This window comes from Numida meleagris, chromosome 3 (assembly GCF_002078875.1).
Source record: "Numida meleagris isolate 19003 breed g44 Domestic line chromosome 3, NumMel1.0, whole genome shotgun sequence".
Lineage (NCBI taxonomy): Eukaryota > Metazoa > Chordata > Aves > Galliformes > Numididae > Numida > Numida meleagris.
Window position 1 is genome coordinate 61,570,244 of NC_034411.1, and position 144,179 is coordinate 61,714,422.

General features: G+C 37.3%; 1 protein-coding gene and 2 long non-coding RNA genes across 13 annotated transcripts; 2 read left to right on the plus strand and 1 right to left on the minus strand.

Moving 5' to 3' along the window:
* Nucleotides 23,288–108,584, plus strand: TBC1D32 (TBC1 domain family member 32). 11 transcript variants are annotated; one of them, XM_021391001.1, is made up of 35 exons: nt 23,289–23,443; nt 25,591–25,745; nt 28,577–28,738; nt 29,158–29,277; nt 29,556–29,757; nt 30,358–30,429; nt 31,594–31,719; nt 32,624–32,702; nt 32,844–32,944; nt 33,032–33,093; nt 33,575–33,719; nt 34,322–34,381; nt 35,485–35,584; nt 35,871–36,008; nt 36,950–37,042; nt 37,288–37,430; nt 41,735–41,862; nt 43,585–43,786; nt 48,449–48,531; nt 50,177–50,315; nt 50,796–50,883; nt 52,368–52,504; nt 53,701–53,817; nt 59,599–59,687; nt 72,812–72,934; nt 73,930–74,038; nt 74,829–74,922; nt 82,177–82,302; nt 87,230–87,313; nt 100,173–100,242; nt 101,058–101,173; nt 102,072–102,226; nt 103,837–103,977; nt 104,423–104,611; nt 107,631–108,584. In XM_021391001.1, the coding sequence occupies exons 2-35, from the start codon at nt 25,591–25,593 to the stop codon at nt 107,748–107,750; spliced, it is 4,068 nt and encodes a 1,355-aa protein (XP_021246676.1). In that variant the 5' UTR covers nt 23,289–23,443; the 3' UTR covers nt 107,751–108,584. The 11 variants fall into 11 exon arrangements, 8 of the variants coding, with proteins under 8 accessions (XP_021246676.1, XP_021246678.1, XP_021246677.1 ...); XM_021391003.1 differs by having other exon boundaries at nt 102,072–102,205; XM_021391002.1 differs by having other exon boundaries at nt 52,386–52,504.
* On the plus strand, nt 96,062–99,903 carry LOC110395927. The gene is made up of 2 exons (XR_002436689.1): nt 96,062–98,264; nt 99,151–99,903. It is a non-coding gene; the product is annotated as an uncharacterized LOC110395927 (long non-coding RNA).
* On the minus strand, nt 121,796–130,142 carry LOC110396869. The gene is made up of 3 exons (XR_002437328.1): nt 129,237–130,142; nt 126,620–126,773; nt 121,796–122,086 (listed from the first exon to the last, which is right to left on the minus strand). It is a non-coding gene; the product is annotated as an uncharacterized LOC110396869 (long non-coding RNA).

A 144,179-nucleotide genomic window follows, 5' to 3' on the forward strand; every position in this document is an offset into this window, starting at 1 on the left:
TCACCAGTGGAGCACAAGCTCAGCCTCCTTGCCTTTTCTCTGTCCTATCTTCTGTTATTCAGCACACAGATTGTACTTTCTTCATATGTAGTCTTGTCATTAAAATGTATTGAGACATCACTGTATATCCATAATTCATTTCTAGTTCTCCTTCCCCTCCAAAGACATTGTCAGGGTAAAGTGATGGCTGACTGTTGCGTAAGGGTTACAGTTGCACTGAACAATACAGAAAACTCAGAATTAAGAGGAAATCTTAGCTAGAAGCAAGATTCTAGAATGAGGTGAGCGTAGAAAAGATCATCAAACATCTGTTTTGGAGGAGATGTTGCAGATGGAACTGTATACTTCACGCAAAAGAGAGAAGCAGTAGTATATTGATATAGTGATTTAACAAAGTTTAATCATGAATAAGACAGCATCTTAACAAAATTTGAGATGGCAAGGTACATTTAAGTGTTTACTGCCTGGAGGAGAGGGTTGAATACACTCAACCAGGTGAGCCTCCCATTGAGTCATGAGATTCAGTGGATGCCCTTGCTTTCTAAAGTCCTTGAACCACAGTGGTGAGGAGCCTAGGTACAGCTGAATCCACTCCTACTTCCATACTTGGCCAACAGTTTGTGTCTAAGTAATGATACGTGTACAATCTATCTAAGATGTCATCTTAGTGAAGCACCCAAAGCTGAACAAAATATTAGTCACTTAACGAGGATCTGTATTAGCAAGAAGTCTCTTGACATCAAGGCATAAGCATTGTCATAGTCATACTGGATACTGTGGTTTTGAGCTAGATGTTAGTTCCTCCAAAATCTGGCTTAAACCAGATAGCATTCAGCACTGTGGTTAAGTTGGCACTGGCCCAGCTAACCCTCAGCTGCTGAGCAAGGTGCCAGTTTCTCCACCAGCTAGCCTGAGTCAGAAAGCGACCCATATTGTGGTCCCCCCAAGGCTGAGCAAGGTTGATGGTCAAATGTTCAGGCTGGAGAGAGAAGGATTAGTGGGGAAGCACACCCTCCCAGGAGACCAAACAGTAATTGTAATGTCTGCATCTCATTTTTTAATTACCAAAGAAAACATGTTTTCTCACATTGCATTTTCTTACGTCTGTAAAACACTAGTTGTTTTTTTAAAAAGTGAATGCACAGCCTCAGCAGTGCTTTGTATTTGTTTATGTCATTAAAATGAAAGCTATACAGTGGGAAAGAAAAGCAGTCTCAGCGTACTAAATTCACAACACAACCGGAGCACACCTAGCAAGCAAGTTATTAGCTTCATAGCAAGCATGCATAGGTTGAATGTTTCACAGTGGGGGGGTTATACATTAATTAATGGTTTAAGCACTATTTCTAATACACATAAGATGAAATTGAAACGTTTGTAGTATATATGCATAGTAGGGGTATGGGGCGGTATGGTGCTGTGCTGAAGGAAAACCTAACACAATGGAAACACCTATTTTTTATTAAGTATTTCTACCACAACCACAGCATCACACCACTGTGCAGAGCAGCTGCTGTTGCACTTGCTGGTAATCCCCCAGTCAGTACATGCACAGTCAGTGCAGGCCAAATGACTACTGCTTGTTCTCAGATCCATGGCCACAGCCATTCGCTGTGAGTGTAGATGACTACATGAGGTTTGCTATACTGTACACAAAACAGGGCAGAGCTCATCATTACCAAGGCAGATACCCTCCATCCCTGCTAAGATTCTACCTCTCGTTCCTGGAAGCAGATTTCCATTGCAGACACCTTGCATTTAGAGAATGCAGCCAGGATTTAAAGTGTGGAGGGCTTCATTTCTGCAAACAGCCCTCTTTATCCCTTGGGTAAATAAAGTCTGGCAGCTTCAGACAGACTCACATTGCTGGCACTTCAGGTATTTCCCCACAAAAAAGTAAGTCATTGTGCCTAGATCTGTGCCTACACTGAAATGAGGCTCAGCTGTCATCGTAGCACCATTTTCTAGGGCCTGGTGGACTTGCTAAGTATTATCCGCAGGTGAGCTCAGGAGCACTGAGAAGGGAAGCTCTTAATACTACCTGGTCCCAATGAAAATAACTGAAAAAGATTTTGCACCCCTCAAAAAAAACCCTTGAAATATGAAAGAAATGAACACTGTCTTGACTAGTAATCACTCAGTATGTTTAATAATTAGAATTTCTCTCAGGGTTCTCCACTGTCCCCCAGAATCTTAACTAAATGTTAATTAGCTAAATAACTGTGGTTTAGGTCTACTTTTTGTCCTGAAGGTCTCAGCAAGTTTTTTCTCCTGCTACTTTGCACAGCCTGATTCCATTCACATGGGAACAATAAACAACACCAACGCTATCTTCAAAATATACTAAATGTTAATTCACTTTGGAAAGTTATATTTGAATGTAAAATTAATTTGATTTTCTTTATTACTAAAGCAGTGTAAAGCATCCTTCAGTAACATATTGAAAACAGGTATATAGGATGACTCAAGAAAGAAAACAAGTTATCTATTGTCACATGTCTACAAATGAAAAACAACACAGTGAAGGAAAGTGTCTGTTCTGGAGAAGCATATCTGTGATTCAGGAAGCAGTATACCATTTTTACAAAACAAGCCTATCTATCGTTCTTTAAATGACTGTAAGGAATTAATAAACTTTTTTATTTTTCAGCACAGTTTCAGCCTTTTAAGAAAGCTGTGCAGTCAGTGAGGCACCTTGCCACTGTGCTGCAACCCTCTTGCTGCCTGCTTCACGCAGACACATCTGTCTTGCTGATTTCATGCTTCTTTGTTCTCCCTCACTTCGGCCGACCACTAGACCACAACCACAGGCACAGTGGGGAAATGCTTCTGTGATGTGGTTTCTGAAATTTGGCTCAGTTTTTCTTCCCTTGGCAGAGGTTTATTCATTTCCATGCTCTGAGCCAATCCTGTCCCCAGCCAACGGTAGCTGTGTGAATGCATTTGAGTGCTGAACTTGGCTTTGCGTGTTCAGAAAAAATGCATGGTGAATCCAGCTAACTCAGTGCTCATTCAGGCAAATAAATTCAATTTTTTTTTTAAGTAAAATTACTACTTAGAAGGTTTATTTATTTATTTAATATATAGGAGAATTTCTACTTCACTTTGATTTTGTCTTTTTTCTTAAATAAGAAAAATAAAATCCTCATTTTTAAGAACTGTTCAGAGTCCACAGTAGATTAAATTTTCAGCTATTGTTGTTCAGCAGAAGTAGATTTTAGTGACTTCTGGTGTCTCATTTAAGGAGCTTAGTAGTTACTTACATAATACAAAAAGCACTTTCTAAGCATCTTTTTCAGATGCAGTAATTGACAGTTGTACAAAGTATATACACCAAAATACTTCAGAAATCACTGGAGTTATCAATATCCTGGCCCAGAAAAGAACAGTTAAAACCTTTTGTCTGTGACAGCTCATATGCAGTTCAGGACTAGGCATGGACACAGTATTTTATTAAAAATCTCAACAATAATTCCAGAAGCACAGTCACAAACAGCTAGGCCTGGCCATGTGCTGAGGATACCCATGGCCAGTCCCCGGCAGCAGCTCAGCTCTGAGGCCAGGCCAGGTGCTCAGAGCTGAGCAGGTCTGGAATCTCCCAGGACAAGGCCAGTACAGCCTCCTCAGGCAGCCAAGCCCACTAGGAGGAAGTTTTCTGCTATATCCACTCTAAACCTCTCTTGCTTGGTTCAGCTGACAGCCCTTGTCACTCATCCTCACATCTTTTATTGCTGTGAAAAGTCTCGCTCCCTCTTAACCAACTCCCTGTAGGTACCAGGGGTGCTGCTGCAAAATTAATGGAAATGTTTTCCATCATCTCCCCCAGGCTGTTAGAATCACTACTACTGATGTTAAACAGAATGTGTCCCAAGGCAGGCCCAAGCAGTACCCTGCTGTTACCATCCTGCAGATAAGTATGATCCATTAACCACTGTCCTCTGAGACCAACCACCCACTCAGCTTTTTACCCATCTTGTTATCCAGTCATCCACACTATGATGCCCCAGCTTAGTTACAAGATTTTTGTAGGAGAAGCTACTGGAAGCCATGCTAAAGTCATGGTAAATGACACCCTTCATAGAATCATAGAATTAGCTAGGTGGAAAAGACCTACAGGATCACCTAGTCCAACCATCCACCTACCACCAATAACCCCACTAAACCATGTCTCTCAACGCTATATCTAAACGTTTCTTGAACACCTCCAGGGACGGTGACTCAACCACCTCCCTGGGCAGCCCATTCCTTTGTCCTCACCTTGTCCGCAAATCTGGGCATAGTTCATTCATTTTAGCACAGAAGACAATTATGTTGGTCAGGCATGACTATTCCTTGGTAAATCCATGCTGACTGATACCAGTCACTTCCTGCTGTTACAAAATGCCCAGAAATGTGTTCCAAGAGGACTTGCTCCATGATTTGCTCAGGGATAAAAATGTCCTGGAGTCTACTCTATTGGTAGAAATCACATAAACTTCCCTATAAAATATATTGTCTTACATTTCCTTCCACTTTACTGGATGTTTTTGAAAAATTCAGTGTGGATACAGCATTTAGTCAACCACTCAACTGCATTTTACTTTCCTTGGGAACTCAATTCACTGAATTCCACTTCTTTCAATAGCTCTTTTGCCCATTGCTTGGCTGCAGAATTTAAGGCTTGGGCTATGAAATCCCACCAAAGCTGCTGGGATCTGTGCATAAATGAGAGAAACTTACTCACCTGACCCAACCAGAAAAGAAAGATGACCATAGTTCATTCATTTTAATTCATTAACAGAACACTCCCTTCTGTGTCATCCATTATTAGAATTATGCACATACGTTTATTTGCATACTATTTAACTACATTAAATGGCTTGAAACGTTCAGCATGAAAAAGTAAGTAAATACTACCTTTAACATTGTTTTGTATACTAAACCTCTGCTTAAGGTAAATGCCCAATCCTAATATACTTTAAATGAGCTTACAGACATCTCAGTAGTCACTTTATAGGAAACAGTCACATGACATTTCCAAGTTTCAACACATTTTATTTTTAAGCATTCGGCTTCTTGCTTGCTCCCATTATTTATATGCTGTTGTAAACTGTGACAGGGACTGTCATTCTGTTCTGTGTTTAGACAGAGCCCGGGGCAATACAGTTATGGTGAAAGACTGAGGCTCTAAGCAAGAGTAAAATTGAGACATATATATAACATACGTAGCTGCTAAGTTTTGAGATGTTTCTAAGCTATGGGTTACTGCCTAAACAGATTTTGCCACACTCTTCTACCTTCCCTTCTCCATACATCTTCACGTGACAAAAATGGCAATGGTAATTGTCTGGTCTACCTATACATGGGTCTGGAAGATAATTAAGAAGAACTTAGATTGTATTTATTTATTTCTCTGTCCTCCTCCCTGTCTACATCATACTTCAGGGTAATACATGAATCTTGGTGGGTCCTGCAGCGTATTTGGAGACAGACTACACTTTACTCTTTTAAAAGTTTATTTTGGCATTATATGTGAACTACATTAGAAAGAAAAAAAAAAACATTTTCTGCTTTGGCTCCTGAATAAGCTCAGGCACAGAGCTTTATGATTTGTGAATGTTTCAGCTTGCCGCCATATTTTTTTCTTGTAGTGCATGGGTAAAAGAAGTAATATCAAGCATTTATATCTCAGTAGAAGCCAGTCAGAATTTAATGTGACAAAGAAGAAATATTTCTTTAAACATGAGCATTCCTTCTTCCTGTCAAAATCCTCCTGCAAATAATTTGAAAAGAAAACGTCTCACAGAAAGAGCTGCAAGAATGTTAATAATGGAAAGTGTTAAGGCCAAGATATATCATCCCTACTTCACTGGCTGTCCTTCCAAGGTGGGCAGAATCTTAGTACTTTGGAGTTATGATGACTTGTGTTTCAGTGTAGGAAAAAGAGACTAACAATCATCATTCTAAAATATGTTTCTGAGGTTATTTTTAACTATGTCATTAGCCAACACAAATGTGCTTCAGCACCATATTCACCATTGCATTCATTAAAGAACAGTCTTCATTTAGTTTAAAGTCCAACAGGAATGTTATGAAAGATTTTGAGACAACAGGTTTATGAGACAACAGGTTAATTTCTATACCTGGAATAACATAATTGGGTCCAATTCAATGGTGTGGTCTCCAAAGATGCATTTGTTCAACAACTTTTGAAACAAAATGGACACAGCTGCAAAAGATGCTGTTCTACACCATCAATTGTGCCTTCTATGAATGTCAAAAAAAAAAAAAAAAAAACAGCACAGCAACAACAAATGTGAAAAAACTCACGATCACCCATGGAAGAAGTACAATCAGCAGACATCTCCACAGAAAATATTTATTTCTAACCCTAGACAATAACTTACTTTCCATTCAATTCCCATCTTCATTCCTCCATTGTTTTTTTCATGTAATCTGTTAACCATTTCTCAGGAACAGGGCTTTAACCAACCAACCAACACCAACATAGAAACCAGACAAAAAATCCTGCATCCCTCTGCCTTCTGCCTGTGGGTAAACCACTTTGATTATTCAGGACGCTTCATGTTTGAACATCTTCTGGTTTTCATGACTTTGAAGCAATTTTTATCATCTCTCGTGCACTTCAGAGTTGTCTCTTCCTCTTACTTATAAAATACTGCTGCAGGCCACCACATACACATTGTCAGAACATCTGAACTCCAAGGAAGATGGTAATTTAGCTTCCCAGTTTTTAAAGCCTTGGATTTAGTAGGGACTCATTCTTCAAGTATTGGTTCTCAGAGTGATACCCAAACCTGAGGCTACAACTGAAATGATATCCAGCAAGGATCTTGGTGAAGCAGGTTTAAGAAACAACAAAGCAAACAAGCATCCAACAAAACAAACAAACAACAATGCAAAAATAATGGGAGACTGCTACATTCAAAGGAATTTCAGAAGTAAATTTGCCTTTAATTAGGAAAGACAAATTGCTGATAGACAAGAAAATAAAATTATATTAAGAAAAAGGAACCTTCTTCTACGTTCGTAAGGCAAGGTCCAGCTCTATACTATTCTTATCAAACTATCACAGAAAGTTTGGAGACATTGCAAAAAGACACAGACGAAATGGTTCTTAATAAAAGAACCACACGTCAAGTTACTAAAATATTTAAAACTGTTAATAGGCTGGCAGGGTGAGAGAGGAAGACTATTGAGACAAGAACTGATTCTCTAATCTCATCCGAGACACACTAAGGTTTTTGCCAACATTTGGATGTACATTTCTGATTAAGAATACATCTGTACAATCTTGTTATCAACATACAGCACCTTCCAGAGAGCATCACATCAACAGATTTTCCTTGTAAGATTAGAGAAGAGAGGAGACCAAATACATGCACAGAGAAGCCTGGATAGAAATGAAGGACCACGTGTTCTAGTGGTCTTTCCATGAGGATTCATAGTATTGCTTCCTTATTTGGTGTATGGCAACAACAGCACATGTTGTTCAATGTCATTTCTCAACTCCCAGTGATATAGGTATGAATATGCCTTAGAGCAACACTAGTAGGACTCCCATTGAAGCCCAAAATTGAGAAGCAGATGGAACAGTTCACCATTTACTGTCTGAATGAGAAAACATCAGAGATCTCTCCAAAATATTTATTTTCTTTGTCTCATCCTCTTTAGAATTCTTCTGGACTGTAAATCAGGTATGAGGAATTACTTGAGGATTTTGTTCTGACATGAATTATTGTGTCTTCTCTCCTGGCTCCAGTTCAGTCAGCACTGAACAAGCAGCTATCTGCTGCACATCATGATTCTTTGACAGTGTGACTTCTGTCTGTCTAAAATAGCAAAATTATCACTGTTGCAGCCACTCCTTTTCTCCTTCACAAAGGATGATGCTGATTTTTTTCTTCTGAACTAATTACTTTGAGTATATATTTTGGCAGAGATACAGAAGAAGAAAATCCAGAGTTGTGAAGTCACAACAAAATGAGATGAAAACATTAAAAAATATCAACCAACAAAACACCATTTCTGGACCTGCTTGCCTAAATTTTGTACTGTATTCATCTGACATAATTTTAAAGCACAGATCCAGTAGATGAAGCCTACAAGGATTAAAAAAATATATATTATTCTAGTTATTAGAAAGAAATAAAAGACCGCAGAGACTATTCTGATTTTGTCTTAGAGCCTGGAAAAACAGCAAAATTGCATCATGGGGTCAAAAATAACTGGAAAAACAGATTACAGAGGAAAAGTCTTCTGATAATTAAGATAAGAACTTATGTATACCCAGGTGTACATAGTTACATGTGCCAAGAATAAAATTAGGAGCTCCAAGCTTTGCAAAGCAATTTCTTCAATAGTTCATTAAAAACATAAGCGTCAAATGGCCACCTTGCTACACCGATTTATCATTTAAATGATGAAATTTGAGTGAGACAACATGAATAACAAGTTGAAACTTTTAAAGTTAACTTCACTGCATTACTGAATGCATTACTGAATGAAGAAGAGATACAGTGAAGAGCAACAGCAACAGTCCGATGGCTTGGACTAACCATAAACTAGAGAATATAAATACATCAATTTTAACAAAAGCTAATGGGTAATGTAACTGTTGTCACAGATATTACAAGGAATGTTAACTTCAGGATGATATGGATAAAGGAGAAGATAAGGCAGGCCTTGTAATAGCAACCTTAGGACTTTTTCCCCCTGAGGCAAATCTAATGTATTAATACATACTGCATCTCTTTTCCAAAGTCACAGAATGGCTGAGGTCAATAGAGACCTCTGGAGATCATCTTGTCCAACCCCTGCTAAAGCAGGGACATCCAGAGCAGGTTGCCCAGGACCATGTCTATGCAGGATCTGAAGATCTCCAAGGAGGAGACTCCACAACCTTTCTGGGCAACATGTGCCAGTGCTCCATCACCCACACAGCACAGAAGCACTTCCTGATGTTCAGATAGAACCTGCTATATTCCAGTTTGTGCCCATTGCCTCTTGTCCTCTCACCACAAAAAAGCCTGGCTCCATCCTCTTTGCACCTGCTCTTTAACTATTAATATACATTGATAAGATCCTTCCTGAGCCTTCTCTTCTCCAGCTGTCTCAGCCTTTCCACACAAGAGAGATGCTCCAGTCCTTTCACCATCTTGGTGACCCTACAGTTGAAGGAAAGAGAAAATGGGGGAAGCTGAGTCAAGGAAAAGGAAAGAAGTCTCTGGCTGAGCAGAGGGGAAACAAATAAAACAAGTGTATCCCTTTCATATAGCTCTGACTAGAGTTGCAGGGATTTCAAATAAGCCAAGTACCTTATGAATCTTTCATGCTTTCTTATTCCTACAACAACAACAAGTTAAAAAAAAAAAAGTAAAAATCAAGCAAAACTGTGCAGCGTAGGAGACAAAGAGGAAAAGCTTTTCTTCAGTAAATGGAAAGTAAATGGTAAATGGAAAGAAATTGGCTGATACTGAGAGGAAAAAGGAAAAAAAGTAAATTACAGTTCACATAAAATAATACGATGTCTTGTATTTTACTACTACAGTAGTATATGCTGAAGTACTGTTAATTTCAAGGTTGTTAAGAATCCAAAGTTTCTGTGAACGACATACAGATTGGAAAGATCAGGAAATGTATATGACAAAATAAATGAAGGGAGATGAAAGATACATTCTCAAGTTTGATCTTTTTCAGTAGATAATGACTTTTTCCCCCCCCCTTTCTCTTATTCAAGCACTGAAAGCAGTAACTGTTAGGTATCAAAAAGATGTATGTCTGGCTTTTGCCCTAGGAGTCTGTCTGAAAGCAGCTCTGGAGGTTATTAAGGGAAGGGACTTTAATACTTTTTCTAAGGCTTCCTGTCTAAGAGAAGACTGTTCTGAACACATCAAGAACTGCATTTGTATCAGCTCAACAGAGTTCAAGGCTTAGCTTTTCCTAAGAAAAGGTGCAAGGACTAAATAAGCATACAAGGAAAAGAAAGGAAAGAAGCTGCAGGAAAGGCAGCTTCTTTTCAGCACCAATTAAAAAAAGATGGAGAAGAGTCACCCCCACCCGCAATTCATCAGCTCAGAGGTACAGCCAGAACCTCAGAGTGCAGCTTAATCCCAAAGGTACCAATCAGAGCATCAAGAATAAGAAATAAATGAATTGCAAGTGGCACGCACCAAATGGAGATTTTCCATATGCAGTCAAAAGGGGGACAGTCCCCTCTCTTTGTTGCTACCTTGGGGGGCGCATCCTCAGCAAGGCCCAACCAACCACTCTGAAAGGCCCCGCCTTGCAGTGGCAGCTTTGCCTCAACACATGCCACTGACTGGCACTGAAGCACATAACACACATCCTCTGCTCCAGTTGTTTTAGAGAGTTTAATAGAACTCCCTGGCATGGAGCTTGTACTTGATATGAGCAGAAACAGAAACCAGCAAGCGAATCTTCCACTGGAAAAAAAAAAAAAAAATCACATCACAGGTCTTCAGACACTACAACTAAAAGTACAGAGCAACCACAGACTATAAGCATTTCCAAGTAAAATTTCTTCTCCACTCGGATAAAGAGGTTTAAGTTAAAATTGGTTTTTTTGTTTTTTTTTTGTCCTAGATTCAATGCAAGACAAAGCTGGAAAAAAAAAAGGAACAATTTCAATCCTTAAAATAAGGAAATATATCTGCCAAAGAGTGAAAAGCAGAAGGGACCTGAGTCATTAATGAGAGCCAATTTTGATAGTTAGATGAAGTCAGGAAGAAATGTTACAATTAGTAGTAGATATTTCATGTACAGCCATTGGTATACCTGAACATGTTTATTAGTTAACACAGAAGATAAGGGTTTTGTTCGGAAAATGACATTGTGGTTTTAGTGAAAGATCTATAACCAGAAAAGATGATTACACAAGGACATGGAATAGATAGACCAGTATTAGGAGATTCCACCAGCACGTTGGAAGTAGAATAGATTGTCTTAGAAAGGAATTAACCCAACAATGTTATAAGTCAATCAAACCTACTGCACAGGGACAGCTTTAAAATGTGTCATACGAGGATGCAGCAAGTAACAGACTAACTCTCAACTCCTACTGAGGCTACAGGCCCTCGCCAGGGCAGGCATCATCTCCCACATGGCAGGTGCAGCATTCACTAGCAGTGATTGGAGTGGAAGGCTTTTGTCTGCCTCCTCTGCCAGCCAGTCCAGCACAAACATTTATTCAAGTGGGATAATCAGCAGAAAACATTTGGAAGAAATAGAAATTCAGTTTATTAGGACTGTGGAAACAGTGCCAGAAATTTAGAAGTATAATCACACCACTTACGTCCAGCCATAGTGTTTGGATTTTTCTTAATCCTAACATATTTTTGTAACTTATTTCTGATGAATCAGCCTTTTAAAAACCTTTATGTAAACTGTTCTTCAGATTTATATGCAAATACTACCCTTTGTAAGCCTAAAGTGCTAGAATATTTTATTACCACAGTTTACAAGTAGTGTAAGTATTTACCTTGAAGATTATTCCTAGGTCTTTTGATGGTAAATAGCATCCAAAGTAAAGAGAGTGCTACCTTCTGGTACATTAGTAAAATAAACAAGCTTGGGGATCGTGAAAGTCTCTCTGCTAACATGCTGGCAAGAAGGCTAATCTAAACAAGACTGGTTAGCTTGATTCCATTCCGATTCTTTGCTTTGCATATGCAGTAAGAACAGCTCTGGCAGTTATCTGCATTATAAATGAGATACTTCAAAGACTACTGGTGTGTGTCAAAAGCCATTTTTATCTTCTGATGTTCCTGGTTGACTAAAACAGTACACATGAGCCTGGAACCGAAGTGAAATATCTGCTTATGAAATAAAGATTTCCTATTCTCTTCTGTTCTATGAAAGGAGAAAGAGCTTTTTAATCTCCAGATATGTTAGAAACATGCTTCTATATACTCTCCATACTTATATAAGTTTCTCTTGTTCTAAAAGAATCTCTACCCCTATCCATTAGCCTGATCTAAAATGTCAATGAGGCTACAGAAAAACATAGTCAGGACACAGAGCCAGACAGTTAGATCCCATCCCTAGCCTCACCTTTTATGAGGAGCTTCAAACCTCAGCTTGTTTTGCTTCAGACTTCCAAGATATTTTTCTACACCTTATATTGCAGGTGAGAGTCGCAGCTATTATTTCACTGAAATACCTGTAATATTCATATTGCATTTTGGTGCAGCCTATAATCAGGTGCTCATACAGGAAGTGTCAGGTCTGCTTAGCTTCTTTCATGTATTTGTCATGGAAAGATTCACAAACGCTCCATCTGAGTAAAATCTGTTCAACCTACAGAAGTAGGTAAAGCCCCTTCAATGACACATTGTTTCATTAAACACAGCACTGCAGCCCCAACACAACTCAGGCTGTTTTCAGTTAGCACATCCTATATAAAAACCTTCAAGCAATATATTTGTAATGCAAACATACAGGATAAAGATATAAAAAATAATATACCATATTTCAAAATAGTGTAGTTTTATATAGCAGAGAGACAAAACATTACTTTCTTATCAACAAATTAAGCCTCATTTAAATAGGTACTAAAAAAATTTAGATTTAAGAAGTCAGGCATTTTAAAGAGTCAAGATAAATCTCTATACAATACAAAAACAAAAAAACAAACAGCAACAACAACAACAAAAAAAACCTAGCAAACATAACAAGGTTTACCTAGGGAGAGTTTTAGCTCATTCCCACATATGTTCTTTAAATCTACTTTGTCCCTTGGTGGTGCAGAAGTAAATTAGCAACATGGGAAAAGTACTAAAGAAAACAGAATGTGTACCTTAATTTCACACCTAATTATTAATTAATTTGCTCAGGCTCTGCTGCAATAATCAGCTCTTGAACAGCTTCACTTGTTCCCAATGAGCTGCTGCGATGTCTCTGTTTAAAATTCCAGGGGGGTCCCAGTTGCAAGTGGCTGAATAGTAATGATTGCAAAGATCACTATATTAATATAAAGATGTGAAGAATACGTTGTATCTTATCCTTATTACGTTGGTATCAGAAGTGGGTATAAGAACTGCCAATGACCTCAAGAGAAGTGAGTAGAGAAAAAGACACACGTTTAAAATATATATATATATATGTATATATATATTTAGGAACAGGTGGAACAAGAACTCTGGGATAAACAAGATTAGGTAAATGTTAATACGCTAACCCAGGCATGTCCAACCTGCAGACTGCATGCAGTCCCACATTGCTCTCGCTGCAGCTGCCCCTGCCCTGCACCATCATGTTGGCAGCTCTGCCTCTGCCCTGCTGAGCAGACTGGCCCCATCCCTCAGCACCAACCGAACATCACTGCACTATCAACCCTGTCTGGGCTGAAACCAGGGCATGGAGTACAGTGCAGTGCCAGCTCAAGCGATGGCAAATAAGCTTATGGATTTTGATGCGTAGTCCTGTGAGCAGCAAAAAATATGCAGCCATGCTTTCCATTTTGATAGAGGAATTTGACAACAGGTTCCAAAATTGCTGAAAAAAAAGAGTCAATTTTTTGGTTTATTTGCGACTCCATTTTCAGTCAACATAAATACATTACTTGTGAATTTTCAAATGGAATGTAAAGAGTTGCAATTAAAATTTTGATCATGTCCCTTTACCAGACTTTTATAAGCCCTTTGTTGCCAGAGAGAAATATCCCTCACTTCACAACCACACCTTATTCGTGTCACTGCTTTTTGGTAGTTCCTACATTTGCTAGGAGCTGGGAATTCAACACAGGCTTCTAGAAGAGGATTACTGTTGGTGAGAATGCTGGGCTGAGCAAGACCTTCCCCTTCCCTAGATGATGATTTGTGAGAGTTCAGGATCTACCAGAGTAGGAGCTTGACTCTGCAGAATGACTAGAAGGCCTGGGTGGGAGTGAAGTGATGGGGACTGAGCCTCTGCTGTCAGGACAGGTTATCCATTTTATATTAAACAGACCTTGGACTTAAGACCAGCAACAGGAAAAGTACTGATGCTCCCACATCAGTACTTAACCACAACACTACAGAGTCAAGCTCTATCCTGCTACAGGAATTTAGCATTGTTTTGGGCAGCATCCTTTCCCTCTCTGTGGTGCTGAGTTCTCTCAGGCTGGAGGATATCAGGATGGAGATAAATCTACCCCAGCAGATACCTCCTCAGATATAGCTAAGGCACACTCTGTAGGGCTCCCCCAGGAGCTCAACAGTCTTCACGGGCAGTTACTGTCAGGTGAGGATGTGGACTCTTGATATCAGTAGCAGAGAGAGATACATATCTGCAGCTGTAAAAAAGGCACCCAAGCTTTAGAGTGGGGTTTGATGGATGGCGCTTCACTTTGTATTTTCTGCTTACATCTTGCTAGTTTAGTATGTTGAGATAAAGCAAAAGAATGAGTTGTGGGTTGTGGGTAACTGAACCTTCCCACGCACTGCCTAAAAAAATGCTATTTCATTGTCCCTGCTGGGTATCACGTCCTGTTCTGGAATCAAGTCCATAACATCAGAGCCCTGCAGTATATTTCTGTAAGGGATTACAATCATCTGCAAAGAACACCTCATCTGGGTAAGCTTCACTAAGACTTCAGGCCTCTGATGGATAGGAATTGGAGTGCCCTGGTTTAATTGCAAAAATAAAATAAAAATCAGCATATGGATATAAAAGAAAAAATACATGTTTTAGTTCTATAAAATGAGCTTCTTGGCATGCATTACCTTCAGAAACAACTGAGATTGTGCAATAAGCCTCAGGACTGATCTTCAAGTAACCTCTGAGGAAAAGCATTACAAACATAAGCTAATTTTAAAAAGCAGGTGTAAGAACCATAAAATTCTTGCAGAGCTTATTTACTGTTTTATACCAAGATCTATGTTTGTATAAAATATCATGAAAATTGCACCTAATTTACCACTGGTCATTTCCTGAATAAAAAGTAGGAAGAAAGGGAATAATAATTTGCATATATTTTTATATTATTTTCATCATAGTAGGCAACTTACCTGTAATAAAAAAAATGCAGCAACTCTGTTTTGTAATGCCATGTTTATGGTATTGAGTTATATGCAATATAATACGCATCAACGCCATATGGTGCATAAACAGTAAAATAAAGAGTATGAAACACAATGGCATTACAATTATTTAGTGCTATAAACACTATAAAGCATCAGAGAAGCTAGTGAAATTATGCTGAAAACTAAGCAGCTATGTATTTTCAAAGTTTTGGGAGAACTTTACCAAGAACTACTCAGAATTAAGTATGTCCTACTTATAACTAGGGGTGAATCCTCCACTGGTAAAGCAGCTTATTGACTATATCCGCACAGATTCTTCCCGTGAACTGCTGCACTGCTCTTCAGTGCAAGCCCAGGAACTACTGTTAAGCAGAAAGAGTGTGCCAAACGGACTTTAAAATAGTAATTAACACAGCATTAGCATACTTTGCACTGCTGCTGGGGCTCTCCAAGAATTCCAAACAGATTAATCAGTCCTCAGTCAAGTTATTACAAGTTCACAAAACGTGGTGTTATAGATGAGATATTAATTATGTGAAAGGACAGAAGATTTGATTTGGATTTATCTGAACAGACATGTTTGTGTGCTTTTGTTTTCTTTGCCTATAAAGCCAGGTGATGAAGTTCCTGACTCCCATCATTATCTGGCCTCTCCCATTCCACAACCCTCTTTACCTCCTCAGCAGTACACTGCAAGACTGGTGCTGTAACCAGGATCACTCACACATCTGGAAAAAAGCTATCTCCTATATAAAAGGGCCGGAATCCCACCTTGGTGCTTTAAGTAAACGTCTGACCTAGAAGAAAAGAGCTGGTGTATGTTTTGTTGTGTTTTTTTTTTTTTTTTTTTTTTTCCCCAACTAGCTGCTCCAAATGGGTAGGCATAAGTACAACTGCCTACATGGAGGAGACTCCCCTGGAGAAATTGAGGAGATGAGTTTTCTAATCTGAAGAAGAGGTGGAGAGAAAATACTTTTTTTTGCAGGCTGCCCAATTTTCTTCTGAGATTACAAACAGATATTAAAACCTCAAGATATTTCATGTCTAACAGGTGGAACATTCAGTCCTGGCTGGCAGGAGGCAAGACCTGTCCACCTGAATGTACAAAATCCAAAATCGCTGGCAGAGTCCTAATAATCCCTGTTATGCCTGGCATGTGGATAAATTTCCTAATTTTGCTGTAAGCCATATGACTTGCATAAAGACTGCATTTTTTCACAAACTATTAAAATAAAGTATAACTAATATGTTATTTCCTTGCCAACATCTTTTGGGGACAACAATTTAGTCTAGGATAGAATAACTATTACAAAATTTGTCAATTACTGTGGAAGTGTATCAAGATATGGAAGTATTTTTGTTATTTCTTGCTGAAATACATTTGACTGATAAACCATGTCTCTATTGGAATTCTACTCAAGTCATGAGAGCACTGAAATAAATATCAATGAAAATATTAACTGTTCTGTAAGTTATTTAAATATTATTAGTCATGTCAGGGAAATATATTTGTAGATGTATCCTTAATTCACTGGAATGACATAAAACAGGGTGCGGCCTATTGACTGAAAAAGTACAAAACTATAACACATATTTTTACTTCTCCAAAGAAATTACATTCATCATCTTAAGGGATGTCTGTGCATTACCAGTTAGATTCCATTGCACAACATATTCTGTTACACAACAATTGTAAAATCAGTTTCCTTTAAAAGACCTTTTTTTCCTTTATGTGAAGGCATTCAGACCTGGTATTTTTTTTTCATAAATCTTTATTTACTTCATACACTGTACTAGTTCAGCGATGCTCCAAAAACTTTTCTCAGATGTAACACATGTAACAATATGTTGCAATCCCAGACATTATCTAACCGAAATAAAAGAAAGCAAAAACAAAAACAAAAACAAAAACAAACGAACAAAAAGTGTTTTCCAGAATTTAAATAAACAGCATTGTTACCAAGCAATGCTTTTATGTTTTTTTTTAAAACATCACTTTGATGTTTGAAGCAGTCATAGTTTGCTAGGACAGAAGATATTTGAAGCACACATACTGGAAGTTCACAGAAGAACTCAGCATGGCAAAGCAAAGGCCAAATTCTGTCTTCTTAAGTGAGCATTACAAAAGGCTATAGCTACAAATGAGCAGTGAAGAGGACAACTGGCTTACTTTTTAAGCATTTAAGCATTCCAAATATGAAGAGAACAAAGATTTCTGCATGTCATATCTGTCCGGATTAATCTGTGCTTCTAGAAGAAACCCTGAAAAACAAGACCGTAAATTGTATCAAGTATATAATATAAAACAAATGCTTACAAATTAAGTATCTCAAGTATTTGAATCCCCACAAATATCAGGTTTACAGAAAGCACTTGATGCGATGATGAAGAGAGGTATTTATATAGCAGTATAAGCCATTGGGACATAAAAACTATAGAATTTTTGGGGATGGATATGGTTTTAAGAAGGATGGGAAACAGGATAGAGAAGGTGTGATGGTGCAACAGAAAACCATTTATACATGCTTTATAGTACAGATAGTTGTAAAATAAAGGGAATGATGGCAATGACACATTTTAAGTGAGCCTATGACAAAAAGGAATAGAAATAGTTGTCTGCAACATAATTACCACATCAGCAATTAGAAAGAAGCGATGAAAGAATTCTGAAACGTGTGACTCGTGCAGGAATTAATTATAAGCTTTGGGGAAAATCTGAAGGAAGTTTCTATGGGTCACACAATCAGGCAATTATAAAAATATCCAACTTGCTGTCTTGGATGAGTTGTGAGAGCAGATCTGAAGCTGAAAGAAGATTGACAGGCCTGCAGTGACCTAGTACCAGCATTGCTGCTGGCTTCATGATTCTTCACTTAGACTACAACCGGGATCTGCAAGCTCCGGATGAGGCAGCTGCTTGTAGCTTGGAAGGAGAACAGAGTTCTCTAAATTGTTTCCTGTTTCTAATGTCAGTGTAATTGCCTTGCCTCGGTGGCAGGAATACAGCACTTAAGGCAAACTGTATTGAGTCTGAAGTAAAAGGTGAAGTGGGGAAGCAATGTTAAAGATTACTTCTGAATTAAAGTCCTACTGTGCTGGTGTGAGATACTGTTGGCCTGAATGACTCTAACAGTAATTGCAAACAATTAAGATGAAATGGAAGAATAGAACTGAAATAAACCCTATAGACAGGCTATAATCTTTCCTCAGCAATTACAGAAAACATTTGTAGTGTTTTGAAGTGCTAACAGTGTCCCCAAAACAGCTAACAGTTCAGTTCAGAAAATGTACATGATCCAGGCTTCACTGAAGTCAACAGAATGGATAACTTTAACTGTAATAATAGTACAGTGTTAAGTAAAATTATTTTTAGTCATATTTCTTTAGCTTCCAAATTTTTACCAGGCAAAAGATGCAGCAAGTCTCCACTCCAAGTCAACATATTTTCTTCAGTCTGCATAGATAGTGCATATCATATGTGCAAAACTACAATAACTATGCCATCAAAATTTGACCTAAGCATACTATAAGTAACAATACATACAAATACCTTTACACTGAAAGAAATGCCATAGAGGTCAGTAAGTTCAAAAGTCAGACATGCATGCAACTGTTGAGTACTGCTGCCACCTTCAGGAAACATATGATAAAAAACAAACAAATATTAATTACAAAAGAGATGGTAAATAAATCAGATTTATGATGACACTTGCTAATTATTTTGTACTTCTGTGCCATTCATTTTTGTAATGGCATATTAATGATCATTTTATTTTCCTTAATTTCCAAAGAAATAAGTCCAATGTTAAGAGATTTAGTTAAGGCTATTTGGAGTCAGTGACATGTACATCCTTAGCTCCTTGAAGTTTCACCAAGAAAGATCTGTGGATTAGAAAACCATTTTATTGGCATTTGGATATTTATATTGTTATTGAAGCTTAGTTTGTTTTTGATTCACTGAGGCAGTCACTTTGCATTGCAGTGTGGATTTTATTGTCTGAATCTCTGTTCCAGTAGTCACTTTTACAAGCACACACAGAGTATCTATTAATGCAACCTCCTTCATAAAATATAGATGGAAAAATCAGTATCTATATGTTCACTAAGTTAAATCTTTAATCAATAACATTCCTGGCTGTTATTGAATAGGATGGTTCTGAGTTGGTGTTTTATAATGTTATGAGAGAGTCCTATTGATTTTCTATCAGCTTTCCACTGATAGAAATCAGGAATAGCAATGTAGGATCTTCAGTCTTTACGAAGTACTAGTATTACTGAAGTGTAATTACCAAATAAGTAATCCTTAAACTGACCTAATTTTTTTTATTTGTGTAAGACGTTACACAACTCTTACATAGGCTTAGCTCTCACTAGTAAGACTCAAACTCCTCTGATATAACTACACTAAAATCACGATAGTTCAATTCTCTTTTATAACTGAACTGATGTAAATTCTGTGCAGACATGTTTTAACATATGAATTCCAAGTTCACTTGGAAGTATTAAATGATCAAGCCTGCTATCCTTTCAATTTACCCACTGTTTCCTTATTATTTGTTTTAGAAGGAAACATCTAGCAATGGGTTAGAATTTCCCTGGAGAGCACAGGGAGGGAAGGACAGATGGTTTCTGAAATAGAAAATTTCCTTTGGATATTATTTAAATAGACTTTCCCATCAGCAGTAACATTTTAAGCCATTTCCTTTTTGATATTTTTGATTAGATTATGATCTAGTGAACTCTTAAAACATGCTTATTGTTCCTCTAAATTTGGGAAATTTCCATGAATAATGATGTGAGAGGGCAATAAACGCCACACTGGTCATAGAAGGGTTGATGAAGTGGTCTTCATCTTTTATTTGGGGGCTCAATAACTGCTTAAGGGATGTCAGAGTATTTAGAAAAGAGAGGTAGGCTTCTTGTGTTATCTCCAGACACAGATTTCACACTTATTTCTCCTTTCCTGGCATCTACATTAGTCCTAGTTTGCAAAAAGCTAAAGTGGGGATATCCTGGCTCCAGATGGCCTAAATTCTGCTCGGGAACAGACTATAGAAAGCTGATTTTTAAAATACCTTTTAGAGGTGTTTTTGTATTTTTTGTTTGTTTGTTTGTTTGTTTGTTTTGGTCAAGTACTGTTTCCCCTCCCTTTTAGTTCTTCTCTGGTATATGCTTCTTTGAAAACCTTATCAGGCAAGCAAAAGCATCCAGTCAGATTTCAGTAGTTATTGGTTATGGTAAGTTATTCTAAGCAGATATTCAAAAACCAACCCCTTTAATTTGCTGTAGCAAAGGTCATACTTGCTGAGTTGCTAAAAATCTTAGTTAAATATTCTTAGAGACACTAATGGATATGTATTAACTACATAAAATCTTTATCTCTACAGATCTTTGTGTGCTATCCACAAAAGGGTGGTGGTCCTGTGGGCAGTTGCAACAAAAGAAAAGAGGGCAGAAAACAGCAGAGCACACCAGAAAGTGAGGAAAGAAATTATGTCCGTATTGTAATGTCACTAGCATTAAGATGAGCTGTTTCTACCGTTACTGCTACCTGTAAAGAAGATGCCTTTGTTGTCCATGGTTTTCTCCTTTCTGAACTGCTATTCTGGAGACACTGTAGGAATCTGTTAGATTTACATAAAGTTCATAGAATCACAGAAACACAGAATATCCCCAGTTGTAAAGGACCCAGAATGATCATCGAGTCCAACTCCTGGCTCCACATAAGACCACCTAAAAATGAGACTACATGTCTGAGAGCGCTGTCCAGACACTGCATGAACTCGATTAAGCTCCTCTTCTTTGGGGAGCCTGTTCCAGTGCCCAACCACACTCTGGTGAAGAACTTTTTCCGAATACCCAACCCGACCCTTCCCTGACACTGCTCCACGCTGTTCCCTTGGGTCCTGTTACTGTCATCAGAGACCAGAGATAACCACTTGCTCCTCTGCTCCCCTCATGAAGACCTGTAGGCTATTATGAGGTCTCCTGTCAGTTTCCTCTTTTTTGGGCTGAACCAAGAAACCAAGGGACCTCAGCCCTTTCTTATACATCTTCCTCTCTAGACCTTTCACCATCTTTATAGTCCTCCTTTGGACACTCTCTAATAGTTTTATGTTCTTTTGTACTGTGTGCCCAAAACTGCACACAGTACTCAAGGTGTGGCCACACCAGTGGAATTGTATTGGAATACTGATATTGGAAAATTTGGAATCAACTGTTTCCAAAGGTGGTAATTCAAATTTTGGAATATGAGGAGAGGATCTTATTAATCACAGAATCATAGAATCCTTACAGTTGGAAGAGAGGTCATCTAGTCCAACTCCCCTGCAATGAACAGGGACCTCCACAGCTACATCAGGTTGCCCAGGCCCTGATCCAGCCTTGCCATGAAAGTCTCCAGGGACGGGACATCAACCACATCTCTGGGCAACGTGTTCCAGTACCTCACCACTCTCACCGTAAAAGGCTTTTTCCTTACATCCAACCTAAATCTTTAAGCTTGAAGCCATTTCCCTGCTGAAGAGTCTGTCCCCTTCCTTCCTATATTTCCCCTTTAGATATTGAAAGGCTGCTATCAGGTCACCTCATATCCTTCTCTTCTCCAGGCAGAACAGCCCCAGCTCTCTCAGCCAGTCCTCGAAGGAGAGGTGTTCCCTCCCTTGGATCATTTCTGTGGCCCTCCTCTGGACGCGCTCCCACTGGCCTACATCTCTCCTGTACCGCAGACTCCACATATGTGATAATCAAATGACTTACATCCCTGTAGTATTTCACATTTTGAAACTTGGATTATATGCTACACATTTGAAGAACTGGTGCATTTGCTTGTTCCTCTAAGTTTCTAAAATCATTGAAGTTAGCATTCTGATGTTCTAACAATGTGCAAATCCTAAGAAAACTTGTTTGTATTGCACATCTTCCTGTGCTTCCTGAGGAGGGTTCTTCCTATTTGTACTGCTGGGAGAGAACATCTGGAGTACATTTTTGCATTGAGGAAGATGATTTGGCTGTAAGAGGCAGCAGAATTTCACCACTGTGAAATCTACATGAGTAATTTCAGTGATTTCAACCTCTCATGTGGCTGATATCCATTCACGTAAATGTAATGTACTTTAGAAAAGCACTGCTCACTCTGGAGTATCACTCTCCAAAAGTATCTGCCTGCATGCACGCTAATGATCATGCCAAATGGCCCCTGAGATCTGCCAGCTCTGCTAAGGAAGAAAGGCTTCAGGTTTCTGTTGTGGCTAAAAGCAGCTGGGTGAAACACAAAGTGGATGAGCATAGAAAGGAACAGAAGGGTTCTGGAAGCATCACTGGTAGAATGAGAACAACTCCCCATGATGCCACTATGGTTGCAATCTATTGTTTTATAAGATAGTAAAGGCATGCTAAAATAGAATGTCTTTCACTATGGACTAGGAATCCACAATATTACAATATCACATCAAAATGCCTTTGCTCTTTTCCGTTTTACATTTATTTATAGGATAAAATGACTGTATGTGCCCATTTTGTAGGGGTCCTACGTCTGTCTGGTTACGTACCCAGGCCTCCAACCCATGGTAAAAGTTGCCCAGAGGGGTGGTGGAAACCCCGTCCCTGGAGACACCCAAGATCAGTCTGGACCAGGCTCTGAGCAACGTGATCTAGCTGTAGGTGCCCCTGTTCATTGCCGGGGAGTTGGACTAGTTGACCTTTAAGGGTCCTTTCCAACTCAAACGATTGTATGACTCTAAGTTATAGGACACCGGAAAAGAGAAATACTGCTGCAAACTGGAGTAACATCAGTGAATACTTTTGATTCTGATGGAATATCTGCACAACGCAGAAGGGTCGGAGCTGCCAGGGGCTGCCAGAGGTGAGCCCTTACCCACTCAGCTAAGGACAGGACAGCCAAGTGAGCCGTGTCTCAGTGCTTCATCCACTTTACTGGGACACAAGTGCATCCCAGCTAACGAAGCCCTGGGTTTTCCCTTGAGGTTGCTTGGGTGCTGAGCACTTCAACACAGCACTGAAAAAGTGTGTGTGTAAAGGGGAGGAATGTTTGGCCAACAACATGGAGACCACGCCGTGCAGGGGAGCTGCACAGCCAAAGGAGACCGTGTCGCGCCGGGACTGCCGCCCTTCTGCCTGCCCGCCCCGTGGTCGGCAAGCGAAGGAGAAGGCGACGCGACGCCTGGGCTCCTAACCACCCAGGACCAGGACTCGGCCACGACCATAGCAACGACCGCAGCAGCGCCTTCCCGGGCGCGCAGGGAGGAGCAGGCTGCGGGCTGGGCCCTCCCCGTCCCGCCGGCCTCTCGCGATGTTGCTAAGGCCCCTGCGAGACTCGGCAGCGGGCGCCGCCGGTTGCTACGGGCCGCGATCGGAGGAGACGTGCGGCCGCCGCGAAGGGAAGACACCGCCGCCTCGAGGTGATCCCGCTCGGCCGGGGGCTCCGTGCACCGCGGGGCGGAGAGGCGGCCGGACCTACCCTGGGGAGGGCCCTCCTCTCGCGGCGGGGCCTGGTGGGGCCTGGCCGAGCCGCTCGGAGTCAGGGGCTGCGCGGTGCTGGGGGTGCGGGAGGGGGATGGGGACGGGGATGGGGCAGGGTGTTCTGTACCGTTAGTCCAAGTGCAGGGGAAACCTGGTGAGCTGTGTTCTCTTCTCCTGACACTTTGAAAAACAAAAGCTGTTTTCATACGTGTCGTGAGAAACCTGTTTGTTTCTAAACCTGGTGAGCAGTTGAAGTGATTGACGATAAGAAATGGGACAGGTGGGGGTTCTGACACAGTCCATGTTCCTGTGGGCTGGAATCGGTGGTTCGCTGCTAAACGTATCACGTTAGTGTTCAACATCCTGCTTAGGCAAAGGCGTCTGAAATTCCCCTTCAGGTGGTAAACTCGTGCTGCAGCAGGGCACTTCTTCCGTCATCCCATGGGCTTTCTGGTTGTAGAGTGATTTCACTACGGCGATTTTGAACTTTGAACGAGTGCATAAACTGGGTTTGGTGTGTTTTAGCAAGGAAATGGTAATTTAGATTTTGCAGGGAAGCAGGCGAGCCTGCTGAATAACCCAAACCACACATTGCTACAAGTGAATGTTAAGATAAGCAAGTTAGTGCTTATGTAAGTCACATAAGGCATTTCAAAGGGAGCTAGAGATAAAACTGCAATATTTCCGTAATCTGTCTTCTCTGAATAATGTGAATGGTGCTTTGCAGGGATTGCTAACTGGTATTCAAACACCTACACTTCTAAAAATGCCTACTTGTGCCAGATATTGAGGGAGTTTTGGATATTTGTTTTTGTTTTTCTTCTCCAGGGGTTTAGGGTGATGTTAGGGTCAAAATACAAGATTTATGAGAATGATATATATAGACCTAAAATGAACTGACTGATTAAATGCCTAGAGACTCTGATTTTTAAGGCAGAGGGACTGCAAACCAGGGAGTTAAAAGAATATCACAAGGGATTTGAATATATATATTTTAATTTATTTTAATACTGCTTCTGGTAAGATGATTGTGTTGATGTTGAATTATGTTTGATCAAAATAAAATATTTAGCAATTGTACTACTTGCCACAGAGAGCTGCAAACTCAGCTACCCTTACCTTTATTAAAGGATAACTCCTCATGTTGGTGCTAGATGACTGATTTTTTTTTCAAGTTTCACAAAGTGATTTATTACATTGTCTCTTCCAAGTGTGCATGTCGTTTATTCACAGGTGTTTGGAGTGTCTTTTGATTATTTTTTTCAAAAGTTCTCTAAATCATTCTTCCTCAAAAGATTAGAAATACATAAAGTAGAACTAGCATTAGGGATTGGAAACGTTCCTTGGCATATAAAGAAATTTAAGCTGTGCATGATTTTAGGTTAATTCAGTAGTTAACTAGAAATTGAGGGGTTTTGTTTGATTGGCAACCCTTGAAAATTGAACCAGAACTCTGTCTTCTGGACTTAATATGTATTTCCCACTTCTGCTGCTCTTTGTTTTTCCCAGTAACTGTAGTGTTGAAATGGCAGGACTCTGTCAGGTCACTCTGCTGTTGATACCATGGGGAAATAAAACATTGATGACAATTTCACCTGACTCTTGTTACTTGCAAAAGCTTCCAGCACCTTCCAAGACACGCACTGCTCTAGCTCTGAGTAGAGGGATACAGAAATCAGAACTGGGCAGCAACAGTATGTGAGAAGAAGGTGACTTTTAGAGGTTTCTCATCAATATAATAATTACATTTGTAGGACTTTTTTTTCTTTTCTTTTGTAGTCTGCTACTACTTTGGGGTAGTCTTCATGCAGCTAAAAACAAGCAAAATACTCAGAATTTTCTTAATGCATTGAGAATGTTGCACTAAGATGACAGAAAATCCATTAAAACCGATTAGGTTATATTGATTCCAGTTTCTTGGAAGATAAGCACTATCAAACACTTCCTATTTGTAATCATGTGTTTTGGTAGCATCATCTCATGCTTTTGATAACAGGCACAAAAATTGAGGGCTTTTGTTGCATCTTAAGGTAATAATAAAAAAGGAAAGTGTGAAATCATGTTATTCTTAATTTACTTCTTACAGATGTCTCAGTTTACAAATGAAGATGAAGCTATGATACAGTCCATGCTTAGACAATTGCTGCAAAGTGTGAAGGAAAAAATCACTGGGGCTCCATCAGTGGAATGTGCAGAAGAGATTCTCTTGCATTTGGAGGAAACTGATGAAAATTTTCACAAGTAAAAATATTTTTGCTATTTTTAATATTCAGGAGGAGGTAAAATATGTTGAACTTGGAATTTGTGGCAAACATTTGCAGTTTATATCTGTGTGAATGAACATGTATGTATTTTTTATAGAGAGACTCCTGTTGATAATCAAATCTCAGAAGCTGTTAATTTAGAGAATACAATGAATTTTGACTTCTTTTTTTCACTCTTGGAGATACTTCATTTTTACTGTAATAATTTTGCAAGTTGCGCTGTCACAAACAGCTCATCAGTTTCTACTTGACTTTAATGCGCATGCACTCATGTGGTACTAAATACAAATGCGAACAGAAGTTTGAAGAAGTCCTAATTGAAGACTGTCAGGGTGTTTTTGACACTTGCAAGACAATATAATTTTGTTTATCAGAATAAAGTAAATTTTAATAAAAGCTACCTGGCTTTATATTTGATTGTTCTGTGTGGCTTAGTGTACTGAACCTTTGTGTATCTTATCAGTAAGCTGTTTCTTGAATTTACATTTTGCATAAGACAGAAGTACATCATATTTATTGTTAAGTCAAGCATGAACTTCCATGGTACTGTAACGTGTTTACTTTTCAACTGTGGAGGATTTTTAGGATGCATCTATGACAAATCAAGGGAATATGAAGATTAAATGATCTTGAAGACATTTTAATATGGACTAGAGTTCTGTCACTTGATTTCTCTTGAGAAAGCTGACTACCTGGTATTTGTCCCCCCAGAAACGGGACTGTCTGGTATTTACTAAAATTTGCCTAGTTTTAACTTTGTGCTGTCAGTGGTAGAAGTTGGGCAAAAGTAACTAAGTGTAATAGTGAGATTTTACATAAAATGTAGTTCTGTCATTTTCAGACTTTCATCCATTTGTATCTTTCCAAGATGCTAAATGCTTTAAAATAGATTTTTAGCTCATTTTAAATTTGTTTAACAAGTTGTATCAGTTCTTATAGTTTGTTAAAGTCTTTAAGATTTTGTGCACCAAACCTGAGAGAAACCTGAGAGTAAAAAAGCTCATTATAAATATACCAAAATTAAAAATGTGTTTTTATAAGCAGCACGCTTTCATTTAGAGGACATGTATGGTAAAATGAAGAACATTATCGGGGTGAAGGGGTAAAGTCTACAACTGGTGGGAGTTAAAAGAGTAGCGTTCCAATTTTTGAACACTGAAAATATGGCATCTGTTATTCTTTCTGGTATGGTAAAACACTGGGAGTCATGCAGATACTTCATTTTCGTGAGGGAAGTTTTAACATAGAGTTAATGTATGGTATGCCAAGTAATGCTCTCAATACAGGATGAGAGCATTGCTTACTGATGCTGGAATATTTCTGGAGGTGTTGGAGTCTTGACATGTTCACGACCCACAGTTGTATGGGAATGTTTTCATGGAAGTTCAGGGAGGTCATATGGATCTTTATTACTGAAACCATTAGGAAACTTTCTCCTCAACACACCATTCATCCAGAATGCAGGCTCCTCTATTAGCAGTGTGTGCTTTTCTTTTGTTCGGCTTTGCATTCTCTTAAGTATTATTTCTGTCTCATGGTTATTGTGTGTCAGCATTTTTACCAGGTTTTGAGGCCTCACTTTAACCTTTTCCACTGTGATGTGGAAAAGAGAGACACAGGGTCCTCAGAAACCAAATAAAAAGGAAATTCGAATCAATTTGAAGTTTAAATGCAGTAATAGAAATGGAGACTTTTTTGATTTGGTAGATTTTTACTGCATAAGTAGCTGATGCAGTTCTGATACATATAAAATTTAAATCTTGGAGTTTTCTTACCAGTTTTTTTTCTGCTGGAACTTCCTTTGTAAGACCAGTCAGATCAGCGTGACTTACTTCTGCAGGTGAAGAAGTGTTTTTGCGATGTCTGAAACACTTGTTAGAAAATGTTTTTAAGGTGCAAAAGGTAATACTAGGCATTCACAAAGGCATAAACTCTGCAATTGTTGTGTATGTCAGAGTAAAGCTGACACTACACTACAAAAGTGTATACCATGGAAACATTACTGTAAAGAAAAAAAAAGTTTTATGAAATCTTTTATTAAATGGAGAGTTGGGCAATTTCATTTTTGCAGAAGTAAAAAGCTAGCCTAGAAGACAGGAGAATGCAAATAAATGTGTTTACATCTTTCTTGAAATGAATTTCCATTACTTTCCTTGAGAACAGAAGTGAGGTAGGAAGGGAAATAAGCAGGAAATGAAAAAAAAATAGTGCTGTTACACCTGATGGAACTTGAGGTAGGCAATTCAATGATAAAGTATGTATCAAAATACAAGATAACATTTTCTGTGCTTTTTTTTTTTTTGTACCTTCAGTATAATGTGATTTTTTTATATATCCAAGCAAAGCAAGAGCTGCTAACTTATAACAGTTGCTTTTATTTACACTTTATATCTGTGCCTCTGTACTTACATGATAAACTGGTTGGAGGATTGAAGCTTGATAATCTTTAAGGTCCCTTCCAACCTAAGCCATTCTGTGATTTCTGTTTGAATTTTTCTTACTGTGAATTTATTGTAACTAACACAAAGTAGTTATGGATCTGCATATGATAAAATGAAAATAAGACAGTGATATATTCATGATGCTGAAAGTAATATGGGGTCTTTTTTTGTAATTTAAAATTTGAGATTTCCTGAATATTGAAGAAAATCAGTCCTTATTGTGTGTTTTCACAGTTGAGGTTTATTTCTCTGTAAATCCTTACCTTAAAGTAAGATACCAGTGGGGAAAGATCTTAATAAAACATTGAAAATGTTTGAGAATGATCACAAAGTAATGCTACATTTCAATTTTGGGTGTTTGTTTCAGCTATGAATTTGTGAAATACCTTAGGCAATATATAAATAATACTCTGGGATCTGTGATAGAAGAAGAATCAGAAAAATGTACTTCTGCTCAAAATCAGAGTGAAGTTTCTGGCTATGATACTCTTGTCCAACATGTTACTAAGAAGACACGTGAATCAATGCAGTGAGTATATGCATGCAATTCACATCTTTATTACTTCTTGGTCTGTCTTACCTTTTTTTTTCCTTTCATTTTCTTTTAGTGATAGGACAAGGGAGAATGGTTTTAAGCTCAAAGAGGGAAGGTTTAGATTAGATATCAGGGGGAGGTGTTCTCAGAGAGAGAGTGGTGAAGTGCTGGAACAGGCTGCCCAGAGAGGCTGCGGATGCTCCATCTCTGGAGGTGTTCAAGACCAGGTTGGATGAAGCCTTGGGCAACCTGGTCTAGTACCAGATCTGGAGGTTGGTGGCCCTGCCTGTGGCAGGGGGATTGGAACTTGGTGATCCTTGGGATCCCTTCCAACCCAAGCCATTCTCTGATTTTATGACTTGTATTCGAGACCTTGAATCAGGATGGCACGTTCTTTTCTGGTTCTGTTCAAGGCTTACAACTGAAGAAGAACTGAAAAACAAACTAACAACAATTAGAACTGATCTGTTGTCTCAAGCACAGATCTTCCCTTCAAATGGATTTACATTTTTCCTGCTTAAGAACCTCTCAGGGTAGGATTATATTAATGATGGTTTCCTTGAATGGTTTTAGAAGGGCAAAAGAGAGTCTTTCTATAATTTTAAAATACAGTTTCCTTACTCAACAAAGATACCTGCATATTTTGTTGCTCATTTTGGATTTGCATTTTTATTTTCATTGTTGTTCATTCACTGCGTTCAGATCTAAGTAACATTATGCCATATTTGGTTTTCATGACTTACTGAGTTATGTGGGGTTTTTGAATTTGTAACTTCTGTGCTCTAATATGAAAATCTTCTTTACTTTGAAGATACAGAGAAATGATGCATGCCTTGAAGAATGTCATGATGGTTGTGGTAGAGTCTTTAATTAACAAGTTTGAAGAAGATCGGATGTGTAATAAGGAGGTGGATAGTAAAACGAAGAAAAAATGTCAAAGTGATTATTATACAGACAACTGTTCTGACAGTGACTCTTCGTTCAATCACGTAAATGCATTTTCTCTCTCTGAAGTAAGCATGATACTGCAAAATTTCTGCTAGTGGAGATTGAAAGGCAGCCCTAGAAAATGATTAATCCTTCCTATGTTTGATATATTTGAAAATGAATGAAATGTCATTCTTACACTTTGAAGTACTGAGCTTATACTAGCTGTTTGACCTTTAGACAGTATATACTAGAGATGAATCCTGTATATATATTCTAAAGTACCTACGCAACTATTGCATAGACTAAGAGAAGATAATAGTTAACGCTGTATTTTATTCAACTTTTTGTAATTTTACTTTAGGAGCCAAATAACATGTACTTTATTTCTGGACTGCTTCACTGTACTGTACTACTTAATGAGTTATCATAAGGCATTTATGAAGGTACAGGAAACTTTCAAGTGAAGAAAAGCAAAATTCATAAGGGAAAATTTTATTTCTGTAAATTTAACTTCGGCCAAACTTCAGAAAATATTTAACATCTATAACAATTTAACATTAAACTGAACATTTTGAAGTTCTAATTATTAAAAGTAAATTAGATACAGAAAGACTGATGATTTTAATCTTCTGATATGCAGTTTAATAAATACACAAATGATCACTGTATAATGTGTGTTACAGAGTTATACATTCATGAGTCAAGAACAATTGCAGCTGCTTGTGGAAAAGCTTGACCCTATTCAGCCTAAGGAAGTAAGTTTAAAAGAAAAAATGTTGATACAAATTAATGTTTATGGCATATTGGAAAGCAGACTACTATGTAAGCACTCTTATGTACATAAGTGGAGTCTTGGTTCATGTATCTTTGCTTCAGTGCTGTAAGTGCATGGCAGTGCAGTATTTCATTCATCATAACAATCTGGCTCAAAAACTGTAGTTGCAGCAAGTATCTTAATTTTTTGGTCAGTAGTTTGTGCATTATAGATGAGCATTTTTAGTTTATAAAAAATTGTTATGTGAGAACTAAAGTTGCTGAACCATGGTTTTCTGCATGCGTATCCTTTGGTCTTTTTGATAAACTCCATGTTATCCTTTGTGTTATCCCTCTCTGGAGAGGGATGCCTGCAGATTTGCCAAGAAGCCAAGCTGAATGTGTAATGTCCAAGTTAGGTTTGCCTTTCTGTCAGTGTCAGTGCTAATTTGGGTCTCTGACCTCCAGTCAGCTGCTGCTGTTTTTGAAACTTGGAAAAACATTATTATTTTGAGAGCACTCTGTCTTAATAAGATTTGCTTGGGATTATCTGACAGTTGAAAAAGTCATGTTAGATGGTAACTGGTATAAATGCGGTGGTCACGTAAGCTGCGTTTTCTTAGAAACCTAGGTAATAAGTCTGATGCTATTAAATATGGTTAAAATTTAATTTGATTTCAGTAATGTGAAATGACCAGAGATTACAATTGTCTAAAAATAAAAAAGTTATTTAAAATTATTTAGGTTATGAAGCTGATGAAAGTTCAGTAAAATACGGATTGTTTAGTAACTGTATTTCCAATTTTCCTTATAGTCTTTTTAGAGAACTGCTAGAACTGCTGTTGTAGCATTTGGTGGTATTTTTAATATATTCCCTGATAACAAAATACTTGATGACAAACAGAAAGTAAGACAGAAATAAATATAGTCCTTTCATCTTGTATTGAAAACCTAATGTTATAAAATGTTTCTGTTGCTTCATAATGTGTATGTTTTTTTCCATCTCACGGACATAGTGTTTTTTTCTAATCAGGATAGGAAGGTATTTTGGGACTCCTTATCTGTCGTACAGCCAAGTCCTTACTTTCTCCAAATTAAATTGTAAATTACTTATTTGAGAGGTTGCGCTGAACAGATTTGTGTTGTCTGTCTTTCTGACCCTTCAGGTTCGCCAGGAAGCACTGCAGACACTGTGCTTGGCCCCTCCAACTGATGTACTGAACTCTGAGTGTTGGCCAAATCTGCGTAAGCACCTAACGATGTCTCTGTCAGATCCTGATGCAATATTCAGTGTAAGCTAGTGTTCTGTGTATAGTTACTAGATGTGTAGCCATAGTAAACAGTACTGATGAGGAACAAGAAGTTACTTACATATTATGCGTAGCCCGGCAAGGTGCTAGGACATTTGTTATTTGTGTATGTCAGATAAAGTTTTTGAAGCTAAAAACAGACCTGCGTGATTCCAACAGGTCTTGATTTAAAGGATTACAGCAGGACTTCAATAGATTTTTTAGACACTGCAGTACTCTTTCACGTGTTTTTAATGAGGGATGAAGGGGTTTAAATATTTTAAAAGAAAACAAAATGTTGTCAAAAATCTTCTGTAAAACCTGTCATGTTACTATTTCCTATTTAAGTCAGGCATATACTGCATGATAATGAGAAAATAATACACAGTAGTATGGCACAGGCAATGAAGAGGAAAAAATATCGTAGCTCCTTAAACTACTTTCAGATTATTTGTTATGCCAGCTAAGCCTTTTTTTCCCTTCCTTTTCTGATTTTTAAAGCAATTTTAAAATAAATGAATGTTGCCTGAGCTGCTGTCATGTATTACTCGTTCAATTTAGAAGATCTACAATTGCTTTTAAAACAATGCTAGTTACAAGTCATTGGCATGTTTAATGACATAAGAAGCATTAATTTTAAAGAAAATTACAGTAATATTCCCCAATCAGCTACTTTTTTTTTTATCTTAGTGAGGCTTTGCACTGGTGCTGCCAGTTGAAGTATTGAGGTAAAATTTCTAGTGCACTGTAGGTTTCTGTGGTAGCAAACGATATATTTATAAAATATGCTTCACATTTGTAGAGATAAGAGTAGGTTAAGAATAATGTCACTACGGATTGTTCGTTGTGCAATACTGGTGCGCAGTTGCATGACTATGTAATACATTGCTTGCTTTTTCTCTCTTAGGAGAAAATTCTTAGGTTTTATGCAAAAACCTTTTCTTCATCTCCATTTAATATGACAAGAGAAGTCTATACAAGTTTAGGTATGTGCATTAAATTACATTTTTGAATTCATGAGTCATATACTTCCTGAAAAACATTTACCTTCTACTACAAAACTGTTAATACAGTCTATTTTGCCACTCTTGTCATGGAGCAGGGCTGTTTTTTTCCTTCTTTTTTAGCACAGCATTTGGAGTTTTACTTCCTTTCTGGGGAATATTCTCTTGGTCTTTCATCAGGTCTGGATGTATCTAACGCAGACATAAATCATATACTTAAGAAGGTATGAATGAACTTTTCATCCCTTTTAGCTTTTTTGTTGTTCTTGAAATATCATGGATAATGTTTAAAATTATAATACTATTAACAGGTTCGTCTTTTAAATGAATACCAAAAGGAAGCTCCATCTTCCTGGATTCGTTATCCGGAAAAGTATGTCACCTTCAGTAATCCATTGTTGTTTCTCAATTTATAGATTTTTTTTTTTGGACATATAACTAGATGCATGTAGTTTTAGCAAAATACTTTAAAAGGGTGCACAGATGACTTGTCAGTGGAAAGGGATAAAGTAATAGAAAAAGAGAAAGGTGGAATAGGGTAGTTGCATTGGAGTTGACCATGGATCATGTTATGCTGCTTATTAAGCTTTCAGAGTGTTTTAGGAAGTAATAAATGTGACATTTTGTGCTTATAAAATGTGTAATTATTTGAGAAAGTACACCTTAATATTGTTATTCATTTAATTTGTGGTGACATAAAGAATCAACGTCCTTGTAAGACTGTGTTAAAGATAACATAGTTGATACTCAAGTTTTACCTAAACTGCAAGGATTTACATTAAGTTTTGGTTTAGAATATTACTGAAAGATTTAAGTGATTTTTACTTTTTTTTTTTTCCTATTTATGTTATAAGGTACATGGAGGAAATAGTGGAGAGTACTTTGTCACTGTTGTCAGTAAAACATGATCCTAATCATCCTGCCTCTCCAGACTTCCTAAGTCCAATCTACTTCTTGGCTCTGCTGGATATCAAGGCTATATGGTTTAAAAAGTGGATGGTAAGCAAAAAGAAAGCGAAAGAAAAACCCACCAAACTTGTTGATTTCAGAGATATTTTTAAAACTTTGCTTTATAACTGTTATTATCACAGACCTATTGGGATGCTGATAACAAGCTATAATAAGAACTGCAATTAAGGAAATCTGTTTTTTTTTAGGCATTTATGTCCTTTGCCCTTTGACACTAGACCCTCCCTTTCTCGAGAGTACAATTATATATTAAACTGCACAGACTGTCTACTCCAGTGGATGTTAGAGATTTTTGCAGTCTATCATGTATAAACTTATAATTTACAATTTACTCAACAGTGTAAAAAATGTAAAACACTTCAGCTTTGTTACTGATTTTCTATTTTACTGTATGTTTTGCTGCACATTCTGTGGAATTTTTATAATTATTTTTTTTTGTCTTCTTAATCTACTGCAAACAGACGCCAGGTTGAATATAATATTAGTTTAAGTAAGCTGGAGTTCAATACTTTGAACATATATTGTGCACAGGATCCCTAATAGGACAGAATTTGAAATAATTTTGGCTTTTTTGATTCAAAAGTAAAATTTATGTATTTGGAATTGACACTAGTTCTTCTGTGTAATTTTAGCATGCACATTACAGCAGAACAGTGATACTTAGGCTTTTGGAAAAGAAATATAAATCTTTGGTAAGTATTTCCCAAGGATATTTCTACATGTTTCTTGTTTTTGCTTTGTCCTTTTTGTCAGAGCTGTTCCATGTCCGTTGTCTAGATGAGCCATTTTTTTTCCTAATTTTATCTTTGATTAAATGTACCAATTTTTAATACAGGGAAGGTATGTGACCTGCTCTGAGTAAGTGGAATTTTGAAAGTTTTATAGCAAGTGTATAAGTAGGATTATTATGTATTAATTCCTTATGTTGCATCTTTATTTATAATTTTTTCTGTCATTGTATAAAAATAGAATACGTTGCATGAAAAAATGCAATAATAATTCTGAATTTGGATGTAAAGTGACTCAGAAAAAAATGATATTCTTGAAAGTGTGATACAAACTGTTAAGGGTTAAAAGTGTCAGCAAATTAAATCAAACCCCATGCGACTAAAAGATTATGATAAGAAGTCCGTAAGCGGGGTAGATTTCTGTGATGTATAAGCATAGAGCAGGGTAGTTCTGTGTAATGTTGTAAAGGTAAAGGTGGCATGGTGGGGTTTTTTTGTGTGCACATCTGTAAGTTTTTTTTGTCAATGTGAAAAAATCAAAACATCCAAAATGGAGTGTCTAAACATAATTCTTTTTTCATGTGCTATATTGTGTTGCATTTCTAACTACATGGTGATAAAATTTCAACTTTTATATACAGTGATTATATTACATGAATGATTAATATTATGTAATAAAGCTGGAAGCACTCAGTAACCACTCTTAAGGTTTAGTAGATGATAATCTTGACAAAGTTTTTCACGTTATGTATGATGAAAATCTTCCATACTAATGATCATATGGCAGTTGTGGATTGCTACTAACTTCTCAAAATGCTTTCATGTTCTCAGTGTTCTTGTTTGTAGGTTGATTGATTGATTTAGCATGCTGATACAACTGAAGCTTGTGTTAATGTGTTTTAATAGCCCTGTAAACTTTTGCATCCAAAGGGCTGAAACATGAAGTAGCTGCAGTGATGTGAATTTTTATATTCTTGTGTTAATGGACAATGCTAGGATACAAAAGTAAATTCATTTCTTGTAAAATGACAAGTATTGTGTTATTATGTGCTCTTTTTTTTCTACAGATTAATGCAGCTGTCCAGCAATGCCTTGATTATTTTGAATTTTGCAAGACAGCAGTTAGTAAAACTTCCAGAGCCAATGACTTCTCTCAGCAGCATTCTAGTGAGTCTTTTTGCATCTACTGCATTATAAGCTCATGCATTCACATTCTCAATGTCTTTGAGCATGCTACCTCAAGAGGAAGACATCCTGTTTGTTCTTTTTCTTAACCAAATATTTTATGTCTGGCTTTTGAGAGACCACTAATAGTAGCTGTTAATTATTTATACTCTCTGTCTTTATGTATAAAATAATCTCTATATATTAGAGATACGTTACAGGTAGTAGCCACCTATTGTAAAGTAAATTAATAGAGTCAAGTGCTAATTTTTTTGTTTTATTGTTGTAGATAATGAGCAGAAGTGTTTTTATACTGGATCAGAATTGCAGTACATCTATTTTGTTCATTCACTATGCCTTTTAGGCAGATTGTTGATCTATAAGCAAGGCCGAAATCTCTTTCCAGTACAGCTGAAAACCAAAAAAGGTAAGAGGAGGGGTGAGGAAAACGGAACCTTTTGAGCAACAGTATGTTTATACTTACATATGTTTCCACTGCAGTGTTGTAGATGTTACAGGATGAATTTCTGTTTTAGCAATTCTGTGTCTGCCAAAATTCGTGAAAAGAAGACAGATAATTTGCAGCATCAGCACTGTTTTTTAATCTTTGATGGATATGGTTGAATAGAACACTTTTTTTTCCTAATACTTAATATATATACATACATTAATTTCATGTTGAAGGAGAGTTGGATCAGTATGTAATTCAGTCTTTCTACCTATGAGTAATATCTTTTGTCAAGGCAGTTGAAATAATTGGTTGGAAAGAGGAGCGCTCAGAGATTTCACATGTGAAACAAAATCAGTTCTTCAAACTAAATATAACTTTAAACCAATTACTCCGATTTTAATATAATTGAGATAAAACAATGTAGAGGAAATGACTGGTAGCTAAGGAACATAGGTGTTAGTAAGGACAGGAGAGATGAGATGGAAAAGCCCTTGGAAGTCCAGAGAAATCTATGTTTAGTGATACGCTCTGTGATGGAAGTCGTAGTGTTCCATTACATTAGTATCTCTATTAATCCAATATAGAATTAATTGCATTTCTAGATAGCAGTTCTTATGTCTATTAAAGGTTTTTTGTAACTCCAGTAAGAGGATGAGAACTTAAGAGACCCAGTATAGGACAGTCCTGAAGAAGGAACATCCACTCACTGAATCCTTTTTTCATTTTTATATTATCTGTATAACTGCATTTAAGCAGTGATCCTTTGATGCTTACGTTTTTCTCTCCCCTACAAAAGTAACAATCTCATCCTCTGTGTTCTAAGTGTCCTCTGCTTAATGAATACCAGCCCTTTCCTCACAAGTTTATAAAATTGCAGTCATACTTGAATTTCCAGAGTATTCTTTTCTTTTTTATAGATTGCATATCCCTAACTGATCTGTTGGTGTTATTTACTCAACTTATTTATTACTCTCCAAGTTATTCAAAGGCGGCTTTGACAGCACATACAGGTAAATGTTTTTAATATATGCTAAAATGTATAATAATAATGAGGCCTTTGGTAACATTTAAAAAAGTAATAATTTGGGTCTGTTTGAGCAGATTTTTATCTTCCCTTTCTCTATAACATTTTCTTCCTCCTTCCAACTGTTAAACCAATGCTTAATGAAATTGTTATTTACATAGCACTTACATAGGCTACATACAAATGTTTGTGTAACTTAATACATACATTCATAATTCTTGTGTTTGCCAGACAATTATTCTCCAGCAAGTCTCGTTATGGAGATTCTGCAAGTTTTTTGTGATCAAACAGGGTGTGCTGCTGACTGTTTATATACGGATGCAGTGATGGATGCCCTACTTGATCCTCTTCGAAGTTTACTGAATGGTACAGAGGTTTGTATTAGTCTTCAAAATAATTTTAAAATCTGTAGTATATTATATTTTTAATATCTTTTCTGTACAGAAAATTTATGTTGTCATGCGGTAATTTCTGTAGTATTTTCTACATTAGCTATTATAGTATGCCTTAAATAGTATATATTGTCATTATCATTTATCATTTAATGTCTTTATCATTTGTCATATGGTTTTCTTCAAATCTTGTGAATAGTAGAAAAAGTTGAACTGTAGTGAGATCATTCCCCTTGGAAACTTCTTTGTTTTTTTCTTTGCTTTTTCCTATTTTATATATTATCTTTCTAATCCACTCTGTCTGCTATTTAAAAGGTAGCTTACTTCTATTAATTACTAAATTTGGCTGACAACTTGAAATTAAACATTCCCGGTAATTAGTGTGGGCAAAATACATAATGCCTTATGGAAAATTACAGTTTTCTGTATTGGTAAAAGGAAGAACTGTATAAGAACTGTAAAAGTCTTGTGAAATACTGTCTACCTTTAAGTACTTGAAAGTCTAGTTGAACTTGTCTGGTAAGGAGGTTTAAGTTTCAGGCTATCCTATTGTTTTTGTTTTGACGAGATGCTTTCATTGCTTTAGGTGACTATAAATCTCAAGAAACAGAAATTGAGGACCTGGATCTAGTGTGCATTAAGAGCCTGAGCTATCGTATTTGAGAGAAATTAATAGCTGAGAAGTTTTCAGTTTCCTGATACTCAAGTGTGCAAAAGACAGTCTAGATTCCTAACTTTAATACCTCATCCAGATTCTTAATTTTTTTAATACCCTCCTGATTATTTTTTCTGAGCAGTTTGTATATTTTTCAGAAAATTCATATTCATAATAATTCATATTAATGCCTATAAATATCTTGGTCTATCAAAAATATTCCAATGCTTACAGTATTTTCAAGTGTTTTAAAGTATTTATATCTATAATGTTTAAAACTGTAGCGCTGAAAAACTTGATCACGTCAGTACTTTTAGCTCTTTTGCCAATGTCAATACTGAGTTAAGTAGCATCACTTAGACATTTTATTTTAAGGCTACCTATGGATACTTTTCAGGATTAACACTTCAAGTTGTCTTGATTTTATTGCAGACTGCAAAAATGTAGTGCAGATTTTTTAAAGGACTAAAAATGGTTGAGCCTGAATATACTTTAGACACTGATTATCAATTTTAAAAAATGGTACTAAGGTAATAGTGCACTGATTGGCCATGATGGAGGGCTGGGTAATCCTTCAAGCAATCTTTATGGTCACATGGGATTCATAAGCACAGTAGAGAAACAAATGTATACAATAGTAATAATAGTAATTTTTTAGTTGGTAAGGTAATTAATTCAATCTTTAACATTTCTTCATTTTCTCTTTGTTTATGTGATACCCAGCTGTCACTCACAGGTAGCTGAATTATCACCAATTGTAAGAAAACATACAACTTAGTAACTGATTTTTTGAAAAAAAAACAAGTCATATTCAGGGATATTTAATGCCCAGTAGCTGTAGCATGCTGTGTATGTATTGTGAATCTGAAAAGTGCCATGTTTCTTCTAATGAAGGTACCAAATTGTTTTGTATCTGATCTAGCAAACCAACAGCTAGGAAAGATAGGCAAAGTCAGGGTAACCCTTGCTCTTTTACAAGAATTGTGACTGTTTTTGTTTCCCAAGCAAACCATCGGCGCTTTTCAGACAGCGGGAATCCAACATTGCAACAAAGGATGTGTCTCTCCAATGCTGGATGGTGTCTGTCTCGGACTCTGAGGCCTGCGGCCACACACCTGGCTTCAGTTGAGAATGGAAAGCATTGGAGATGCATACAGTGCTCCTTAGTTGCACGATGGGCCTAATGAACAAACCCTTGTGTTATCTGGGCTGTGCATCTGCTCTAATTAAGAGTAAAGACTTTGCCTTTTAAGCAGAGTGGTATTGTGTATTTCCAGTAGAGAGAGAAACTCGGTGACTATGAGCAGCAGTTGTCAGAAGGATTTGTTTGTGAGCTGTAGTTTTGACTTTTTGGGTTCTGTAGTCTCTGAGTTGCTGCTGATGCATAACTAGTACAGAACATAGTATTCACACTGTGAATAAAGTACTGTGGTTTTTTTTATTTTTTTGTATTGCACAGGGAAAGCAAAATAATACTATTCTGAAGAGAAAGTGACAGCATAGTATTTTGCTTCTTTAAAATTCTAAGCAGCTATATGCAGTAATCTAAAAGTAAAATGTCAGTTCTTTTAACCCTCAGTTGCACAGATAATTTTAACCAGAAAAACCAAAGTCCTAATAACATTTATCTCTGACTACATTGACTGCTGGCATTAATGGTAAATTACTTAAATTGTAAAGTAATAAGACTATTTTTCCTTGGTGCACTATGTAATATGCAGAGCTATCTACGAGAGAAAAAGCAGGAGCTGAATTGCATAGCAGTGTGAAAATCCTTTCTCCCATGAGTCCAGCTGTCCTTGATGAATAACAGAAGACTGGAAAAGATTTAAGCATTGGACTTCAGCTTTAGGGTAGCGGTGCTTCATTCCCTGCTCTGACATACTAAGCATTTAATAAATGCCACTCGGAATAGTAATCTCCCTTAGTTCATCTTTGCCTAAAATTGATCTCACTGTTGACTCTACTCTGTTTATAAATCTGGGTAATATGAAGTTTCTGAATGAGAGAGGCTCTGGTTATCTCATGACTATATGTTCACAGAATCACACAATAATTGAGATTGGCAGGGAATCTCTGAAGGTCTTCTGGTCTAAGCAGGGCTACCTAGAGCCTCTTGCACAGGACCATATCCAGATGGCTTTTGAATGCCTTTAAGAAAACACTACAGCCTCTCTGGGCAACCTATGCCATTACTTAATCACCCTTACAGTAAAAGAAAAAAGCTTTTCCTCATTGTCAGACTGAGGCATACAGACAGGAACAGTTTTGGTGATTTAAGACCCTAGAATAAGATCTGCAGAATCACAGCTTCTGTGTACTGACAGATGCTGGGTACGTTTCCTCCCTAATTATCCTACCCCTGGGCTTGGCTGCTTGGAGTTAGTGTCCACTTAGGTAATGGGGTGAAGCCTTGAAGAGAGCTGTTTGAGAAAGCTCTGTCAGAAAGCCTCAGCTAATAAGCCTCAGTGTGGACTCAGTCCACCTTTCTCTCAGGGCTGTTTATTAAGTTCTCACCCTCATTTCCTGCCTGTACTGTGTTACAGCAACACTGAAGCCATGTGTCCCATTGATTTGAACCCCAATCCATAGACAAGACTTCACTTGTTTGACCTCAGTTCTGCTGTGTCACTGTTGACTTGCATGGTGATCACTGGGCAATGTCTAACCCTAATTGCTCATTGACTCAGCTTCCTGGCTTAACCTCAGACCTCCTTCATCTCAGTGGAAGGGATCTGAATTGTTAGGTGAACCTGCTTGCCATCACAAACCTGATCTACTCCCTTTGCTTGGGTGTGGAAGGACTGCCTGCCCATCTGATGGTGAGCCACTGCCTCTGAATGCCTCTTCATCACTCTTAGCTTGCAGTTTCCCTTGCAGAGCAACCTGCCCTTGCTGCTCTCTGACAGGTTCTTTGTGTGGAGTACTTGTGTTTTGCTTGTCTGCTGTTACAAACATGAGTTCATTTACTAATGAGAAATGGCCCATTTAGGATCTATTCAGGTGGGACAATCACTAGGGATAGTACCAGACCAATCAGTCTGAATCCTAGTGGTAAATGTTCAGGCCTTCTTTGTTACAGCTCTGTTGTTCAGTGCTCTGATGTGAACAAGAAATTGTCAGGTGACTTTTGTTTTGCTCCAGTGGAGAAAGCTTCCTCATGATTACAGAGCAAGTGGCTATTTAGGCTTTCCACTGCCTAGATAAGAGGCGGACACAAAAGATGTTCCTGTGAAACTGGAATTCCATATCTTGCCAAAGAATTGCAAAGCATATGCAGCAAAGTGAGAGTTAGCATGTTTCTAACCTTGACTCAGATACTGGATGGCTTATCAAGAATCTTTCCACGTTCATTGTGGGAAAAGAGAAGAGAGTTTAGAAATGTCTGTTCTCTATATCTTTGTAGTCATTAGATTTCTGCCGTAATCATTAAAAGTGGCAATTACTGCCTTCTGTGATGTAGATTTTTATGTGATGGCATTTGAGCATAGGCTGCTTGCCTTTCATTTAAACCATTGAGCAGACATCAGAAAGGTGACCTTCATTCAGATTCTGCATATATAAGCCAGACTTGAATAAACAGCTTTTTCTAAAGCAATGAATTTAAAACTTTTTTTTGGCTCCCAAACAGGTATATATAAATTGCCTTGAAACCACTTTAATTGATGTAGCTGATATTTTGGCAAGGATTGCTGCTGCAGAAGATGGTCTTTCTGTTCTTCTTTATGGAGGAAATAAAAACTCTGCGAAAGAAAATAGGTAAGAGGACATTAGTGAATAACATTAGTGAGAAATTTAATGAATTGCACTAGTCTTATGAAGAGAGACTCATTTTTTAGAATTTATTTGTAACATGATGTTTTGTTTATGTTTGAAGTAAAAATATCTTATTATCAAATAGGAAGTGTTTTTGAGAATGTATAAGGGAGATATTTATGTGTATAACCAGGTAAAATGGCATTTCTGAGAAATATATGGGTCACTCCAAAAGTAATGCCTCCTAGTTGTTTCCGTGGAAACAGCAGATGCAAAGAGCACAGTAACACTATTTGATAGAGAAATTCTCAGCTTCAAAACACTATATTTCAACATTGTCACCATGATTAGCTATGCATTTTCACCAGTGATGAACAAGAGCCTGCGTGCTGCACTTGTGAAGGTCTACATGGCTGTACTGAATGTGGTTTGTCTTTCACACTGCTGTTGCCACTGCTGAAACACACTAACTACCCAGTGCCTCACTATGCTAACATATGCTATTTTATCTCCATAAACATTCAGCAAGCATGGATGAATGGCGATGGGTGTAATATTGTCCACGTGGAGGAATTCAGTGACACACTTTGCTTCTTACACAATTCCATATCAGACACCATTTTTTTCAGACTGCCCCTCTGCTGCCTACTGTAACAATGCAACAGAATGTGATGGAATATTGGTGAGAAGGTTCAGCCTCTACTGTCATACCAACATGTCTCTGAAATCAGAGGCCAACATAATAATAAAATAGGAGGCATTACCTTTGGATCCACTGTTATATGTTTGTTAAGGAAGATTTCTGTGTTTTACTTATTTTTTTTATCCATGTGAGAGCTTTCTTTTTTCTAAATGTAGTTCCAGTATATTTGTTGTGCTCTTGTTCAGGTCAAAGGCCTCTATTCTCATTTTGTTTGTTTTTAGAATTAAATAAAATATTAAATTAAATATTAAAAAACAGCCTAATATGTTGAAAGAATAGCTTTTAATACATGTAGTGGAGACAGATCTTGTATCGGAAACTGTACCTATTTTAGGATCTGTGTAGTACTCATACGTGGCTGATGCTCAAGTGAAATGGAGTAGTAAAACTGAGGCTAGCTTTTAAAAGTATCTAAGCTGCAGGTCATGAAAATAAGCCTAAAATCCATGACTATCCATTATTTGGAATATATATCTTCTGAAGTGGGGGAAGCTCAGAAGTTGCATGCATTTTTAAGGAGGTATGAACACAAAAGCTTTTTAGATTAAAATTTTGGAGAAAATTTTATCTTTGGAGAAAGAGTTGTTTTTTCCATTACTAATCTAGAAATTGGTTGTCAGGTAGGAAGAAAGAAGAGCAAAGACAAGTTTTGGCTCATGTATGAAGAATACTGATATCCTTAACTCTGATTAAGCAAAAGCTAAGATGATTGTCTTGTAACTTTCTCTGACTGGACTCCTATAAAAGACACAGTTTGTGTAGTTCATGGCCATTTGAGCTAGGTGTTAGACAGTGGCTGCATTTTTGTTTTATGTGGACCCGTAGCTAAAGTAAAATCACTTGCTCTACATGTTTTATTCAGACTACTGTTGTAAGTATTAATATAGTGGGGCCCTTCACAGTGGGCCATAATTTCTTTCCACTACTCCTAGAACAATTTAACTAAGCTCTGACAAATAATTTTTTTCAAGGCTCATTGAAGAGTACAAACCAACATCTTAAAAGTGTTATTTTATTTCCAGTTCTACAGCTGTTCATGTCATTGTTCAGTTTACAAAGAAACTTCTTCATGACGACATTTCTCTTTTATCTGGATCCGAGCTTTTGCAAGTTGTTAAAGGAGCTTTCATTTTTGTATGTCGTCAGATGTACAGAACATGTGAAGGCCTGCAGATGCTAATTCCTTATGGCTTGCATGAATCAATTGGAGAGGCCTGGAAAAAGGTAAATCTTGTTTTGGACTGGGAAGTTTAGAAAAATCTTACTTTGAGAGGTTTAGCTTAATGTGATAGTTTTTCCTTAGTTTAGACTCCTCTTACTTAAGAAGTGAGATAAGAATGCTTGAAATTGTTCTAAAAGTGAAGTTTTACTTTTCAAAATTTCATTCTGTATGTGAAGCTAGCAGAAGCTTAAATTGAGACTTGTGTCTTAAGATTAAACCAGGAACTCTGAAGATGTATAGGTAGGCCTATCATTCATTGATCAACTCCTTTTTAAACATTGTCATTGATGCTAGAAATCATCTGGTGTTCATGGATTTTAGTAAAGCATTTTACACTGTTTCCCTCAGTATTCTGGAGACACTGGCTGCTCATGCCTTGAACAAGTGTCCAGTTGGCTGGATGAAGAGCATGCTGGACAGCCAGGCTCAGAGTCCCAGTGAATGGAGTTCAGTCAAGTTGTCTGCTGGTCTCCAGTGGTGTTCCCTAGCGATCAGTACTAGCGCATATTTTGTTTAATGTTTTTATCAGAGATCTGGATGTAGGAGATCAAGTGCACCCTCACTGAGTTTGCAGACAGTACCAAGCTAGGCAGGACTTCCTACTTGATGGTAGAAAGGCTTTGCAGAAGGATCTGCATAGGCTAAGTCAGTGGGCCAAGTCCAATCTTATGACTTTACACAAGTGTAAGTGCCAGGTACTGCACGTGAGTTGTAACAACCTCATGTAGAGATATAGTTTTGGGGAAGCATAACTGGAATGTTGTCCAGCAGAAAAGTACGTAGAAATCTTGGCTGACAGCTGGCTGAACATGAAGCTGGAAGTGTGCGCAGTTGGTCAAGAAGGCCAATGCCATCCTTGCCTGCATCAGAAATACTGTGGCCAGTGTGACTAAGGAAGTGATTTGTCCCCTTGTACACACCTGAAATACCGTGTTTGGTTTTGGACTCCTCACTACAGGAAGGATGTTGGGTTGCTCAGGTGTGTGCAGAGAAGAGTGACTTAAATATTTAACTTAAATGATTGACTTAAATGGTTAGATGCCTCTGAGATACACTCAAAGCTGAAGGGTTATTCTCAGAGATGGAGGTCTAAAAAACAAGACTTATTGGAATGACTGAGGAAATTGGGGCTGTTTTGTTTAGGGAACAGGAAGCTGAGGAGAGGCCTCCTTGCTCTTACAGCTACTTTCAGGAGGTTGCAGTGAGAATGTCCGGCCTTTTTTCTCAAGTTTTAAGTGACAGGATATGAGGAAAAGGGCCAGGGGAGATTTAGACAGTATATTAGGAAGAATTTTTTCATGGTCAAGCACTAGAACAGTCCACCCAGGAAAGTGATGGTGTTCCCATGCCTGAATGTATTTGATAGGTGTGGACATGATACTAAGGAGCGTGGTTTAGTGATGGGATTCAGTAGGTCAGGTTGGTGGTTGGACTTGGTGGTCTTGGAGACTTTTTCTAACCTGGATGATTCTATGACTCTGTAGTTGTCAATGTCTGCTAGAGATCTGGTCTTAACTCCTGGTCTGGGCTGTTTTGTAAGGAAAAACTCCTGAGATGTGATCTCAATATTTTTTAAGTTAAACCAATTAGTTTTGGTGGAAGATAGAAAAAATATTTGAGAAATATTTGACTTAAATGGTTGACTTAAATAGTTAGATGCTACTGAGATATTCTCAAGAGATTGTAATAAGATACGTGATCTGGAGTTCTCATCTTACCTGTGTGTGGATACATTATGTAGAGTGTACACTTTCACTTCCATCTGATTACTAGTCCAGTGCATTTTCTGCTTGGAAGATGGTGGCACAGCCATTAAGCCTATCTTGCTTTCTATTATAAATTTACTGAACAAGATATGTAGATCCCTGCTTTATTCAGTAAATTTTTCTATTTTCATTGCTCCTATAATCGTACGCAGTGTGAAAAACTCTTACTGATTATATGTAGGTTGCTCTGAAAGTAATGCTTCCTATTTATTTCCATGGAAACTGCAGCAGGTACAAAGGGCATAATAACATTATTTGATAGAGCAAATCCTTAGCTACAAAACACTGTTTTTCAACATTGTCACCATGATTAGGTACGCATTTTCACTGGTGATGACAAGCCTGCGTGTCATGCTTGTAAAAATCTTTATGGCCATCCAGAACGTGGCTTGTCTTTCACATCAGTGCTGCCACTGCTGAAACATATCACCCACCACCTCACTGTGCTCACATCCACTGTTTGGTCTCCATAAATGCTCAGCAAGCATTGATGAATATCAATGGGTGCAATTTTTTCTGCGTGGAAGAATTCAGTTACACGTTTGCTTCATGTGCTCTTCCACATCAGAAACCATTTTGTCAGACTGTGCCTCTGCTGCCATCTGTAACAATGCAACAGAATGTAATGGAATATTGGTGGGAAGGTTCAGCCTCTACTCTCATACCACCAACATGTGTCTCTGACATCAGGGGCCAACATAATAAAATAGAAGGCACTACTTCTGGAGCAGCCCTCATGTTATTGTTGAGATGGAAGAATGACGCCAGATGCTGCAAGAGCAGTTTTCAAAAAGTTCACAGTGAAGTAAAATTCAAACAAACGTTGAAATCATTAAAAAAACTTGGGCAATACTTAGATAAAGGTAGCATACAAAACTTCAGTTTTGGCTTCAAGCTAAGCTGAAACGTTGTATTTGAACTATGGATATCAAAATTCTTAATGAAAAAAAAACAACAAAATTAAGCTGTGTTACTTCACATTGTACTGAAAAATTGAATCATCTTTTTTTTTTTTTTTCCCCTCCAGTGATTGTAAAATATTTTCTTAGAGGAGAAGGATCAAGCCATGCTGGAAATAAAAATTGACTAAAAGACTAAAGACTTTTTTGGAGACAAGGAAGCAGGAGAGCAATTGATTGCAGGGGAAACAGAATGGAACAGCTATTCTTGTCAAATGCTGTATGCTTTAATTACGCTTAGAAATGGTCACAATGTATAGTAAGGCAGAAAATATCAGATAAAACATGAATAGAAAACTTAAATCATTAGCTTTAGAATATTTCTCACTGCTTTCATGTAAGAGTGTTATCATGAAAGCATAAATTTTGATAGAAAATAAAATACTACAACTATAGTTAGTATATCACAGGAAATTCAAATTCCCATTAGAAAATGTTGGTTTTGAAATTTACATTCTTCTTTGCATGGAGAACTTAAGAATTTTATTGAATTATAGAGTTTCGTTCAAGTTAACGGTGTTGTAATTTATTTAACTCAAAAATCTGTCAATCATTTTGTGCTTTCTTGTTACGTAAGCAGTCAATCTTACTTGAACTATCAATCAATCTTACTTGAACTAACCTGTTTATCTATTTAATGTTTATCACAGTCAGGCTGGCGCATGCTTTTGATGGGCATTTCCCGTTATTTGCTCTAAAGCATCACATCAACTATGCATTTTCAAAATACTTGTTTTGCATATTAAAAAAGCTTCATTATGATACAGACCATCATTTAGACAACTTGTTTTGACATACAAAAGGAAAATAGCATGAATACTTAGAACTAAATCATGAATCAGTTAACTGACAAAATTCTATTTCTTCACATCACTTTGAAGGTCAGAAGGAATCTACATGTTCAGGACTTCAGGAATCAACGTTTTAGTAAAGTCACACTGCCATATGGATTATTTTTTAATATTTTTCTGCCATCGTTTAATTTTAAAACATCTATATTTTGGATCTTGAGTAAAGTAAAAATAAAAATTTTAAATTCTATCCAAGCATTATTTACAATTGTTTAAAATGATGATTTGTTTACATCTGTCGTCTTCGAGTTTTAACACTGATGGGGGAACAGTGTTTTCATGGCTGATCTTACTGGAATTCTGAGACAGAAGCTAACGTTTTTGTATTGATGATGATAAAAGGGAAGCTTAATAGGTCCAGGATAGGTAATTAGTTTAATATAGGAATGTTTTGTGTATGTATTAGATTATAAGAGAATAATTTCACTGTGTTCACTGAAATTAACAGCTGCTCCCTTTCGAGTGGTACAGTGTACTCCTTATCTTCAGAAACATTGTTGCTAAATATAAAGTGTTTTTCACAATTTATTTTTAAACATCTTTTTAATGAGAAATCTCAGCAAATATATGTGTTTGTGTATGTGCGCACATATATAGAATCTTTGTAATTCTACATATACCCATAGCGATATATATCATTTAACATAATTCATAAATAAAATAATAATTGACAAAATTGCTCAATAATTTGATACTGAGCTATTGATTCAAGAGACTGCTGTTTCTGTTACTTGGGACAGAAGTAGAATAAAAGTTACTCTGTTTTTTCATTTTTGCATAGAATTTTGTATTTGAGAGTCTAATTAAAAAGTAAAAAAATACTTTTAAAAAGAATTTTTAGAATTAAAAAATGTAATAGTTTTAAGATGGTTTCTGTCTGAGGGAAAAAAGTAAAAACAACACAAAGGAAGGGCATTCTGAGTTAATAAATGTAGTGGTATGGTATACTCTATAATAAAATCTAGACTACTACCCGATCACTGTTGTTTTTTGACATATAATGAGAGTGACCAAGATTTGGAATTTTAAAATGAAGTAAATAAGCAGTAAGAGGGGTTGTTTGTTATTATTATTATTTTATTTTACAGGCAAATTTGCTTTCAGAAAGAGTACCTACTCCTGTAGCTGGTGCAGGCTCCACATCATCAATAAGTGTAGACTCAAAAAATGTGTAAGTATTGATGCTTGATTTATGTGTATGTGCAAATACGAATGCACACAATTACTTTATTCGGGATTGAAACATTTTATAATGCTGTGTATTTTTTTAGGCCTTTTGCCAGAAGCATAGTGTGAGTGATGTCATCCTAGGATGAGTATCTGTTGAGTCACAAAATTGTTCTTGACCTTTAATGACTTTTTTGGCTTACACAGTTACGTCTAATCTATGTGAAGCTGACTTAAGTTGAGTTGATTCTCTTCGACTTCAGAAATTGGTTTGAGGAAAATGTGAATTAGAAAGCATAAAACAAAATAGCTGTCAGAATTTATCTAATGGCTTTGACATAGTGTTAATTTGAAAATCTTCTTCTGAATGGTGTCTATGCTGTCAAAATACTGTGTAGCAAGATTGCCTGAATTCTTGCTAAAAGTCAGGTATGTGCTAAGATTGATGTCCTTGCTTTTGTACTGAAATATAATGTGCCATATAGATATTTGTGCATTTATCATCTGAAAACATACAGACATTTGTGAGTCTGAAAATCCGGAGTGATGGTGAAGACCTCGTTGATTAAGCAGATTTTTTGTTTATACTTTACCATAGATTTCATATATAATTTGCAAACAGATCTCAAGAGTTAATACTCTAATCTTTAATGGTGGCTTGTGAACTGGTTATAGCAATTCAAAACTAGTGATAAAAAGAAATTTAGTGATGTAGAGCTCTGAGTAATGAGACTATCACTAATCAGTACCTTTGGCATAAGTCGCAATTTCCTTCTGTCATCTAGATTTTTCATTTCATTATGGAATAAGTCAAGCTGATATATTTCTAGGTGAAATCTTTGCTACTGATCATGACATGGCAGGCATTTAAGAGAAGTGTTTAAATTTTGGGGCAATGGTTGATTGCTATGAAAACAGCTGCTTGCTTCTGTTAATGATAGGAATCAAAAGTAAGAAATGAGAAGTAGAGGTGAGAATCCTGTAAGCAAGTGATTTCAGTGAAGGAGAATCATATGAGTCTAGTGATGCTTGCAGCTATGGTACTTTGGCAAAAGTCATAGAATTGATTCATTTTCAGTTTTGGGGACAGACTATTTTGTAGGGCAGAAGATACCATATTTGCTTCTTGTAATGGCTGTTATTCTTGCCGTGTTTGTAGAAATTTTTTTCCATTTACTGCTCTTAGTACAAGAAGCTATTATGAATATGGTGCCTTATTTTCATAATTCTGTACTAATTTCTAGCGGGAGCCAGAATGTGAGTTTTTATTAGTTCCTCACAGTGTTTTTATATCATAGACAAATCCTGTGTCAACTTTGCTAATTTGTAACTGCCACAGTAATGCCTTAAAAGGCTTCTCCAGGGTTAGGTAAAACATCATAAGAGCATGTAAGGATGATACAGGTCTTTTGGGTTCCCCATTGCATCATCTTGTCTATTCTGTACTCCTTCCTTACTGTCTAACCTAATCCTTCTGTCAGGGTAAGTTTTGGTGCTTGCACAAAATAAGAGTCTGTAACATATGACTTTCCCAAATGCATTTTTTGTTTAAATGAGAAAGCTTTTGATTTTTAAAGTTAAATTACAGGTTTGTTTGTTTTTTAAACATGTTTTGTCTTTTTTAAATGGTTATTTTCCTCCTCTTACAGTTTGTTATGGGAAGAGACTTTGCTAGATGCCTTGGTAAATTTTTCAGCCACACCTAAAGGACTATTTTTGCTTCATAGTACCGGGGCCATGAGTGACTGTGTGAGCTTCATGTTCAACAGTTTATCAAAAAATCTCCAGGTAAGAGTTATAGAGCAAGTACAGTGGTTTTATTCTTTTAATGATTATAATAACATGAAGAAGAAAGAAAATAGTAAGAAAATAAATTGAGAAATCATTTTGCAATTTAAACACTGCAAAAATTAATTTAAATTGTAGATCATCAAGTTTGATGTTAGTGTCTCATACATTTAATTTTGTTGGATATCCAATTGAATATGTGCGAATAACATAATAATACTATAGTTTTTATTCTTTGCTGATGTTGCATCTCCCAACCATTGTATTTTTCATTTAAATTTTTATAAGATTATTCACTTGATAAAGGTGTTTGGTTTGGAATCTGACCCTGGCAAGACCGTTGAGGATAATATATGAACTGTTCAAGTCTGATGATACAGTGCGTTAAGTTCTGTAAACAAGTGTAAGAAAAATCAATACTTAAGAGATTGTTTGAGTTTCATGCCCTCTGACATACTAATGTTGTGCTGTTACTAACAGACAAATGAATGTGAAGAATTTGGTAATGAAGTGATTGTTGCACAAATGGCGACAACACCAACAGCTGCATTAGCTCTACAGAGTTCAGGTAATTTTAGGAGAGATGTTATTATGAGTAGTTAGATGCTATAGTCCAGCATGTTGGAAAAAAAATGATGAGAAATGCTAAAAATGATAACTGTCTGGAACAATAATGCAGTATTAGCAAAGGCTGTTTAAATGCCTGTTAATTAATTTATTTTTCTTGGTGGAAATTTATTCTTTCAGACATTTAAGTGATTCGTTTATCTTGATGCAGTTTTTTTTTCCTACATTACATAAAATCTTTATTTCATTGCTTTGGATTTCTAGAAATTCCCTGTTTGTGCATGAAGACATTTAAGACTACTTAAAAAAAAGAAAAAAGCTGCTAATAATTTGGAAATACTTCTCATTGATCTGCAGATCAGAATTATTAAGTGTTGGTTCCTGTAAATTGCATGCACTTTTCCAGGGCTACTGAAAGCTCAGAGTGAGAAACTGAGCTAAATGTCGTAGACTGGAATGTCACTGACACTTGCACAACAGTGAGATGGAATTGAGTCTTATTTTGAATTGATGATTCTTCTTGCGTTTCAGCTCATGACAGGAAATTCCTTCAGAATTGTGCTTAGAGAAATCAACTGTTATTGTATCACACAGTTGTCTAGATTGTCATTGTGTCAACTAGAATCTTATCAGTAAAATAAAGCTTGGCTGAAATACTGTTACAAAGGCAGGGAAATTCTACCAGTTCAGGAAGCTGATTGTTAGTTATTATTTATGCCTCTGGGATCTTTCAGAAAGCAGGGAGCAGATCTACTTGAGTAACTCGATCTGTCCCGATTAAAGTTCTTAGTCAACTTGCTTCATATGGCCTTCGGCATCAAAGAAAAATCTAGGCCAAGAATAGTCTGCATTGATTTTCAATGCTGAAAGCAGGTTGGGTAAAGTCTGTAAAGTTTATACTTATACAAACTTTATGTTTGTAACTTACACTTGGAGACTTTAAAGATTGGTGGCTATTTCTCCTCCTTTTATTTTTTTTTAATCGCATTACATATTTTAAATCCAGCCAGTAGTGTTTCCCTTAAAAAGGTTTTTCAGTCCTGAACATTTAGTTCTGGTATGCTTTCATACCATTTTCATACTATAACTCACCAATAAACTGTGAGTAAGTACAGATTTACAGTAAGTCACCAATAAAACCACAGAGCCAATGTGAGCTAAACCTCAATCTGCAGCAGTTAACTTGTAAGGAACATCAGAAGCTTATTTACATGGAAAACACAGTTTATATTAAATATCATGCTTCTCTTGTACAATATTCTTTCCAAACTGCTGCTGTAGGTTTTAAACTGAATATAAGCAGACTACTGTAGAAAGGTAGCTTGTCTGACTGGAAGGGAAAGAGTAAGCCTCTCGCAGTCTGTCTTGAGAAATTTTAGTCCACAGTGTAGAAAATTTTGAGAATCTGGGTTAGAATTTGGGTGTAAAATGTTTTTTTTATATGAAAATTGTTTTTTTTTGTATTCTTGCCATTCTCATGGCTAGAACAAATATCTATTTTAGGGTTTATAAAGGCTTTTGTTACTGAACTGTGGGCTCTTTTGGAGTGTGGAAAAGATGATGTGAGGATAACTCAACCCAAATCTACTCCAGTTGACCCTATTGACCAAAGCTGTCAGAAGGTGAGAACTTTATTAATAATCATCTTTACTGGCAAGGAAAAAAACAGTACTGTACTTCAGATGGGATGGTACATACCTTTTATAGCATTTTTATTGTAACTATACCTACTTTTTTGTGCGTGAGGCAAAATTGCTGTAATATGCTAGTCAGATAATTACTGATTGAAGAAAGTCTTCTATTGCATGGTAGGTCGTAATGCTAAAGATCCATTTAAAGATGATATAATAAATGACAAGCATGACAGAAATGAGAATGTTAAAATTCTGGCTGTCAGTCCAAGTCTCCAGTTACTGTAGTAAGATCAGAGAGAACAGTGTGTTTTAGAGTATGCTATATCTCAAAATTTTGGAATTACATCGTAATGCAAGTATTACAATTTTCAAAATAATTCTGAAGTTATTTCCAAAATTATCATTGTCTGCCTGGAACTGTAGAAGGCCTTTGACATGATTCCACACCACTTCCTTTTCTCTAAATTGGAAAGACTTGGATTTGAAGGCTGGACTATTAGGTGGATAAAAAGTTGCTTGGATGATCATAGCCAGAAGGTTGTTGTCAACAGCTCTATGTCCATGTGAAGGCTGGTCGTGAGTGGTGCCCCCAGGGGTCCATCTTGGGACCATTGCTCTGTGGCATCTTTGTAAGTGACATAGACAGTGGAATTGAGTATACTCTAAGAAAGGTTGCTGATGACACCAAGCTGAGTTTTGCAGTTGACACAATGGAAGGGAGGGACGCCATCCAGAGGGACCTGGATGCGCTTGAAAAGTGAGATTCTACTGAAGTTCAACAAGTTCAAGTGCAAGGTGTTGAACTTGTGCTGAGGCAATCCCAGATACTCGTAAAGACTGAGAGAAGAACTCATTGAGAGCTGCCCTGTGGAGAAGGACCTGGGGGTCCTGATGGATGAAAAGCTGGAAAGAAAGAATTCTGTGATTCTGTATCTCATTTATTCCATTGGGAAAAAGTTCAACTTTTACTAAGCCATCCACTTGTAAAATGTGATAGTTTATAAATATTCCCCAGAGACTATTGCCCGCTTAGATTGCGTATGCACTTTTGCAGTCTGATTTTGTCAGCTCTGTTTATGTCAGTTTCAACATACAGGAAAAGATGAACTTAAATGCTTTTGAACATATATTTGTTTATGCTTACCTAACAATCACTTTTCTCACTTTCGTTTTTCTTTCTCCAGTTTTTTCTGTATCTGATAAACTTGCTCACTTACCCTGCTGTTTTTGAGCTACTGAGTAAACAGGATATACCAAATAAACCAGTGTATTCACACCGTGAAGTACCTACAGACATTATTGTAAGTATACTTTTTATTTTGAAAGAAAAATAAATGTATATTTTGTTACTATAGTAATAAAATAAGTTATTTCTTCTCCTTACTGAAAGACTTATAAATTTTCTGCATTTTGTAATATATACAGCATGAGGGCAGTGTATGCACGTATCAATTCATGTTAAACAAAATTTTCATTTTGAAATACTAAATAATATTTTATGCCTAATTTAAGGATCTTACTTCTTTGCTTGTATGAGGATGTGTTTTTCCATGGAATTAAGTGACATACATAAGTATTTCTGTGTGCACGTACAATTACGTGCTAGAAAATGCTGGGAAATGTCAGTATTTGTATTTTCTATAATAATGCTTTGTCATACTGTGCATTCAAACAAAAGTAGAACCACCTCAAGCTTTCTTAATAGTACAGATTTCGCATACAAAAAATCAGTAATTGGAAAATTACTGATTAAGGCATATTTCAGTCTTAAGACAAACAGTATTACCATGGAATTATTTTGTGTTACTTCATCCATCAGACACAGTCCATTTCTTTTTCTCTTCTGTGAAGCACAAGCAAGTTTAATCTGTGACCTTGAGTGGCAGCTGAAATTAGATCTTTGCTAAATGAGCTACCACTTCGAATTGCTGTTGCAATTAAATGTTTGCTTGTTGTAAGCTCTGGATTGGTGACAGCTTAAGTTGTTATTTAGACAGCATATATCATAATACTGTATATTATGTTTCAAATTAATAGACTTTTTTTTTTTTTTTTTTTTAACACTTTTGGTGATTTGAGGAGCAAATGGGGTAAAAAGTTTCATTTTTTCAATCAACTCAGTATTGGCATGCACACTGCTCAATCTTGAGGTATTCTGAGGCACCAGAAGCAGGGGAGATGTATGCTGCAGGTGAAAAATACCTAAGAATTTTCATACTGAGGTAGATCTTAAGTAGTATTGTTTTTTTCGTTGTTGTTGGTTTTTTTTGTCTTTTTTTTTTTGAGGAACAGTTTGGTCCAATTTTAAATGTTTCTAACAATAGCAAAACTGCTACAATTTTTGAAGTTCCCTGAACAAATTCAGATAAGGATATCTTGGATGTGGTTTGTCTCATTTAAGTACTTTGCAAAAGTGTGTAAGTCTAAGGTACCTAAGGTTGTATAGTTAACACAAGAGAAATAGGCAGTTAAAGGGGGATGTTCATCTAACATAAATTTAATATGTCTGAGTCTGAGTACTCAGAACAACTGGGGTTAAGCAGACCTACAGATATGTTGTAACCACATTTTTGGGCAGTGATTGCAAAAAGCTAAAGATTTTTTTTTAAAAATTGTCCAGATATGACTAGTTTTGGTTAGAAGACCTAATTGCTTTGTGTGTGTTTTAGATTTGACTTTAATTTTCTTCATAACAGTTTGTATAGTGCTCTGTTTTGGATTTAGGATGAAAATAATGTTGACAATATGTCTTTTAATCATGTCACATCACCACAGAATCTGACTTGTAATATTTATGCCCTTTATTTCTTAAAGTATTTAAGCATTTTTTCCTCCTTTGCATTATTGGCTTATTAGTTGCATCATTGGCTGAACAGATTACCAGTTGAGCTTTTAGTACTTTCAACTGTTTAATAACAAAAGCTTTTGATTTTATGCCTTTAGGAAAATAGATATGACATATGCATTTTTCCTAATAAATGCCTTTTTTCTTTTTCTAAAACTAAGTTTGCCATATTAACATATTTTAGAAAATGGAGCAGATGAATCAGGGTCCTTCTGCCTGCCTCCACCGTACCTTTGAGAGATTCAACGTACATAGAAGGGAATCTAGCTTGGAAAGTATCCTCCAGATGTACTTTTTCCAGTGATTATGGAGAATCTTAATATAAGATGTAGTATCTGAGGATGTCACCTACTTCGGATACCTACTTGTAATATTCAGGTTATGCTTTGTAGTTGAGCAGTGCAGATTAATCCGCACATTTTTTTGAGTGGAATTTGTGTTGGACCTTGTTCTCTCTTGCTTACAACGCAGGGCTTGGTCTGCTTTCTAAGTAGTTGTAGAATCATAGAATCATAGAATGGTTTGAATTGGAAGGGACCCCAAGGATCATCAGGTTCCAACCCCCCTGCCACAGGCAGGGCCACCAACCTCCAGATCTGGTAATAGACCAGGTTGCCCGGGGCCCCATCCAACCTGGTCTTGAATACCTCCAGGGACGGAGCATCTGCAGCCAGTCTGGGCAGCCTGTTCCAGCACCTCACCACTCTCTCTGTGAAGAACTTCCCCGTGACATCCAATCTAAACCTTCCCTCCTTGAGTTTAAAACCATTCCCCCTTGTCCAGCCCTCTGATCATCTCTGTGGCCCTCCTATGGACTCTCTCTAACGGCTCCCTGTCTTTCTTGTACTGGGGGCCCCAGACCTGGAAGCAGTACTCCAGATAGGGTCTCACGAGGGCAGAGTAGAGAGGGACAATCACCTCCCTGTCCCTGCTGGCCACCCCTCTTCTGATGGAGCCCAGAATACCATTGGCCTTCCAAGCTGCAAGAGCACACTGCTGGCTCATGTTAAGTTTTTCATCCACCAAGACCCCCAGGTCCTTCTCCTCAGGGCTACTCTCAAGGATTCCTCCCCCCAGTCTGTATATATGCCTGGGATTCCTCCAGCCCATGTGTAAGACCTTGCACTTTGCTGTGTTGAACCTCATTAGGTTCACACGGGCCCACCCTTAGAGTTTGTCAAGGTCTCTTTGGATGTCATCCCTTCCTTGTAACGTGCCAACCATGCCGCTCAGCTTGGTGTCATTGGCAAACTTGCTGAGGGTGCGTTCAAATCCATCATTGATGAAGATGTTGAAGAGCACTGGTCCCAAGACAGACCCCTGGGGGACACTGCTCCTCACCGGCTTCTACCTGGACGTAGTGCCATTCACTGCAACCCTCTGTCTGTGGCCTTCCAACCAATTCCTTTGAATTCCAAGTTCAGTTCCATTGAACTGTCCACCCCTCAAATCCATATCTCATCACATTGGTAGGACATGGTGGGGGACCATGTCAAAGGCCTTCTACAAATCCAGGTAGATGACATTGGTCGCCTTTGTCCGCTGATGTTGACAATCTATCATAGAAGGCCACCAGCTTGGTCAGGCACGATCTTCCCTTGGTAAAGCCATGCTGACTGTCTCGGATCACCTGCTCATCCCTCATGTACCTTAAGATGTCTTCTAGAAGGATCTGTTCCATGATCTTCCCAGGCACAGAGGTGAGGCTCACCAGCCTGGATTGCCCTGGGTTCTCCTTCCTCCCTTTCTTGTAAATGGGAGTGATGTTTCCTTTTTTTTCCAGTCCCTGGGGACTTTGCCTCTCTGTGTTCCCACTCTTTCTCCTCTTTTGTGGGTTACTAGCTTTAATATAAATTGAGTGGAGAAGCTTTGTTGCCAGATAAACATTTTGGCATTAAACATTATCTGTGCTAAAGCACATAGACTACAGGGAGGTGATATGAGACAACCAGCATGAGTTTACCAAGGGCAACTTCTGCCTGACCAACTCTGTGGCCTTCTGTAATGGTGTAACTGTGTCAGTGGACAAGGGAAGAGTTATCGATGTCGTCTGTCTGATCTTCAGTAAGGCCTTTGACATGGTCCCCCATAACATCCCACTCTCCAAACTGGAAAGATGTGGATTTGATAGGTGGACTATTCAATGGACAAGGAACTGGTTGCAAAATTGTATCCAGAGAATGGTGGTCAGTGGTCTGGATTGAGATCACTGATGAGTGTTGTCTCTCGGGTCAGTACTGGGACCGATGCTCTTTAATATCTTCATCAGTGACATCAACCGTGGAATCGAGTGCACCCTCAGCAAGTTTGTGAATGACACCAAGCTGTGTGGTATGGCTGACACACCAGAGGGATGGGATGCCATCTAGAGGGACCTAGACAGACTTGAGCAGTGGGCCAAGGAGAACCTCATGAGGTTCAATAAATTCAGGAGCAAGGACTTGCACCTGTGTTGAGGCAATCCCTACTATCAGTACAAGCTTGGAGATGAAAGCACTGAGCACAGCCCTGCTGAAAAGGACTTAGGAGTACTGCTGGATGGCAACTGGACGTGAGCAAGGAATGTGCCATCACAGCCCAGAAAGCCAACCACATCCTGGACTGCATCAGAAGAAACGTAGCCACCAGCTGAAAGTAGATGATCCTGCCCCTTTACTCAGACCTATCCTAGAGTATTGTGTCCAGATGTGGAGGGAGTCCTCAGTACAAGGAGGGGCGTGGATCTGTTGGAGTACGTGCAGAGGAAGGCCACAAAAATGATCCAAGGGATGGAACACTTCCCCTTTGAGGACAAGCTTAGAGAGTTGGGGCAGTTCAGCCTGGAGAAGACAAGGCTCAGGGGAGACCTGATAGCAGACTTTCAAAGTCTGTAGGGGGCTGTAAGAAAGAAGGAGACAGACTCTTTAGCAGGATCCATGGTGATAGGACAAGGGGAAATGGTTTTGAACTTGAGGAGGGTAAATTTAAACTGGATGTAAGAAAATAGTGGTGAAGCACTGGAACAAGTTGCCCAGAGAGGTGGTGGAAGCCCTGTCTATGGAGACATTCAAGGTCAGGCTGGACCAGGCTCTGAGCAACTTGATTCAACTCTAAATGTCCCTTTTCATTGCAGGGGAGTTGGACTAGATGACCTTTAAGGGTCCCTTCCAACTGAAATGATTCTATGATTCTTTGAAATACTTGAAATTAAAATGTAAACAAATAATCACTTGCACTACCAATTTTATGAACAGCCTTGAAGCCTAAGTCAAATTGTTTTGTTATGACTTTTATTGTGAACTTGTGTAGAAATTGTCTGTTCTTTATAGCCTGGCTCTCCCCCTAAAAAGAAAAGAACAAAAAAACAATGAATAGGGAAAATACGATTTCACTTTATTTAAATTGTATAATTTTTTTTTTAATAAGGCAGTTAACTGTGACAAGTTTTAGCTTTTTTTTTCCAGTCCTGGAAATTTTACTTGGTGTATTTACTTTTCTCTGTTTTGAAATACAGAACTCTGGCTGCTTTTAGAAAGCATGCATTTTTTCTATAATTTGATATTGAAATGACTCATTGATCTAACCAGTTGAATAGTAACTCCCTCTTCTGTCTCTCAGACCATACTTTTAAAATAGGATAAAATAAAAGATGGGATTTAATTCACATTAAACACAGCCCAAAAAGAGTTTTCAGTTTTTTCTTCTTACCATATTACATGCCTCCGAAAAGATAACATCAGTGAGTGTTTTTTTGTATTTCTTGTTATTGTAATGAAGTTACTACTTCAGGAGCAGTTTAGATATGCAGTGAACCAGAGGAGCTGAGAATTAAGCTGAATTTGTGGAAGAAGAAGGAATCAGGCATAGGTCATTGTTTATTACATTAGATGCTGTAGGATGAAAGATATAAACCTCAACATCCAAGCCTAGTCATGAATGGCCTTGAAGGCTGGTCACTGAAAACATCTGTGTTTTGAAACATACAGTACTAAGCAGTGTTAGCAGAGATGTTGTACTAAAAGATCTTATGCCTTTTCATTAAATTAGATGTATACACATTTCAGACATTAAAAAACCCAGCAACAGTTTAACATTTGTGTCATGATTTAATGCTAAATAAGAGGATAGATGATATACCAATATGCTAGGATCTATTTGTATGCTCAATTTTTTTTTAATTTTTTTTACTAATTGTAAAGTTATTTCTTTTTCAAACCTTGCATATGATTTCATATTACCATTGACTTTTTTTTGGCAGAGTATCATTGACAGAATTATAATTTTGAACTCAGAAGCAAAAATTCATTCCTTATTCAATTATGAACAGTCGCATGTCTTTGGTCTACGGTAAGATGCTTATTTTTTTATTCACTGGTTACATTAAAGAAATAGTATATGTGTTATAACATGCTTGAATGTGTTGATTCTGAGAAGATAATATTGTTTTGCTTTATTATTCATGAAGGTGAAATTCCACCGCTGTATCCTCTATTTTTTTTCTCATGTAAGAAGATTGAATGAAAACTGTTTTACAAAATGAGAATATCAATGACTTTAATCTTATTAGCTGTAAATGGTTATATTGTAATACGATAAGCAATAATAGAAATTGAATTTTGTTATTTTTTATAGTTGATTGAAAAGAATGTATTACATCCATTGTAGTGCATTAAAAAATCATACTGAATTGTTAAAATAAGCAAAGTATTGTAAACTATACCACCAATTTCAGCAAAACTGATTTTGAGAAAATTGCTATTGGATGATAAATGTTTCTAGAACCTGAAGGAACGCTTAATATTAGAAAGTGTGAGCATGACAGTGAGAACATTTTTTAAATTAAATGTTATATTTTAATACACATATTATAGATTCAGCATTTATTGAGTTCTTTTTTTTTCTATTTTCCAAAGATGAATATAGAAATCATTTAATTCCCTTTTTTTAAAAAAGTAACATTAATTGAAATTAAGAAACATGCACTTGAAATACAAACTGTCTTTGTAGTATGGAAAATATTGATAACTCTACTTGTGCAGAATATAGCCTGGATAGGATATAATTGGTTGAGTACTGCAATATTAGCTTTCTGCAGCTACATCTGTTCTTTAATTATCATGGTAACATGGTTTATTTCATACTATATATGAAGGAACGTAAGATATAGTGTAACTTGCTGGTAAGGATGAGTATGGAGGGAATGAACAGTGGCAGAATTTGTGTATTTTTCTTGGAAGTCAGGAGTTACAAATGCTGTTTTGGGGAAATCAGAAATTACATAGGAACAATCAATTCTAAGATGTTACTTGAAAAATAATGTTATTAGGCATTTAGGATTATTGTGACTCCATAAAAAACTTGACAAGTTTGTATTAAGTAAAAAAGAAAAGTGAAATGTTTTAAAGTTTAAAATAGTAGTTTGCTTTTAGATTGTGTTTTACCTTTTTAAGGTCAAAGAATACGCTTTTTGTACCATGATATTGGGAAAGCTTTTGGTTTTATGCAAAAGTTAATAACTGAATCTGAACATGTAAGCAGTTGACTTCCATGCTGTAAGAAACGGGTCTAAACACGTAGATCATGCAGTGAATTTGTGTTTAATGCTTACAGTGTTTTTAACATGGCCTCTATCATGTGAAGTAACAAAACTACCCATAACTACACATACATGAAGTATAACAAATTCATCCATTATCACTTAAAATAAGCCATATTGTTAAACAGTTAAGATGAGCTTCAGAGGTCACTATGGTAATGACATTTTACATTGAACACAGGCAAAGGAAAAAAACAAGTAAAAATCCAGAGAATGTCAGATATTCCTCTTTTCCATTCATATTTAAAGCCAAACTGCCAGATTCCAGTGTTGAGTTTTTTGTTTTTATTGTTCAAAAGCCCTTTTCCCTTGTTAGCCCTTTAATACTTTTCCTATAAAAGAAAGAAAGATACAAGTCCAGGGATTCTAATATAGGCCTCTCTATAAAAACATAATGTGTTTTTCTAATGATCAAATGACTTTCCCTGAGCATATGGGACTCACTAAATAATTTTTTCCCCAAAAAATAGAGAATTAGCACATACAATCCTTGTATTATGAAAATTCAGCTGCTTGCACTGAGAACCTGTCATGTAGTTATTAAAAGTTCTTTACTGGTATAATACTCAAATTCTGAATTAATCTGGTATTTGCCATGCTTACCATATTGTTTGCATTATTAAGACTTGCAAGGAAACCCTAGTCTATTATTTTAATGCGGTAAGTATACAGTTACTTTTGAAACTGTGTTCCATGAGCTTTTCTCTGAACAATGCTGACTATAGACTTGGGTTCTGAAAAGTAAACTTTGTCTCATTTAGTTGGTATGCTCTTGACCAACTTCCATCCAAATTATCAAGTTGAACAATAGTTAGATAAACATAATATCAGAAGGTGAACAGATCTGAAAATTTATACAGATAATTAGAGCAAAAGAGCTACATTCCTCTTTGCTGCTATGTAGAAATAAAATATTTAAATGTTTCTGATAACTGCAACATTGAAAGAATAAATGGTTTTGTTACAGTATGCTTTTGCTGATTTTCCACTAAATTTGATACTAATTGTACAACCAAAGCCACATTCTTTTATCTGTTGCAGCATTTATATAGCCATATAGGTTCTTCTTTATCTAGTCAAGTATCATTGTTCTGTAGCCGGTCCGGAGCTAAGTGCTCAACTTCAGTCTATTTAACTCAGAGGTTATACTCTGAGCTCCTGTAAACGTCCCTATTGTTCAAGAGTGCTTTTGTAATTTACAACTCCATTTTTTTTTTCCATGTGTATACTGTACTTCAGAGATCGAATATTGTTTTATTTATGAATTGTCTAACTATATAGAATTTAAAATATGTAGTTATCTCCTTAGTTAATTTAGTCTGAAAGCCATAGGTGTTTCTATTTGTCTTTTTAATTCTAAATTGCACTTTTTGTGAGTTTTTTTGTTTTGAGTAAGTATGAATTCTAAACTATTGTCTCGAAGGAAAGTTCTGTAGAGTCAGCTTTTCTTTCCTGCTCTGAGAAGTAGTGTCCATGCAGCAGAAATCAAAGGGAAAAATGCAGGGAAGCTAGATTTGATTTTGTATAGCCAATATCTCTTACCATATGAAGAATGTTTCTGAGAATGCATTTGTACAGACAAGGCACATTGTGATCAAAGTTAAATACTCAGGTCTGCATCTAGTTATCCTAGTGTAAGGTTATTGTCATTATTTTTTTAATTCTCAGCTTGGAAGTATTTTGCCTTAAGAACCTTCTTCAGAATTTTCACAAACGCAGCTGGGTTTTTGTTTCTGAGCTTTTATCAGGTCATTTCTGACTGGATCCAGAAAGATCCATCGCTTCTTAGATCTTGATTTTAGAAGCCCCTTAACTTTTGAAGTTTCAGGTGTTCTCAAGTGTAGCTTTCTGAGGACACTTCCAGATGTCTGTCTCCTAGTCAAGGGTTAAACTGTTAATTATTTGATTCACAAAGATGCTAGCTACTCTCAGGGAAAGATCAGATTGGAACTTAGGAAGATGTTGTTCACCAACAGGGTGATCACACAGTGGTCATGACCTCAAGCTGCTGGAGTTCAAGAAGCGTTTGGCCAATGCTCTCAGATATAGGGTTTGAATGTTGGGTAGTCCATGTGGAGCCAAGAGTTAGACTTGATGATCCTAGTGGGTCACTTCCAACTGAGGATGATCTGTGATTCTATGGGTGATTGACATGAATCCTACCATTTGGTGGTGGAGCAGAGGCACAGGTTACACAGGGAGGCTGTGGAGTCTCCCTCCTTGGAGGTCTTCAGAAGCTTACTGGACATGGTCCTGGATGGTCTGCTCTCTAGGTACCTCTGCTTGAGTGGAAGCATTAGATCAGATGACCTCCAGAGTTCCCTTCCACCTTTATCCATTTTGTGATTCTCTGATGAAGTCCTTTTTCTGATATGACGTTTCTTTTATTGGAGCTATTGCATATTTCTAGAATGAGATTATTCATCTGAAGGCCCATTTAATTTTTTTTTAAATAGTATTCAAAAAGGAAAACTTTAGGCAAGAAGCTGGAGATAGGAACTGTCTATGTACTTGCATCTTTCTGTTCTTAATGTGTATATAGAATGATTTTCAAACTGCCAGTTCAAAGCAGATTCGAACTTATTTAGAAGCTGGAGATTTATCAAGCAGACCAGCACTGGTTGATAGAAGAACACTGAGGACTGTTTCAGCCACTCTTTTGTACAGACAGAAAATCTGGATGCACAGGAATCCAAGTGTCCAATATTCTGAACTTAAATTGACATAAGAGCGCATGTCATAGAGAAAGGGAATTCATAGCAGTAATCTAAGTAATACATTTTAATGTATGAAGGCTGACTCTGGGAGTCATGCGTCCTGTTTTGTTGTGTAGACTCATGACATCAGAAGCAGATTCAGAGGCAGATTCAGAGACACAGTTTTCTATTGATTTTGGAGCAATACTGTGTTGAATTAAAGCATGGCAAAGTATGAAATTTTTGCCTTGGATAACCAGCCCTCCAATCTCTAAAAAGTATGTACACTCCAAAATAAGTTCAAAGATAACAGTCACTGTTGACTTGTATGAAAAAGAGAAGACTAAGAAGGGGAAACAGTGTTACTGAGAGTACGCATAGACTATAGTCAGTGGGAGGGGATCCGAATGGGCCTACTGACAGCTTTGCAAAAATTTTCCTCCTTTAAGGGAGCACATTTGTAACATGTACTGACATGCTGTTCCTTAAAAGTGGTTTCTTCTTTTTTTTTTTTCTCTTTTTTTGCCACTATCCCCTGTTTTTGGCTATAATTCAATAGAACTCCTCGATATTATGAAGTCAGATCTTTTGCATGTACATTCGGAAATAGAATAGTATTTGGTTATAAGGCTGCACTTCTTCACTGAAACACTGTAACACTAGTAGGTATTAAACAACGATGACAGTACTCTGTTCAACAGTTTGGATTTCTGAGGGAAAGTACATGGAAAACTCATAGTCAAATGCTTTTCTTTACGCAAATTGCAACTGTTTAATTTTAAAGACAGAATGTGCTTGCTTAGCATTAGAGACTTCTGAAAGCACTGTATTTTATAAAATCATAATTTAAACAGCAATAAAAAAGTTTTTTTTAGGCCTGTGTAAGTCTGAAAAAAGGACTATTTATACAGTGCTCTATATAATTCTTCTAAAAGTGTTTATGTAGAATTAGAGATAACTGTAAATATTAGTCTTAAGTCACATATTCATCAGTATAAGCTTCAGGATTGTGGATCTACAGAACCTACTGCAGGTAGAAAAGGGGTATTGGATTATTATTTTCAGTTTTGTGTAATAAATGTTTTGAGTTTTTCTTGTTGTTTCATAATGTAGTGAATATGTTATTTCTTACAATACTAAATTTTTACTTGCTGAACTGCTTCAGGATATTATAAAAGAAGCATTATATCTAGTTAGGTTGCTCCAAAAGTATTGCCTCGTCTTTATTTCCATGGAAACTACAGCAGATAGAGCAAAATAACACTGTTTGATAAAGAAAATTCTTAGCTACAAAATGCTGTTTTCAACATAGTCACCACGATTAGCCATACAGCTTTGCCAGCTATGAACAAAAGGCTGCTCATAAAAATCTGCACCAGTGAAGGTGAACCACTGCCTCTGTCACCGCTACTGAAATGCACCACCCACCACCTCACTATGGTGTTTGGTCTCCATAAACGTTCAGCAAGCATTGAGGAGTGTCAGCTGGTACGATGGAGGAATTCAGTGACACACCATTGCTTCATACACACTGCCACATCAGATACCCTTTTGTCAGGCAGCCCCTCTGCTGCCAGCTCTCACACTGCAACAAAATATAATGGAATATTGATGGGAAGGTTCAACCTCTACTGCCATACCACCACCATCTGCCTCTGACGTTGTTGACCAACATCATATAATAGGAGGCATTACTCTTGGTGCAGCCCTTGTATTTCTATTGTGCTACAAAGCCAGGAAAGAAAAGATTTATGTAAGAGAATTTTAATGGCTTATACTGTATTGACATCAAAATCAACCAGTCTTTGAATTTTGCCTCAAAATTAGTCAAAATTTCCACTAGCACAATGCAGCAATCCAAGTGAATGACTTAAATCCTACAGGAAGTGAGAGATGAACAAATATATGATTGTTAGGCAGGAGATAACTTTGGGCTTTTAGGAAATAGAGATAGTAAACACCACTGCATTCTTTTCATTGTGAACACACTCTCTAAAATATAATTGCATTTTAATAATGAGGTAGCTGTGGTATATGAAATAATTTGTTCACTTTAATTGTACCTACATTATGTGTACTGTTAATTAAGAGCATGTGATTTTAATTGAAGGAGTATTAATTATCATGTTTTATAATGATAGAAGATATAAATCATAATCATTCTTTTTCCTCAGGTTACTATGCTATTTAGATTGGCCACTTTTTATTAAAAAGCATTTTGATTAGCAGAAGGTTTTTGAAATGTTCTAGAGTAGTTCTTTAAGATCTCATTCATTATAAATTGAAGCAAGTCTTTTTATTTAAAACCAGTCTCTTTATATAACTTTTATTTAAACAAATTATATTTCCCATTTGTAAAACATGGCATTCTTTTCTACTTTAATGTTTTCTTTCCACCTTCCTTGTTGTATTTCTTGTCTTCCACATTTCTTTCCTTTAAACGTACTGCCAGAGCCCATGAACAGTGTTATCTAATGTCTCTGAAATCCTTTAATCACTAACATTTGAATGACAGGGCTAGGACGTTGCCTCTTGCCACAGATTTTGTGATATTGCTAACTGAAGAAACTTTCCACGTGCCACATCCTGTGGCATTCAACATCATTATGCCTTTGGGAAATGAAGCAAATCATGTTCACTGAGTTCCTCCTCTCAAGGAAAGGGGGAGGAATTGTGTCTTGAAACTCTTTCTTTCTTTCTCTAATTCTGCCAGAGTCGGATTCTGAAAGTGTGAAGGCCTAAATAATCCTCCAGTTATTTTCTGCCAACCCTTTTTCAGTTACATGAGAATTGATTGAGTTAATAATTAATTAGTGAGCTATTTTCTACCATTTTAAGTGTTTTTTTCTGTTTACCAGGTAGTAAACAATTCTTGGGAAAGCAGCCTATTACCTCTAAGTGTGCGTACTGGATGTAAGGGAAAAGATTTCTGCAGTAGTGATCACTGGAAAGTGCACATGCGTCCTGCAAATCATTGACTCCTGTTTAATAATCCAAATTTAAAAGAGGACAGAGTCCACATTACTAGTGAAGGGGAGCTGCAACAGGATTGTCTGCTTTCACATTATATAGTTACACAATTAATTGTTATTTTTTAGTTTATGTGTTAATATATTTGTTAGGTTTATGTCACGGTTTGGCCCGGTTCAGCCTAGTTCTGTGACAAGGGGGTGAAGGGACCAAATGACCCATGCCCTGGGAAAGTGAGGGGAAAGGGAAAAGGTAGGCAGATGGGGCTGGACGAAGGGTAACGGTGGCAACAAGCTAAGGAACTTGATTTACTAAGTATAGTAGCAGAATGTGAGATAACACAATATAAAACAATCTGATTGGAATTGAAACTAATAAATCAAATGAAATGAGAGAGTTTCTGAGACTGAAGTCCGTACTCTAATGCTGTAGGTGAATGGCGAGGGTGCAAAGAGGAAAGTCTTGTGACTCCCAGTCAATTTTATCTTTCCCTCCGAATATAAAATGGAAATGGAAAAATGAAGTTTTCTAGGAGTTGTAGTTCATTTTTCTCTTTTAAGACCAAGAAACTGGAAATATCGACAATACATGGAACTGCAGCATTAACTCTTTAACTCCCAGTACACTGCATGATGTTACGATATGGAATACCGATAAAAAACATAAAACCATGACACTTTATTAATTTAGAACAATTTATATTGAATACAGTAGGAACCACAGGTGCTGTGGTAGGATTATATGAATTACTTGTTGATTTTTTTCTTCATACATACTGAGGGAAATTAAAATGCTTCACCTCTAGGCTGGCAAGTGATGCTCATGAAAAGCGTTTTTGTTTAGCTAGGGATACTCTGTTACCATTAGCAATCACATGACACCTGACTTGTAAATACACTGGGTTGCTAAAGTGCTGTAGGGTTCTCTTTTGAAAATCTTTTCACGTGGAAAACATCATAAGAAATGTATCAGTCCCTGAATTTCCTTACTGGGAAAAACATGACTACCTGAAGGTAGCATCCTCCAGTGGCCCAGGCATCAGAGGTGTAACTCAGGGTGTTCATAAATACTCTGTACCCACACTATCTTATATTTTGCAATACCATTATGAGCTTTACGTTCAGTGGGACAATTATAAACTTTGATTGTTTAGAAAGATGATGTGTGGAGGCATTTTCTCTCATTATTATCAACTTTTGTTCAATCTGCAAATGCAGCTTGCAAAGCTTTGCATGGTTGGAGCTTCCACATGCCTGTTACACTCCAGAGCTAACTAGGTGCCTTTCAGTTTCTCTTTTTTATAGCCTTTATCTACTTATCTGGCACTCAATGATAGTAATTGCAACTTGCTTTTTGGATTAGTATTCTCATTGGAGCTCAGGCAGTTACTCAAAGCATTATAAAGAATAAATCAAATTTGTAATTTAGGCTTTGATGTTAACTGTTTTGAGGTTATCCCCCATGATGACAACACTGGAGTTATTTCATGAAAATTTTGCTTCGGGCTTGGTGGTATCCATATTCATTTATCAAGAAGGAAATTCTCCTGTGGCAGTGAGGTCCCAGTCTTCATTTTTTCCACTCATGTTTTTAATATTGATTCCTGAGAGAGAAGCAAAGACCATAACTTGTCCCATAACTGAGCTCTCTACAAAGCATTCTGTGTATTTACACTAAGCTGAATCATCCATGCCTGTATTTATAACAGGCACCAAAAGAAAACCCTTTTCTGGAGACCAGCTTAGTCCTCCATTTTGGGATCACATCACTAAAATGCCTTATAGACAGCATAGACGCATACATTTCAGGTTTGGTCAACAGTTGCGCACTGCCTGAACAAACAAATTATTGACATAACAGCATAGTTTACTTTGGATGTGCCAGATTCTTTTTTCCCTGTGGTGGATGTACTACTTATAGCATAAAATTTTGTTCTATTTTCTTTTGCTGGAACTATACACTGGGTCTGGCTGAGAAAAAGGTAATTATTTTCGTCTTTATTTGTGGTTAAAACAATATTGATAACACACCAGTGTTTTGTCTGACACTGTGCAAACACTGCTCAGGAATAGGGTTTTTCTCTTTTTCCTACTTCCAGGCAAGTAGGCTGAGGTATGCAAGAGGTTAGGACAGCTGACCTGTATTGGCCAAAAGGATATACCATATAATAACATACTTGGCAATAAAAACTTAGGTGTGGTGGAATTTGGTCTTTCAGGTAGCTGTTGCTCAGAGGATGGCGGAGCATTGATCTGCTTGTGGGAAGTGTTGTGTGACTACCTTTCCACCACTTGTGTTTTTTCCCATCTTTCCTTTACTTACTAAGCTGCCTATCTTGACCCATGTGTTTTCTCACTTCTACTTTTCTGTTTCTCTCTCCATCTCACTGGGAAGTGAGTGAAAACTGTGCTGCTGCTTAGCTCAACCCACCACAGACAGTACAACTACAGTATCCTACTCTATCCAACAGTATTTTGCATCCTTCACTGCCAGATGAGCGCTTGCAGGCACCCCTGAAGTGAAGAGTGTATCAGACTGGGGTTGGAAAGAATATGTTAAGATAGTGAGGAAGAATAGTCTATGGGGCTCTAGTGGGAGCTGGAGAAAACAAGAATTGTGTTTAACAATAAAAAAAAAGTGTGTGAAAGAGGTATAATTTGAAGTTGGGAGAAAAACAGAAGGCTGAGGAAATGTGAATACAAGGAACATCATAATATTTTGTGTTTTTAAAAGGAAATTGTGTGAAAAATTTGAGAAGTACAGGTATAAGCTATCTTCATAAACTTTTTAGTAAATCAGAAATTTATTAGTGCTAATGAAGTTATTATATTCTTTTCAGGTGAGAAAAATTTAGAGAACTTTTTTTTAGCAGCTAGAATTATTTACTAGATGTTTTATTTTCTATGAAGGATCTTCTGTTCTGCCATAATTATGGAAGTCATTATGATTCCACCTACCAAATCCAAGGAGACAGCCACTTTACGTGGCTACGCAAGTACCAGTTAACATGCTTTCTTTCAGACCAGACATTTCTACTTTGAAGTAATAGCTGAGAAATTATCATTGAAAGGGGAGAATCCAGGAAGCAGCCTTCAGGAAAGACAGGTATCACGTAGGACAGGAAATGCAGAATTCAGAAAATAAATTATTTATTGTTGCCATGTTTTCACAACTATAATACGTGTTTAGATTTTTCAGAATTTTTTTAGAATTACTGTTCTATGAAAGACTGCCCTCTGATGTTTTTTTTTTATTTTTATTTAATCTGCATTTGGACTTTCTTCAATTATACAGTTGTTTGGCATTGGAAGAGACTTTGGAGATTGTCTAGTCCAACTGCTCTGCTCAAAGTAGATTCAGCTAGAGGGCATTGCTTAGAGCTGTGTCCAGTCTGGTGTGCAATATCTACAAGACAGCATTTCTAGGTAGCCTGTTTCACCACTGTCGCAATATGTTAAAGTAGAATTTCCCATGTGTTGGTTTGCACGTATTTTGTCTTGCTCTTTCTGTGGATACCACTGAGAAGAATGGCTCCATTGTCTCTGTACTCTCCAGTCAACTCTACTATACATGTTGATAAGATCCCCACAGAGCCATCTTTTCTTCAGACTGAACAATCACAGCCATCTTAACCAGTCTCCTTGTTAGATGGCATGAGCCTTTAAAGTGTCTTTTGAATGCCCTAGCAGGGGCTGTTTATGTTAGGATCTTTCATATTTTGTCACACTACCATTGTCCCTTCTGCTGAATTCTGTTTGCCTGTGGTTTGCTTTGTTTTTCTGCTTTGCGTTGCGTATTGGAGATGTTTTAAACATTCTCAGCCATCAGTCTTCTCCTGGTGGCTTTTAGCTGCTGGAAACCTCAAACAGGTTATTTACCACTTAAAATTATCATACTTAATGGAAGAATAGATCCATATTTATCATGGTTTCAGTGCACTTTTGGCGGATTTTTCTTCTATATAGTAATAAAAAAAAAACATACAGTTGAAGTGTCATTTCTTCTTATGTGATTTAGAGAAATACTGAAAATGAATCAGCGTCAAGAATAGTTAACATAAAATAGAACTTCAAAAGGCTTGAAGCAGAACAAAAAAAAAAGCAGCAGCAGCAACAAAAAAGATGTACTGTCATAGAATGGTAGAATCCTTAGAGTTGGAAGGGACCTTTGAAAGGTCATCTAGTCCAACGTTACTGCAATGAACAGCGACATTCACAGCTAGATCAGGGTGCTCAGAGTCTGATCTAGCCTGGCCTTGAAAGTCTTCAGGGATGGGCCATCCACCATGTCTCTGGGCAACCTATTCCAGTGCTTCACCACCCTCACTGTAAAGACTTTTTCCTTACACGCAACCTGTATCTATCCTCTTTAAGTTTGAAACCATTTCTCTTTGTTCTGTTACCACAGACCCTGCAAGAGAGTCTGTCCCCTTCTTTTGTGTAGCTCCCCTTTAGATACTGAAAGGCCGCTATCAAGTCTCCATGGAGCCTTCAGCTCCAGCCTGTCCTCCTAGGAGAAGTGTTCCATTCCTTGGATCATTTTTGTGGCCTTTCTCTGGACATGCTCCAACAGGTCTATGTCTCTCCTGTACTGAGGACTCCACATCTGGACACAGTACTCCAGGTGAGGCCTCAACATCGCAGAACAGAGGGGCAGGATCACATCCCTCAACCTGCTGGCCATGCTTCTTTTGATGCAGCCCAGGATACAGGTTGTATTTCTGCGCTGCGAGGGCACATTGCTGGCTCATATCCAGCTTCCCATCTACCAGTACCCCCAGATCCATTTTGGTAGGGCTGTGCTCAATCCTTTCATCCCCTAACTTGTATTGGTAGTGGATATTGTCTCGACTGAGGTGCAAGACCTTGTACCTGGATTTGTTGAACCCCATGAGATTCACCTGGGCTGACTACTCAAGCCTGTCTAGGTCCCTCTGAATGGCATCTGGTCCCTCTGGTATGACAACCACACCCCACATCTTGGTGTCATCTGCAAACTTGCTGAGGGTGCACTCGACCCCATTGTTGATGTCACTGAAGAAAATATTCAAGAGTATCATTCCTAGCACTTACCCCTGGGGGGACCACTCACTACTGATTTCCATCCAGAAAATTTATATTATCAGATATTAAAGAGTATAATTCCTGGCACTGACCCCTGGGAAGATCACTCACTACTGATTTCCATCCAGAAAATTTATATTATCTTGGCTATTTATTCTTTCGTCACAACTGTGAATTTGCTGGTGTTAAATCATCCATAGAATGGCCTGTGAATTTTTGCTATTCTCAGTAGAAGCATTTGGGGAATTCCATGGAAGACACAAGCATTGACTAATAGACTATAAATTTCAAACACGACATAGTTCGTATCAAGTCTTACATGAATGCAAACAATAATACTGATGATAATTTATGATGTGTTTTATGATTGCAATAAAGCCATATAAGAATAGCAACAAGAATGGTTATTTGTATCATTTTGAATGAACAGGAAGCCTTCAATGAATTATTCTGTTTCTGTGTTGTAGTAAACAGATTAATACACAGAAAAAACAGAATTTACTTACCTCGGATTCAGATGAAATGTGTTGGATTAGTCTCACTGTTAATTTGCTCTGAAGTTACAAAAGAAAATTGCATGTAATTTGCTGTTGTGATTATTCACCATTCTTTTGAGATTTTCAGAAATAAAAATGAAAAACAGCAAATTTGCTGATTTTGCTGGATGTTAAATATTTTATTGTTTTTGAACTGTTGTTAAATGTGATCATAGAGAAGTGCTTATGAGCATATTTTCTAAAGGAAAGATGTATTTTTATCTTATTTCTCTCTAATCCCCATGCTGCCTGGAGTAACCTGATTTTACATTACCTTACCAGCTACTTATTGAATAATTTCTTCAAGTCACATAGAATGTTTTATTCAGTCTGTGTCATTTCTGTGATATAAATTCAAAATCAGACTGAGCTGACCAATGAAAAATCTGCTAGGAGCTATTCCCTTTTTGCTCAAGGTTGTGACACTTGAGTGGTTGAACAGGATATATAAGAGAGTTTCTGATCCAGTTCTGTCTGAGTGTTTTTTAGATACTTAAGCTTCCCTCCCCTTCCCCCATGTTGAGATCTTATAAACATGTTCACCTTTGTCTTATCCTGCATTACTGGTATTCTGACTGATGCACTATCATTTTGATGTGTCCTTCTGCAGGTTGTTAAATGTGCTGTGCTGTGAGCTTAATACCCTTTTGCTCTTGGAGGCTCAGTATAAAGTATCACAAGTCTTACTGACTGCTCAGGAAGAAAATGTCACAGAAACTTCAGAAGGTCCAGGGTAAGAATTGACCAATGTAAATGTTACTTTTAACTGTCAGACTTTTCTCCTTAGAATATATGAGTAATGTAGTGACTTTAAATATACAGATGCTCTCAATGAAGTTGTCATCTATTCTATTTTTTCTTACATGCATGCTTGTCGTCTGTCTCAAATTAACAAAAGATGCAACAGGCTTGTTCTGTTTCCTACTTCCAACTCAAAAGTTAAAGTATTTTTATTTAAATTAATCTTACTTCTTTTTTTGTGTGTGAATGTAAATATGCATTTTTAAATTATTTTGTTATTCTTTTATGTATATAATGGTATTTATGTTCATATACTAAAGGCACCAGTACTTCAATTTTTTGTATGTGTAACTTAGTCATCTCTCCAACTTCAGTGGCTTTCTGTTGCTGACATTTAAGTAAAAACACACCATGCATCTTTAAAAAATGGAAACTTATTTGGAGGTCTGAAGCTGGCAGTCATTTAGTCTCAGACACTTTGTTCTTTCTGTTAACATGTTGAACATTAAGAACTTAACTCTTTCTGTTTGCCATATGGGACTAGTACAGAGCTTGAATCAAGCAGTGTGGGTTAAATCTCAACAGATGAATGCCATTATTACTATTTGAAGAAGAGACCTGTTTTTTCCTTAAACAATAACTCATACTGTATTCTAAGAAACTTGGTGTATAAAAACTGATTTTTATTCCTTTTAAAAAATGTTGTGCACTGGGCTGCACAGTGACTTCAGACAGGAAGTTGGTTTTGCCCAAATTCTGAGTAACTACTTATTTTTTAAGGCTGAAATTTGCTGATAGGCCAAATAAGAAACAAACTTGGACACTCCATTAACTGTTTCTGCCCTAGTTACTGAGCACATGGGTATAAAAAAGTTTGTGGAGTTTTCTGCTCTATTTTTTGTCCCCTAACTGCTTACGTGTCTTTGATAAATCAAGTTGGTTCTGATTTTATTTCAGTTATTTTTTGTGTGTTGTTTTGTTTTACAGAGATTTTATCGTTGATAGTCTATCAGTTGAGAGAAACCATGTTCTTGTTAGAATAAATCTCATTGGAGGACCACAGGAAAGGATTTTGCCTTTGAGAGGACTAGATAAGGTCAGAATCTAGTTCAACAATATTACTTTCTATAATTGATTGAACATTTTGTTGATATCAGCGTGTGGAAATTATTTATCTTTAAGAAATAGGACTCCACCTGTAGCTTTATAAAGGGCAACCATTGTCATGGAAAAAAACACATGCTTTTATTGTCTAGGTGTTTGCATGTGTTTGGGACTTGCTACATTCAGATGAAATTTTTGTATTGCTTCATTTTAGTGCTACTTTTCTCACTATAAAAATGAATGCAATTTGTCTATTTCTCACTTTTATATTTCTGTATTTTCTTCATTGCCTTTTCATTTTTTACAGTCCTTTTATGTGATGTTTTTTCTGTTCTTGGTTTTTCATCTGTAGTATCTAATACCTTGAGCTTTCAACGATGTTCTTACAGTACAGTGTTTGTTAAGCAATTCCTTTAAATGTTCTGCTTCTTACTGCCTCTCACTCTCATAAAGATGAAACACAGGAAAGCCAGCTAGATCAATGTATAAATTTGGAAATACAGTGCTTTTTTGAGAACTGCAGTTTCCCTTTTGGTTGAAAAAAGCATCATAGCATCAAAACTGTCAGCGGTGTGCACCAGAACAAGTTCTAGCTCAAACACTTTGTGGATTTTGTGTCCTTTAACTTTTCTTTTAGTAATGAAGTGTTTCATCTTGTCCTGTAGTATCAAGCATAATTTTGTAGCATAATCAGTAGTTCTGGGAACTTGACTTGTCCAGTAGTTGAGAAAATGCTATTAATTCATATTCTGTCTTAATTTACCTTTTTGTCCTGTTTCTAGGGCAGTGATCCATATCCTTGGCCAATGTTTTCATCATTCCCTTTGCCGAAGTGCTATCTTGCAGAAGTTCCTAGGAAAACTGAATTCAGACAAGGTACGTACAAAGCATGCAAATACTGTAGATGTTGAACAGGCATCTCTGTCAATTTATTTTTGTGGTTTTTTTTTTCCTTAGATTGTAATCTTACAAGGATCTCTAAGGATTTTTTATTCTTGGTTGCATTTGTAGCTAAATAACGCAGTTTGGTTTTGCTTGTCTAGCTTTGTGCAACTGTCAATCTGCAAAGCTCTGTTTAGAAATCTAATTCCTATGCAAACCTCAAGATTAACCTTTTGGCTCAACTCAGGTGGGTGACTCATGAGATGTATTTATATCATTTCTCTAGTAACTGAAGCAAGACATAGTGGTTAAGCTACAATTTTTTGTACACTATTTCCTTGATTCAGATCCCTGTGTTTACAAAACTTGGTGGTGTGTGAAATAGACAGCGTTTAGGATAGTCGATTTCCACATTGAACATCAATTTGGAATGTGGGCAGACTGAAGAATCCTTTGAAGAGCTATCTAGGCAAAGCAATTTAATTCATACAGAGAATCCATTTTAAAATTTTAATTTGCATAGACAGTGCAAAAGAACATGCTGAACGAGTTACAATAAATAAATCTATGTTTGTTCATGTTCATTATATCCTTGAAACGTAATTATTAGAACTTATAAATTTCCTCAGCAGATGTTGATTTTCAGAAGAGATAGAAATTCTACATTAACAGTAGTCTAAAACATATTATGCTTATAAATATGTAGAAAAATAAAACAGTTGACAAAATTTACAAAGATAGATGGCTCTAATTCACTTCTCTGACAAAAGAAAATGCCATATGGTTATAAAATAAAGGAAACTTCTTTATCTTTACTTCAGTAATGTAAGACAGAAGATAATTGTCAGTTTAAGATAGTGAATTGTGGGTACTGCAGTCTAAGGAAAACAGATACCCTGGAGGGATTCTAGAGCAGAGCTACAAATTGTGCCTTTGAGGTGTAATATATGAGTATAGATTGAAATCATAGAATCACAGAATATTGAGTTGGAAGGGACCCACAAGGATCATGGAGTCCAACTCCTGGCTCCACATAAATAGCACCTAAATTTCAATATCTGTGAGCGTTTTCCAAATGTTCCTTGAACTCCAGCAGCTTGGGGCCATGACCACTGCCCTGGGGAGCCTGTTCCTGTGCCTGATAACCCTCAGGTAAAAAAAACCTTTTCCTAACACCCAGCCTGACTCTCCTATGATGCAACTTCGTGCTATTCCCTCAGATCCTAAAAATAAATAATTGCAAGTGGCCAATTGAAAAGACAGAGGTGATGTAAGTCCTTCTTGCTGTAGCAGCTATATATTCATTCATGATCCTAAATCTGATGTACCTTATAAAAGTAGCTAGTATAATGTAAGTCATAGATAAAACTTATAGCACGATATTGGTGGTGGTCATCAAAACGAATTTATTCAAACTGCATTTGTGATTTAAAAAAAAAAGATATATATTTTTTCTATTATTTTGAAAGACAAGACAGTGGTAAATATCCAGCAGTGGGACCTTTTTTGGTTGTATTCCTTAGACAGGTGTTGCGGTTTAAACTGGCATGTGGCTCTGCACTGTACAGTCATTTGTTCACTCCCTCCTTCCCCATGGGATGGGGGAGAGAATTGGAAGAAAAAAAGTAGGACTTGACAGTCAAGATAACTCTATTTAATAATATCCCTTTGGCCAGTTTAAATCAGTTGTCCTAATTCTCATCCCTCCCAGCTCCTTGGGCCCTTCACTGAGAATGGCCTTGGCTCTGTACGGTGCTGCTTAGCAGCAACTGTAAACATAGGTGTGTTATCAACATTGTTTTTCTCCTAGAAGCAAAACATAGCATCATACTAGACACTCTGAAGAAAACAATTCCATCTTAGCTGAAACGGAGAGAGCAGGGGCTGCAAAGACTGATTAGCTGTAGGAGAAAGAGCAATGACAACTCTGCAGTACCAAGGCCTGAAGCCTGCTTCTTAGAGAGCTTTTTAAATGTTCTTAGTGACGCACTATTACTATGCCACAAACACTGGCACCTGAGTATTTTGCTTCACTGGGTTAAAAATTGATCATAACTTATGCTGGTAAAATTAGTAACTGCATTCCTCTGTTTCATAATTGTACTTTGAATGGGTAGATTCACCTTTTTGGGATGTTTGTGGAAGGTATGGACTGTGTGTCTGAGGAAAATTTGTGGTGCTTCATTCTTTACAAGTGCCAGCTCCCAATTTGCAGGTGCTTGGCATTTATGTGAGTGATACGCATACCTGTAGGAAAAACAAACTTTACGAGTCACAATTTTATACGCATTCATTATTTCAGCCAGTGTTTAAAGTTGAAAAACTATTGGATAGCAGTATATTAATGGCTCACCTCTGTCAAATGTGATTTATAATGAAGCTTCAAATGATTTATACAGATCATTACTTAAGTGTGGAAATTAATTATGCTACTTTCACCTGTTTACACTGCAGCAAGATAGCGTTGTTTTTCTTTTGTCTTAATTGTTCAATTATTATTTCAGAAACATAATTTGAGGAAGAACTTTTAAGAGCTTTTCTAAGCATAGTGTAGTTGTTATTCAGAACACAACTATTAAAAATAATGGATTTTTACTTGTAATATTAACTTCTGTAGGTTATTAAAAGTTAAACATTTTAGAACTATATTACACTGTGAAAATCACACTTCTGTTTTGTTGTAGTAGGCGTGTCACGGACCTCGGTTTGTAACGCGGAAAGGCCCTTCCCCATATGCTTGTTATTGGTTCACCTAAGAAAGGGAAGGAAAGGGAAGGGCCTTTCTGCATTACAAACCGAGGTCCGTGACACGCCTACCAATAACAAGCATATGAGGAAGGGCCTTTCCGCATTACAAACCGAGGTCCGTGACACGCCTACCAATAACAAGCATATGGGGAAGGGCCTTTCCGCGTTACAAACCAAGGTCCGTGACATGCCTACTACAACACTGTTTACACAGATCTGTTTATCTTCTCTCCTTGTTCTGCACATGAGAAAGTTGGTGATGAGAGTGACTGGAGAATAGTGCTATAATTTTCCTGCAGTGACACAGTCGTGCTTAGTATTTTCCACCATTCATTGTCTACTCTTTTCCTGAGTTATGGTCCAGAATTGCTACCAAAAATTTTCTGTAATCATATTCCTAAAGCCTTTTCATGTTCTATCTCAGCTGTTGTTTTCCGAATTTTGCCTTTGCTTTATACTCTTGAGTGGAAACATGCTGCCATGTTTCTGTTTTTTTTAATCAGATTTGTTTTCATCAGACTTTCCATCTTTCTCTCCCTGCACTATCCTCTGTCAGAAACCAACTTTAATAGCTTGCCTGTTATCCTTTGTAAGTCAGCACAAGCATCTTCATTGCCTGCACTTCTGTGGCCTGTCTTCCTTCTTACAAGCTTTTTTTTTTTTCACTCTTTTTTCACACTGAGTTACTAAAGGTTGAGGACAATAGGTGTACAGACTTATCTGAAATGTGGATGGGCTTTCCTGAAATATATAACCCTATAAAGATTTGTTTTCATGTTAACAGTGCAATATAATGCGGTCAGGTTATTCATTATCTCTGACATCAGATTTTTGAATAAGATACACATGGATTTACAGATCTGAGTTTCTTTGTCACAGAAAAACACTTTCGTCATGCACACAATTAAATAAGAAAGCGGTTCTGGCATTTCTTACATTTTCTAAAGTACTTATGAATTTTCCTTGCCTGTTTTAGGCACATAAGCTAACTGAAGAATAATTTGAAGAATTAATAAGCAACTTCTTTTAGGGAAAAAAATCAGTTTAAACTTACAGAAAGTTCTAGTGTGGTGGGTCAGATTTCATGTGTGCAGTGGTACTGTAGGTTCCATAGCTTCATGAACTGGTAAATATGTTTATTTTTTTGACAAGTCTACACAAAGCAACCAGTGCTAGCACAAACAAATGGATGGCACGGGAAGATATAACCAACTGCATGTAAGGAAAAATGCAGGACTTCAGCATATGAATTAAACTGCATAAGCTTCTCTTCAGCGATTTCTTGTTATTGTCGAGACTATTTAATAGCTCACTATCATTTCCGTAAAAGTAAAGTCTTACTCATTGTATAGAGACAAACTGCAAAGAAAAATATGGGTCAAATCAAGAAGTGAGGAGGAAGCAGCAGAGATGGTTGGGTTGTGGTCTTGAAACCCTACTTTCTTGAAATTACTGGGGGATTTTTATGGTAGCTTTATTTCCATTAGTGGAATCAAAATTTCACCTTGGTCTGTTCAATGACTTGATTGCTTAAGTCTCAGCTTGTAGTTTCTGATCCTCAGCTGCCAAACTGAATTACCACAGTCCTTTACGAAGTGAAAACCCATTAACTTGTAGAAGAGTGTTGCTCTGCAGTTCTGAGATTTTCTTCAACCTTAACCTGTTACAGAAATGGCAGCAAAGGAGAGAAAAATAACTAAAAATCCTATTGATAATACTCTAAGCTTAGTCAGTCCTTCTTTGCATTAAATTTTCATATTCATATAAGCTTTTCTAAGCATCAGTGAATGTTATTTGGAAAGATATTAACTGAGGATTTAGTTATTTGAGGATAAAAAAGAAATTTCATGTTAATTAATATGGAAGAGTTATTAATGCTAATAATTAAGTTACTATAATCCGCTTTTTTGAAATAGTATGTGTTGTTTTAATAAATTTAGTAAGAGGAAGACAATTTACTGATTATATATCATTAAGGGCTTTAGACCAGCTTAAACTATATGCATTATAGTAATTCTTTTGAAAATACTTTAATCAGCTTAAAATAATAAGATCATTTGAAAATAGTATTTTTACTGTAGAAACAATTAAGTTGCGTTTGAAAACTGAATACTGAAACACTGTGCACAGGTGAAAATAACGAAAGGATTTGTAAAGAGCTATGGATTGGTTCAAATGCTTTTTGAATCTTTAATAAGAAGTCACCTTTTAAGACAGAATTCAATTCTATAGTGGTTGGTGGTTTGTTTAGTTTTATTTTTTCCAAGACATTGAAACAGAGCAAAGGAGAATAGCCCAGACTGTGATCTTTTCGTAATGATAGGAACTGCATAATACCACAGAAAAGGGACTGCTCATGGTTGGAATGAGTTCATATGCATTTACCTTGTTACAGGATAAAAACTTTTTTTGTCCTCAAGTTGACCAGAGAACACATAGCACTCTCAATTACTCTGGGAACCAAGTAGCCTGAGGAGAGATGGTCTTATTGATTGCTCCCATTTTTTATGGCCAGTATTTTATGCTAGAAATCTGAGTATGATCAGTTTTCTCTTACATATAATTACTTTATAAATTACTTAACTTGAAATTTGCTCTTCCTTCAGAGGAAAAAAAGGAAGAAAAGAATGAGTAGATGCGTCCGTCCTTTCTATAATATTTGCATTTTTAAACAAATCTTGGATTTTGAAAGAAACTATTTTCTCTTTGATTAGTCAAAGCATATGAATGCATTCTTTTAGTCACTACTTTGTATGCACTATTCAGTGTGCTGCTTCATCATGTGTCCACATAGCTTTGCTAATATTCATTGTTCAGTCTGAATTCCAAAATAGAAATTTTAGTTGCAGAAGATATTTGATTTAAAAAACAATATATTCAGACTTTTAAGTACAGACATTTTGTTGAAAGCTAGCCTAGCATTTTCATGTGTGATACAGGGTGGTTCCCCACTTGTCACTGTGTTTGTTCTGTTTTCATACTTCTGTTTGGACTTTGCTAGTTGTGAAACTTACTGCCTGGACCTGTGATATTTTATTCTAGAAAAATGACAGAGTATATGTAATTTCCTCTAACTTAGTTGAAAATAGAGGAAAAAAATAACTTTTAGCCAAAAGAAAAGAGTGCATGCTTTCTATCCTTTTGTCATTGCATCAGTGGCAATATTAATTTTGAATATGTGTTTCCAGATTGTAAAGAAAGAGAGAATATGGCTTTAATAACAAGATAAGAGTGACAGTGAGGAGCAATCTAAAATTCTTTGTGGTAGAGAGGATTTTTCATAAAGATTTTTTTGTAAACTGTAGCACAGATTTGTTTTATAAGCAGGCTGAGCATGTAATAAAAAATGTTATCTGCTATTTTTGTGACTTGTATGTACCAAAAGACTGTATTTTAATACAGTGCTTAGGTAAAATGTCAAGCATTCTGAATTTAGAAAATGCCCAAATTATTCTTGCATCTTGACAGCATCAGTGAAGAGCCTGTGTCCGTGGCTGTGGAACATGTTGGGTGCATTTAGATTCTTCAGAGAACCCAGTGTGAAATTCTACATTTTTCTAAATATTAATATCAAATTTGCAAGGTAGCTATTTGGTCACATTTTAGTGACATCAAACATAAATATTCAGTGTAGTCTTTTGCCCCAGTTTTGACTCCTTGTGCTGAAGCTGGGAAGCACTGGAGATTATTAGCACAGCTCGCATAAGAATTTTCATACCATTCAGGATCCAGTGCATTTTCACAAAATTACTTGATAGGTATGCCTCACGATCTGAAGGCATACATGTAATATACTTTTATATCCATTCACAGTGTAAGTGTCTGAAAAAAAGCTGCTCACTGAAAGAAGCAGAAATTGTCTGTGCAACACTGTTGCTTTGTTCTCTGGATGCTTCATTTAGCGTTCAACAAAACAATGCTACCACCTCACAATTTTATTATTAATTTATAAATATTATTACATAATTAATTATTATCAATATATAATGATAATTATTAATAATATATTATTAAATTATTGGTGGATGTTCTTTGCATGTCTTTATTATTTTAGATTCTGTGATGAAAGTTTCAATTTCAGTGTTGAAATTACGTGGAAATATCAATCTTACTTCTTTAAAAAAAGTTTTCCAATTCTTTTAATTTTTGGACAAAAGTGTAATAAATTTAGCGCAGTTATAACATGTACCTCAGGAACAACTTAAATGTTCAAAACACAGCAGTAAATAAAATCAGTTGTTCTGTTCTGTGCAAACAGAAGAAGCAGCTTCAGAGACTAGCTGCTCCTCCATTTGTCATAGGATAAGGGTTTTCGTCTTTTCTTTGTAACATGTGAGTTCTGTAAAAAACAAAACAGGTAATAGCTATATTCGACTTTTCTGATATTTGTCTCTGTGGTGCTCTGTATCTAATAACAATAGTAATTAAGTTTTTAAGAAATGAGAAGAAAAAAAAGCCAAGGTTGTCATTACAGAATAACACTAATTTTATTTCTTCTAGATAAAGATCTTGAAAAGCTGTTATCAATCTTAAAAAATCCAGGTGAACAAACTGAGTGGGCAGAAATTTGCAGAAGACAATTCTGCAAAATCATGAAAGCCAGACCAGAGATCTTCAGTGGAACAAGTGAGTATGACCTACTAAGTTTAACAAAGCAAGCGAACAAAAGGCCTTTAGTATGCAACTGTTCTTTAAAGTTTCATTGAGAGTTATGTTATCTAAACAAGTAGTCAATTCTGTGTTAATTAAGAAAACTATTTCAGTGTGATAGTCCCCAGAAAACAGGATTGACCAATTTTAGTAAAAGTTTCCAGAATTTAGCCCAAGGATCTGCTCATTCATGTTCTTATTTTCGTGTGCATTTCTAACAAAGAATAAGCATATACTGGTTATTGGTTAATTGTTATAGATAAGCTTAGGGTTACTTCTGAATAACTGTTTCTAGCGTAGATGGAACTGTAAGTAAAAGTGAGAAAGAAAGTATCCACAGAATTGTTAAACCTGGCGGGGACTTTTGCAAGGACATACATCTTGCCCTCCCCACCCTTCACCAACTTCATAGCCCTCTTTTGTACAGTTTCTTACAGTTTTATGTCCTTTTTGTATCATCTCACCCACAACTGCACACAGTGCTCAAGATGATGCCACACCAGCCCAGAGCAGAATGGGACAATCCCTTCCCTCAGCCAGTAGCAGTGCTGGGCCTGATACACCCCATGTTATGGTTGGCCTTCCTGGTTGCCAGAGCACACTGCTGACTCATTTTCAACTTGCCATCAACCCAAATACCCAGATCCCTTTCCATGGTGCTGCTCTCCAGCCTCTCAACCCTCAGGTTACCCTGTTCGTGATGCTGAATCTAGCTCTTGTTAAAGTTCATGTGGTTGGTGATTGCCCAGCCCTCTAGTTTGCTAAGATTTTTCTGCAAGGCCTCTCTGCCCTCAAGGGATTCAACAGCCCCTCCCAATTTAGTGTTGTCTGTAGAGCAATGATCGCATGGTATTTCTGGTGTTTTTCAGTAACTCAGGTCTTCTGGATTCAAAGACAATGAAATACAGTTTTTAGAGTCTTTACTATCATGCCATTGTTTTTTGGGGTAGAAAAAGTTTTAAATTCCAACCTTAATCTGATACCTCTAAAGAACGCATGACTAACTGCAGAGTAATTTTCCATAGGTTCTCTTTTGTAGTATGTGAAAGAGAATTTTCTAGAATATGATTTCCAAATTGGGCTACTTGCATTAGATTTCACTTCTGAGTTGATACTCAGAAGAGCCTGTTTTACTTTACAAAAAAAAAATCTAGGCTCTTTTAGCTGAATTTAATGTTTTTAAGTATGAACCAAGTCAAAGATCTTTCAATTAGATGTAGATTCTTTCTGAAGTCTGTTCTTATTTTGAATATAGCCAATTTCAAAACAATATTGCATTCACAACAGAGGGTTTTAGAATAATACAAAAGTACATTTTTACCTTGTTAAGTTCTTACTTGATTTTTCAAGGGGGCTTGGTTCAGAATGAGGGAAACAGCAGGTCTTCCACATCACACAAGAAGATTAATTGCAGATGAGAACTTCTCTCTTCTGTCCCTGAAAACAGTTTGGAGCAACTTCCAATCCAACATCATTCAATAACTGTAGGATTTGAAAGAATTGTTTTCCTCTGAATAAAAAAGTTACAAGTACATTGGTATAAGATATGCAACCTTCTTCTCTAATGGAATTACTGTCAGAATTTCTGTTGTCTTGTTTTCTTCTTTTCAAACAAAGTGCTGGTTGTGCCTTTGCCATTTCCGCATACATAACTGAAGTCTCTTCTATTGTCTTGGGAATTCATAGAAGTCCTCCCTGGTGTGCCATTAGGAATGGAGTTGCTTGCTAACTGTGTTTTCCATTGATTTAACTGAATTACGGTTGATGGTGCTGAAAATTTCTGATGCTACTCTCTTAAATAATTCAGCTGTCCAAGGACTACTGTTAGAAGGATCTGTGATTTGGTATAGAATGTGCTCCAGTAACACTAGTTACTTAGAGGAAAAATAAAAAAATTCTAATATTTTCTGCTGTTGTTTTTATGTTTCTGGCTTAAATTCCTCAGAGCGGTATTAGATAACCTCTCCTGGTTGGTACTTCATAAAACAGTTTGAGACATAAATTTTTCAAATCAGTGTTCTTATGCTGTTTTGAAACAATTTGTATTACTTTCCTTTTGTACATAGGTTCTTTAAGGAAAAAAAAGCATCCTGCAGGAATACAGCTGTTTTATGAGCATGCTGTAATAATTCAGTTGATTTAAAAGCTCTTCCATTAATTTTGTATATGTTTACGTACTCCTAAATTAAAATTGTGTTTATTTTGGATATACAGCTTAAATTTACATGAAATAATTGTCAGTCTTTTAAAAACTTCAGTATTTTTACTGCCAAGCTACCATAATATAAGAAGATAAACATTACCAACAAGTTGCTAGGCCATGACACTCTGTGTATATGAACATAATCTCTGCATCAGAACACGAGCTATTACAGCAATACTCATTCTGCTGTACAGTGAACATTTCTAAATTTTGTTCAGTTATTTTTCCAGTAAATTGAAAATCACTGAGCCAGTTTCCATCTTTTTAAAGATTTCTAGAGTGTGTTTACATGGCAGCTAAATGATACAGCATTAAAGGATAAGAATTAAAATAACTACTTGTCATTTCACAAGAACATTCTCTTGGAAGAGACAACATCCTGTGAAAACCCTCTATTTATGTATTAACCAAACTTGTGTTGATAAACTCTAATGTGTCTTTTCCTCTCTGAAACTTGATTAAAAGCTTTTCAGAGATCCTGATAGGCACGCAAATAAATACTTCCGAATGGTGGAAATCAATTTTGTGCTCAAGTTTCAAACAATTGCTTAGCAGTTGTTGAGCTGTCACTTCTCCTATTAACTCGAGCACTGAACTGAAATATTTGACTGTTAGGTCAAGTGTGTGAATGCCTTCCAACAGAAAGGGAAGCAAAATACAATGTACTAACTTGATTTATATTTTCTGAATTATGCAGTATTTTATTCCTTTAACATAACTCCCGTTTGCTATTGTAGGATGGCATATTTCAGTGATCACAATACTAATAGTCATACAGTGAACGCACACCTAGTTAAAAGTTTATTTCCTGTGGTTTTCTTTTCCTTGTTTTATTTACACAGTATTTTTTACATTGTTTGTGGAGCAAATTTCACTAAGTGTATTAGTGGAGTTGTAAGATACTCTGTTCTCACAAAGTGAATAAACTGTTGCTCTTCTACAGTTTTTTATTTTGCCAGCCCTATGTGGTTTATTAAAGCTGTGATTAAAATAGTTCTTTTCATAAGAATACATAAGAATATAAATTATATGTTTAATAATTTTTGTTTTTATTTGCTAGTCCTTTGCATTACAAAATTAATTTTGTTACTGTTGCAGCTGGCTGGCTCTAACTGTGAATCTGTGTTTAGCTTTGTAGTGAATCTTATTTTTCCTAGGAAGGGACCTCTCAGCATAGTCATAGAAAAACCAAGCCTTTTAAAAACTTTTTATGAACTCATTCGTTGTAAATGGATTTCTTTAAATGTTAGATAATTAACATAAAAATAATGATTTAATGTCAGTGTTTGTTTAAAATAGCTGGAAGAAAAATTGATTATTGTCTTGAAGGTTGTTTTTGTTTTTTTTCTGGCATAACAATCGATGAGTGGAAGTTCTGTCTTTCTCCCTCTCGTCATGCATGAAATAGCTGGCACTGACTCCTTCTTTGTTAGGATTCTTGTCAGCAAGGCTAGTTCAAGATATTTCTGCTTCCTTCTGTTGCCATCTACACCACAGGTTTTTACGCCTTGCTCATGCTGCTACAGTAGTTTGTACAGATTCCACTAAAATGGTTTGTTGGAATTTTCCAGTTTTAAAACAGGAAAAACCTCCTGTGAGTGCACAGTGTTTTGTGCAGGAATTAATGAGTAGGGGCTGAAGATTCAGTGCTATTAGATTGAGGTGATGCCAAGGAGATTGGAATGTTCAGACTTAAAAAAAAAAGAAAATCCCACCAGCAGCAACTCTTGTTACTCTCTAATCATGTTTCCTTGCTTTGTGTTGCTGCCAGAAAGAGTTTATATCACTAGTCTTTAAACTGAGCTTATGGCAACAGCAGCTAGTTTGGAATAACATTTCCTCATAAAAAATGTTCATCATTGCTATATGTTGAGTTCTTAACATGTCTCATTTCAATATCAGTATCCTCCATGCAATATGTATAAAGGCTTCCTTGTATCCTTTTCTTTAAATCTGTAAAGTGGTAGTGTGTTTACTTGAAGGAGCCTCAAACATGCAGAATTGCAGAACCACAAACTTTTTTTTTTAATTATCTGTCATTGAGAGCTGTCTCTAATTTCCTGACTAACATCCCGTTAAGGTGGGAGATACAATTTCTTACATAGTCATCGATTTCAGCAAGTCCATCTATGTATGGGCTCAAAGTTCCATGGCAAGAACTGAACAATGCTATAATAATCATCTTAAAGTGCAGAAGTTCCAAAAGGAAATACTCATGTCACTTAAATTTAAGTGTGTAGCTTTTTCTCTTGTGATGATGTAGATGGTTTTATGTTGTTTACTAGAACCAGCACTTAAAACATCATTCACTTTTGTCAGCATCATTTTGGGGTGGTTCTTTTTTTTCTTTTGTATCTACCCTCACAGAACAAAAGAGATAAGATACTATAGTTTAATAATAGTTAGTCATTTTATATTGAAACCATGGAATAAATTCTGAAGTAATCCTTCAAGGATTTAAAGATAATATGGGAATTTATTTCAGTTTACACAGAATATATTCTCGGTAAACTTATTTAATTTAATTTAGGAATGGTGTTGGGAATGTAAAAGCAGAATGTATGCTTTAAATTGTTCCCCCATAAAAACATGAATAAACATCTTGAAATTCAAACAGCTCTAGTTACATACTGTCATTTTGTTGTAGATCTCCATTTTCGTCATCACCTTTAACATTTTAATGTTTTCTTCTTTTTGCAGTTTTGGCAGAATTAATTCAAAAATTCGTTTTACATCTTTCTGAGAGTCGATCGAATTGTTATTTCAGTATGGGAAGCTATGAAGGTCAGTTTCCTAATGATTTACTGCTGTGCAAACTCTATGTTTTTAAATTATTTTCCTTTAAAACGTATCCAGCATTCTTGGTGTTGTTGAAAACTGTCTCCAGCAACTCACAAATTTGTTACTTATCTGATGGGAAATACCTAAGTTTGGAACAAAATGTGATGTACTTGAAAGAGCAAAGAGAATTAGTGATGCTTTCACATTCCTATACGTCTGATATAAAGGAGATGCAGTTAAGGTTGTGATTCAAAGTATTTGTTTATACTTTTTTTGAGTATAAAAGATTTGCAGATCTGGTGGCATAGATATTTAAGATGGCATAATCAACCTGGCTCACCTTTTGAAAGCCCTGTATTACATAATCAACCCCAAAGTATGCCATTTATTTTGCATTAAAAGATATATATTGCAGAATTGCAATTGTTGACGGAGTAATCTGTGTGTTAGTTTAATACGGATGTCATGCTTACCTGCTTAAAGGAGAAATGATAAATTTAATTTATTCTGAGTGTAAAGTAATACATTTTAATATTTTGAAGCACTTGCAAAATCAGAAAATATAGAAATTTTGTTGATATCTGCTGGAAGATGCTGTTTCATTCTTTACTATCTGTAAAGACTTTTCTCTTAGGTTGTAGTTTACTCATTTGGAGTATTCAGTCTGCCACTAACTCTGGGGAACCAAACCTGCTTTGGGAAGTACCTGTTATTTAATTCTTATGTCCATAGCATGCAAATGCAATGCCCTTGGAGACGTCACACTTCCCTTTGAAGTTTGAAAGCATAAAACCCCTCTAGTAATTTAGAGCTTCTCTTTCGTTTATGCAGTGACCTTGCCATTTAGCCATCTACCATCTGAATACTTGCTAACAGAATAATCTTTATTTGAGAATCTTTCTCTTTAATTTAATGAGGAGAGTTGCTGAAGTGCTATTTCTGTCATTCTTTTATTCCTCCTTAAAATCTCAGTTCACATAAAGTTGCACTGCAAGATTCTTCTAAATCCTGCTCATTACGAGTTTTTTTGTTATCCTGCATCATTTTGTCACTTACTATTTGACTTCTCAGGGGGCATAACAAGCAACAAAGAAGTTTTCATTCACTCATAAAACTTGCTTTTTGTGTGTATCTGACACTTCTCAATTGAAATGATGATTTCAGCGATTCTGTTAAAAGCCCACATCATGTCTTCATGACATAAAAGATTTGACATCTAGACTGCTCATCTTGCTTCTCCCATTATATATTTCTTTTTAGGTCATGGTTTAAGGTATGACATACTCTCCAGTTGTATGGAAGGCTCAGGTGCAGTTTCTTTTTCTGCTTTGGGGGACATCTATCTCGTTTTCCTTGGAGGATAGTATAGCCTGCAGATAACTTTTCAAAGTTGTTTAAGTGTTCCCTTTTAGAGGTCTTCTAGTTGGTTTGAATACGGCAAAAACTTAACTAGAGAAGGAACAGAGAACTAACTTGGCAACTTCCAAGTGGATATCCTGTCCAGCAATATAAAGCATCCCTGTCATTTCTTAATCATAGCAGCTGAGTGTTATGGAAGGACTTTAATGAAGGGAAGCAGTTATCTGTACTCCATTCACTTAGAAGTGGAGTAGCTTAGTTTCAATTCACTTCTGTCAACTTGTTGTTCAAAGCTAGGATTTAAAACAAGTTCAGGAAGATTGGCCCTGGATCTTCTACTTCATTGATGTGTGCTTTCAACATGAACCACTAATCAGATGGAGATGTCAGCAATAATGTGTTGTTCATCTAAAATGTAATGCCAACTTTATAGATATGCTAAGTTAGAAAATCCTACGACAATGATACACAAAATTATCCTTTTAAAACAGATAATCCCAACAAACAGACACAGAGACAAAACTAAGATAACAAATCAAAAGCTTCAACTATTGATACTCCTGCGCTTGACAGATTTTCAACAAACCAAGCTATTTTTTTTATTTTTTGTTATTATTATTTTTTTTAATCAACTGACCCGGGCTGTATGAAATCCCTTTTTGTATTTTATAAACCATTTTTTTTCATGCATTTTTATACAGGTACTATTGGACATTAATTCTGAAAGGACATATGTTTTCACAGTTCTCAAACAGAAGTTCCATGATGCATTGTGTTCTCAGTGCTTTAGCTGCAAAGTGAAAAAAAGTGAATCTCAGAGTTCAGTGATATGCAAAGTCCTCCTCCTTTACTTTGGAAAGATTTTTTGTTTCTCCTGCATAATTTGAAACGATTGGTGTTATCAGATATCTCACTCTCTCTAAACACATATTCATGTAGTCTTATTATGAATAATATTGTTTTGGAAATGCAAAATGCTAAATTGAATCCTAAGGTAACCAAAAGCAAATAACAGAAGTTTGAAGATAAAGTGAAAATATTTAAGTTCAAAAATTAAATATGGTACTTTCTCTTTCACAATAAAAAACTTTAAAGGCTGGCTGATGAACAATTTTCCATCAGAAATGCTTTTGATATTCTAAGAGAAGCTTAGAAATGGGATAGTGAGAGGCCTTCTGAATGATAGTCAGTAACCTGGAGGTTAGTCACGGATACGTGATGTAGGCAAAGATCAGGCATTTTCTTCTTGCTTTCTCTTCCTGTCAGTTCTACCATTATCAAACATTCTTTCTGTGAAGAGTTCTTCAGTCCAGGGAAGAGTGTTGTTTAGTCAAACAGCATGATTCATCAAAGGTTTATTTTGCATTTGATGTGAAGATAGTTACTAAAATTTCATAGTGCGTTTTTCAGATAGTTTAGCAATGAGTAGTGTCCAGGAAAACTAATTAAGACCAATAAATTCATGCTGATTGATATGAAAGTGAAACAAAAATCTGTTTCTAAAATTGAATCTGTGATCAGACATCACCCAGGAACAGTAAAAGGGCTTGACTGTATGAATCAGTTGAATAGCTAAATTGACACTCATTTCTGTTTCTTACTTCATAAAACATAGTGTGGTTTTCTATGAAAAGAGGTAATGTGCTGTAAGAACCCAATTCTGTATTGCACCTTCAGTGTTTGTACAAAGGGACCAAATGACACCCTAAAATCTTTATCAGGCTTCATTTACTCAAAATTACTTTACTCATTCTCTCGCTCAATGAATAATGTTTGATCAGATTTATATATATTTCCAAGAATTTTATGCTAAAGTATATGAAGGGTTGGAATTTCTCAAAGGAGAATAATTCATTCTTGAATGACTTATTCTTTCATATTATCTTTCCTTTATACATATGTGTTGTGGTCTAACCCAGCAGGTGGCTAAGCACCGCACCAGTCATTCGCACACTCCACTCCGCTTCCTTGTAGGGTGGAGGAGAGAATTGGGGGAAAAAAAAAAGAACTTGTGGGTTGATATAAAACTATTTTCTAATATAGAGAAAAGGAAAAGAATAATAGTTACAACTATACATATATATATGCAAATTGTATATAACAAGTGATGCACAAGCTATCAGCACCCACCAGCTAATGCCTAGCTAGCTCCTCAAGCAGCAGCAGAGAGCCAGATGAACTCCCACTGCCTTCTGCATGACATCAAGTGGTATGGAATATTCCTTTTGCCAGTTTAAGTCAGCTGTCCTAATTCTCTTCTCTTCCAGGTCCTTGGGCCCTTCACTGAGAATGGCCCTGGCTCTGTACGATGCTGCTTAGCAGCAACTATAAACATTGGTGTGTTATCAACGTTGTTTTTCTCCTAGAAACAAAACATAGCATCGTACCAGACACTCTGAAGAAAACAATTCTATCCCAGCTGAAACTAAGAGAATATGTGTGTCACCTAAGCTAAAATCTTAAGCTGCTCTTAGAGTAGAGATTTTGTTCTGAATTAGGTAGAGCTAATGAGTTGTTAGAAAGTAAACTATTATTCCAGATACATCTTTCTAGCTCCATATCTAAGTAAGCCAAACATGTTTGGCAATTGCATGTGTCCACCATTCTGTCCCTTGAATAAATTGAGGTCTGGAGAAACAGTTTCCAACAGTTGTGTAATTTTAATGAAGAAAGCCACAATATTCATGAAAGTGGATCCAGTTTGTCAGTGAAAAGTGTAGATATTCAGTGTTTGTCGTGTTCTTTAAAATGAGAGAGAGGTTATCTTAAAGAAGGACAGCTTTCTAAACCCATAGGTAGTTGTAATTAGAATAACACAGTCATCCATCTGCTGTGGAATCCCTCAGGATTTCAGTCTATTATAAAATTTGCAAATATGGAAAAATCAAATTAGTTTGAGTTGTTATCATTTTGAAGATAAGGAAGAAGAAAAAGTAACTGATAAGCCGCTTTGCATTTGCTGTGTTTAATTATAAACAGTAACACCAATCTTAAAGTTTTATTTTTACTTTTTTTGCTAGCAGCATTGATACTGCTGTGATGTGGATTCAGATGAGAAAAGTAACACACAGTATGTATGTTATATATTAATGAACTCTGTCCATCCTCTTTCCCAAGACTAATACTTTACAGTTTGCTTTTATTCTGTAAAAAGACACAATCACTGAAAGCTGAATCATTGATGTCTAGCTGTAATAGGTAATAGGATGGTCTGCTAGATCTACTAGATGATCTTAAAGGTCCCTTCCAACCTAAGCCATTCTATGATTCTATGGCAAGGATTTGAAATTTGCTATAATAGTAAAATAGGCATTATGTCTCAGGGACTGTGAACTAAAATACCCACTTCTCTTCCTGTTACTAGTAAAATGCAGTTCATTGAAAAAGAAATATTTTGTATAAATGTATTAGTTTTCTCAAGGTTCCAACAAACCATTTCTCACTTCACTTGCAGAGTCATCTAACCTGTTAATGTCATAGTCTCCACCATGTGTTGCAGACCTCCCAAACTAAAGAATGCTGTGACCTTTCAGGGTTAACTGTTCTTTTGGTACTTCTAGTTTTGCAGATGACCTTGTAGTTGAGTTCTCCATTCAACTTTATCTCTGAAACAGCTGAAGTAACAGAATCTCAGGTATTTCAGGCCATAGGCATAAAATGGATGTAATGTGTTCCTCCTCTAGTTGAGATTTGAGCTTTCTACCTCTTAGTAAGCTTAGTCTTCTAAGGATCAAGTAAATTGGATGATGAACTGAGAAATTTCAAAAATTTCGATAGGAAGCTTCTCAGAAGGAGTAACGAATGAGAAATACAGGACTACACCACAAAATGGATTTAAATGGAAGGAGAAAGAAGGGCATTATTTTGTTCCTCCTGCATCATTTGTTGAATGCACTTCTTTAAAGATGGGTGCTGTTAGCATAAAGCATTTTGCCCTTTGCTAGTTCATATGTAACTGAAATGAATTTGTAGTTCATTCTTAATGATGTTGCTGCCAAAAATAGATCGTTTATGATGAGTAATACTCAGAGGAGAAATTCTAGATATAAATATTTTGATCTTTTGTTATGACAAGCATTCTTTCTCATGATTTAACAGATGCTTTCAGAAGTCAAGGTGGAAATATACTTGAGAATACCTAGCCTTACTTGTGTCTCTCTCATTCACAGTTTAAGTCCAATAATAATAATACTTTTCTTTGAAAAGGATTTTTCTAGAGACAGTTCAAACAGTGAATATGAGATTCAGGCTCTCAGAAGTGCTCAAGATGCGTGATTTTGTGGAACAGATGAAACCATCAAATAACAGTAGCAAAATGGCACAAGAGAGTGTAGTGAGAAATGTAGGATTTTTATTTTACTCCAAATCCATAAAATTTTTTAAAATAGCTTTCATAAGGCTATCAGAAGGAGAGAGGATAGGTACTGACAAAGCACAGTGTTTTACACTAACTCCTTCTGTACCTGCCCACTGACAGTGTCAGTGTTTAGACACCTGTTGAAGAATTGTAGAATGGCTTGGGTTGGAAGGGACCCCATCAAGTTCCAATCCCCCAGCCACAGGCAGGGCCACCGACCTCCAGATGTGGTACTAGACCAGGTTGCCCAGGGTCCCATCCAACTTGGTCTTGAACACCTCCAAGGATGGAGCATCCGCAGCCAGTCTGGGCAGCCTGTTCCAGCACCTCACTACTCTCTCTGTAAAGAACTTCCCCGTGACATCCAATCTAAACCTTCCCTCCTTGAGCTTAAAGAAGAAAATTAAGTAAAGAGAAAAGGTAATTTTTAATTAAATAAAAGATTTTCTCAGTTTCACAATTCCGTCCAATTATATGGACAAAGCCAAATACTAGAAATTCGATAGCAAATTAAAAACCTATACATTGTAAAGATTCTCAAAGCAACTATAGAAATTATGTAGGCAGTTCTGACCACCATGGGATTTTCAGTAACTGTTTGCAGTAGTATTACTTACATGGCTCCTGTGAATCAAAAATAATTTCCATCCAAACAAAGAAAACTAACAGTTCTTACCAGCATTGAAGTTAAAAAAAATAGCACTTTGCAATGGTTATTTATATAGCCATAAAAAGATTTGGCCTAAGTACCAAGGAGAGAAAAAAGGTAAGTCAATACTATAAATAACAGTTCTAGTAATTTTTTTCCCCTTAACACAAAAGGGAAGCCAATAGTTTCTTTGTGGTAACAGCAGATAGACAGGAATAAATTATTACCTAAAGTCCATGCACATATGAAATACGCTGTAAAGCTGTTTCAGCTTGGTGTCTAGTAATTTCAGTATGAATGTAATTCAATGCAGCCCATCTTCTGACTCAGCCACATTCTGACTCAAATTCTTTTTGTGGTAAGAGGGAAAATGAGTAAGAAAACCTTTCATATGAGTTCTAAATGAAGAGGGTGTTCTAAATGTGAGGGTGGATAGCGATAGGACAAGGGGGAATGGTTTTAAGCTGAGACAGGGGAGATTTAGGTTAGATATTGGGAGGAAGTTTTTCACACAGAGGGTGGTGACGCACTGGAACAGGTTGCCCAGGGAGGTTGTGGATGCCCCGTCCCTGGAGGCATTCAAGGCCAGGCTGGACGTGGCTCTGGGCAGCCTGGTCTAGTGGTTGGCGACCCTTCACTTGGCAGGGGGGTTGAGACTCGATGATCTTTGAGGTCCTTTTCAACCCAAGCCATTCTATGATTCTATGATTCTAAAGTGTGATTGATCAGGAAGGATGGGACTGTGTGCTACTTAACTCACTCTGAAGTGTCTGTAGCTAGAGATTGACTTCCATATTTAATTGCCTTTGCAAATCATGCTTTGCAGTATACCCATTTTTATGCTCTTGAATCCTACAAAACTTTGGGGAAGTACTGTGCATTTTGAAGCACATGACCAGAATTAGTGCAACTAGATCAGTCATAACCTTGAGGGAAGAAAACACTGGGATTACATAAATAATTGGTCCCTGTCTTCCCTTTATCGTATTCTTCCTGTTCCTCCTAATCTTTTGGGAAGGCATGACAACCAAGGAATGGAATTTGCAATGAAACAAGAGGAAGATTTGAAAGTGATTATGAGAAATAAATAAATAGAAATAAAGTAGCACAGTGAGCTGTTCGGAATCCAGGAGTCTCCTAGAATGCACTGAGGATAATTTCTTGAGTGAGGTAATAGACAGCCCCACCACTGGGGATGCAATACTGGACCTGTTGCTCAGCAGTGCAAATGAACTGATTGGTGACATCAGGATTGGAGGCTGCCTGGGCTGTAGTGACCATCCTATAGTGGAGTTCCCACTCCTGACAGATATGAGACAGTCAAAGAAAAAAATTAGGGCACTAAATTTTAGGAAAGCTAAATTCCATATTTTCAGGGAATTAGTCAACAAAACACCCTGCAAAACTTTCCTCATGATCAAAGGTATAGAACAGAGCTGGCAGATCTTTAAAGAAGCTCAGGGCACAAGAGCTCTCCATCTGTAAGTGTAGGAAGTCAGGAAAGGAAGGTAAGAGTCCAGCATGGCTGAACCAGGATCTGCTGGTCAAACTGAAGAGCAAGAAGAACGTACACAGGCAGTGGAAACAGACACAGATACCATGGGAAGAGTATAAGGAAGCTGCTATGTCATGTAGGGATGGAGTCAGGAAAGCCAAGGCCTAACTTGAACTAAACCTGGCAAGGGATGCCAAGAAGAACAAGAAAGGCTTCTACAGGTCCAGAAAACAAACGTCCAGGAGGGCGTACCCCCCCCCCCCCACAGTGAGTGACACAGGCAAACTGGTAACAACAGATGAGAAGGCTGAGGTATTTAACAACTTTTTTGCCTCAGTCTTCTCCAGTAATTGCTCATCACACAGCCCTCAAACAATTAGTTTGGAAGGAGGGGACTGGGGAAGCAACGTCCCTCCTGCTGTAAGGGAAGATCAAGTTTGTGACTACCTGAGGAATCTGAACATCCACAAGTCATTGGGTCCTGATGAGATGCATCCCACAGTCCTGAGGGAATTGGCTGTAGTCGCCAAGGCACTCTCAGTGATATTCGAAAAGTCATGGCAGACAGATGAAGTTCCTTATGACAGGAAAAAAGGCAACATCACACTCATTTTTAAAAAGGGTAAAAACGATGACCCGAGGAACTACTGACCTGTCTCAGTCTCATCTGTGCCAGGAAAGATCATGGAGCAGATCCTCCTGGAAGCTATGCTAACGCACATGGAAGACAGGGAGGTGATACAGGACAACCAGCTTAGCTTCACCGAGGGCAAATCCTGCTTGACCAACCTAGTGGCCTTCTATGATGGTGTCACTGCATCAGTGGACAAGGGAAGAACCACTGATGTCTTCTATCTGGACTTCAGTAAGGCCTTTGACACAGTACTCCACAACATCCTTCTCTCCAAAGTGGAAAGATGTGGATTTGATGGGTGGACTGTTCAATGGATGAAGAACTGGCTGCAGGATCGAGTCCAGAGAGTGGTGGTCAAGGCAACATCCACTACCAATACAAGCTAGGGGAAGAAAGGATTGAGCATACCTCTGCTGAAAAGGACCTGGGAGTACTGGTAGATAGAAAGCTGGACATCATCCGGCAGTGTGCTCTCGCAGCTCAGAAAGCCAGCCTGTGTCCTGGGCTGCATCAAAAGAAGCATGGCCAGCAGGTTGAGGGATGTGATCCTACCCCTCTATTCTGTGATGTTGAGGCCTCACCTGGAGTACTGTGTCCAGATGTGGAGTCCTCAGTACAGGAGAGACATAGACCTGTTGGAGCGCGTCCCAAGAAGGGCCACAAAAATGATCCAAGGAATGGAACACTTCTCCTAGGAGGACTGGCTGAGAGAGCTGTACCTCTTCAGCCTGGGGAAGAGAAGGCTCCAGGGAGAACTGATAGTGGCCTTTCAGTATCTAAAGGGGAGCTACAGGAAAGAAGGGGACGGAATCTTTTGCAGTGACTATGGTGACAGGACAAGGTGAAATCGTTTCAAACTTAGGGTAGATTTAGACTGGATGTAAGGAAAAAGTCTTTTGCAGTGAGGGTAGTGAGACACTGAAACAGGTTGCCCAGGGATGTGGTTGATGCCCCATCCCTGGAGACTTTCAATGTGTGGCTGCACAAGGCTGTGAGCACCCTGATCTAGCTGTCAGTGACCCTGTTCACTGCAGGGCAGTTGCCAATATAACCTTTAAAGGTCCCTTCCAACTCTAAGGATTCTATCATTGTATGAAATACTTCCTTATTGTAGAATAATATAATATTCTACATTTTTTTCACATGTAGTGTTGTTTTTTTTGTTTGTTTATAGTTATCACTGGCAATTCATAGTTTGCAGTTCTTGGTGTCTCAAAGGAAACATTTTCTCTTTTGAATGAAGATTGTACAAAATGGTGAATTTCTAAAACAATTTTGAGAGCAGGAATACCTATATTTATTATGATTAGTTTCTCAAAAGGGTGCACAGTAGGTTGCTAATGTAAAGTGTGATTGCAGGGCTAAACAAAATGTATCGTTTAAATTTTAAAATTGTCCATGCCTACTGCTGTTGAGTTTTATGAATGCATTTTAGAATAAGAAACAACATCAACTTTAAATTATTATTACTAATTTTTATATTGTAAAGCTTTACAGCTGCTAAAGAAATACATGGAATTCTCACATCCTTCAAGTCAATAGTTTTGATTTGTATTAATTTCCATTTTACCATATTTTTAATGTTTAAAGTAAGGGTTAAAAACCTTTTCAATATAGATTTTTGTTTTATTTGATAAATGCAGAGGAAGTTGCTAATGCATATTAATTCCTTTTAATAATAGTCACAGTTCTGTATCATGTTCTTATCTAATTCACAGTTCAGAGAGGTGTTTTGTCCTTTACTTGACAATAAATGAGATTTTAGAGTAGAAAATTCATCCATTAATACTTTTTGTTATGAAACCCACTGTTTTTCACGAGTTAGTTATCAAGTGTATTAATAAGTATCTGTCAAATGAGTTGAAAGTGAAATTAAATCCGTAGTGTCACAAGCATCATTTCAGTAGTGCAGTCACAGCGTACTCCTGTAAGCTTCCTAGTCAGCTTTTGATCCACAGATTGCAATATGCAGTATCTTCATACTTTACTTAAAACAGTAATTTTTTAAGCTTAATGGAGCATTTAAGGTTTCTAGCTCCAGTTTTTAATCAATAGGAAGTTGTCCTTTGTGTGTTCTAAATGACTACAGTTTTTAAAGCCTAGTCTTTCCAGTCTGTTAATTGGAAAGTGAAATGGAAAATCAAAACTTTGGACCCAGGAGAAAGAACTACAGTTTCTGCATTCATATTTTTAGCTGTGAATTGCTAGTAACTCAACTGTGCAGTGTACAGAGTTATGTTTATATCATATACACTGGTGCACAAAAGCAAGTGTTTGCCTTGATGAGTTACTATATAACAAATAATTATTTAGTCCAAACTCCGTGTTAATTTTATCTTCTTTCACTATACAGGGCAATATCAAAGGGAAAAAAATCAAAGGAAAAAAGTCTTATCAACAAGTAAGGAATTATTAGAACAGAGGGAAAAAAAAAGGCAATGAGGATCAATGAAACCAGTTGTATCCTTGTAATGTTAATAAGAAATAAGCACTCATTGCTTGCTGTAAGCTGTTACAGAATGGAAACAGCGGCTCAGATAGTGTGCTATTGTATAGCTGTTTCTCATCACACCATTGCTGGACTCCTGTACCAAGTCCAACATTTTCACTCACAGGAGGAAATCACCTCAAAATGGAGACAGAGCTTACTTGCAGTTTAGGGATTGTTACACTGTCTCCTTTTCTCCTGCCATTCAGTATGGTCATTGCAGGACTGAATTAGCCATTTAGTCATAGTATCCTTATTCAGATTCCCACTTGTTTGTTTTCCATCATGGCTTCTAGGATATAATATAGCTGTGATATTCACAATTGCAAATAGGAGCCTGGAAGTTTATCGGCTGTTAGCATGGTAGTTGCAGCCTGAGTAAAAAGGCAGCTTGGAATAGAAGCTGTAAAAAGATAAGGAATGTTTCATACATCTCTACAGCGTTTTCACTGACATTCAGTGTGATTTTATATGTATTCTCTCAAACATTGTGGTAGGTTATGCACAAAATACGTGAACTTCTGAGGTTAAAAAAAAAGTCTTTGACTTGCCGTTACTATTTCAGTCTCATCAGTTTATTGAATAAATTTATCTTACTGAAAGACTCAGTTGATTTTTCTTATGTATAAACATCTTTGTCAAAAGAAAAAGGTTAATTTCTCAGGACCTTAACATTTAGATTATTATCTTCCATTAAGGTTGTGATGCTGTTTTTCTATTTTTTTCTTATCTTACTTCCTCTGCTCAAATTTATTGCTTCATTGTCAACTGTAATTTTGTTATATTGATAGAAACTTTCTTGAATAAAAACATGTATCTTCTCTGTTTTTTTGTTTTCCTTGACCTTCCTAATCAAAGGTTTAACTTCTTCTCTTAACCTGTAAATATTTCATCTTTAATACCTCAGTCCCTGTTTGCTTACCAGGAACATAGCATTTACCTGAATGGATAGCCATGGAATCCTTCCATTTAATTTCCCTACCTGATGGAAAAGATAGAGAAAAAATGCGTATCAAATGCAGTCTTCTTAATGATAATCAGACTTCTACGTTTATCACTTACATGAATATATTTTAACTTTTGCTGCTGTATATGTTTACATTTGTAACAATATCAGACTTTTTATTTTTTATTTTTTTTCCTCTTTATTATATTTTGTCTGAAAAAAGTATGTTAAAGGTTTAAGCCCTCAACACTCAACTCATAGTATTATTGGACTGACTGTTTTCTGAAGTGTAGTTATCTTCACTGAGATGTGGACACAAATGAGACAGAATCCTGTCTTTTAATTTTTTTTTTTTGAGAAAATATTACTAAGATATTGTTTTATTTCATTATTTATTAATTTCTTGTCTAACTTCATTTTTTAGCTTAAGGAAATAAAAAACGGGGCTGTATTGCAGTGTGTGAAAGAAAAATTCATGGAAATACAAGACTTTTTAAATCCATCAGCTATAAAGAGATTTTTATCAAAGTAGAATTTTGTTAATAAGGTTAGCTTTACAGGTAGGAGACTTTTAAGGCCACTGGGATGGAAGAAAACAAATCGAAAATGCTGCATTGTCTGATTTGTTGGCAAGAAGGTATGAAGATCTGCCAAGAAATGGGTCTGAAAAAGATGTTTGTTCTCATTGTGCTTTAAAGCTGATAACCATACTAAAAGTGAACATTTTCTTGTCAAGAAAGTGCTTTTAATTAAAAAAATAAAAGTGTCTGAGAAATACATTTTCTTAATGCTTCCACTGCAAACAATACTCAACTCACTTCAAATATGGAACAGTTCTCCAAAATTGGTATTCATACATACAAGCTTTACATTAGTATTCAGTTAAAATCATATCTTGTATAATATTTTATTATATTTTTTTCTTTTGTTTTAGCTACAGATGCAGATGTGAAGAAAGAAAGCCTTTCATCGGTGCAGCAGCTTGGTATTGAAATGACAGTCAGGTACATTAAAATATTTACCCAGTGTGTTTCTAGAATTTGTTTGATTTTCATGAGGTGACTTTAATGCTATTTAATCCTTTAACTCAGTGCTTTATACCATCTAAATCTAAAGATTATCTTTTGAGAAGGTGAATTCTAACTTTCAAAATGAAAAAGCTATTAGTACTAATTAAATTCTCTTTACTTACTATATAGCTTATAATCTTTGATTGTTGCAAAGGCTAATTGTAACTTGTTAGTAAGATTTACTGCTTAATTTATCTTGAGTTATGTTTTGTTTTTTTTTTTTCTCTTCACGTTGCTTCTCTAAAGGGTTCTGTTTAGCTCAGCGTAGTTATATGTCATTAACACTTATTGCTTGACTGGTACTTTGCAGAGCAGTAATGAAGTAAAAAGTTGATGTGTATGTACTTCCACAGATTGTTATCTGTAGCATTAATATTTGAATTCAATGCCAGTAATTACATATAAAAATAGATGGAATTCTAAACAATATACATGAGGAAAGTGAATCATGAAAGCGTATCATTAGAGTTCTTGCTCCTTCCCACCACAATTTCTGAAATTTTAAATGAAATAGAATTTAGGTGAGGAATTCTAACACCGAGTAGAAAATGTTTGGGGTGTGTCCTTCCTAAATGAAGGATAGTAGCTTTTTTTAAACCATTTTTATACCTCTACTGTATCCTGTTTTTGATGATCAGTGCTATGACTTCTTATCTTTTACAGGCCTATTAAATAAGAGTTCTTGTTTACATTTTAAATTTTTTAAAATATATTTAATCTTAATTTCAGTTTTTAACTTTCTGTGTTAGATATGGAAAATATCTGAACTTGCTAAAAGAACATGCTGAAAATGAGCTGTGCTTCGTGTTAATGAATTGTGAACAATTTCTGAAACAACAGCAAAGAACTGTGGTATCCTCACTTCGTATCCTTTCTTAATGGCAGTGGAATTTGAACACACAATTTGGGCTTTCAATGTATGCATAATAAATACTGAATGAACAGAGAAAAGCACAGATTTTAAAATGTTAAAATGCACACTTAACACACTCTATGAAATCTTTTGCCTTCTGTTCCATTTTTTGTTAAAATTCTGCCTCATTTGTTTTTGTTATACTTCTTTCCATCTGTGGTAAGGAGTCTGGAGCAAAACACCTTTGAGCACTAATAAATATTTGTGGTATTTCCACAATATCCACAGTGTTAATGATATTTCCTGTGTAATAATCTGTGCCTGTAACTTGATCAGCAAGAATGTTATGACTTCTGACACTTTTAGATCTACTATGGAACATTGTTTTATTATTAAAAAAAAAAGATAACCCTTTCCAATAAGCTTTTTTCTTCAGGTGTTAGACTTAGATTTCACTATTAAAGTACACTTCAAGCATATTGGTCAGAATATAATTAAACTCTTTTCTGATAGCTTTTCTTTTCTTTTTCTTTTTCCTTGATCTTCACAATTCCCATTTTCCTCCTCTTCCTCCATCATTCTCAGTTCCTGTACTGTAGGCAAACTTGTTTTGATGTAAAGGTTTTGTATTTACAGATTTCTCTTGGGCTTTGTTTTCTTTTGCTAATTTGGTTCAGTTACTTACAGACTGGAAAAAAAGTAGACTACAGGGAAAATAGCTCAAAAATTCTCTTATTTTATCTGTAGAGACAGGTGTGCCTCTAGAAACTGCTTTCTGTGCAGTTGTATTCTCTTGTAACATCTATAACAAACCAGCTCTTAGTTCTGTTTGGACCTGGGGGAGGAGGGCTGCAATTCCTGGGTGGCAATGCAGAGTTCTTTCCTGAGTTCCTTAACTGAGAAAATGCAGGCTGTTTGCAGGGACGCTATGCTGGCTATGACTGGTTTGCATCCTCTGCGTTCCTCATAATGTCAGGGGATGGGAAGAAAACTCTAACCTTTCTTCAGCAATTTTCTCGTCTTCTTGTTTCAGCATTTCTCTGGGTACCAAGACTGCACATGTCTGTAAGAATGTAAAAGCTGATTCTTTCTGAAAGACAACTTTAAAGTTTTTCAAAGGAGACTTCACCAATTTCCTCAAGTGTTTTTTTTTTTTAATTGTATTGCATTATGTTTTCATTAAAGCTCTCTAGCTGAATGTGTGACATAAAAAAAATTCTCAGAAAAATATAGATTTGACATTTGCTTAAATGGTTGTTGGAAAGAGGTGAAATAACAGGTGGATGGATGGCCAATGTTACTGAATTTTAAAGATGACAGTAAAATAAACCTTGTTAGTACCATTAAATGCTGTGTGAAGGCTACGTGACCTTTTTGTGTGTGTGAATGACCTTTTTTTTTATCAGTGTGCAAGTTCATCCATTAGTTTTTTCAGTAAAACCCAATTTTATGGATGAAACCACTAAAATGTATTTAGTTACTTTGAAAAATTGTTACTGCCCAAATTCTGAATGCCTCACAATTTGAAATTATTAGCATTTTGAATCAAATTTGTAGTATAGGCACCATGATTTTAGTATTTGATAAGATGTGGCATCATCTATGTAAAACAAAACCCTTTCAGCTTGGCTTTGTGCATTGTCACATTGGCTTGAGTATTTTGACCATAAACTACAAAATACGTGTTATCTGTGAGTTCTAGATTTTGCATCTTTTCTATATGCAGTACTCTGTGAATGCAAATTGGTCAGTCTTTTCATGGGAAATGACTTGTATTGGTCCACTCACAGTGCTGAGTCCAGTCTTTAAGCTGTTCAACACAATGCAGTTTTGCTCCATTACGTGAATATAGTTGTGCTGTATGTCATTAGTACTAAGAACTTGTCTTCTTCCGTACAAGAACTAAGCAGCATTGCAGGGTTGCTGCATTCATTCTCAATACCTAAATGATGTCTCTTTCACAATATATCTTGAAGAAACAAAGAGAAAATTGAATTATTAACCTATTTGCATAATTTCCACAATGTAAATTAAAATAAAATGCCAAAACATGAATGATAAATTATTCAGCCATTAGGCTGTAATGTTGCCTGCCTCAGGAAGGTGGAACATCCAAAGGATGTACATTAACCTTGCATTTAGCCAAAGATTCGTTTGCTAGAAACCAAACACTGACATCCGTATGGCTAACCTCTGTTCCTTTTGTAGCACAAAACAGATTTTCACTTACCCCAGCTGTGCTTATTGAAAAAAAAGCATGCCTGTAGGAATCAACTTTAAATACCATAGAACTTCCACTTTTTATCCACCAGTAAAAGGCCAAAAAATCCAATAAAAATTAGTATTTGTTTAAAATATAGTAACATTTTCTCCATCCCTTCTTTGAAAATTAAAGCGTACATGCAGTAAAGACTTAAATTGCTAATGCAAACAAGTAGTCAAGATGTATAACAGTTTCTAGCCTCAGATTTTCCTTAGTTTAACAACATTTTTCTAGCTGGTAATACCACCTATTTCTGTTTTTGCTTATTTTATTTCTTATCTCTCAAATAATTGAGAGGACTTATCTTACAAGTAATTTTATATGTTCTTATGTATTGTTCTCAGAAAGGTATTTTACAATTACACATTTCTGTGATTTGATCTTTTTCCTCAACGTTGTTGTTGTTAATTAGATGCACCTGCCTATTACCACAGTGGAATCTGGCATCCATCCAGTCTACTTTTGCAGTGCCCACCACATTGAGATGTTGCTGAAAGCTGAGTTGCCACTTGTCTTTTCTGCCTTCCACATGTCTGGTTTCTCTCCATCCCAGGTAAATGATTAAATATCAGGGTATCATCAACTTCTTGGATTAAATCCACAAAATCAAAGAAATTCAGTGCTGAAGTTGGAACTATTGTGTTTTCTTCTATACAGCACTTTTGTGGTGTTTACAATACAGCATGAGAGAATGTTGAATGCATAGTGACTTAGAGTACTTTAACAGAGAGCTTTGTTTAGAGTATTTTAAAAGAGAGCTTATTTCTGTTCCAAAGTAAGAAAAATATGATAGTGAAACACTATTCGAGTCTGTGATTTAAAAATAAACAAAGTGATTCTTGGTCTCTTCTGTATTTTCATCCCTTTTCCTATTATAAGTAGGTTAATGTTACAGAGAAAAAGACTGTAGTATAGAAAAGTTAGGAGATAATGCTGATTAATTATCCAGACTAAATGTCTAGAATGATTTAATTTTATATAATTTCGTTCTCATCTAGATTTGTCTACAATGGATAACTCAGTGTTTCTGGAACTACATGGACTGGAGTGAGATCTGTCATTATATCGCTACATGTATTTTCCTTGGTCCTGACTACCAGGTTTATATGTGTATTTCTGTGTTCAGACACCTACAGCAAGACATCCTGAAGCATACTGAAGCCCAAGATCTCCAGGTTTTTCTTAAAGTAAGGATTTCTTTTTGATTTTTTTTTTCCAGTTGCTGAAGGGAATATCTCTGTACTGAAAATGAATATGCTTCTTAATCTAAAGCAGTTATTTTCTGCCTATTTCTTAAATAATATTGAAAGAATCAAGATAAGCTAAGCTGCATTGGCGAAAGCAGTTGTTAAACCAGGAGTGAAAAAAAAAGCTGAATATACAGAGAGAGAACCATTCTGCTTTTTTAATGTGACATGTAGATTCACATACAGAATGTAGTAAAAGAAATTGCTTATGTTCTGAATGGCACAAGACTCCATACGTTTCCTACAGATAACTAATATGGCTGAGAAAGGAGGTTCTCCATCTCCCGCGAGCAATATTGTCACTTACTGAATGAAGTAATTCATAAAGTTAGTGTCTTCACTAGTATAACTACTGTATTTTGAAGTTTCCCTTTTATTGTCATCACAGTAGCTGACAGAAGTCTTCTTCCCGAGATATTCTTAGTTTTTCTGACCTTTTTGTTTTTTTCTCCAGTTAAAATTATTTTAAGAGCTATGTCTCTGCATCATAGTCTTCTGACTAGCTTACATCAGACTTTTATGTTTTTAAATATTGAGTGGTATTAAGGTACTTGAATGCATCTGGAAGAGGGCAACAAAGCTCGTGACAGGGCTGGATGGTATGTCCTGTGAGGAGAGGCTGAGGACATTGGTTGTCCAGTCTGGAGAAGAGGAGGCCAAGAGGTGACCTCACTTTTCTCTGCAGCTCCCTGAGGTGGGGAAGCAGAGGGAGGTGCTGTGCTCTGTTCCTGGTCACAGATCAGGGCAGGAACAGCAGAAAGCTGAGCCAGGTGAGGTTTAGGGAGGAAACTTCTTTATCATGAGGATGGTGAATACTGGAACAGGCTTCCTAGAGAAGTGGTTGATGCCCCATGCCTGTTCATGTTCAGGAGGCATTTGGACAGTGCCCTCAGTAATGTGCCTGAACTGGTTGGGCAGTTGGACTGTGATTTTTGTAGATCCTTTCCAACAGAACTATTTTGGATATGAATAATACATCAATGAAGTCATTTTCTTAAAAAAAACTCATAATACTCATCATATTATACTCATATAATAGTACATGTACTGATGAGTACATCATTCTGTGTGACTGTTTTTGATCAATACACGAGCTTAAAAACAACTTAATCCTGTTGGCATTAACCAGCATAGTTGATGTAAATTATATAATACAATTTGCACGCTGTCACCGACACTGTGAACAGGCTAGAGATTTGTTATGGTGCTGTTAAATTAATGAGAAGTACTCTGTATTAATGTAGTACTGGAGTATTTGCAATTCATTGAGAGAACTGCAGAAAAAGAGGAGTTAATGATATACTTTCATTATACTCTTGCTTTTGATAGCTCTTAATTTATTTCAAGAAGAAAAAGTTACTCTGTCATTTTATTCAATTCCAGATGTAGTTTGTGCTTCAATATGGGTTTACCTGGGTTTAGTACTTGCAAAGGCATTAGTCAACTATCCTTTTGTTGAAATAGGCAAATTTAGGTTTGAGTCTTAGCCTGTAGTTTCTCAGCACAACATTCAAATGTTGATTACGCTAGTGGAGCAATTCCCTCCAAAGTGGAAATTTAAACTGCTCTAAGAACATAAACCACGTTTCAAAATAGAAGAAAAAACAAGAAAGCCCCTTGAATATTAATTTTATGTTTTCTTAAGCAATTTCATAGCTTGAACTTCATACTAACAGTGATCATTTGCTCTATGAACAAGTCCAGGAACTTAAAAAAAATTACTATCAGTTAAGTGTTTCACATGCATTATATGTCATGAAAAGATGATTTGACAGCAGTTCACCTTTGTTGCTATTACCTAATGAGTGGAATCATAGAATCATACAATCATAGAATCATTAAGGCTGGAAAAGGCCTTCAAGACCATCCAGTCCAGCTGTCCACCTGCCACTAATATTGCTCACTAAACCACGTTCCTTAGTACCACATCTACACAATTCTTGAACACTCCAGGGACAGTGACTCAACCACCTTGCCTGGGCAGCCCGTCCCAGTGCCTGACCATTCTTTCAGAGAAGAAGAGCTAGTTACAGCTAGCTAGTAAAATTAAAAACTAGTCTTTTCTTTTTAAAATATAAAGATACTTTCATTTGCACTTAAAGAAATTGGAGACGACTTTGCTGTCAATTCAGATGATGTTATAGCTGAGACTTGAAAGAGTGAATGTTTTTAACGTGTTCTCCTGGTGACAAAACACAGACAAAAAACTCTCAAAGATCATCTTCTGTTACTCTGTATTTTGCCTTTCCTCTGTGCCAAGAAGAAAGTAGAAGTAATGAGTTGTCAATGAACACATTTTTCTCTTTTCTCGGTTTGTCTATTGGCTGGGATGGGATACTGGCAGTTCTGATCCTTCTGAGATACCTTGAAGTTTCCACATTAACTGAATTTTAAATTTATTGCTTGTCCTTTTTTGAATCCTTTCCTGAAATGATGAAAGTGGAAAGCTAATTTCCACATATGAACCAAGAACTCTGTAACCTGCTGCCTCAATATGCCCATCTTGACTATCTTGTCAAGCAGAAGTGCTTATCCTGTTTTACTTAGCATTCATCTTCATTATTGCTTATAAAAATAGTACATAGTGTTACTTTCCTGGCTTTATTGAGAACTTAATTGGATACAAAAGTCATACTAATAAACTTCTGTGCAGGTATAAAAGTCTTTAAAAATATTATGCTAGTACCTGACTTTGCTTTTTTAAAGCTCACTTTGTTTTCATTACAAATCATCATATCTCATGATCTCCAAAAATGAGATGAACAACGTTTGTTACCAAGAGGTTAATTGGAAAGTACTGTCAGAGAGTGGATATCCTTAATTTCTAAATTAAATGTATTAAAATGCATGTATTGTACTGTGAGCAGTACAAAATTAACTCTCTTTAGCAGCCTGTAATTCTTTAAATTTTAATCATGCATCTTTTTTCTGAGGTAATTTTTTGTGTGTATTTGTGCAGGAAGAAGCACTCCATGGATTTCGAGTGACTGATTATCTAGAATACATGGAAAGCTTGGAGGTGATCTACAGACCAGTGCTGCTGAAAGACATGAGGAACATCACCGTGCAGAATAGATAGATCAAGCATGACAGATTCTTTAGCTTTGGTTACATTCTGTAAAAGATGTTGATTATTTCGTATAAAAACCTGCAGTAAAATAAGTCAGGCTATGTATATGTACATCCTGTAAAATAAGTAGGGTTTTCAGAATATAGTTCTTACAAAAGGTCTTCATTGAAATTGGATTACCTAAAAATACAGTATTTTTCCAGACTGATCATATGCATAGCCTCATTTTTATTTGGCGTAAAGCAGATTCAGAACCCACCTGTGGATTGTTGAAATGTCTTCCTTGAAATGCCTAGAACCTGTTTCCAAATCATTGCATTACTGTCATATTCATGCAGCACAGTCCTAAAGCCTCTATATTTTGTACAGGTCTGACAAACTGATTTTTTTTTAGAAGCAAGTGTTAGTGCATAATTTATATGCATGAGAAGTGAACAAATGAAAAATAAATTCCCTGTACAGAGCTCTTTTGACCTTGTGGATATCGTTGAGAAAGTGGAGTGATCAAATGCATGGAATGAAAGAAGACTGATAATTCTGCCTTACACTTTCTACCAGTGTAGGTAAAATTTTAACATTGTTGAAGTTGACTGAATTTCAGAAGAAACATGGTTTTCTTTAAGAACACTGTATCCCATTTGCTCTAGGAAAGGCAGCTAAGTAAACATTCTAACAGCTTTCTTTTCTGTATTACATTATGTCACTGTTAAGCATTATTTAAGAAATTAAGAAAATTAAGAAATGTAAGTATTTGTGCACCAATTAGTAGTTGTTTTCTGAATCCAAATTTCAAAGCACCAAACATGATGTTGAGTGAATAAATATATCTGTCAAATTAATAAATAGCATTGGTTTTGATTGAAATTCCTTCAGCATTTACAAGTAGGTTTAGGTCGTACATGGAAAATAATACAGTATAATATCATCCTATAACCGTTTATCATTTTTCATACGGTCATGCCCTGTTCCATGTCCACCACCATCAAGTGAAGAACCTTCACTTAACCCCCACCTGCCCATCCCCTGACGCAGCTCCATGCCGTTCCCTCAGGTCCTGACCCTGACACAGAGAGCAGAGCTCAGCACTGCCCCTCCGTTCCCTGTGAGGAGCTGCAGCCACCATGAGCGCTTCCCTCAGCCTCTTCTGCTCTGGGCTAAGCAAACAAAAGGACCTCAGCTGCTCTTCTTACACCTTGCCCTCCAGACCCTTCCCCACCTTCACAGCCCTCCTTTGGTCATTCTCTGATAGTTTTATGTCCTTATGTTGTGGTACCCAAACCTGCATCCAGTGCTCAAGGTGTGGCCACACAGTGCAGAGCAGAGGGGACAACCTCTCCCCTCGCCCGGTGGCAGTGCTGGGCCTGGTGCGCTCCAGGGTACAGCTGGCTTTTTGGGCTGCCAGAGCCCACGTTCAGCTTGCTGTCAGCCTGCAATACTACACAGTATCTTAAAAGTAAAATAAAAAAACACACATATTCACGCTGGAACTTAAAATAACCTGGATGCTGAGTATTACTGTATCAAAAGAACTGCACAAACACCTTTCAAAATACAGAGCTGCCTCAAATTTCAGAAATTTATCAGATTAATAGTCTACCATTTAAGTAAGTGGTTGCAGTTAGTTATATCCAAAATAACCAATCCTTTCATGTTCCATAATTAAACCAGAGATCAAAATCACTGATTTTGCAGTGAACTGCTATTAACTCTTGACTTCATTTTAATGTAAAGCTGAAGATGGATCAAATATGTTACATCAGGAACTTAAAAGCCAAAGGAACGCGCATCAGTCTCATTCCAACTTGCCCATAAATGCTCAGCACAATAGAAAGAAAGGAAGGAAGAAAAAGAAAAAAAAGAAAAAGAGAGGAGGAAAGAAAAAAGGGAAGAAAGAAAGAAAAAGAAAGAAGAAAAAGAAAGAAAGAAAACATATCTTCAGTTGGATTCCAAGTTGAGCTCCCCATCTCTCCCCCAGTTGCTGTGCAGAATGCAGTTGCTATTATTGAAGAAGGGCTGGTTGTACAGTAATTGCTACGTGTTCAAAGTAACATAGCTCACTGAGCTTTGTGCCACATCTCTTTAGGCTTCACTGGGACATCACTGTGTCATGAATACCCACCCTTCTGGAGAACTTCAAGTTTAATGAGATCAGGACCACATAGACGGCATGGAATCAAATGCCCTAGTGCTTTAATGTGGTTATTTATGTCCCAGCAAGGGGAGGTGATCAGGGCAGTGTGCAGTAAAGCCTTTCCCTGGAAAACACTACACCACAGTTTTCTGCAAGGAAGTAAATAAAGTGTTATTTCTCTCACTTAATCTAGAATACTTACTGAATTTCACATGTTGATTTTAAATGTTTTAAGAAGCATATTAATTTTCAGTAGAGAAATCTTTGCTTCCCTTTAGCAACTGAAAAAGTAAATCAAAAAGAAATCCTTACTTCTCTGAAAAACCTGGAGATCTTGAGCTTCAGTGTGCTTCAGGATGTCTTGCTGTAGGTGTTTGAATAGAGAAATACATATATACAGCTGATAAACAGGATCAAGAAAAATATATGTCGCAATGTAATGACTGGAGTCATTCCAGTCCATATAATTCCAGAAACACCAAGTTATCCATTGTTGACATCAATTCCTTTATCAGCAGCTGATATTTATCAGGAAATACAGCTTCTATGCTACACATTTTGGATAACCCTGGGACTCTTAACAGCTAAATACCTGCCATTTTGTATTCTTCATCCCCCAGCAAAGAGAGAGGCTCTCCAGAGCTGACCCTCAATATCAAAGAGTTTCATCAATACTGCATTCCATCAATGCAAAAAGGTACACTACACAATAATCAGGAAGATGAGTTGAATACAAATATAAAGCCCCACAGCCCGAGCATTGAGTGCTGCTACTGACAAGAGCACTTTTACATTGCCTCCAGCAATTCAGTCAGGGGCAGTTTCTCCATCTGCAAAACAGCTACAGTAGCATACAGTCCATGAAGGAGCAGAAATGATTAATTAGAGAGTATTTGTAAAGCATTTAGTGCATGAAAATTCTGTGTAAATGCTAAATATTAGTACCTGATAATAACAAAATTCTATTCTGCCCTATAAGAAACAGAATATCAGCCATTAGTATCTCCTTTGGATCAAGGACAGTCTAAAGACAAGTGACCATTTTAGAAACAGATATCTGAAAACAAGCTGATGCCATATTACTTTTGGTTTGAAGACCCTCTCACCCAGCCTTGCTGGCTTATAAATACTTGTAAATTTCTCTCTATACTCAACTACATATTTTTTTTTTCAGGGAAATAAACACAGGAAAAATGTAAAATAAATAGCTTACATCTGTATCTGTAAGCCTACTAAGATGCTGACATTTTTTGTCTCTACATCTACATGTATTTTTCCAGTTTCTTTTTCTCTTCTTTCCATCTTTATCATATTTACCCCTCAGCCTTTTTTCCCCTCTTTGTTTTTAGATTTCATTGTCTCCAATCTTTAAAGTGCCCCCAATCTAGGCACTAAAGGATAAGTGTTTTCGTGCTTGTACCTAACAAACAAGCAAAACAAAACATGATTTAAAGGAAACAATAAGAATAAAGACGGGAACACTAAATAAAACCACAATTTGGAAAAGTTGAGAAGCCAGCTGCAGGCTAACACAGGACCCCAAATAAGCTATCAGCTGTCCTGACCTGGTCTCCTACTGCAGGGAGCTAGCGATGTACTGCTGTGTCTGCTTCTTGCACCCTGCTAAGCATGAGCTGGGATGCCATACTGAATTGAAACATCTGCATTAAGCTTAAGAGACATTTCCAGACCACCTCCTTCTGCCACTTCTGCAGCATGACTCAGCCATTTGGGATTAAATCAGTACTGTGCAGAAAAAAATTTCACTAGCTCATGTCTGTCATGATGCCTTTCGACAGTTACTTTACTTCTGAAAACTCTGAGCATCTATTATCTAAAAAATGCAAGTCATGCTCACCTGGTTCTGTAAAGATGACAGATCTGTAGGTGGAAGTAGTTAGCCTCCTAATTGCCATATATTGCGTTCATGCCACAAGGGGATTATCAGAAGTGGAAGTAACTAAAAGAGAAAAAACACTGTTTGCATTTAGTAGGAAAAAATATCTAGATCGAAGTCAGGACAGATACACTCTGAACTCCATTTTTCATTGTTTTAATATGTCCAACTCAAACAGCCACTAAGTCAAGAGATAAGCAGTCTCAACTTCTCTAAATCAATTTGTTGTTGTCTTAATGTCCAGGTAATCCATAGCAATATTGCGTTAATTTCAAAATAAGCTAAATTTGGTTAACATTAAGCTCAGGTTATGGCAGGTCCCTCCTTCATTAGATTGAGTTAGAGCAGCTGCTTCCTTGGGAAGAAATCTGTGGGTCTACCAAGATGTGAGAAAAAAACATATTAACAGATATTGTTACTAAAAAACAACCACTGAAAGCAATTATTTCAAACTACATTTCCTAAGGAAACAGGAGGCTCATCAGGCTCATCCATCTGCCCAGGGCAAGGACACCTAACAGGAATTGCACCAGCAGAAACTGAAATGTAACCAGTGATTTGGGAGGAATTCACCCTCTTTCACAACATTTCCAGATGACCCAAAAACTGATGGAGTGGTAAATAAAATCTGAGACAAGTAGGTCATGGAGATTTATCTGGGTCACTTGGTGAAACAGGCTAATTAGGATGCACGCATCTTAATATAGCCAACTGCCAGACCGTACATCAACCAGAATTAGCACCAGGATTAAGCATGAAGGACTTTGTTGTGAAAGGCAGGGACAAATTCACTATTCCAAGTTTCACTTCCTAAGATACACAGTAAGTTAACTCCACGACAGCTGATCTTTCTTGTTTCTAAAATATATTTTTTAAAAAACTACATTCATTTAGTATCAAATGGGATATGATATTTTCCAGTTTTCTTTGGTGCATTTTGGGCAAATAACAACAACAGAAGATTTAGAAATGGACAAAACTGAGGTAGAATAGGAAAAGGAAAGGGGAAGGAAAGGGGAAGGGAAGGATATAACAGTGGACAGTAACGACAGAAAACATTTCAAATTATAATATATCCCACACTGGGCTACAACTGTAGGTACAATTTTAACTACTCTGAGCAGACAGAAAATCAAAACTTGTTTGAAACATAACATCATTATATTAGTGTCAGGAGAAGCAACAAGCATTTATTTGCTGTAAGGAAGTCATTTGCTGAGCTGCAACATTTGTACCATTTCTGCAAATCAGTGAATTATATTCATGACACTATTTCTGGCATTTTATCCATTAACTGACCACACATAAATAGACAAAGGTGCAACTCTTACTTCAAAGCTAGATCATTCCACCTAGTTTCCAATTATTTAAAATGCTGTTTCCAGACACATAGAGCATGTGCTTTAGGATTCCACTTTTGATCAAATTCTAAGTTAACACAGAGCAAGGCTTTTAATTTCAGATCATAAATGAGGTATCAGTTTTGTTGCTTCAGCTCACAAGGGCTGTTGAAAAAGAGTCAAATACTGAGGAGACTGACAGGAAAAACCCACCTTCCCTGTTCATACAATACCTACCAACCAGTAAATTAAAGAAGCATAATGCAGTTTGATTCTGTACCAGTAGAAAAAGAAATTCTTGAAGCATAAATACAAATGTACTTGTGCACAGGGAGGAATCAGCATGGTTTGAAAAATTAGTTTAGATGGGGTTAAATTGGGCACTGACACTTGACTAATATATGATCAGGCTTGTCTCCTGCTTAGAAATAGAACAAGACAAGGAGAACACATGAAATTACCCTAGAACAATGAATGGGGAAAGCAGGCATTTCTATGGTAGATTTTTAAAGAAATAAACATAGCAAAACCAAAAAACCTCAAATGAAAATTAACCATGTGAAAGAAATCAATGTTTTTTGTTTGTTTGTTTGTTTGTTTTCTCACAAAAGCTTTTATCTGATCTTGGTATTTCCCGTGTTCTAAGTCAGAGAACATTATGGTATCATATTCATCCATTTTGTGGGAACTAGCTGCATTTAAAATGGACTCTGCTTTAAAAATGTTTCTTTAAATTAATACAGACATTCATAAGCCAACACAAGGATCTATATATATGACAGCATCCCTCTGCACTATGTCTGCATGTAAGGTCACTGCTGTAAGAAAGTAATATTTCTAGTAAAACAGGATGGAGGGTCTAACCATGCTGGTAAAGAGAACATTAATTGAAAGGAGAAGGAGGGCTGAATAACAAAATCCATATGTCAGCTGTTCTCTAGAGTTGAAGATAAAAGGTTCAAGCAAAGCAGTAAAAGAGATGAAAAAAAGAGAATGAAATCATTTAACTAATTGGGCCCATTTTGTCATATTTGCATTCATCCAATTGAATTTCCCTCTCCTCTAAATTCTTGGTAATTCCATGAAATGTACTTTATCTAAACAATCAAGACAACATCCTGCAGCACAATTTTCATTCAGAATTCTTTCTTAGATTAACCTCTTCTTGGTTTGTAAGATCTCATGTTGTGAACAACCCAGTATACTGCCACAGGTTATGTCACGGACCTCCTAACTGCAGCTTTCATGTTCAAATGAGCTTATTCCCCACTTCGATTCCAGATGGCATTTAGTTGTGATTTTTTTTCTCTACTTTGCTCTATCTCTAAATAAACAAAGAAAGGCTTCTTGTTAGAAAATAGGAAACCAAGGTTTGGAATAAATAGTTTTGGCAAGGAATTTCTTCTGAGGGAAATTATGTACCCACAAAGCCAGCTGGACCATCTGTCTAAACCACTTTGGAGTCATTCACATACTGTTAGGAAATTCATTTTGTACATATCATGGAGGCAAGGGGAAACCATGGTCTTTTCTAGATACCTCAAACTTCTTGGACTCCCAGGAAAATAAAATGTAATGAGTTTTCAGCCAAATCATTTGGAGTCAAACTGCATCATCTCTTACTGAAATTCATCTTATATCTTGAATAACTGTCATCACCTTCAACATGCAGCAGACTTGAAGCTTCCAGACCATCCTGCACTGCAGGAGTGGTGGAATCTCAGCATCATGCATGGCAGCAACTCATCTGGATTTATTGTATTTATTGTGCAGTGCTGCTACAGACGGCACTGTGTTTTTTCTCAGTGCCAGCTGCTTTTCATCAGAGCTTCAAGCAGCTGCTGACAACATCATGCAATACTGACATGCTATGCTGAAGAGCATCATCTTCCATCTGCAAGCTGCTATCTCTACTGGCCTCAAAGTAACACTATATTGTGATACATCATTACCTTTAACAAATAACTTTTTTATTATTATTAGTATCAGAACAAGTGGCCTGTTAAGATCCATGGTTTTCTCCTAATAGAGTTGAATGTTAGGTAAAGTTTCTAGTCAGATTCCAATATGGAGAATGAGAGCTCATAAAATTCAGCAGAAGTTTTAGCAAACATACTGTGATCACTTGTGAGGTGACTGTGTAGTTTGATAGATTGCAATTATTATCAGTTAAATGTTCAATTCTTTCCACAAAGTAATCAGCCAACAAAATTGAGCTCATTATGCAAATGCAGACAGTGAACACTGTGTGCACAGTGGTGTAGCAAAGATGCTGCGTTGGCAGCAAGATTCTTAAGGTACTGAGAGAAACCAGAATTTAAAACAGTAAATGTAATAATAAAAAACAATTAGAGGAAGTGTAAACATTAGGTCTGAGACTAAGAAATTAGAAAAGAAATAACTATCAAATTAGTATGCCAGCATGAAATTGGAAAGCAAGGCCCTTCATAAAATAATCAGAGCACAACAAGGACAAACAGAATTTAAATTTGCAGTCCCGGTGGATAGGAAAGTATCACCCACTGGCAAGAAAAAATCCATGCCAAGGGGTATATGAAATAAGCAGAGCTCTCACCCTCCTGTAGAAGAGCATCTTCTGTGCAATGCTGTCTTGTGTTTATGCAGCTGACAGTTGCTCGATAGAACCATTTTGATAAAATTGACAGTGTGTTGAGCCTCGGGCATCTCTGCAGAAACATCTTAGAATGACGAGTTTTCCGTAAACCCAAGGCAGATATTAAAAACCCTTCTTGGCCCAGCTGAGACAAAGAGCTTCCCTTTCTCCCAGTCTGGCTGCTCTGGGCAACCTCAGCAGGAGCAAAGAAGAAAGTACTCATCTTGTAATATCAGACACTGCTGCCCAGGCTGTAAGCCAGCAAGGCATGGCTTGGTTACTCCTGGGAAGACCTTTAGAGACATGAACACACATGAGGCTGTGCTATGTTAATACGACCTCCAGGCATGAGCGATCATCTCTGTGCACATCTCCACATCAGCTGAGCCAGTTCCAGTCTCATGGACAGCAAGCTCTAAACACCTTCTTACTATATGGAAGTGCTTACATAGTTTCAGGTTTTGGAATAATAAAAAACAAACATACAAACAAAAAGCCACCTCAAAACAAGTTAAAAAAAAAAATCAAATGTAAGTCCCAGCTCTATTCATCTCTTTAGGTAAAGGAATTCCAGCTCCACTACAACAGATACCACATCCTATAAGCTAGCTGAAAGAAACACAACCATTCCAAAGCTTAAGCACCAAATACCTGGCATCCAATTCTCTATAAGGCATTCAAATTGCCATACGCACTTAAGCCTTTCCACACCTTTGGAATGACCTAAGATGCAGACTTTCCAGTGTGGGTGGGTGCCCCAAGCATTTGCTTACTTTCATTTAGATATTCTGATCATTTGCCATACTGCTTTTCAATACAATCTTCTTCGAGTTTTATCCACAAGCAACCAATAATTTATCTCACCTGCTTTTTGCAAAGCACAAAGCAGTACAAAATTTTGACTCATACAGTAGTAAAGAGTTAAATCAGGAGATTTTGTTGCTGAATTCTTTCAAAGAGTGACTAAACTCATCTTGTCACTTTGTTTTCATGCAAGTCTGCAAGAGCTGCCTTTTTTTGTTTTTGTGAATAAGGATCACAGTTTTAGAAATTCTGTTCTGAAATGCAGCAATGCAGTACTCTACCTGGTCTAGAGCTGAACGGTACAATAACACTTAGGCAGCGGAGGACATTCATCAGAGGATTTCACAGTAGAAAATACTAATCAACGTGCCTCACCCACCAAAATATAGGGATTAAGTAGGCGCCCAATTTGGTAAGGAACATTTGCCTTATTGTACATTAGAGTGAAAGCCAAATACAAGATGTAGAACCTGACGTAGCTCAGATGTTTAAGATAATTTATAAAAAATTCCTCTGTAATCCCACTGTTTTTAATTTCTCAAATTTCCCAATAAATACCAAAAATTAACTGATGAGGGAAAGAGGGAAAGTCAATGAACAAACAAAACAGGCAAATAAAAAACCACCACAACAAAAATAAATGTGTCCCTCCCCTGCTCCCCCAATTAAACAGATATGGAGATGGGTAGGATACATTTTCTCACTCTCTTCCAATAAGAGTTTCTGTTCTACCTCTCAGCCAATAGGAAAAAGGTATTTATACTTTACATTTGTGAAGATATGATAATAAAGGCAATTTCCCACAATAACAAAGGAATTAGGATCAAGCTTATGAATTGCTTTGATTGATCTGTCTTTAATACTGTCAAAATCACTGCTGATCTAACCCTGTGGAGACTTCAAGCTCTGGAATTTTAGCTAGGGAGATTTCCAGACTGAATCCAATTCAATTTAAGTCCTTGCTCGAGTCAAAAGATGCAAGCTGCAGCCAAAGCCTTCCTAAAATTTTAAAATTTACACTTTTCCTTACCATAATTCCCAATTCTGTACCATCTTATTCCTAACTCTTAGATGCAATTACAGTTTGCTCACCTGTGGACAAAAGAGGTCATTATGAAAGTAATGCCTCCTATTTATTTCCATGGAAACTACAACAGATATAAGGAGCACAATAATACTATTCCATAGAGCACATTCTCAGCTACCAAACACTGTTTTTCGGAGGAGCTCTCAGACAATGGCTACTACCATTACATGTATAATATTTCTAAAGAAACTCTACGGGTCCATTTTTCACAACAGAAGGCCACTGGTAGCACCCTTCCTGTGTTCACCATAGTTACTTTTTTAACTTTCTCTCTTTTTTTTCATACTGCTTGGGCACATGACACCAGTCCTCATTTGCACTGCTTCAGTTTCCATCAAGGTCACTTTGCCTGTAACACCAGGGTTGATTTAGGCTCACAAAGCCTTGTAGTAATAAGCAGCAGAAATTCACTCATTGAACACCAGAGTCCTCTGGTGTAAACTTTATATCTAATAACTGATCCAAAATTATATTAGCACGTAGATAACTACTTACTTAAGTAGCATTTCTACTCATTTGTTTTCTGCTTAATATCCAGGAGACAGGCAGGAGCATGCAGAACTGTAGTCTGTGTGAGGCTCACAGTAGGGGCTCCATGATGATACATGCTGTTTCTGACATGGGTTCAGCCCTGCTGAGTTTCCTGTGGATCACTTGAAACATGAAAGTCCTTAGTTTTTCTGTAAAATGTCTTTTTGAACCTTTGCCAGATCTGAACTAGATATTTTGCATTTGAAGCTAAGATTTTAAGACTTTGAAAAGCAGAAAGGAAGGCACCCACCACCTCCTATGGAAACCACATCAAGAACGAAGCAATAAGAATATTTTGGTGATCCCTCCCAGAAGTCTGTATAAATTAATACTGCAGTTTCTTCTTGTCTGCTTTCCCCCCACATCTCTCACTCTTCTTCTACAGCAAATGCTAGAAGTTGTTGTTTTCAGTTTTTGCTCCTTCCAACATTCCTTTCATGTGTGTACAGACAGAATTTATTTAATGGTGATATGTGCATGTACATTAGCACAGTACAGAGTTACGGGTCTGAATAATTCTGCATATTATCTTCTGAAGTTTGGCACCAGTAAACTGTAATTTGTCTTGCAGACTTCCAAACACAGTCCAAAAACAACTTCACCTACTTATAGTTAATTTTTGTGTGCTGATACACAATTCTGTTCCTGATTATGTTACCCAAGCCTTCCATACACAGCTTGTCTAAAGATCTAACAGAAAGTTCCTGATTTATATTACCATCTTTCACAATATATAGGAGTTGGACTTGATGATCTTTATGGGTCTCTTCTAATTCTGGATATTCTATGATGAATCTCCAGCAGGAGATTCCTGTTTTCCTCAACACTCTCCAGGATAATCACCTCCTCTCTCATGCCCTTAATCAGCACAGATAAGCCAAAGATTATGCTTTTTTTGTCATGAGCTAAAATCAATCTCTCCAGCTTGCATTTGTGCTGATCAATAAACAGCAGCTGTGTTTATAGTCTGAGGACCTCTCGTGTTGTCCTGTGACTGCACTTTCCAGGCCTTAGTTATCACCCCAGGATTGCCATCTGACATCCTTTAGAACCCTAAAAGATGTTTCCTTCAAGGTAGTTTCCTACAAACTCAGCACACCATAATGATGACTGTTGTATTAGGCGAATAACGGAGCACTCGGCTTGTAACGTGGAAGGCCCTTCCCCATTTTGCTTTCTATTGGTTGGCCTACAGGAGAGGCTGTACTTCTTTGTTTTCATAACAAGGAGTATGACCACTCTATATATGGCTTTTCGGAAGTGAGTGGACAGAGAGGGATATTCAATATGATTGGCCAGGAGCCCGCGTGAGCTTCTGGAACAGTCTAGTAAAAGATAAGAAATACTATATAGTTCTGTAGCTTTTACCAATAAATGCCATTTTGCTGCTCATCATATTGATGTGCTTTGTGCAGTAGCTGGCCAGGACTGGGTATTGGTTCTCTACGTGCAAGGGTAATACGAAAAGAGTCGCCGGAGTTTGGTAACAAATGACTGGTACACACACTTGCTACAGGGCAACTGAATATTCCATATGCTGGAGGAATTCATTAAAATAATTTATATAAATAACATTTCCTTAACGAATCATTAGAAATTACTATGTGAATTCCTTAAGTATGTCTTTTTTTTTTTTCTTTCAGGTTATAACATTCCTCTCCTCTAGAAATACTTGTCCATATATGTTTACTATACTGTCTGGACAAACACTGCTAGTAGGTTTGAGATGTTTTGGCTAGCAATGTTTGTTGTTTCACTAGGAGAATATACTAAGAGTCCCGCTACCTCCAGAAAAAGCACCACACATGGCTATAAACTGGAACTTATCGTGTTTCTTCACACATTGCAGAGGTTGCTTTTCCATATCCACTTTTAAAAATAGAGTAATAGTTCAATGCATCATCTATCAGGACTAAACTTTTACAGAAAACTTCAATTTTATTACTTAAAAGCTGCTTTACTCTAAGGCACATACTTATCATTTATATTGTCATTAAAGTGTGCAAATTTGCAAAGCTAAAATTTCCCCAGCCTATGAGCAGTTAATGGCATTCAGCAACTTTTGATTTGCTGAGCACAGAGTACCTGGAAAGCAGACATGACACTGGTATTTATGTTTCACAAAACACTCAGCAACCAATAGCATTTAACCCTCTCTTACACAGAGTTGAGTGCACCCTGTCACAAGGTTGGTTGGCACAAACGACTCATATGGGAAAATCAGAAGGCTCTTACAATTGGTATCTCACTAGATAACAGTTCTTCTGTTTTAGAAGTATGTTACCAATACAAAATCTTCTGTATTAAGCAAAGCAATACTGGATACACCACAGGAGACCTTAACGCTGTCTACAAAGACAGCCCCAGGGGAGTCATTATACCATCCACTGCCACAGCCCAGTGATTACGGTTCAAGAGGATTCTTTCCCAGCTAATGGATCATGTCAGGTATTGAAATAACATTGACTAGCAAATTGCCTGAAATCCCAGCAGCAGGGGGGCTGTAATGAGAGCAGAAGCTCCTTTGCATTATCAATATTCTTATTCTTCTCCTCTCCTTTCCTTCTTTCCTTTTCCTATGGATATCAGAGCAGTGGAAACTTCTCCCCAGGTATACTCTTGAATGAAAATGGATAGGCTCTTCTTTTAGACTTCATAAGGAACCTACCATTACCAAGTAAGCACTAGTCACCTTCTTCCCCGCCTAGAAAAAGAAAATTCATAAGACAGCTTCAATTCCTCCATTTTTATTTCTCCTTTTTCTTCCCCACTGTCTCCATCCAAATACAAAAAAAAGGTATCTCTCCTAGAGCAAGTTCAGTCCAAGCTAAGTATCCTACCACTGCCATTTTCCATGTGGTGATGGCAAGCTAGAGGCAAGTGAAGGGGATTTAGTCATACTGAGGTGTGTATCAGCCAGCCAGATGTACCTTCACTAGCTAACATCAGACATGAACCTTCAGCAATTGAGAGTTCATTCTGAGTTCACAATGGCCTCTGATAAAGTCAAGATAGTTTTTCCAGCAACTTCAACATCAATAATTCTCCTTTTGTTTCTCCACCTTTATTTTTATGTAAAAGATAAGACTTAGCGGCACACCATGCACATGCTCAGATACAACGTGGAAAGAATAAAGATGTTTCTTGTTTCTCTTTGCCAGCTTAGGGGTTTTTTTTTGTTTGTTTATTTTGGTGTTTTTTTTTTTTAAGTAATAATGGAGGTACTTGCTGTAAGAGGAGCACTAAGAAAATCAGGAAGAAAAAAGGAATAATCATCTTAGTGTTATCACTATCTTATTTTAGCAGTTTGCCAAGGGTTACGCACATAAAGTGATTACAGAACACATTTCAAATCTGCAGCATTACATTTTGCTTCGAACAATCCAAGCAACCTTCACTAATTGCATTGATCGCTAGAAAAATGCAATTCCCAAATTAGCAATGGGATCATTATCAATAATTTTCACCTAAGAAAAGCAAAATCTTGTTCCAATAAAATTAGTTAAAGATCTGAATCATCAGAAAGAATTACTAAGTTATTAACATTCCAGTTTCATTTTACTGCTACTGGCTTTAGCAATAGGTCAGTAACAAAAACAATTTCTTCATTACACAAAAATCAAATAACAAATAAAGCCACACATTAAGTCCTTAATTATTTAGCACAAATTTGTTTTGCTTTATCTGAATGACATTTTTTTGGTTCTCTCTGCTCTACAATGCTGCCTGCAATGATTAGCTTGGTGCTAAGCATCTAGCATACCATACCTGCATGCAGACCAAGGTCAGCTCTGCCAAGGACTGGATTTTTGAAAGCCCCAGATGGTTAGTTCATCACAGGACTTTTAGTGCCATCCTACCTTGAGATTAATATGTACCATGGTGTGGAACAAAATGGTCTACTCTTCTGGCTGTGAAGATGCCTGGTAATCTTACAGCATCTGTGGGTAGGACAAGAAGGAGTTCATGAGCTTCGTCAATGGACTTCATTAATGTTGGCAGTGCAGTTGTCAGGGAAATGGACATTTGGTTCATGCTGATTAGATAAATTGATCATTCTTCAAACTGAGAGCGAGTGACTTGGTGCTTTAGCCTCTTTGAAGCACGTAGGATGATTCTCTGTTCTCTCAGAAATGTGCGAAACAAAATTCCTCTTAAGAGAAGTAAAAGTCATCATCATGAGCTCAGTCTTCTACATAGGGATAAAATATAACTTATTTCTTTTGTTTGACACTGGTCTTGAACAATGGCTTTTTAATACATAACTGACAGGAAATGAGACTCCTTTTACAGTGTCACTGCCACTGAATTGATTTGGTATTGCAGAACAAACATAGACCGCTAAAAAGGCAGATGAGGAAAACAAGTAACTGTTCATATTGTTTTCTCAGCCCATTTAGAACTGATGCAACTCTCCAGGAAGCCTTCCTTTCCAAATCGTCAGTTATTTGCTGTGAACATAGCTGACTCTCATCATATAAACTCTCTTTATCCACACTCAGAATCAACCTGATTTTATCAAATATATAGAAAGATTACAATTCTGTAATCGAAGTTATGATTCTGAACATTTATGGTGCATGCAGAAACGTATACAGTGCATGGGCAAGAGTCTCAGAATTTAAAAAAAATTTTTCTCCTCTTGTATGCTACCAGAAGTGAAAAGTGAAGATTTGTATTCATTCTTAGCATCTTAGGAAGAATAAAAAACTATGCCTTTTTCCATTATTGTGGAGTTCTTGTAACACTATTCATTCTTGTAACACTAATGAAGCTAATGGAGCCGTGGCCCCAAGTTTATCTCATACAAGCTGAGCCAATGCAAAACTAAAAGGACTACTAGATATTTAACAAACTTCACAAACCACCATTTCAGGATCCAAATTTCATAGCTCAGACTTTTTCCCACTCCTTTCTGAGGGCAATGCTCACCTCAGCCCACACCACCTATGCAAAAATGAATTCCACAGCTAGCACAGGTGACTCTGATAACCAAGAGCTAAATGGTGTACTCTTAAAAGCAAGGATGATAGAAAAAAACAGACTTAATGAAGTAGGCTCCCACCCTATGCTTCTCCTTCCAAGAAAGTGAGCACATTTCTACATTCCTTACATAACTTTGTAACTTTCATGATTCTCAACTAAGCTACAGAAAACTGTTTCATTATTTGTTATTTCTTTATGCATTGCAACTGACAATATTGATCCCCTCACCACACATTCAGCAGAGTCTCAAGAGTAAGACATTTATAGGGTCAATTTGGAAAGACCTTTGCTGAAAAACTATTTCCTTTCATTCGTCAACTTCAGCAGAAAAGAATAGCAACCCTCAAAACAGAGCCTATCGGGTATTCTAGAGCCCAGTTAAAAGCCTTTCCTGAGGCTAAGTTGTTGCTTTCTGCTCTAGGCATTACAATAGGCTGACATATTCAACAACTCCTGTTTGCAAGTATCCCTATGCTAAAACTTCTTCCTCAGGTGAGTATATTTAAAAAAAAAAAAAAAAAAAAAAACACCCAAACTTTTGAGCAACTTCCAAACATCACAACTTTTTATAAAGCACAAAGCACTGGCACAAAGATCTATTTCAATATAACCTTTTGGGACAATGTAATTTCTATTCTGCAGCAGCAAAGGAGTGATTCGCTCATGCTGTCTCCTGGTAGTGGTGGTTATACTAGATCTGTTAAAGCTGTTATCAGCTCATAGGGAATGCTGATGCCTTTCTGTTCCAGCTAGCAAGATTTGATGAGGAAATCACTCTTTCCCAAATTTAATTCACTGAGCTCCCACTGTCCTCACAGGGCCAAATCTGTGGGCAGAATACAAGTGGGGTGACTAAGTGCACCCTGCAGCTTCCTAACCCACTGCAGTATATGCAGACTTACAAAGACCTTACAAAGAGATACAGATGCCCCCTTCATGTGAGAGAGGTCATTCCTGAAAGAAGGAATAAATTGTGCACCACTGCAATGAATCCCTGTTTCATCTGCATATTATGGCCAGATATCTCAACTCTTATAAACCATTATACCTTCATCTCCCCATCTCCTTCTCCCTCTGAAGTCAAATCTACAATGATTTACAGCTACTGAGGATATCGTCTATTCCCTATGTTTCCTTCAGGAAGAGATGAGAAAAATCCAGGCAAGATGGATGAAACGTTAAATCTGAGCAGAGCAAATGCTGTGTTGACATAAAGTGGTCACTGCTTCACCTAAAATCGTGACAACCACAAAAATTGATCCATCTGAAGATCTGTTATCATGGAATCAAAGAATGGCCTGGGTTGAAAAGGACCTCAAAGATCATCTAGATTCAAACCCCCTGCTGTATGTAGGGTTGCCAACCACTAGACGAGGCTGCCCAGAGCCATGTCCAGCCTGGCCTTGAATGCCTCCAGGGATGGGGCATCCACAACCTCCTTGGGCAACACGTTCCAGTGAGTCACCACCCTCTGAGTGAAAAACTTCCTCCTAATATCTAACCTAAGTCTTCCCTGTCTCAGTTTAAAACCATTCCCCCTTGTCCTATTGCTATCCACCCTCGTAAATAATCGTTCCCCCTCCTGTTTATATGCTCCCTTCATGTTCCAAGAGCTTCGCGTCCAAGAGATGAGCAGAGGGGGACAATCACCTCCCTCTCCCTGCTGGCCACTCCTCTTTTAATTCAGCCCAGAACATAGTTGGCCTTCCGGGCTGCCAGCACACAGTGCTGGCTCATGTCCAGCTTCTCGTCCATCAGAACCCCCAAGTACCTCTCTGCAGGGCTGCTCTCGAGGAGTTCTTCCTCCAGTTTGTATCAATACCTGAGATTGCCCCAGCCCGGGTGCAGCACCTTGCATTTGGCCTTGTTGAACCTCATTAGGTTCTCATGGGCCCACTTCTACAGCCTGTCCAGGTCCCTCTGGGTGGCTTCCCTTCCTTCCAATGTATTGACTGCACCGCTCAGCTTGGTGTCATCTGCAAACTTGCTGAGGGTGCACTTGATTCCATCATCTATGTCATAGATAAAGATGTTGAAGAGCACCGGTCCCAGGACTGAGCCTTGGAGGACACCACTCATGACCGGCCTCCACCCTGACATAGAACCACTGATCACAACCCTTTGGCTGCGACCAGCCAACCAGTTCTTAATCCATCAAACAGCCCATCCTTCAAATCTATACCTCTCCAGTTTAGAGAGAAGGATGTGGTGAGGGTGTTACTTTGACTGCAGTGAGGATTAAACTTGAACACTGATTTTTAGCAATAAACAATGTGAACATACATGAGCAGGTAAACGACTGGGTAATGTAATATAAGATGAGATGCCTTAGGTAAAAAAAAAAAAAAAGTTCTCTCTGCCTTCCTCTGTGACACTCATATTTAATGCAGTCTCTGGCTATCTCAGTGAGAGATAGTGTGGAGTATAGGTAGAAGTGCTATATAAAAGCTGAAATAAAGCTACAATCTGAAAAACACTCAGAATAGGAATTTTAAAAGCCCATTAAGGCTATTCAAGAAATCCTTAAGTGCTGTTCTGCACCTTTGCAAAAGTTCAGACTTCGTCTTTCAGTCTCAGAAATAAGTAGCAAAAAGAGCAAAGGGCTTATCTTTTCTGTCCTCAGATTCACTAGGAACTTTATTAGTAAGAGCCTAGTCTTCATTCTAGAATTATAAATTGAATTCTGCTGAAAAGATGTAGCGCATTTGGCCTCTAGTTCCCTTACACTCCATAAATTCAGGAAATTTTAACTGCTGTGAAAATTGTTTCAGGCCACATCTAGAAAGCAGAGCCCACGTGGCAAGCATTATTTCAGTATAAAGGCCAGTGTTTTCCTCCTGTTTTTAGGGGAGGAAATGTCATAACTTAGACTCATGTGGCACTTATGATTTAGTTGAAGAGGGAACTGTAAACCCGGACAACACTAGTCTTACAAAGAAGTGAGGCTGACTTACTTATTGTTTCTGCATTCCTCCAGAACTGAGACCCAGGATCTGGATGTGTAATGCACAAATCTAACAAATCTTACTAGAGAGTGAGTGAGGACAGCACAGACTGTTTTTTTTTTTCACCACTTCAATAATGATTCTTCCCTCCTGGGTTTTCTGTCAAGAACAAAGTGAGTAGCTTTCTTCTATTTGAAGTACAGTTAAAGGATTTTCACCTAGATTGAAAGGAAAACTGGATGAATCTCATCAATCTGGAGCTAAATTAAATGGTAGTGCAGACCGTGTCTTTTAGCGCGACTTAATCTGTGAGCTGACAATCCTCCACTATCTCCATTGATGGCTAGACACATGGGAACTGCATACAGAGAAGTGGCAAAGCCCTTGCTAAAATGAAACATTTTATCCTAGGTATGATACCAACCCACTTCCACAGATGTCTTTCTGCTTGCTGCCACTGGCTCTCCATTTTTATTGCTGGAGTTGAATAATAATTACATCAACCAAAGACTATAGTTTTGTTCTGTTTTGGTACCAATTTACCTCCATAGACAACATGTGGAATAAGAGGACATCAGCTCTTGTGGCAGCATTTCCTGGCAGCCCAAATGCTCTATGTAGCAAGTTCACAGTCCCACCATCCATGATGTTCTATCCCATGGAGACAGCAAGGAGTTGGACTGAGATACTTCCGCATCTGCCAAACAAAAGTTAATATACATGGTAAAAAAAGATCTGCATTCTGCTATCCAAGATCAAAGTAGGAGTTGTGGCATCAAATAATCTGAATGCAAATACACAGGGAAAACTCGTTGGTTCTCAACATTTAGTCTACTGTTTACACACCTCACTACTGCTAACTGGAGGACTGTCCTCATTTCTGCTCCAAAAGTTAGTATGAGAGCCATGCACCTTGATCCCCATCCAGTGATACACAGAATATGCTCCTACTCTTAAAAGGGCCAAGGAAAGGCAGCAGGCATGTCTCGGGTTACCATTATCTGTTTTGTACCATGCTCAAGTCTTCTCATCACAAAGTTAAAGAGCCCGAGTATACACAGCATGTAGGCTCTGTGGACAGTTTTGAGGAATTAGTATGAGGACATTCAATCAAGAACATTCCAAAAAGGACAACTTAAATACTGTCTGTAGATAATCTGAGGATTAAAGGGAAAACTCTTTTACTTGGAAATGAGTAAATTCAGGCCAAATAAATCATTTATTATTGGGTACTGTATTCTTATTTGACACAGGCTACACACTTCCCCTACTGACACCTCCTATTTGACCTGTATCTCAAAGTCTTGATTTAAGGCTCAAGCATTAAAGAATTGTCATGCTGCTTGATGGACATGTTCAATTGTTATCCTGAGATAAGTGAAAATTAGCAGTTGATTTTCTTTGGAGACATATGTTGCTGAACTCAGCCTTTCTTTAATGTTTGCTTTTTTCTATTACTTTAATAAGCTACTCACTTTCAGAAATCACAGCAGCTAGGTGTCTCTGTATTGTGGTCAACTCATCTTTTAAGTCACTTTAAAATAAAACAAACACTAAATTGTCTGGGCTTCTTAAATCTCTCACTAAAGTTGTGTCTTCATTGTTGTTCTATTGTTTTTTTTATGTTGCTGTTGAGGTGTTATCTTTTTTCTTTTCCTTTTTTTTTTTTTCCTCCTCCTTTGGAAGAGTATTGTATTCTTATTCTTACTTGTATATTGGAAAGGTTCAACTATGTTCCTAAGTTTGTTGTTTCATCCTTCCATTCTCTTATTTCTTTCAAGAAAAGAAGAATGTCTTATGCAAATGATTAGTGGGTTTAATTAGTTATAGGTTTACTGCTATACTAAATGTTTTGTTTCGTTGATCTGAAAGGCAAAAATATCATCTTCCGCCTTTCACCTTTCACAGTGAAGCAAAAGCCCCCTTTTAATAGGAATTATTCAAAATTTTATCTGCTGCTTATTAGAAGTCATGGCATGTGAAGAGTTTCTTCAGTACATTCTGCCAATATCCCAAAATCTGTGGCAAGAGCCGATGTCCTAGCCCTGTCACTCAAATGTCAGAGATGAAAAGATTTATCAGACACACTAGAAAACACTGTTCATGGGCTCTGGCAGTATATTCAAAGGAAAGAAATATGGAAGATGAGAGATACAACAATGAAGGTGGAAAGCAAACATGGAACTAGCAAAAGAATGTCATGTTTTCTGAAGGGGAAATTTAATTTGTTTAAATAAAAGATAACAGTTATATAAAGAGACTGATTTTAAATAAAAAGTCTTCCTTCAATTTACAATGACTGAGATCTTAAAGAACTACTCTAGAACATTTGAAAACTTTCTGCTAATCAAAATGCTTTTTAATAAATAGAAAAATGGCCAATCTAAACAGCATGGTAACCTAAGGAAAAAGAATGATAATGATCCATATATTCTATCATTTTGAAACATGATAATTAACACTCCTTCTATTGTATTGCAATCAATAAAATCATATGCTCTTAATTAACACCACACATAATGTAAGCGAACAAATTATTTCATCTACTGCAGCTACCTCATTATTAAAATGCAATTACATTTTAGAGGGTGCGTTTACAATGCCAACAAAAATACAAATGAAAAGAATGGAGTGGTGGTTATTATCTCTATTTCCTAAAAGTCTAAAGTAATCTCCTGCCTAACAATCACATATTTGTTCATCTCTCACTTCCTGTAGGATTTAATTCATTCACTTGTATTTCACTGCATTCCAGTAGTGGAAATTTTGACTAATTTTGAGGCAAAATTCAAGAGACTGGTTGATTTTGATGTCAGTATAGTATAAGCCATTAAAATTCTCTTTCCTAAATCTTTTCCTTCCCAGTTTTGTAGGACAACAGAAATACAACATACAGATTACAGATAAGGACTTCTAACAAAACTTTCAGACTAGAAACATCGCTCCCTAACATTTTAATTCATTAAACAACATGTAGGAATTCTCCCTAGAGAATTTCTTGCAACAAGGAAAGAGGAATAACAGCTAATATTTTTACTTGTCCCTCGGAGATGAGTTGAAATCCTCCCCTACATTTACAAGAGGCAGAGAACAGACAGACAGCTAGTCATGCTCAAGAATAACCGGTTAAGCAGAACAATGTTTTACAGTCTGTACTTACCTCAGACTTGAACATTTTGCACAGTTCTCCCACAGTAATCTTCTGCTATATGAGGTAAGTCCAAGGCTCTAGCGCAGAACTTTCTACCTGCTCAAATGAAATACAAATGTGTTCAGATTCATTCTCCATCCTTGCACAGTTATTGACAAGGCCTGAAAGACCACAAATTGAACCTAAAAAAGACAGTCACAGTCTAAATAAAGACTTTCTTTTGTATCCAAATATTTTCTCTAGGAGATCCCTTCACTGCAACCTACTGAAAAGCATGGTTTCTCAGCAGCCAAATAATTTTCTTTCATACCATTCTATAGTCTCAAACTTCACTGGTTAGGATTCAAATCTTCAGAGAGGAGGATGGAATAGTTATATAAATGTCAGTTTGAAACTGCATAGATTCTTAATCCTATAATGAAACATCTTCCCCATGCACTTGTAGAAATACAGTTCACTACAGCAGTCTTTCAGAATCCCTGGATTTATAGACTATCAGCTGTGTAAACAATGTCCACTCTTTCAATCACTTTCCAAAGGAACTGCTGCAAAATGTTTTGTTTTAGGGGGCCTCGATTTGGGTATTCTTTAGTGAGCTGTTCCATGCATTCATCTCTGCCCATGATTGGTTCAGGTTTCTGCTCTGCACTGATCCAGCAGCCAGTGAGTTCTGTCATCCACATGCTCTATTCTTCTTGCAGAAACCTCTGCTATGCCAGAAGAACCAACTTGTAGATGGGCTTTTCATGTTGAAGCTGCAGATGTCAACATGTAGCTTAGAAAACAATCTGGAAGATGCAGAATCCCTGAATGTAACTTGACATTGTGTGGAATCCAGTACGCAAATAAAAAAAAAGATAATGCAATACGCACTTTGAGCAATATGCTACCTCCTTTACAGATACAAAAGCTATTACTTCAGTTGATATTCCTCTTGGTGAAGAGAGAAGAGGGGCACTGCAAGAGATAGAAGTTATAAAATGAATGCCATTTTACAACATTGCTATAGTTCTGCAAAGCATACATACTAAATACACTGTCTGCTCTACTTGAATGAGGTAAGGAATAGAGACATGTTACTGTCATTGTGCCTCTTGTCTACCTAGCCTTTTCATAAGTAATTCATCAAGAGGGTTTTATGTGTCCCAGGGTAAGGGCCAAGCACTGCGAATGTCAGAATCTACTGTCAAGGCTGATAATGCAATACCTTTTAGTGGGACAACAAATAAATTATTATGCAGCAGGTTTGAGGGCAGAAAACTTCTGTCATTGTTGGATGCTGTCAGCATTGCCAGAGTATGGCATTTAAATGAGGCAGCTGATTTAAACCATTTCAGCTGTCAAACTTAAATTACATTTTAGGCCTAAATCAAAATAAAAGCCTTGTGGGAGAAACAGACAGGCAAGATGTCCATAAGCTTAACTTCCTCTCTCTTAGAAGATCTGTCCTGATATGTCTGTCTATACAATTATTCCATGCTTTTCTTCACAACTATTATTGACTTACTCTGATAGAACAAATGAAGATACCAACAAAATAGGTTCTGTGAAAAAATGTCAAACTAAGAAGCAGAAGTTGAGATACGGTACCTAGTGAATTTGCAAGTGTTTCAGGAATCCTTGAAAAGAAGCAGGAGTTTCTTGGAATGCCTTCCAAGGACACCACTCAACAGTTGATGAACATTTACAGAAGCAAAACAGAGACAAAAAAACACATCAGAGTTCTGTTTAATTGGAAACTAAGCCAGTCCAGAGGAAAAACAGAATACTCCAATGGGAAAAAAAAATAAATCCTGCAGTTCAACCACTCTGATCAAAGGAAGTTCTCAGTTATTCCAGTAACATGTCGACCTCCAGCACACTTGGATGGCTCTTTTTGGTGAAGGCAAGTGAATGGTCAAATCGTGCTTTTAGTAAAGGTTCAAGAATGGGAAGTGAAAGAGTAAAATTTTAAGAGAAGTTTTAAAACTTCCCAAATAGTTCTAAAGGCATCTCACTTGCTGCCTTTGATTTAAACACTGAAAACTATAATCACGACAAGTGTAGATGAAGTTTTACTTGTCTTACTTAGAAGAGTAATGTAACACATTAAATTCCCTCCTGAAAGTGATGCAGAAGGACTGCAGAACCTGAAGGCAGAGACCTCAGCTCTAGGCCTCTGGCAGGGAGCAAAGCAGGGGACGGAAGTCTGGACAGAAAGCTGACAAGAGTCCCTCTATAACCAGTCTGCAAATGAACTGTAGCTGGCCAGGGAAACCAGCATGAGAGCACGTACCGCTCTGTTAGAAGTTACTCAGGTTGCAAAGAAGCAGGTTTCACTTGAAGAGGGTCACTTTTAAGCCTTCCGCTAGCAAGGTGGGTCAGGCCTCTTTGATCAGCTATTTTCGTTCCCTGATGCCTCTCTGAGGAATCGAGGTACTATTTCACTATTAGTAAATCCTGATGCTACGTGTGAAGATAACAGATTATTCCCGTCCTCCTTTACAGTGCCCAGAAGGTTTTGTATATAGCTGCCATTGCTGATTGCTTTATGACTCATTTAATGTTTTTTCACCTCACCCAGAAGTGCCTCCAAATCCCTCTCTCTTCTCATAAGAGTTAATTTCACTGCAGACTGCAAAATGATGAAGAATCACTGTACTTTTTAATCTCTTAACAATGCCAAATTAGTGCTCCCTGTGCTAAAAGACAGCAGTAAGAACTGTTTAAACAAGTTTCCTTAATCTTTAATTCCCAGTATAATGGAACGATGACAGTTAGCAATAAGAAGTCACTTTAAAACAATTGTGTAAGGGCACTAACTCATCAGCAGGATGAACTCATCAGGGTTATGTGATTTGTGGAAATCTCAAAGCCGTGAAACTTCATAACCTACACTATAAAAAGGGTAATTTTATAGCCTGAATGCATGATAAGAACATTTTGTTTAGTAAAATGGGAGATGCAGTTGTCTAACATCTCAGAAAGCCTGTCGCTAAGTTAGGACATATTAAAAAATGTAGAGGATCTGAGCAATACTCAGTGTCTTATTTTTAGTAATTTATAAATTAACCTTTTCCATTATTTGAAATAACTTATAAACTTCATCTCAGCTAGAGATTTAGGTGACAGAGAATGACAGAATCATAAAATGGCTTGGGATGGGAGGGATCCCAAGATCATCAAGATCCAATCGCCCTTCCACAGGCAGGGCCACCAACCTCCAGATCTGGTACTAGACCAGGCTGCCCAGGGCCCCATCCAACCCGGTCTTGAACACCTCCAGGGAGCATCCACAGCCTCTCTGGGCAGCCTGTTCCAGCTCCTCATCACTCTCTCTGTGAAGAATTTCCCCATGACATCTAATCTAAACCTTCCCTCCTTGAGCTTAAAACCATTCCCCCTCATCCTATCACTATCTACCCAAGTAAAAAGTTGATTCTTCTCCTTTTTAGAATCCCCTTTTAAATACTGGAACGCTGAAATGAGGTCTCCTCACTGCCTTCTCTACTCCAGGATGAACAAGCCCAGCTCCCTCAGCCTGTCTTCGTAGGGGAGGTGCTTCAGCCCTCTGATCATCTTTGTGGCCCTCCTCTGGACCCTCTCCAACAGCTCCACATCTTTCCTGTATCAGGGGACCCAGGCCTGGACGCAGTACTCCAGATAGGGTCTCACCAGGGCAGAGTAGAGAGGGACAATCACCTCCCTGTCTCTACTGGCCATCCCTCTTCTGATGGAGCCCAGGATACCATTGGCCTTCCAAGCTGCAACAGCACACTGCTGGCTCACGTCCAGTTTTTCATCCAGCAGGACCCCCCGGTCCTTCTCCTCAGGGCTACACTCAAGGAGTTCTTCTCCCAGTTGGTATGCATATCTGGGATTACTCTGACCCAAGTGCAAAACCTTGCATTTTGCTATGTTGAACCTCATTAGGTTCACATGGACCCACCCTTGGAGTTTGTTGAGGACCCTCTTGATGGCATCCCTTCCTTGTACCATGTCAACAGCACCGCTCAGCTTGGTGTCATCAGCAAACTTGCTGAGGATGCACTCAAGCCCATCACTGATGTCACTGATGAAGATGTTGAAAAGCACTGGTCCCAAGACAGATCCGTGGGGGACACCGCTCATCTCCAGCCTCCACCTGGACATAGTGCTATTCACTACAGTCTTCTGTCTACAGCCTTCCAACCAATTCCTTATCCACCAAATAGTCCACCCCTCAAATATGTGTCTCTCCAATTTAGAGACAAGGATGTGCGGGGGATCATGCCAAAAGCCTTCCACAAGTCGAGGTAAATGACATCAGTTGCCTTCCCTTTGTCCACCAATGTCATCACTCCACCATAGAAGGCCACAAGACCGGTCATGCATGACCTTCCCTTGGTAAAGCCATACTGGCTGTCTCAGATCGATCAGTCATTTTTGCCTTTTTACTTCTTCTAAGGAGGGCTAATAATAGTCCCTTTGACTTTACCTAAAATGTATTACTAGTGTTGTCAGTGTGTTGATAATAATTAACAAAGCAGTATAAAAAGAAACACAGCTGTCTCTCTAGGCCGGGAATCAAATACCATCTGTGGATTCATACAGAATTTTACATTTTCAGAACTCTGTGGATAATTATTTCTTCAATAAACATTGTTAAGAAAGCAAGTATGTTGTGTGTTACTCTCATTCTTAAGCATGGATGCAGTGACACAGAGGTAAAATGATTAGCCTAAGGTCACACGTAACCAAGTGGGCAGATGCACTGTTACTAAGGAATACCTTCTGCCCAGCTCAATACTTTCTTTGCTTTGCAGCTGCACTCACTAGGAATTATATAGCTTTGCTCAACAGTAAGGGCTTTTCTGCTTATTTGCAGAACATTTTAATCTATTTTAAGTGCCTAGGAACAGCAGCTAAGTAGGTAATAGCTTATTTGACCTTTATATTTCAGAGGTCCAGCTGTAAATCCCTTCCCTCATTCATAGACACTGGATAGGTGGCAAACATCTGTTGTTCATTTTTGAGAGGGACTATCAAAAGCATAAGCAGAATTTTTGAGAAATCTTGGTCTTTACCACAACAACAGCTGAACTGAACATTACAAAACAGCTGTCCTGTCTTCTTTACCCATTAAAAGCTCAGTGACATGAATGTATTTTTTTTATTTTCCTTCTTAATAGCAGTATGCTTTGTGTATTGATCCAGACACACAATCACAAGACTCTCTTGCTTCAAAGATCACTTCACTCATCTTGATGGAAAAAAGAACCTGGATTTTCAGCTTGGTGATGAATTTTTTTTTTCCACTGGCTTCAGAAATATAAATGCCTTAGCAAAATTAGCCTAATGGATTAACACTCCCATGCTGGCTTTGGAAAATCTTAACCAATCTTGTGGAAATACAGCTGTATGGATCCACAAGGACTTCCAGAATACTCAGCTCAGCTGGAAATGAACAGAATCAGATCTGTAGACCTTAATTTTTTTTTAATCAACATTGCCCTGAGCCCATGGGGCACAGGCAGATTAGGCTACTTACAAGCTGTGAAAGAAACTCATTGCTTCAAATAGGAGATGAGATGAATCTAAAAGGGAAAAATTCAAAACTGCCCTTACTTCTCTGACAAGATAGTGAAAACAATGAAGGGCTCTCATTTCAGAAACAAAACACGTCAATAATTCACATACGGATTTCTTCCTCCAAGTATGTTATTACAAACTCCTTAGACATGTTTCATCCACATTTGGGCATTTCAGAACATGTACTAAATTTGAAGTTTAGACATATTAGAGTCCTCTTCAAGTCAATGATCTAAGACCAGCAGCTCCAGAGACCTTTTGTGGACTTTTTTCTCTAGGCATTTACCTTCTTCTGATCATCATGTGAGGTCTGGTCACTGGGAGCTCCCTATTCAATACTTCATTTAAGCATCCAGAACTGAGGGGGATGAAACTGCTCAATTATGTGTAATGTATACTTCCACCAAAAGATTAAGCTTATTGTCCCATGAATGCATGAAAGAGATTAGCAATACAGAGTTAAACATTTAGAGCAAAGGGAAAGTAAGCAGGCAAATATTCATAGATTTGTTCCTTTGTGATAAAAATCTGTTGAGTTAAGGAAAGAAAGTGAGTAAGAGAGTCTGTTAGGCACAACTGCCACCCTTATATATCAAAAGATGATCAGTTCTCCAGATCCATTTCTCAGCCCCACACTGAAATGCTCAGGACATGTAATAACAGCATTTTCAATTTCTTAACTGGAAATTAAATAATCCAAAAGATACTTTACCCCTCTTTACCCACTGGCTGCTATCAACACTCTTACAAACAGATTGTTTTGAAGCCTGGCAAACTGGTACAGGCTAACCCAGTCCAGTTCCAAGAAACTATTACTGCAAAATACCAAATATACACAGATGAAACAAATGAGATACACTAACTGTCCCAAAGATATGGGATAACTGACAGATGACCACTCAAAACAAAGCTGTAGTGTTATTATTAGTCGTATTGCTATATTGGGTATTATAGATTTTAACAACTTGAAGCTGTGGAGGAAAGCCACTGGAATAGAATACTCCAATACTAGAATATTTCAAAGTTAGTTCTCAGTCAGTATACACAACCCAATCTCCCCACAATGATTCTGTGACTGAAAAGACAGTAAGTAGGTTAGTGGAAGAATAGAGAAATCTAAAACTCAGCATTCTGCTAGGAGCTGCAGAAATTGTTTTACTGTAGAGCTGGGCTGGTTTTACCTTGCAGTGTGCTGGTCAAGAGTCTCTAAGTATTAAAATCTACAAAACGTCTATGCAGGCAGGTGCATGCTCCAAAGCAACCAGGTGTGATCTGCTTCCAGTTAAGTAGCCCAACAGCCAGGTTAGCACAGGACTCTGCCTGATCTAGCAAGGAGAGAGGTTTTTGCAGCTTGAGACATGGTAACAGATGCTATAAAATGAACTTCAGAGGAAGGGTCATCATTTGAGCTCTTTGAGAAGCCTGCTGAAATCATTTGGGAACACAGAAAAGGTTTAGCAACTAGCGTCACAACATAAACATGCATATCTTAATGCAAGTAGAATCATAGAATAGAATCACAGAATTATCTAGGTTGGAAAAGACCTACAAGATCACCTAGTCCAACCATCCACCTACCACCAACAACCCCACTAAACTATGTCTCCCAAAGCTATATCTAAACGTTTCTTGAACACCTCCAAGGATGGTGACTCAGCCACCTCCCTGAGCAGCCCATTCCAGCGCCTGACCACTCTTTCAGAAAAGTAGAAAGTAGTATTTCCTAATGCCCAGCCTAAATCTCCCCTGGCACAACTTGAAGCCATTCCCCCTCGTCCTGTCACTAGTTACAAGAGAGAAGAGGCCGACCCCCAGCTCACTACAACCTCCCTTCAGGTAGTTACAGAGAGTGATAAGGTCCCCCCTGAGCCTCCTCTTCTCCAGACTGAACAATCCCAGCTCCCTCAGCCGCTCCTCATAAGGCCTGTACTCCAGACCCCTCACCAGCTTCGTCACCCTCCTCTGAACACGCTCCAGGGCCTCAATGTCTTTCTTGCAGTGAGGGGCCCAAAACTGGACACAGTACTCGAGGTGGGGCCTCACCAGTGCTGAGTACAGAGGGACAATGTCTTCCCTACTCCTACTGGCAACACTATTTCTGATACAAGCCAGGATGCCATTGGCCCTCTTGGCCACCTGGGCACACTGCTGGCTCATGCTCAGCCGAGCATCGACTAATACCCCCAGGTCCGTTTCCTCCATACAACCTTCCAGCCACTCTGCCCCAAGCCTGTAGCATTGCCTGGGGTTGTTGTGGCCGAAGTGCAGGACCTGGCACTTGGTCTTGCTGAACCTCATCCTGTTGGCTTCAGCCCGGAGATCCAGCCTGTCCAGATCTCTCTGCAGCGCCTCTCTACCCCCAGGCAGATCGACACGTCCTGCCAGCTTGGTGTCCTCTGCAAACTTACTGAGGGTGCTCTCAATGCCCTCATCCAGGTCATCAATAAAGATATTGAAGAGGACAGGCCCCAGCACCGACCCCTGGGGAACACCACTCGTGACCGGTCGCTAGCTGCATTTAACTCCATTCACCACCACTCTCTGGGCCCGGCCCTCCAGCCAGCTCTTTACCCAGCAAAGAATGTACCTGTCCAAGCCACGGGCTGCCAGTTTCTCCAGGAGAATACTGTGGGAGACAGTGTCAAAGGCTTTGCTGAAGTCTAGGTAGACCTCATCAACAGCCTTTCCCTCATCCACCAGACGGGTCACTCAATCATAGAAGGAGATCAGGTTGGTCAAGCAGGACCTGCCCTTCACAAACCCATGCTGGCTGGACCTGATCCCCTGGTTGTCCTGCAAATGCCGCGTGATCTCCCTCAGGACAATCTGCTCCATAACCTTCCCCGGCACCGAGGTCAGGCTGACAGGCCTGTAGTTCCCCGGATCCTCCTTACGACCCTTCTTGTAGATGGGAGTCACATTGGCAAGTCTCCAGTCTTCTGGGACCTCTCCAGTTGACCAGGAATAAAACTCTTCCACCAGCTCCCTCAATACTCTCAGGTGGTTCTCATCCAGCCCCATGGACTTGTGGCAGTCCACAAGTAATACATTTCTTCATAGAAAGCCCAACTGAAATCAGCTAATGGCAGAAGAGAGGGTTCTGTATAAGGTAATAGAACCTGTCCTATAAAAATACTGTTGGCAACCAGTCTTAGATTAAAACACTCAGTATAAAGTAAATGGAGATATATGGATGGATACATACACTCACAGGCATGCACAACAAAATGTGAAGATCAGATAAGAATCATAGAATCACAGAATCATAAAGGTTGGAAAAGACCTCTAAGATCATTGAGTCCAGCCAGACACTTACCACCAATACTGTCCACTAAACCATGTCCCTAAGTACCACATCCTTAAATACCTCCAGGACAATGACTCCATCTCCTTCCCAGGGAGCCCATTCCAGTACATCACCACTCTTTCTGACAAGAAATTCTTCCTAATATCCAACCTGATACCAAAGTTTTAGTTTTAACAGAGAATAAAAATATCATTACCCTACTGTTATTTTAACTTTTATTTCTTTTCCTTATTGTATCACATATAATGGTGATTTATACATCACCCATGAACTTTTCTGGATCATAGTTATTGAGGAAACAAAAGAAGCTCTACATGAGTATCATTTTCCTGCTGCAGGGAGCCTGCTTTGGCAGGGGGGTTGGACTCGATGATCTCTAGAGGTCCCTTCCAACCCCTACAATTCTGTGATTTGCAGGTACTTCTCCAACATGGCTGCATGTTCAAACACCTAGAAATGGGGCTGGGATCATCTTGAAAGGTTGCCTAATTCACTGCTTTAAAAGGTTCTTTTAAGACCATACAAAAAAAAAATGCACATATTCAACATGGCATTATTGAAAAAAAATTATAGTCATAGAAAATTGATTGTGCATTAATCTGGCTTGTTATTTCACTACAACATTTCAGTGTGCTATTTGCTATCCTAACCAATAAACCAACATAACAAGGGGCCTTTCCAATGCTATTGTAAATAAATACTATTGTGAGTTCCTCAATTTGTCTTATTTTCTTACAGCTACATTACAGGTTTTTATTTACAACTGTTAAGTATTATAATCAGTAGAAATACGCATTTTTTTATAAATGTGATGCAACATTAGGATAAAAATTTATAAACTTAAATCACACAGCCTCAAATGAAGCTTGTTCCAGACTATAAATTGAGCATACACAAACATGCCCACATTTGTATGCAGTAGGGAGTTCTAAATTAACATGAAGTATAATATTGCAGAAGATAAGAAATAGTCTGTTTTTCTAGATCTTTATATATGTATATAGTACAAAACACTAGTTCCATAAATAAAAACACCTTGTAATACTATAATATTTGACTGTTTGTAAAGCAGCAGGTTTTTAATTTCTTGTGAAGAATGATCTCACATCTCCAGTGTTTTATAAATGCTCAGTTGTCAAATCTCTAAAACATTCAGTACGGGTAAGAATTTTCTGATACAAGCAGTGCACATGCTAAGTGCCTGCTAGAAAAAATAAAAATACCAGTTGCACACTTTCAAATATCAGTGCACTCTAGTAAAACTCATTTCCTTTGCTGATTCATGTTACAATACACCACTCCTATCTAACCCACATAGCATCAATAAAAGAAAAAAGACCTTTCCTGCTCAGACCTGTCAGTGAAGCCTGGCTCCAGCACATGTTAACACCATTTCTTTCTTTCTTCTCTTTTTTTCCCCTCAAATATTTTAACACTTGTGACTCCCTTTTAAATAGCACTAAGTCACATAGATATGTTCAGGATGTCATTTAGTCCCTTCATCATGGAAGTGTTACCACAGCAAAAGTAAAGGACATTAAGTCACCCCTAGAAAAATCAACTTGACTAAAATATTTTCACATAAACATTGTTTCAGAGGTTCTGCATCAATTCTGCATCTGACAATACAGACAGAAATCAATCTGATAATAATGGAAACCTCAGTAAAAAAGAAGAGTGAAAATAATAAGAAACATGCCACCAGGTTAAGTTCTCAGCCTGACTTTCAAATGTAAGCTGTCTAGAGGTTAGATGGTTCCAGCATTTTCACTAAGACTGCCTTTGATCTGAGAATCTGGCTCACTTTTTTTTTTAACACTAGTTAAAACATAAGGACATGCAATATCCTTTTAGAATCAGAGGCAAAATATTTCTTAGTCCAAGTAAAAATGGTGTATCTACATTTAAAAAAAAGAAGAAGAAGAAGAAGAAGAAGAAGAAGGAGGCGGAAAAGGAAATGGAAACAGAAAAGGAAAGAAAAATAAAATATCCAAACTGGTATCTTCCAAGCACCTTACAAAAGTGTTCAAAATTCCTTCAGGAAAGGAACACAATTATGTACTTGCACACAGTTTCAGTGTCAGAACCTAGAGTCAAGTTTTGATACACTGTTCTGCAGTAAAGACTTGATACACATGTGCAGACACAGCTATCAGAAATTCCCATTTCTATCCAAATATTCTATTCTATCTCGTCTAGTGATGACTCCAAGAAAGATCATCCTTTACTTCCCCTTTGCTCTAAGCATTCAATGGTATCATAGCCTAGAAGAATGTACTAAATTATTCTAATTGAAAAGCAATTATATTTCAAATCAGAGTATGGGTAGCTTTTGAAACAAGTTAAACAAAGAAATGGTAAATGCTGATTTCTTAACCAAGAATTGATCTTCATATCAATAATTTATGCTTCTTTAGTCAGACATGCCTATCAGATACTGGTTACTGAGTTCAGTAAATGCCTCAACTGGAAATCTGTTATACATGAATGAACAAATGAGATCTCATCTTCCACTGTTGCGCACCATGAAACTCATTATCACGTATGTTTCAAGTCCTAATTTCAGATGTACGAAAAAAAAAGGTTTAAGGCTTACCTTCCTGCATGCATAGAAATATCAACAGTTTTCAGCCACCATTCCTGAAAGGCCTAACTTACCTTTCACTGTTAAGAGTGAAGCATTGAATGTTAGAAAAAAAGTAAAGGCTTAAAGCTTGTAAGAAGTCTAGGAACAACAATATTCTGCACGAGATTTTGTACTTTAGTTCAAGTACATAATACTTTGGAGACAAAAGGTTTTGATATACCGTGTTAGATTTTGATTATACCAGGCTGCAAAATTTAATAGATGTTACTATTTCCTCCTAAATTATTATAAAAGCAATGTTTAATTAATTCTACTTAAGATATTAAGATAAAGAGGCAAAAGAGTTTGCATTTGTAAAAATAAATTTTACAAAGATATCTTCACTGAAAGCTTTATCTATTGTAATGGTAAAACTGAATTTACTACAAGGAATATGGAAATTTCTTAAAATTACTGAAAGACTTCCAGGGCACAAAGATATTTTTCTATGACTGTTTGTTCCTCATGTTAGAAAGGAAATCAAAATAATAGATGTTCTATCTAACCTGCTGAAAGGCTTCAGATTTCAGGTTGGAGGCCGGTCACGAGTGGTGTCCTCCAAGGCTCAGTCCTGGGACCGGTGCTCTTCAAAATCTTTATCTATGACATAGATGATGGAATCAAGTGCACCCTCAGCAAGTTTGCAGATGACACCAAGCTGAGTGGTGCAGTCATTGCACTGGAGGGAAGGGAAGCCACCCAGAGGGACCTGGACAGGCTGTAGAAGTGGGCCCATGAGAACCTAATGAGGTTCAACAAGGCCAAATGCAAGGTGCTGCACCTGGGCTGGGGCAGTCTCAGGTATTGATACAAACTGGGGGAAGAACTCCTCGAGAGCAGCCCTGCAGAGAGGTACTTGGGGGTTCTGATGGACGAGAAGCTGGACATGAGCCAGCACTGTGTGCTGGCAGCCCGGAAGGACAACTATGTTCTGGGCTGAATTAAAAGAGGAGAGGTCAGCAGGGAGAGGAAGGTGGTGGTCCCCCTCTACTCGGCTCTTGTGAGGCCCCATCTGGAGTACTGCATCCAGGCCCTGGGGGCCCCAGCACAAGAAGGATCCACAGCACTTGGAATGAGTTCAGAGGAGGGCCACCAAGATGATCAGAGGGCTGGAGCACCTCTCCTATGAACAAAGGTTGAGGGAACTGGGCTTGTTTAGTTTGGAAAAGAGAAGGCTCTGGGGAGACCTCATCGTGGTTTTCCAATACTTGAAGGGAGCATATAAACAAGAGGGGGAACAATTGTTCACAAGGGTGGATAGCGATAGGACAAGGGGGAATGGTTTTAAACTGAGACAGGTGAGGTTTAGTTTAGATATTAGGAGGAAGTTTTTCACTCAAAGAGTAGTGACACACTGGAACATGTTGCCCAAGGAGGTTGTGGATGCCCCGTCCCTGGAGGCATTCAAGGCCAGACTGGACGTGGCTCTGGGCAGCCTGGTCTAGTGGTTGGTGACCCTGCACTCAGTAGGGGGGTTGAAACTCGATGATCTCTGAGGTCCTTTTCAACCCAGGCCATTCTATGATTCTATGATTTTACTCAGGCTTGATGTCAGACCTACAAGAGATTCCTTGTTCTATACAGTCCTTCCCTAGTTATTAATGAAGTTGTACACTTCCCCAGAAATACAAACAGTTTTGTAAAATTACTTTTGTCCATGTGGTTCTCCATATCCTTTATGCCTTACATCTGTTATATGTGCCTGCCACTCATGCCTGTGAACTTTACTTAACTTTAGCACCCAGTGAAGATGACAATCGTTTTGATAAAGGTAGAGACACAGCTCCTAACCCTCACAAATATGTGACAGCAGATTTTGGACAGTGGAACTTGGCTGATTCGACAGATATTAGGGTTGCAGTACCTTCTTTCCAAAGTGATTTAATTTCCACTTATGCAAACAGATGCTTTCAGTCTGAAATCACTCTGAACAACCTGTTCCAGAGTTTGACCATCATCACAATGAATTTCTTCTTCCTTACTTCAAGTCAGAATTTCCCAGGTTGTTTCTACTGCAAGAAAATCTAGCTTCTTGCTCTTTGAATCTTCAAATCATAGAATCATAGAATCATAGAATCATAGAATTAGCTAGGTTGGAAAAGACCTACAAGATCATCCAGTCCAACCATCCACCTACCACAAACATAACCCTACTAAACCATGTCTCTCAGCACAACATCCAAACGTTTCTTGAACACCTGCAGGGACGGTGACTCAACCACCTCCCTGGGCAGCCCATTCCAGAGACTGACCACTATAGTTTACATTAGATAAATGTTAAATAGATAAATAGTTTACATTAAGATAAATAGTTTACATTAAGATAAATGTTTAACAAGACTGAAAACAAACCCTCTTGTGACATGCTGAAAGAAAGAGGAAGCGAGAGAAACTCTGCCCTACAATATCAAGTTCTTCTTGAGATAAGTACATCTCTTCAGAAATTTTAGAGAGAGAGTTTTATATAACCTTTCTCTCTTATGTTACTGAGTCAAGAGAAGTCTGAAGTTCATTCGTTCAAATAACATCTTAAAAAACATCCTGAGGATGCCATGCACTCCAAGATATTTAAAAGAGTTTGCCAATTCTGAGAACTGAACAAGGAAAAACCAAATTCAAAATAGCCATGGAAAACATATTTCTTTACCTGCTAGGCTCTATCTCCATAGAGATGTTATCAAGTTCTTTAAGCCAATACTAGATTAGTCACATTGTTAGACACTTCTAGTAAAGGGAGTTGCACCATCTGCAGTTTATCTTTTTAAGTTTTGGATATTTTAAAAGACAGACAATGGATGTATTCTAGAAATGTTTCCCAGAACAGTACCGTAGTCATAAATCTCACAGCATACTAACTCTGTATAGCGTAGGTTATTTATATGTTGGTAGCATACTCTCTTGCAACAAGTTTAAAATCTGTTTTAATATACTACACTTACTAATATTTGCTTTATAAAACTTCAAATGCACTATGTTATTCACCTTATCTATTATGCACATTCCTATATTGTCTTTCTCATTCACATTCTCAATGTTAATTTCAGTAGCAGTCAGAAATGATAATGCAAAAGTAATAAGATTCATGAACATGCACTATGAATGGAAGGAGCATTTTAGGAAGTCTATTTTATGCTTCAGATTCAGTAGTTTATTGCTAAATGCACACTGAAGCAATGCTTTTTTTTCCACTGTGACACATAAAAATAGAGTCTTGAACACTCCGTTCCACTGGTAATGGATGAAAAATGCAATAATGTTTAAATTTAACTGAAATATTCTGCTACTTGGCTACCCAGTGAGCAGGTCAATGTTAAATGTGTTTGGAAAAATGCTGCAATTCTATAAGTACCCAGAACTACATATTCAAGCTGTTACAGGCTTACCTGAAAGGATATACTACAATAACTTTGTGACTATTTCAGTAATTTGAATGCATTTGCTTTTGTTAGCTTTGAATGAAGAGAATAAT

Bases quoted from the DNA above. Each gene is read 5' to 3' on its own strand.
- TBC1D32 (XM_021391001.1), top strand. From the start codon at position 25,591: ATGTCTCAGTTTACAAATGAAGATGAAGCTATGATACAGTCCATGCTT. The intron at 33,720-34,321 runs GTAAGCAAAAAG...GTGTAATTTTAG, and splicing joins TATGGTTTAAAAAGTGGATG to CATGCACATTACAGCAGAAC. The intron at 82,303-87,229 runs GTGAGTATGACC...TTCTTTTTGCAG, and splicing joins AGAGATCTTCAGTGGAACAA to TTTTGGCAGAATTAATTCAA.